Here is a 139,668-nt window from a genome sequence, read left to right as displayed (position 1 = left end):
GGGGAGGAGTTCATTGCAATGCTAAACCCTAAAACCTGGCCCAAAGGGACCAGGGGAGGAGATTGTCATGGAAATACCTTTAAATTGCTGTAACCCATGATTGGAGTTGCATGTTAGAGGAATTACTGTAGCAGGAACCACCTGAACCCATGGAGGACAAGCCTTACAAGAAGCAGTGCAAGTGCAGCAGTGACCCCACCTGAGCTGGCTGTGGTGCCCAATAACTCCATGCAATACATCTCTCCTGTCCTGAGTGACCACCGTAACAGATGGAGCCCAAAGTCATGGACTAAATGAACTCAATGGACATTTTGTGGACATTTGTGGATATTTATGGACACTTTACAGACATTTCACAGGGGTGATCCATAGACTAAAGGAATGATATCTGTGTACTATATCAAAGGATGGGTGTCGTGGTTTAGGCCCAGCTGGCAACTAAGCACCGCACAGCCGCTCACTCACTCCCCCAGGGTTGGATGGGGGAGAGAATAGGAAAAGTAAAAGCGAGAAAGCTTGTGGGTTGAGATAAAAACAGTTTAATAAGTGAAATGAAATAAAATAATAATGACAATAATAATAAAAATTATAATGAAAAGGAAAATAACAACAACAAACAGGAAAGGCAAGTGATGCAAATGAAAACAATTGCTCACCACCCTCTGACCAATGCCCAGCCCAAGCAGCGGTCCCCCAGCCAGCTTTTCCCCTAATTTATATACTGAGCATGACATCATATAGTATGGAATATCCCTCTGGTCAGTTGTGGCCAGCTGTCAGCCTTTGACTCCAGTTCATATTGGAGTTCTTGCACGTCTGGTATGGCAGCACTCAGCGGCGGTGTGACTTCGTTCAGGCCTCGATAGTCCACTGTTAACCGCCACTCTCTGTAAGATTTTTGCACGGGCCATATGGGACTACTAAAGGGTGAATGAGTCTTACTGATCATTCCTTGACTTTCCAGTTGATGGATCAACTTATGGATGGGAACCAGGGAGTCTCGATTGGTGCGATATTGTCGCCGATGCACTGTCATGGTAGCAATTGGCACCTGCTGTTCTTTAACTTGCAGCAACGCCACCACAGAAGGATCCTCTGAGAGACCAGGCAAGCTAGACAGCTCTTTAATTTCCTCCGTATTCAAAGCAGCTATACCAAAAGCCCACCGGTACCCTTTTGGGTCTCTGAAGTACCCTCTCCTGAGACAGTCTATGCCAAGGATGCATGGAGCCTCTGGACCAGTCACAATAGGGTGCTTTTGCCACTCATTCCCAGTTAGGCTCACTTCAGCCTCCAACACAGACAGTTTTTCGGATCCCCCTGTGACTCCAGAAATACAGATGGATTCTGCCCCCTTGTAATCTGATGGAATTAGAGTACACTGTGCACCGGTGTCCACTAGAGCTTTCTACTCCCGTGGGGCTGATGTGCCAGGCCACCGAATCCACACAGTCCAGTAAACCAGATTGTCCCTTTCATCCGCCTGACCGAAGGCAGGGCCCCTCTACTCCTGGTCTGAGTCTTCATTACTTAGTTTTTGTAAGTGAAAAACCGAAGTTCCTTCCTCAGGATCAAAGGTACAGTCAGCCCTTCTACTCTGCCCAACAGACACTGGAGCAGTAATTGTCCTGGGTGGATGCTTTTTGGCCGTTGTTTTCCCTTGTAGTTCCTGCACCCGAGCTTCTAGTCTCCAGGGAGGTTGATCATCCCACTTCCTCATGTCCTCCCCCTGGTCACACAGGAAGAACCACAGGGCTGCACGTGGTGTGCGCCACCGGTACCCTTTCCCTTGAACAGGGAAAAGGCTGACTGTTAATAGGTGAGGCTTTGGTTGGAGTGGATGAGGAAAACCTACCCTTCTCAGCTTGCTCAAACATGTTTTGGGTCAGTCTGTGTCTGTCCACAGCCGAGACACAAGCACACATGGAGGGAGCAAGATTATCTTCGTATTCTCGGAGTTGCCTGGCCAGTTCATCTCTAGTTGGTGCCTCAGTGTCTGTCCAGCTCATTATCGCCAGGGTGTGCGTGCATGACGTCGCTGCACTTCGTACAATCTTCCACCACATGGACCGTGTGCACTGGATTTCATCCAGGTCTTTGGATGCCTGGTCATTATAGATCACCTCCAACACAGCTAATTCCCTCAGATACTGGATGCCCCCCAGAATGTTGGTCCATTTCCTTCGAGAATTTGCAAGTTCTTCCTTGAAGGGATACCTGTCCTTCACACTTGACAGGAGTTGCCGCCAAAGACTGAGGACTCCTGCCTTTTTTCCAGTCCCTTTGTCAATGGCCTTATCCTTAGCAAGGGATCCCAGCTGCCGGGCTTCCTTACCCTCTAATTCCTGACTACTGGCCCCAATATCCCAGCATTGAAGCAACCAGCTGAGAATTAGCTCACCTGGTTGATGGCTAATATCTTTTTGCATATTTCACAGCTCACTTAAAGATAGGGAGCAGGTGGTTTCTGTCTCACTGATTATCTCAGTCTCTTCCTCCTCCTGTTCTTGTGCTGCTCTGCTGCAGAACAGGATGCCTCTTCTGATTCTTTCTCCTGTTCCCTCTTAGGAGAAGCTTCTTCATCCCTTACTGAACGAGCTGACTTCCGCTTCCACTGTTTCTTTTTAGTTATAGGGGCGACTGATACAGTGCCTGGTTTATTTCCCCTCTCTTCTTCCTGGGGGTGCTGCATAGTATCGAGCAGTGTTTGGTAGATACTGGCCAGGGACCAGCACAGCGTGGTAAGTTGTGCCTCTCTGGAGTAGTCACAGCATTTTTTTTCAAACAGTCTGCTACTTCATCAGGATCCTGTAGTTGTTCAGGGGAGAAAGTCCAGATCATTGGAGGTGAGAAGTTCTCTAGATACCTGCCCATATTCTCCCACATGCCGTGCCACCCATGACCATAGTCTTGCAGAGCCTGGCTCATATTCCTAAATTGCTTGTTGACCTTAGAGAAAAGTGAAGCAATATGTCTAAGGAATACCAATAGAAGTATTTTAACTACCCATGGATGTTCAAGGTACTGAGAAGCCATTGTAACGAGGGAGACAACATCACAGAAGGAGGAAGCAAGGGTGCCGTTCTGTATTTCTTCCACAAAACAACTCTCAGAGGAAGGAGCACAATTGTTAAATACATCCATGAGATGGTACCCGAAGTACAATAACGGATTCAGCGCAGAGACCAAACACCAGATTACCCAGCTCAAGGTCAGTGTTTTAAAAACAAATCTCCCAGGCAAAACATCACTAATTACTGCAGAGCACAGCAAACTGAAAAAGCGCACAGCAATCTTTAACAAGTACAGCAAAGAAAAGATCATGGTGCAGACCAAATAAACTAATGTTGACCTGTAACTTTTAACAGATAGAAGTTCTGTTGAATCTGTTATTATCTCAAACCCTTTGTGCCCCACGATGGGCGCCAAAAAGAACTGTCATGGTTTAGTCCCAGCCAGCAACTAAGCACCACACAGCCGCTCGCTCACTCCCCCCCAGGTGGGATGGGGGAGAGAATCGTAAGAGTAGAAGTAAGAAAACTCGTGGGTTGAGATAAAGGCAGTTTAATAGGTAGAGCAAAAGCTGCGCAAAGAAGCAAAGCGAAAGAAGGAATTTATTCACCACTTCCCATCGGCAGGCAGATGTTCAGCTATCTGCAGGAAAGCAGGGTTCCATCACATGTAACGATTGCTTGGAAAGACAAATGCCATTACTCCGAATGTCCCGCCTTTCCTTCTTCCTCCCCCAGCTTTATGTGCTGAGCATGACGTCATAAGGTCTGGAATATCCCTTTGGTCAGTTGGGGTCAGCTGTCCCAGCTGTGTCCCCTCCCAACTTCCCATGCACCCCCAGCCCACTCACTGGTGGGGTGGTGTGAGGAGCAGAAAAGGCCTTGACTCTGTGTAAGCCCTGCTCAGCAGTAACTAAAACATCCCTGCTTTATCAACACTGTTTCCAGCCCAAATCGAAAACACAGCCCCATACTAGCTGCTATGAAGAAAGTTAACTCTATCCCAGCCAAAACCAGCACACCCCTCCCTCCAGACACTGCTCTTTGTCCTCTTGCTCATCATCTACACTGCAACTGTCTTTGGGAACATCCTCATTGTTGTGCTGGTGATGGCAGATCAGCACCTGCACACCCCCATGTACTTCTTCCTGGGCAATCTCTCCTGCTTGGAGACCTGCTACAGCTCCACCATCCTGCCCTGGCTGCTGGCCAGCTTCCTGACTGGGGACAAGACCATCTCTGCTCCCAGCTGCATGGCTCAGTTCTACTTCTTTTCTAGTTTTGCAGGTACTTGGTGTTACCTGCTGGCGGCCATGTCCTATGATCGGTACTTGGCCATAGGCCAGCCTCTGCCATATGCAAGCCTCGTGACCTGGAGGGTGAGTCTCCAGTTGGCAGCTGGGCCTTGGCTGGGGGGATTGCTGCTATATGTGGCACTCACCTTCCTCTTATCTCAGTTGAAGTTCTGTGGTGCCAAGGCAATTGACCACTTCTTCTGTGATTTTAGTCCATTGCTGGGAGCCTTTTCCACCAGGGCACACAGCTGACGCCTCTTCAGCTTCCTCACCAAGAGCCCCATGGCCTCTTCTGCAAAGCTGTTCTCTGACCACTCAGCCCCTAGCTGGCTTTTTGCATGGGGCTTTTGGGTTTACTCCACCCCAATGTGCAGGACTCTGCCCCTGCCTTGGCTGGATTTCAGCATGCTCCTGAAAGTCCCATTCTGCAGCATGTCGAGATCCCCCTCAATAGCGAATCCAGAATCTCAAGCAGCAGCTAACAGAGACCAGAGCTCTTGGGTCACTGGTAGATGGGCACTGAAGGATCCTCCCCTGGTTTAACCTAGGAGAGGCTCAAGAGAGAGTCTGTAACCTTGTCACAAAGGGATAAAATGATCCTCAGTCTTCTGTAAAGAGCAAACTCCTTGTGGGATATTGAACGAGGTTTGTGGGAATTTATAAAGCTTGTTTGGGGGTGTTTGAAGAGGACTGTAGGAGCACACCAAGATTATGCTAGGTGGTTCAGAAGGGCCAAAGGCAGGGAACTGGAGGGATCCAGGTCACTCAGAGAGGAGACAGCATGGGAAACCACAGTGGAGGGCCAATGAAAGGGACCAGCCCCATGTCAACAAGGTACTGATCGGTACACGTGCCTGGGTTAGCCTGGCACCTGATTCCTGCCTTGCTTGAAGATAGGTGTGACATCGGATTTTTCCCAGTCATCAGAAACCTCCCCATCATCATGATCTTTCCACCCTGTTGGAGAACAATCCCACCTTGACATCGCCCAGCTTCCCCGGCAACCTTGAGTGCATCCCCTCTGCTCCCAGACACATGTGAGCCCAGTTTGCTTCTGTGCTCTCTACCTTGATATTCCTCCATTGACCAGTGGGTCCCCATTTTCCTTCACCTGTTTTTTTTCCCCCAAAGTGCAAGAGCTTTTTTCTTTATTCATTACTTCCCCCTTTAACAATTTTGACCTCTAGCTATGCTTCAGCTTTCCTAATGCCACACATGCCAAGACTTGGACAATGTATCCATCCAGGGTAGAAAATCCATGTCTCTATCTTCCCTGAACTTCCTACCATGCATTGAGCAGCTGGTCTCTCAGCTCTCCTGGCCCCATGGCTTCCACTGCTGTCTCCCATGAGATCCTTGCAAGCAGAGCCTTGAACAACCCAAAGTCTCTTCTCCAGCGGGCGAGGGTTTGGGTGCATCCTACATGCCTCCTACCAACATCTTTCCCCATGCAGTGGTCACACTGCTCCCACACTTAGGCACCCTTGGGTGTTTATCTGAGGTCCAGGTCATGGCGTCCATGGGTGGGACTAAAGAGAAAGGAGGCCCCTGTGTCCCAGTGGAGATCTTGTCCAGGGGTTGAGCTCTACAGGACCACATAAGGGGCAATGGGAAATGGCTCTTGCTGCTGCAGGAAATACAGTGGCTTCAGCAGGATGGGGGATACAAGCCCACCAGGCAGTGATGGGGACCACACAGTATGGTGGGTGCAACACCCCCCATCCCCACCCCGACCCAGGACTGGGGTTAGGGGCCCAGGCATCTTGGCTCTGCTGGATGTCTCTCCAGTGAGCCCAGAAACCCCAACCCAAAGAAAAGAAATGCCGAGACATTTCAGTGCTGAGAAGGCAAAAGCTGGCTGAAGGCTTGGGAGCACTAGTGCAGGTGTCCCACCACCTGTGGAAGAGTCCAGGGAAGGTTCCAGGAAAAAGAGACCTCACAGGCACCTAACACAGCCACCAGCCTGATCCTGGCCTGAAAAGGCATTCAGAAAGGAATGACTTCACAAACACAGATGCCAGTCATGAGCCTTCTGCTGGCCAATCAAGTGCCCAAGCATCAGTGATGTCGTAAGCAACCTCTAGCTGCCGGCATGTTACATACTCAGGCAGAAGTGACCTCACAAGTACCAAGCCTAGTCACCAACCCTTGGCTGGCCTAAGTGGTACTCTGCAACACATGACTTGACACACCTATGAGTTCACTCATGGTCTCTCAGGTTCTCAGGCAGCAGCACCCTCGTAAGTGGCATTCAGGCCATATGTCTGCTGCTGGCCTGTCACAGACTCAGGCAGAAGTGACCTCACAAGCACCTAGCTCATCCATGAGACTGGTGCTGGTCTATCAGGCACTCAGGCAGCAGTGACCTCCAAATCAATGTCCAAGTGGTCTGCCTGCTTCTGGCCTATCAGAGCTTCTGGCAGGACTGGCCGCAAAATTAACATCCAATCCAGGTGCCTGCTGCTGGCCTGTCCGGTACTCCTGAAGGAATGACCTCATAGGCACTGAACCCAGCCTTGAGCCTGGGGTTGGCCTGCCACCTGCAGAGACAGGGGTGAACTCCAAATGAGCATCCAAAGCGTACGCCAGCTGTGCAGGTACCTGGGACTACAGCAGCAGTGACCTGTCGTGGTTGAAGCCCAGCTGGCAACTAAGCACCACACAGCCGCTCACTCACTCCCCCCAGGTGGGATGGGGGAGAGAATCAGAAGAGTAAAAGTGAGAAAACTCAAGGGTTGAGATAAATACAGTTTAATAGGTGAAGCAAAAGCCACACAGGCAAGCAAAGCAGAACAAGGAATTCCTTCACCACTTCCCATCGGCAGGCAGGTGTTCAGCCATCCCCAGGAAAGCCGGGCTCCATCACGCATAACGGTTACTTGGGAAGACAAACACCATCACTCCGAATGTCCCCACCTTCCTTCTTCTTCCCCCAGCTTTAATTGCTGAGCATGACATCATATGGTATGGAATATCCCTTTGGTCAGTTGGGGTCAGCTGTCCCAGCTGTGTCCCCTCCCAACTTCCCATGCACCCCCAGCCTCCTCGCTGGTGGGGTGGTGTGAGGAGCAGAAAAGGCCTTGACTCTGTGTAAGCCCTGCTCAGCAGTTACTAAAACATCCCTGTGCTATCAACACTGTTTCCAGCACAAATCCAAAACACAGCCCCATACTAGCTACTGTGAAGAAAATTAACTCTACCCCAGCCAAAACCAGCACAGACCTCACATTCAACATGCCAGACATTGGGCTGCTGCTGGCCTACTGGGTTCTCAAGCAGAAGTGACCTCACCAGCAGCTACCCTAGACATAAAGCCTTTTGCTGGACTTTCATGTCCGCACAGAATCATGTAGATTGAAAAGGACCTTTGGAGATCATCTAGTACAATCCCCCTGCCTAAGGGGACTCAGCTAGAGCAGGTTGCCCAGGGCCGTGTCCAGGCTGGTTTTGAGTATCTCCATGAATGGACACTCCACAGCCTCTCCAGGCAGCCGGTGACAGCCTCATGCACCCGTGATGCAGAAATCCGTTTGCTTGAGTTCAGGTTGAATTTCCTGGTTTTGAAGGTTGGGGCCTAAACCATGTGCCCTGGGTGGGAAGGCTGAGGGACACGGGCTTCTTCAACCTGGTGAACCTCCTCCAGTGAGGGTCGTCATCCAAAAGGGATAAACTCACTGGAAATGTTTTAGCGAGAAAGATGGGAAATGATAGATATAGACAGAATGAAGGAGTTGGCTGAAGAGATAGTTAGCCTGCTGAAAGACAAGGGCAGGCTGCTAACTCCCTGAAGCTCAAAGCAGCACCTGGGTAGTCGAAGAGATCTGGCTGAGCAAGGAGTAAGGGAGGGGAAAACTGGAGAGCAATGGGAAGGGGCATAGGTCCAGATTGCCTGCCGAGAAGTCGCCTTTAGACCTGGCCATTTTGTCAGGACAGGTGGAAAGATTCAAGCGGTTAAATACAGAGGAACATGGACAAAGTACTGGCAACACAAGTAGAGGGGAAGGCAAGATTTCTTCTCCTGCAATTAATACTCTTCCTGGAAATTCCCATTCTTGCATGGTGGGAAAACATTGCCATTTTATAAAAAAATAGTGAGTCATCTCAGCTGGTGAAAAGGTGCTCATGTGTTTTGAAAAGTTGCAAGCAGTTCCAGGCAGAGCTCAGTTGTCTCACCATGGACACTGAGGGACACTTGTAGAGGCCCCAGTGTGTCTGAGGTGGTTCCCCATGGCTGGTCACTGTTACACAGGACAGGAGGTCTCCTGCAGGAGACCAGAGCCCCTTGAGAGCTGCTGACAGAGGCCAGGCAGAGGGTCCCAGGACACCTGCACTGGCACCAGCCATCTCTGTCCCTGTAACTTAAGACATCTCTGTCCCTGTAGCTACATCCCACCCCAGTTCTGGAAGTCCTCGTTTCTTTCCAGATAGTAATTAAAAGAAATGTTTGTGAAATCCCCCGAAGACTGGTTTATCAAAACAAAACAAAGCTAAACTAGGAGGAAATAAACAAAAAGAATCAAAAAAACCACTGAAAACTACTTTAAAAAAGGTCTTTCTGTAAGATCTTTCCTCATTTCTTCTTTGTTTCTTTTTTATTGGTATTTTCTAAACATTTCTATCACAATAAGGCCTGCAGCATAAAAAAAAAGTTATCTCTATGTCTTGCAGAGTTCCGAGTGTGCTAAAAACCCTCCCCACCCAGGAGCATCCATGCCACTCCTCACTCTCTGCACAAAAAGAGTCACCCACCAAGGTGGCAGCCTCTCTCAGCTGACATGGGGAAGCAGGGTGACCAGCTTCAGTGAAACACCCTGGGTTTGGGTGGCCAGATTTGCAGTCATCTCAACACATGCCTTTTACATTGTTGACTTAAAGGGGTCTCTAGATCACCTATGAACACTCCCTTTTCATTCCCTCCAGGTTAATGAAAAGTGACGCCTTTTTAGGTGAAGAAAGGGAGGAGACTGGTCTCCTCCAGCAACAGACACCTCAGTGCAGATGTCTGTGGCAAGTCAAGTTTTCTAGATTTCCTGTTCTAGGCAATGGAGAGAAAGAAGTTGTCTCGACTGAGGTGCCTGGAGATACTTTTCCTGGCGACCAGCTAATGCTCCAGGAGGGCTCCGGTAGGTCCTGGGTCAGGTTTCCAAGCACCCTATGGGTACTTATCCACCCCAGGGCATCTCAGAGAGCAACAGCTGACAGATGTGGGCAAAGGAACTAATAGAATTAATTTTCTCCATCACCTTCCCAGGGACTGAGATGCAGCTGACCAGCCTCTAGTTCCCTGGATGCTCCTTCTTGCCCTGCTTGAAAATGGGTGCAATGTTTGCCTTTCTCCAGTCACCAGGGACCTCCCTGTTTGCCCGGGCATTTCAAAGATGACCAAGAGCAGCCTTGCAATGACACCAGCCAGCTCCCCCAGCACCCTTGGGCACATCTCCTCTGGTCCCACGGACCTGTGTTTGCCCAGCTGGCATAAATGCCCCCCCAGACACATCTTCCCCTGCCATGAGTGCAGCCTTGCCAGCACAGATGTCGGTAGGAGACTCAATGACCAGGGAGGTCTGGGGGCAGATCCTATCAGGAGAAGAGGATGGAAAAAACCCAGTGAATACAGCCTTTTCCAGGTCTTATCACTCCATGTCCTGTCCTCTGAGCCATGAGACCACATTTTCCTCAGCTGACTCCTTGTGCTGCCCATGAACTGACAGAAGGCCTTCTGGTTGCTGTCCCCATCCCCACCACACCCAGGCCCTGTGTCCATCTTCCTCCTCGACAGCTTGCTCCCTCTTCCACCCCTGTGCAATGCCTTCTGCTGTTTGAACTCTTCAGCCAGAAGATCCCTGCTCATCCCCACCAGCCTCCAGCCAGGCCCTGCTCGATTCCCAGGCTAGCAGACAGATGTGTTTCTGGACTTTCACGTTATTGTCCCTGAAGATCCAAGGGGGCTCCATGGACCTTGGCTCTCCAGTATCGCACCAAGCAGGTCTTGAACAATCTGAAATCCGCTCTCCTGTACCCCAAGGCTGTGATTCTGCTGTTTGTCTTTTTTCTCTGCCATGGTCACTGCAGCCATGGCTGCCCTCAGCATTGACATCCTCATCCAGTTCTGCCTGGTTTGTGAGTAACAAAGTCCAGCCCTAGCCAGTCATCGACTGCCTGTGTCAAAAAAGAGAGGGGCGATGCAGGTGAAAGGGACCTGTCTGTGTGCTGGCTCTGAGGACACCTCTGTTACAGCCACCCAACCTGCTGCAGCAGGCAGGAGGACAGGCCACGCTCATGGACACCCTGCTCAGCCCTATCTCCTCCGGAGCAGACCTGACAGCAAGCAGCACGTAGCTCCTTGCCCAGGTCTCCTTGAGTCCCACGTTCTGCCCCTGATGCCCAGACACAACACGGGGATCACCCGCAGGCTTGCTTTGGCCGCTCCACCTTCCCCAAAGTTGCATGTGATGTATTATAACCAGGCAGAAGGTTTTTCAAGGCATGCTGCAAGAGTCCGTAGTGCGTGCACGGAGGTAGTCTGAAGGTGGGTGAGTGTCCACAACAGAGCAGAGCTTTCTGGGACAGCACTAGCATCCTGCAGAGGTAATTGACCCTTGCTTGGCTTTATCCATCCTTTCAGGAGGTCCCCTTGGGCCAAAGTAGGCTCAGAAGCAGATCTGGGAATTCAGCTTGGATGGGGTTCACCTGGAAAGAAGAGCCCAGGAGTGAGCTAATACCCAAGCTGTGTGGGGGCTGACCAGGCTCCTGGAGGCCAAGACAATGAAGGAAGCAAGTGATTTAAAAGTGCTGGGAGGAAAAATTACACTGAAGAAGGGTCAAGACTCCCTGTCAGCTGTAAGAGGAGCTTGTACAAGGAAGAGTGGAAAGACACCCAAACAGCTGTTGGCTAAACAGGGAGAGCCAAATCCCAGGTGGAGTCCATGGGATGTGGGAATGCACCAGAAAGAGAAACTCCTTGCTGTCCATGAACACCGGGAATGCATTTAATAGTCACAGGTGGCATTCAGCTTCCCTGATGCCCAAAACTGACGTGTAGGAGTTTCAGGGTCCAGACCATGGCCTTTGAGGTGGTTAAAGCAGGATGCAATGAGCTTCAGGGGCGATGTAGAGCCACCTGAGGCAGTGCTCCCCTTGCAGTCAGTGGGGTGGGTGTTCACATGACTTGTCTTTGCTGGTCACATAAAACACAGGAGGTTTTGTGCCCCATAAACACCTGCTGTCTCATCTGCTGATACGATACCGGACAAGAGATGCTAAGATCATTGAGGTTCAGGATAGACCTTGGGAGGTCTATAGAAAACCACTCTGCTCAAAGCGGGGTCAGGTGTATGGTCAGACCTGGTTTCTCAGGGATTGGACGATCTGAGTCTTGAAAACATGCAAGGACGGAGGACTTCACAGTCTCTCAGGGTGACCAGTGCTTGCCTCATAGTGAAAAAGGTGAGTCCTCCGCTTGCTGTGAGGTGCCCCTCAGCCATCCCTTCTCCAGGCTGAACAAGGGCAGCTTCATCAGCCTTTCCTCACAGGGAAAATGATCCCGCTCCCGGACCATCTTCGGGGCCCTTCGCTAAACCTACTCCAGCTTGTCGGCCCCTTTGCAGTCCTGGGGTTCCCAAAACCGGACACAGTGTTCTGGATGTGGTCTAACAAGTGCCAAACAGAGGAGGGGAGTCCCTCCCCTCCATCTTCTGGCCACGCTCCTGGTCACACAGCCCAGGGCCCTGCTGGCCTCCCTTGCTGCCAGGGCACGTGGCTGCCTCCTGTCCAGCTCCCTGCCCACGAGACCCTTCCCCCAGAGCTGGTCCCCAGCCAGGCAGCCCCCACCCTGTGCCATCGCCAGGCTGAGTCCCCTGCAGGGGCAGAAACTGGCACTTGTGCTATTTCGTGAGGTTCCTGCCAATACGTGCTCTCCTCCTCCTTGAGCCCTTTCGCTGAGCAGAGCCCTGGCAGACCTTTTTACCAACATCTAAGGCACTGAAGGCATTGAGTCCCTCAGCCCCATCTGGGTCTGCTGGTATGACACCCCCCCCACATCATTCATCTTCCCTGTTCAGCCTTTTACTGCAAACACAGGGACTGAAGCTCTCCATTTGCTCTCGGTGCTGCCTGCACTCCCCATCAGCTCCAGCTGAGCTTTGGCTTTCCTAAACACATGCCCGCATGCTCAGGCCACATTTCTAAATTCCTCCTTCCTAGCCTGTCCCTGCTTCCACTTCCTAATCTTTGTGTGGTGGCTCCCATCCCTGCACCAGCGCAGCCCAACTGCCCAACACGTGCTCCCAGGGCCCCCATCATCAGACGCTGCACAGGATGGTGTATGTATGGGGTGGGGAAACATCCTCCACCACAAATCCCCACGCCAGACCTCCATGTCCATCCTCACCAGCTCTCCTTCTTTTGCAGCCCACCAGTGCCCAGCTCCGGACAAGACCCTGCCGTGTCCCATACAAGGACTTCCAGACAGCCCTGCTCTGGGCTCTGCCAAGGTCTGGGCAAGGCAGGAGGCTGGGGCAGGGCTGGCCGTTTCCCGAACACAGGCACCAAGACCAACAGCAGGAAGGAGATGGCCACAGAGCAAAACCACCAATAACTGGGTGAGTGACCAGTGCTGGACATGGCCGATGGGAGAGGCTGGGGGGTGATGAATGCCCTGGGGCACCTTCTCAGTCTCTCCATGCCACCAAGGGCACAGACCAGGCTCCTTTCTCCTGCACCTGCATGTCTTGGCTCTCTACCAGGAGACCGGGCTCTGCACTACACACCCACTGGAGCATGTCCCCGCCCTGCATGGTCAAATGTCTAAGCAAATAGTGGTGCTCTCATCTCCTGAGCATTTTCCAGCCCAGCCCTGCTCCTCCCCTCCTCTTCCCACCTCCCTTGCCTGCTCCCCAGCCCAGTCTGGGCTGGCCCCACAGCAGTGCCCACCACAGGGTGCTGCAGAGCTCTGGGCATTAAGCCCACAGCCCCAGCCCCTCTGAAGGGCACAGCAGCTGCTGGGGGGCAGAGAGGGGTCTCAGCCTCCCCATCAGCCCCCGGGCTGGAGGCTCAACATGGCATGAGGAAATGGAGGTTAATGAAACTGCAGGACTCCTGGCCTCAAGGCCAGAAGATCCCCACCACAGAATGAACATGCACCCCCAATGTCAGCCCCTCTCCCCACACCACCACAGGAGTCCTGGCCAGGGGACAGAGCACCCTGCCCTGAGTGGATGCCTGCAGAAAGAGGTTTCTCTTTCTCACTGGTTCCTCCCTGCAGGTACAGAAATGCTCCCTTGCTCTTCTCCAGAGTTATCCCTGCTCTCCAGAGAGCCTTTCCCCAGGTGAGCACGTCTGCGCTGGCCTGGCTGGCTGTTCCTGGTTCCCTCACCATGCTCCCTGCAGGGCCCCAAGCTGGCAGTGCTGCTCTGCAGAGTGAGGGGGCTGTGGTGCCCTGGGGCCATGGGGTGACCCTGCACTGGCCATGATGCTCAGGGTGGGAAGCAGACCCAGCTGGAGGATGTCACTGCTTCTGAGCCCCTTTCCATCTTCCCTGTCAGCTCAGTAGCCAAGGACAGTCCTTGGTAGGACAATGGGGCGTCTCCAATGGCACTAGGGGCAGGGGAGGGCTGCACTAGATCCAGCCCACAGGCTTTCCATCAGAGTGTGAAGAACCACTGTCTAGTCGTACATCCCTTTGCCTTCTGGCTCCTCACAGCCTCTCCTGGCATTGCAGAGCCCTTGTCAACCTATGGTCTCCTCAGGTTCACATTTCCTCTGCGAGACTCCTCCTTGGATTGTCATTCGTTCCATGAGGTGCCACTCACTGCCCACCCAGACTCACACACTGTCCCTGGAGATGCCCTGACTTCTCCTGGCAGCTCCCGATTCCTCTCCAGGATGGCATCTGCCATCAGCCCCACTGCAGGTGGGACAGTGCCTGGCAGATAAGTCAAAGACCCGTTGCTGTCTGAGTTGACATGTGGAACCAAGAAGGGAGGTCTTCATCCAGCCCTTGGTCACAAACAGATCCCCCTGGCACTCTGAGCTTGTCCCTCAGAATCCATCAAGAACCCCAGAAGAGCCAAAGTCCTTCTGAGAGAGCAGCTTCTTGGGTCTATTCCTGAGACCAGATTTGGAAGGGCTGGCCAGCCTTCTGGCCCTGTCCTCAGGAGCCCTTTTGGTTATGGTGGTGCTAGAAGAGAGGCCAGCTCTGACAGAGTGGTTCCCATGGCCCACCCGTGCCTTCAGCCACAGGGATGGCCCTGTAGAGACAGAAGACCTGTCACAAATTACACAAGACCTTACGGGTGACACAATGGCAAGGATGGCAAGGACACAGCAGGACAGCGAGGAAGTGAGGGGAGGCCAGCACTGGAAAGGCCGTGTTCCGCTGTTGGCCGTGGTCATGGCTCCAGGGAAGCAGCAGCCCCGACTCACAGGCAGCAGAGAGGGAGTGCCCACCGAGGCATAGAGGGGTAGCCCCAATGACCACCGAGGTTGCTCCTCCATGGGGCAGCTGGGCATTCGCTTCCTGAACCTCTCCGGCACACTGGGGCTGCTCCCCCAGCTCCAGAGGAGATGTGGGAGATAGGAACTGAGACAAATAATTTTCGACTGCTTTCTTTATTGAGTTTATCTAAAGAGAGAGCCTGGATCACATGTACATGAGGTATTTGGGTCAAGAAAAAACAAGTAGAAAGCCAAGAATAATAACATCACAGGTACAAAACAAAAAACAAAATGCAAAAAGAAAATACCACAACAAGAAAGGAAAAACTAAACATACGAAGAAATGTTAGTCCTGGCTTTTCCTGAGATACAGTGGGAGCCCTAGTGGGATAATGGGCACCTTATTAATCTGAAGTTGAGCATATTCAAATACTTTCCACAGGGCTTCTATGATTTCCTTGTTCCTCATGCTGTAGATAAGGGGGTTCACAGCTGGAGGCACCACCGAGTACAGAACTGCCAGCACCAGGTCCAGGGATGGGGAGGAGATGGAGGGGGGCTTCACATAGGCAAATATGCCTATGCTGACAAACAGGGAGACCACAGCCAGGTGAGGGAGGCATGTGGAAAAGACTTTGTGCCATCCCTGCTCAGAAGGGATCTTCAGCACGGCCCTGAAGATCTGCACATAGGACAACACAATGAAAACAAAACATCCAAAAGCTAAAAAAGAACTTAATATAAGAAGCACAACTTCCCTGAGGTAGGATTCTGAACAGAAGAGCTTGAGGATCTGGGGAAGTTCACAGAAGAACTGGTCCACTGCATTGCCTTGGCAGAACGGTGGTGAAAATGTATTGGCTGTGTGCAGCAGAGCATTGAGAAACCCACTGCCCCAGGCAGCTGCTGCCATGTGGACACAAGCTCTGCTGCCCAGGAGGGTCCCGTAGTGCAGGGGCTTGCAAATGGCAACATAGCGGTCATAGGCCATGACAGTGAGAAGAAAATACTCTGATGATATCAAAAAGAGAAACAGAAAGACCTGTGCAGCACATCCCCCATAGGAGATGGCCCTGGTGTCCCACAGGGAATTGGCCATGGCTTTGGGCATGGTGGTTGAGATGCAGCCCAGGTCGAGGAGGGAGAGGTTGAGGAGGAAGAAGTACATGGGGGTGTGGAGGTGGTGGTCCCAGGCTATGGCAGTGATGATGAGGCCATTGCCCAGGAGGGCAGCCAGGTAGATGCCCAGGAAGAGCCAGAAGTGCAAGAGCTGCAGCTCCCGTGTGTCTGCGAATGCCAGGAGGAGGAACTCGGTCATGGAGCTGCTGTTGGACATCTGATCCCCTTGTTTACTGCCAAAGGAGGAAAGCACACTCAAAAGATAGGACAGCTCTGAGCAAATCTCTTCCCATTTGTGCCCTTCAAAACCCAACCCCTGAAAACACACACTGCCTCTCTCCTTTTTTTCGGAAACTTCTTACCTTTCGCTGCCTGGAGCTCTGGTGTATGCTGGCCAAGGGTGCCGTGAGGAGCGGAGCTCTGCCTGTGGGCTCCCAAGGAGTTATCCCTGCTCCACTGCAGGGGGGACCTGGGAAAGGGGGTGGCAGCTTATTCACCTCATCTGTAATCTACTTCAGCATATTCCTGCAGGAGAACCTCAAGGAAACTCCTGCATGTCCTAAAACTGTAGTGACATGAGCAGAGCCAGCTCGCTCCCAAGCCCTCCACACTGCATTGTCCAGAGACCCACAGGTTAGGGTGGGCTGAAAGGCTTTGCTCCCATGGACGCAGCTGCATGGCAGTACCTGCAGCATAGGGGTCTGAGCTGCCCCTGAAGCCCCCTTGTCCCCAGAGAGTCTGAAGGGAAGAGCAAAGGCAGCACGGACAGGAGGGGAAGGTGGAGAAATGCTCCAATGCTTCTGAGGATGATGGGAGGATGGCGACACCGAGATGGCACTTGGAAGTTTCTCCTCCTCGAGGGTCAGGCTGCTAAGCAGGCGACTCAGCCTGAGATCCCACTCCCTTGATGGCAGAGGCTCTACTGGGCAGGAGAGGAGACCAAGGGATTGCTCTGGGGAAGGCATCTGCCTGCAGCTGCTGTCCCTGCTGGAAGCTGTCCCCACCTCTCCTCCCCGCCAGTGCTCACAGACCCCATCCCACCCGCTGTGTGCTCAGCTCTGCCCTGCAGACACCTCCTGGCAGCAGGGCACTGCCCAGGGCATCTCCGTGTTGGCAGGTCCTACAGTGCAGGTCAGATCTATACTGAAGAGGACGCAAAGGTGATGTTTGAGCATTCTGCAGGCTGAGGTGGGTGAAGGGGCTTGACAAGGTTCTTCGAAGAGCTGTAGATGAAGCACTGTAATGCTGTACAAGTCTCCTACTCTGGGGCAAACCTTACACCATTTTCACCACCAGCACAGCAGGAAACTGAAAACAAAGACCCTAGAAAGCACCTTTACTCCCAGGTAGCCCCTGCCTTGAGGTGCTTCTGGAAAAGTGCCCTGGGAAATGGGTTGAAGTGATCTGGAGCTGTGAGCAAACCTGACCCACGCAGCAGCCTCTCAACAGCAGAAGGACCCTGCCCTGCCCTGACGTGGGTCACTCCTTCCACCCACAGCTTCTCCCCACATTGTTGTGGGGAGCTCCCCGGGCAGGCTGAGTGCTGACCCTGGCAGGTGGAAGAGTCCCTGCTCCAGCACACAGTGCCCTGGGGTGCAGGGACCCTGCTTGGAAGGACAGCCCTGGGCACCCCTGGATGCACACCCGCACTCACACCCCTGCAGCCCTCCCCGGGAGAAGGCAGCTGTCATGCCCTGTCCCTCTGATGGTGCAGCAGAGAATCCCTCATCTGGAGCATGTCCTCCTCCTCTACACTGAACCGACATCCCACAGGTTTTGGGCTATGACAGCTTTAGGAGATCCCTGCAGGAACTGCAGCTGCATTGCTGTGCAGCCAGAGACTTACCGTGTCAAGGGCTGTGAAGATTTCTCCCCCAGTGAGCTCTCAGAGTCCTCCAACTCCCAGTTGCCTTTAACCTCTCTCTGCCTTGCTTGTCTCTTCTCAGTGCCCGTGGGCACTGCCGTTGCCCTGCCGTGCTTTGCAGAGGAGCTGCTCGTGGGCAGAGCTGTCTCTCTGCAACACTACCCACTTGCCATGAGCTCCCTCCATCCCAGGAGCCTGGCCCAGCTCAGCAGCAGAGGACCAGCCCAAGACATTTTAATGACCCCTCTGGTGGGTTTGGGGCCGAGTCCATGAACCTCAGACACTGAGAAGAAGTTGAAGAAACCTCTCAAGAAGGCAAAGTCAGATGTAAACTCCAGAGTTTCTCGGAGTGTTAATGGGTCCCACGGAGGATCGTTACCAACAAAGCCTCCCCAGGGGCTTGTTAAAGCAGAAAACTGGAGGGAGTGATGGCAGGTAGGTAAAGGCGATGTGAAGGTGACTCTGATGATGAGTAAATAATGATGTGTTACATTAAGCCAAATGGACAAGCCCTGAAAACAAGTCTCTGCGTAAGGAGATCCTGTCCTCACACATTGCTCAGGGCTTTTCCTGGGGCAGTGTGATGTGGGGATGTGCAATGCCAAGTGCAACACTATGGCATGACCCTCCTGGTTGGGGCAAGGAGGTAATGAGGTCATCCTGAATAAGGTTAAGGTGTCTTCTGGTAGACCTTGGTTGCTGAGACAATACCCATAGTCATGGTGACGAAGAGGTCATCTCTGTTGGCGGCTTTCAGCCTGTCCACTGTCTTCAGCCATCTACAGCACAGGCTGCCCTGTCGTGCCCCACCCCTGCGCCTCTTCCTTTGAAGACTGTTGACATCCAATCTGCTTTTCAATTTCACCCCAATATCTCCCCACCCTTCCTGACATCTCCCCATCCTCCCTGGCTGTTCCTTGACAGACAAGGCCATGGGCTGGTTCACACTCCCTCTGGGTGCCCTCTTGTACCAGTTTGAGGCTATTCCCTGAGCAGCCGTAGCCTCCCCGCCACCAGGCCAAAGAAGCCCGGGTCCCTCAGCCTGTCCACAAAGCGCATGTGCACTAGGCCCTTAACTCCATCTTGGCAGACGTCCTCTGCATACTCTCCAGTTCTACACCTCTTCTCCAAAATGGGGAGCTGCACACTGGGACATGCATGGGTGTGTTGGGACACACCAGTGCTGAGTAGACGGGGATGTAACTCAAGTTGTCTGGGTGGCCACGCTCCTCCTAATGCAGCCCCATCTACAGCTGGCCTTGGTCATAGTGAGCATGAGCCACCGACTCGCTGGGCGTCCCTCATGGTGCCCAGGCCCTTCTCCTCAGGGTCTCTGCTCAGCACATCAGGTCCCAGCTGGCACTGCTGTATGGGGTTATTCTTTCCCCCAGGGCAGGACTGCCACTCCTTCTTGCAAAACTTCCAGGCGTTTCTGTCGGTCAAATCCCAGAGTTTCCCAAGGTCCCCCTGGGCTCAAGCTCCATTTGGTCAGCTCTTCATGTTTGGGTGCAGATGGCTCACCCTGATGGGGATGTCTCTCACAAGATGACAGCATGAGGTGTTGCAGGGCACTACAGACAGTAAAAGGACATATGAGTTTAGTTGCTGACCCATGTAGGAATTACCATGGCAACTGTCTCTGAAACACCGAAGGAGGGTACAAAGCCAGTGAACCTGGGACTTGGGGAGAAAAGGTAAATGAGGACTGGGCTGTTCGTGGGTTAGGCTATGTTAGTGGAAATGTATACCTATATAGACACTCAGACAATATGGATCCCTCCAGGAGCTGGTCTTAGATCCACCCTCTTACCAGGAGCTGGCCCCAGGATCCCCTCATACCCCCAGTTCCCCCACGCACAGACAAGCACAGACACACACACAAATGTCTCCCTCCAGCACAGAATCACAGAACCATTGAGGCTGGAGGGCAGACAGCTTCCACCTTCCCTGTGCTTCCTTTCACGCTTGGTTTGAGGCAGGAGCTCCTTTCTCAGCCATGCCAGTCTCCTGCCAGCTTTGTGTGACTTCCTGCAGGTCCAGGTGGACCATTCTTGATGTTGAAGAGGAAATCTTTGACCATCAAACAGGTCTCTGTACCCCTCTGCTCTGCAGGGCTGTATCCCATTGGATTCTTCCAAGCAGGTCCCTCAGCAGGCCAGAGCCTGCTCTCCTGAAATCCTGCTCTTTGCTGCCTTCACTTCTCTCAGGAGCCTCAACTCGACCTTCTCATCCCTGACTTTTACAGCCCTGACCAGCTCTTCCTTGGTGGTAAGTAGGAAGTCCTACAAGATACCTCATCTCACTGCCTCCTCAGTCACCCTGGTCACAAAGATCTCATCAAGGAGCTCCAGAAAGGTCCTGGGTGGGGTGTACCTCGCTATGGGTCCCCTTTCAGCAGGTATTCAGATAGCCAAGTCCCCCATAAGTCCCACTGCAGTGGATGGCACCCCATCCGTACAAAGAGCAGAGCACCTCCTCACCCCACAGGGTTTTGGGAAATGGAGTTTTTCCCTGCTTGTGGTTCTTTCCTAGACATCCCATGGAGAGTCTTGAACAATTCCCAAATGACCCCCAGAGGCGGAAACCCCCATCCTCAGTCGGCCAGGTCATCCTGGAAGGCTCTGCCATTGACTGTTACAGGGCATCTTGAGAAACAAGTGTTAAAAGTAAGAAAGAAAAATGTAGAGAAGATACTTTGTAACAACTGCACCCGGTACTTAGACATATTAGAGATAAAGACTGTCTCCACTGACTCTCTGCTTCCAAGACTTGGAAAAAAGATATTTTATCACTCGCACTCACTCCCCATATAATTCTCCTGTCTGGCCGGTAAAAAAGCCTAATGGACAGTGGTGGCTTACGATTGACTATAGCCAATTGAATGCCAATAGAGCACCTTTAACTGCCGCTGTACCAACTATTGCAGAGGTAGTGACCCAAATCCAGGGAGCATCTCACACATGGATGGCAACCCTAGATATAAAGGATGTGTTTTTAACAGTGGCAATGGTATTAACAATCCCAAAGAATCTCTATGCTTGGGAAGCAAAGGACAGTTCTGGGAAAATACACCGAATTAGTACCAGATGGGTGGTACCTACCTTTTAACTTAACTCTGTCGGTCAGAATACGACCGAGCATTCTCTTTTGTTTTTCCTTGCAGAAACATTGACAACAACAAATTACACCTGGAACCACGGTCTATCCTACATGGAGTTGGAGCGTCCTCAAGGCTTGCTAATAGCTCTAACAATCTGACTTGCTTTCATAGTATTGATGATAGTTTGGCAACTGAAAGTTTTAACCATGATGCTGGTAAAAAATAGTTTGAGTATTCTGTTGTTGACTAGCTGTGGATGGGGTTTTTCCTCAAACCTGATATTGCAATTGATCCGTGCTTTTGGGCACATACATAATGTCAGTCAAATAACTGCATGTTTGCCTCTACCCAAGTCGGCTGCTTCAGCTTTGGACTGGGGAATTTTAACCCTTGATGTGAATCGAACCTTCACAGCCATGACAAAAACTAGTGTGGGCAAGATGAAGTTTGGAAACATTACAATATATTCTCTTGGCTGGTCGTACGTTGGTCAAAAGGAGACCTGCTGGGAGGGTAAATATTCTCCTGCAACAATCAAAACCACATGTGACAAATTTCCCTGGGGAATGCACTTACCCAAAATATGGGACACACCCCAAACGGGTGACTGGCATTACATGCAGACCACTGACTGGTGCGTTGATTGGGATGGGACTATTGGACAATCAAATACCCTCATTGATGTATATACCAATTTTAAGATCTCCCGTTCAGTTAAACCAAAACACTATAATTGGAACTGTACTAAAGTTTACAATTGCAATAGCAAAAAGAGTGAAATTCAGAAATTGGGCCCGATAGCTCGAGCCCTTTGCCTGGGTTGTATTTGCCGTAACTATGCCACCTCTATCAATGACACCTGGTCATGTTTGACAGTTAACGATACCCATATAAATTGTAAGAAGCTGTCATTGCCTTCTATGGGATGCACTGTTTGGGTTAGTAGTGATGGAACATGGACTACTGATCTGCCAGTGGAAGGTCCACAACGTCAGCACACATTGGGATTGTTGACACTTTGTCCTCTCTGGCGAAAACAACCTCTTGTGCCACCCCTATGGGGGTGGATCAAATGGGAACCAGAAGACCCTTGGCAGCATCCGACCACAGGAATGGTAGTTGGATGGACTTTGGAGTCTATCTTTACACCCCAGATAACGGCTTTCCAGAATCGCATGATGCTGTATAACCTTACAGGACAAATTGAAGCATTGGCTAATGCAACTCGGGTTGGACTGGAGAAATTAAATGAACAACTGCAGGCAACGTCGAGAATGACATTGCAAAATAGACTAGCTTTGGATCTGCTATTGCTGCATGAAAATGGAGTATGCGGATATTTGGATTTAGCAAATGATACTTGTTGTGTTCATATACCAAATGTAACTAAAGATCTTGACGAACAACTAGATCACATAAAACGTGTGGCAAAGGCCAGCCGGGAATTGAGAGAAGGGTTGGAAACAACCTGGTTGAATAAGCTGTTACATGGATTGGGATTTTCACTATCAGGACGGCTTGCTTCTTTATTGCAATCTGTGATTATTGTAGTTATTGTAATAATTGTTTTTTGTATGATACTGGCTTGTGCCCAACCTATGTTTACCCGGGTGTTAACTCATCAGGTGCGTATGATCTCTGACTGTACAGAATCAAAGGTGAGTCCTGGAGTGGAGGAAAAGAAGTCTAATGTGAGGGATACCCCCAAAAGCGATTTTATGCGAGTGTGATTTGGATTTCGATCCGAGTGACTATAGTCACGGGGTGGATAATGTGGAATTTGGATAATGAGGTGGGATTCCTGTGCACAGAGAACCGTTAAGACTGCCCTTGCTATCTCTTGTGCGACCCGGAGGAGTGGAGACTTGCCTGGCTAACACAGGGTGCAGATAAGGAGGGGGCCCTGTGGAGGCAGGACAGCCCTGCTTATGGTCAGCAAAGACAGTAAGATAACAGGAATGTGAGAGGTCCTTTGTTCTTCGAAAAAGCTTCGTGTCCGATAACTGACCTTTGCCTCATTACGTGTGAAATGCATATTACAACTCACACCCCTGCATATGCTAATGAAGATTATAGAGGTCATGCTAAACATATATGACTATAGCACTCGTCTCTCCACCCAAATCATGCTACACGTCACATATTGGGGGGGAACCTCATAGTTTTGGGGATAAAAGACGGAGAAAATGATTGTTAAGTTGGGAGAGAAGAACCTCAATACCTGATGGACCAGTCGACGGGCTGTGTTCTCTTCCTTCACCCCAGGCAGGGACGCCTCTCTGGGTAAGCGCTGTGCCTCTCACCCTCTGGGTGAAAGTTATCCCCGGGTTCTTGTATTACTATCAAGTCTGCTAGCAATATTAACCTTAATTAGTAGCACTATTGTAGTTAGTGGGTTTATCAATGGCAATCTTGAATCTGTTTCTGTCGCTTTCAATAAAATAACTAATTTCGATTTTTGTGCATCTGCTCAGTGCAAGTCCTTTTGCTGGGGCTCTGGTAAATGTGTCAGTGAAAGTCCTGGGACTCTGACAGACAAATTTCGAAACTGCATTCCTTTTAATGGGACAGTAAAAATTGGTGTCACAGACAGGATAGCCATGGATAAACTGCTACAGAAATATAAATGTGCGCCGTCCCATCGGGGACTAGAGTGGGCCCAGAAATTCTGGAAAAATGAAAATAAAATAATAGAGAGAATTCAACAGTGCAGGAGTGAACAGAAGGTTAAAGATTGTAAGGGTAAAGGAATTGTTTGTGCTGTTTTAGGAGCTTGTTTATTACTTCTTTATTACTGCATTCCTTTTAACGCAACAGGTGTCCATGTCCAAGTTGTGGTAGCAGGGGGGCTGCAGGGCTGGCCTCTGTGAGAAGAGACCAGGGGCTGCCTCCGTCCCAGACAGAGCTGGTTCCAGCCAGCTCCAAGGCAGACCCACTGCTGGCCAAAACTGAGCCCGTCAACGAAGCTGGTGGAACCTCTGGAAAGTGTATTTAAGAAAGGACACAACAGCCAGAGTGGGAGAGGAGTGAGGGGAAAAAAGTGTGAGAACCAGCCCTGCAAACACCAAGGCTGGTGAAGAAGGAGGGAGAAGAGGTGCTCCAGGTGCCAGAGCAGATAGTCTCCTGCAGCTCCTGGAGAAGACCACAGTGGAGAAGGTCAGCCCTGCAGCCTCTGGAGGACCCAACACTGGAGATGTTGGCTATTTCCTGGAAGAATGGTGGCTTGAGGAGAGCCCATGCTGGAGCAGGTTTGTCTCAAAGGACTGTAGCGGTAAGAGGGACCCCATGGGAGAAGTGTCAGAAGGAAGGAGACGCAGAGAGGAACGGTTACGGACTGACTGCAACCCCCACTCCCCATCCCCCTGCACTGCTCAGGGAGGAGGAGGTAGAAGAGTTGGGAACGAAGGAGGTAAGTTGAGCCAGGGAGAAAAGGGTGGGAGGACACCTTCCATGGGGAAGGAGACAAGGTCTTCCACCAGCCCCACGCTTCTTCCACCCTCAGCCTTTACAACTGCACATGCCCAATCTGCCTACTTGCCTTTGCCACTGTCGCGGTTGTGCAAGGCCCTCACACATCTTGGCACACCCAGTGTAAGCTGGCCTCCACCAAACCTGGAGCCCACCTGGCCTTGGAGGCAGGGAGAGGCCAGGTCCCCTCTGCCTGGGGCTGGGCACAGCTTTTCCCTGGGAAGCTCCCTGAGGAGCGCTCCTCCTGTGTGTCAGCCTGCGGCCTGGCATGGGTGGCAGAGGGAGAAGGGCTGCTGGGGCAGGGCTGAAGTAGCTCAGCAGGGAGAGCGTTAGACTGAAGATCTAAAGGTCCCTGGTTCAACCCCGGGCTTCAGCTATGATTTTCTCCCTTAGATTTCGGCAGAGCCCATCCGCCTTCTTCCAGCCTGCCCCAGCCCTGCTTGCTCCTTCACCTCTTGCCAGAGCACAGTCCCTGCTCTGCAGCTGCAGATCTGCAGCTTAGAAGGAGCCTTCCTCCAGCAGCACAAGTCCCCAGCCTCCCCCTGGGCAGGACTCTCCAGTCAGTGCTCCGTTGGGGTGGTCTCCTGCTGTCCCAACTTCCTTGCTCCAAAGTGACCGGGATCTCTCCTCTGCGGGGTCTCCGCAAAGACCCTGTCTCTCTCCTCTTTGCCATTCTCGATGCTGCACTGACTGCTCCCCTCCTCACACACCTTCACCTGCTCCTCAGTTCCCAGACCAGAGGCCGCCATCCCCTGAGTCCCAGGGAGAGGCACTCCCTGGAGCTGAGGCCTGAAAGGCAGCATCCTCCCTCCAGGTGTCTGTCGCAGCGAGACCTCTGATGTACCCAGGACAGTTGACAAAGCCGTGCTGAGGATCATCCACTGTAGTGCCTGGGCACCAGTGTTGTTTAGTCATGCGCTGTCCTGAGCAGAGTTTCTTGGCCCCCGTTGCCCCCTGCCGCAATGATCGGTGCAATACATATGTGCTCCTCTCTGGGCATCAGCTGGGACATACAAAGCACAGGGGGATCCCTCTGGGGCCCCACATGAACATCCCTCTGCATCAGTTCCTTCCTGCTGCAAGGGCACAAGTCGGGACAGAAATGCCAGCAGTGGCTGCCTGGAGTCCTGCACAGAAGGTCACCAACTGTCACAGTGTCTTCACAACAGCCCCAGCTCAAACACTGGATGTCACTTTACCTCTCCAAATTTACTTTCCTCTGCACATCCTGGCATTGCACATGGGTCTGTGTTTTCCATCCCCTCAGCACCAGACCCAGGGCCCACAGCACAAGTGTCTCAGTTTTTCCCCCATTGCCTTATCCCAACCTGCTCACACACTAGAGTGCACTGTCTAGCCCAGATGCAGACCCTCAGAGCCATCAGTCCCTGCCCAGAGGAAGAAAGACCTGCTCATGAGCTCCAACAAGATGCTGGGGTCCCCTCTTGCAACCTCTTGCTGCTATGGAACCCTGCTTGACCATTAGGAACACAGTGATGATGGCAACACAGCACACCCCCCTCTGTCTCCAGTCTCAGCCTCTCCCAGGTCAGCCAGTCAGGCCAAGGAATGGCACATCCTGGACTATAGTCCCAAAGCAATGGGCATGTCCTAGACCCCTGCAGCTCTGATGTCTCAGCCAGTTCGCCAGGGATTCTCCTTCAGAGAAGTTTGGCTTTTGTCCTGACTGAGCACAAGTGAAGGAGGGAGAAGGAGAGACCATCCGTCCAAGCAAGGTTACTGTCTTGCCAGCTTTGAGCACGAGGTTGAAAATGCTTAGCCACAGGGAAGGTGTCTGCAGAGCTATCACTGCTCCAAAAGTCCTTCGAGGTTGTTCTTGAGCTTTGGGGCCATGTGTGCAAAGCAGAACAGACGAGTAGTCCATCCCCTTCACTCCACTCAACCACTCCAGAAGTTCACAGTGACTGTGCTCTGGTTTGGATTCCCCCAAACCCTCTCTGCCAGGCAGGGCCTCCGTGGGGAAAATTCTATGGCATTGGGCAAGACAATGGTCCCAGCTGCAGCACCGCGAGGACACCATCCCTGTGTGTGCTCAATCCATCGACCTCTCAGTTAACAGCTGAACATGCGCACCCACCCTGCCCCAGAGACCCCAGCCAGGGCTGTCCGAGGGCACGGCTTTGCCCTCAGGACAGTGCTCAGTGCTGCAGGAATGGGAAGGTCCCTGAGCCCAACCCACACCCGCAGCCCCAGGGAGATGGAAGTTTGCCCTTCACCCCATCTCCAGGGGTGCTGGGGGGCAGAGGGGTGCAGGGGAGACCTGGTGCCTGCATGAGGGGGGTGTGAGATTTCTGCCCCCATGTCCCCCTTCCGCATGCCCTGGGGTGCCATCAGAGCGTGGGGGCACCTCATCCCAGGGAGGGTCTTTCCCTCACCCTGTTGTTCTGCTCCTGATGTGGAGTTGGGGACAGTTGTGACACAGAGGGTTGTTTCCGTGGGTGGCAGAGGGGGCTCAGGGTAGGCCAGAGGGTGGGAGCGGTGCCTGCAGCAAGAGCCGCCTTCTGCCCCATCACCCTGCAGAGACGGTGAAGGGGCCGTGCTCGGCAGTGCATCCCCGTGCCAGGATCAGGCCCCAGTGGGGAGGCAGTCCGGACTTCCCCCATCTCAGGAGGGTTCAAATGCTGTTTTCTGCTGAGGGTCCCTGGGCACCCATGGGACAAGAGGGCTGTGCTTGTCATAGATATGTCATGGGAGGAGAGTTTTTCGCCTGCTGGCAGGTGTCAAGGGGGTGTAGGTCAGTGGAAGAGCACCCGTTTCCCACGCAAGAGGTTCCGGGTTCCATCTTCAGGGGTGTTTTTGCTCTGACTCACCAGGGTCAGCTGGGCAAGGGCTGGAGCTGGGGCTCTGCTCCTCTCCAGGTGCTGTGGGCCTGCCCTGCCCTCCCAGGGCCTGGTTATGGGGTAAGGAGGGCTGTGTGTGCTGCCTCTGCTGAGCCCCCTCCCAGAGGAGAGGCAGGCAGCTGTGCTGGACCTGAGTGCAGGTCACTGCCCTGCACCACAGACCCACCCCACACACCAGCCGGGGTCCCTGCTTGGCAGCACAGCCCCTGTGGGAAGGTGAGGGGTGGCCCTCAGGGAGGGGATAGACATCAGCAGCACCCTGGGTGCTGGCAATCCTTCCTGGCTGCACTGAGAGATGGGATGTGAGGGTGCTGGTCCAGCCCAGGTGTTTTTTGGCACCAGGGCCACACTTCCCCCGTGGCTTTCCAGAGGGACGGGTGTGAGATTATCCTGTCTCCAGGTGGAGAACCCATACCACGTGGGAAGCAGCCGTCGGTGCCAGAGGGTAGGGGTGTCTGAGCTGAAGAGTGACATTTCTTACCCTGACCCTGTCTCCAGGTCCTTTTCCCTCTGCCATCACCCCCTGCTCGAGCAGAGCCTCGACTCAGGGAACCTGGAGCTCCCGAGGTCAGGCACAGCCCTGCAGAGGTGGGACTGGTGGGGCCAGTGCCCACCTCTTGTTCCTGGGGGGTTTGGTGTCACCATCCACCCCATGCTGGTGGGAACAGGGAGGCACAGGCCAGTGCACAGCCGTGCACAGACCAGGAGGGCAAGGACATGGTGCCTTGGCTGCTCCCCTGGCAAAACCTGCAACCACAATGGGGTGGTGAGCCATGGTCTTTCACTGCAGGGGTGCCCAGGCCCAGGAACGGTGGGCCCAGATTCTGAGAAATAAGGTATAAAAGTGAAGCAAAGAAGAAGGAGGGTGGGGGTGGGGATATCTTCTGAACATGACGGTGGGTGCCAGTATGGGCACTGACCTGCGGACTCAAGCCACCCCAGGTGGGTACTGTGGAGAAGAGCCCAGCGCCTGTCCTGTGCCACCTCCCTGCTGTCATTGCCCTCTGCAGTTATAAGGTTTCTCCCTTACTCTGGAACCTGGCAGAGGTTTGCCTCCTCCTCCTCCTCCTCGGGGAGATGAGCCACCGGCCCTGGGTGTGTGTGAGGTGGCAGCACATCTGAGCAGAAAGAGCCCATTCCATGACATTTTGGGGCCTGAACGGTCTGGCCCTGCAGGCTGGGTCCATTCCCTGGAGCAATGCAGGATCATCACTGTGCCCCAGACCTGTGCTTGCTCCTGCAACCCCCAAGCACCCACCCAATGTCTGTGGTGGTGAGACCTCAACCCTCTGCACTGCTGCCCCACGCTGGGCAGAGCACGGCTGTGGAAAGCCCACGGGAGAGCAGCGTTACCAGGTGAGACCCCCAAGTGGTGGATGACATACATGGGGACTGCAAACACAGCCTCCATCCCCTGGGAAACTCCCACCGGGGCAGGCTCCAGCCCTGCATCTCCACAGGGAGAGATGGGCCCAGGGCTGGGGATGGAGGGGCTGGCTCTGGGGCCAGGGGTTGCCAGCAGGAAAACTCTAGGGACCACTGTGGGAGGTGATGCATGGGCTGTGATCCCCCCTGGGGCTGGCTCGGGTGTTCAAGGCACCACAGCCACCTTAGGACTCCCTTCTGTGGGTCTACAGCTCACCCCAATATGGCAGCTCTGTCGTGACCTCTGTGTCGTGGCACCAGTGTGGCCCAGGCAGGGCCGGGGGAAAGAGCAACTGGGGAACCCCAGGGTGAGGAGGTGGGTGCTCCCGCTGCGGAACCCCGGGGTGAGGAGGTGGGTGCTCCCACTGGGGAACCCCGGGGTGAGGAGGCTGGTGCTCCTGACCTTGCAGAGAGCCATTTTTGCTGGAAACTGTGGCTGTCAGGCTGGAAATGTCTCTGTCAGCAGGAATATTCCCCAGGGACCATGAACTCTCACAGCCCCACAGCCCGACCCCGAGCCCACTGTCCCCAAGACGTGCCCCTTCCCCACTGCCATGTCTTTGTGCTCTGCTCCCCCCAGTCAGCCTCAGGGAGACACCCCGACACCTGGGCAGGCAAGCGCCAGCTCTGGCTCTAACCCCAAAGCCTTTTAATAAGAACATGTAAAAGAATAAGAATCATGTAAAAGCAGGGGAATAAAAATGGAGGACATGGCCGGCTGTTTCTGCTGCCCGTGGAAAAGGGAGACAGTTCCCTGGTGCTCACGGCTCTCCCAGATGCACAGACCTCTCCTCCCTCCCGGCTGCACCCAGCTGCACGGCAGGGACGGGCTCTCCTGGCCCGCGGCTCAGGGACTGCTGTGCACTGAGCTCTGCTGTCACAGCCTTTGTGTCCTCAGGGGGATGTGCCAGAGACACCTCTTCAGCATCGTCATAGCCCGTGCTCTCTGGGGACAGGCACCAGGCATCTCCCTCAGCTCCAGGGGCCCCAGCACTTCTCGGGGAGTGCAGGTTTGTCCCTGCAAGCAGCAAGGCAGGCCATTGCACGTTCATCCCATGGGCTGCCCCTCCTCGTCAGTACATCACCTTCACTTCTCAGCAGTCCTGAGATGTTCAGCTCCCTCTCCCACCCATGGTCCCCCCAAGGAAAACTCGAATGGGCAGGTTCCCCTGTCCCAGGAGGTTGGGCTCTCAGTACAAAAACGATTCATCCGGCACCAGGGATGGCACCCCAGGAACCAGCAGCGCTATCTTTCCCTCTTACCTCCAGGTGCATCCCTGGGCCCTGCTCCCTCCTCTGGTGCCCTGGGCATTTCCCAGTCTCCCTGCCCAGGGGCAGGATCCTCCCCAGGGTCAGAAGCCTCCCTGGCATCATCGTAGCCATCCACTGGGTCACCTCCGGCCAGGACAGGGATGTCTGAAAGGACAGGGGAGCTGGTGACAGTGAGAAGGTACGTCCTGCAGAGCAATGACAGGAGGATGCACAGGGACATGGGGCTCAGACACTGGTGTTGGCAGCACCACATGCAATGCCCAATGTCCTCCCCAACTCTGACGGTGACACTCAGTGACACTGCTGTCCCCCACACGTCTGCAGGGAGGAGAGATCCACCCCTTCTGGCCCCCTGTTACCTGGTGCTGACCCTGGACCATCCTCCTCCTTGCTGTCCACAGGGTAGGGCTGCAGCTTGGTCAGGGACCCCTCTGAATAGGAGCCTGGCGAGAGGTGCAGCAGGTGTGATGGGAGTGCGCTCTGCTGACCCAGCTCATGGTCAGTGCTGCTGGGGACGGGGGACCCACAGAGCCAGGGCTGAGTGGGGAGGAGGGCTCAGGACTCACCCTGCTCCCCTGGGACAAACCCTGTCTCAAAGGGGCTCCCAGACATGCCCTGGGACAGCCCCTTCCCTCAGCCCTCAGGATGCAGGGGCAGGCAGTGAGGGGCTGTCCCCAGCTGGGACGGGCAGAGCTGGTGGGGAGGAAGCTTCTGGCCTGGGCCAAGGACCTGGCTGCTCTCCCCACAGCCCCCACAGCGCCAGCGCTGCAGGGACTGTGGGTCAGGGGGCTGCAGGGGGTCATCCCTGGGTGAGGAAGTGGGGAAAGAGCCCTGCACATGTGCCCTCCAGGAGGGACGCACACCCACCTGAGCTGCTGAACCTTGCCTGCTTCTCCAAAGCTGGGCTGTAACCAATCTCCTCATAGACGGCCTCAGGGAAGGGCTCCCAAGCTCTCTCGGAGCCTGCGGACAGAGGCAGGGCTGGCCCAGAGACACACAGGGAGGGGATGGGATCCCTCTCTGCTCCCCCAGCCCTGTTCCCCTGGGCCACCCCAGGGCTGTCGCCACAGCATATCCCCGCTGCACTGTCCAGTCCCCACTGCCACTTCTTCAGTGAGGGCAATGTCCCCATGGAGATGGTCTGGGACAGCGACACCCTCCCACCATCCCCTCAGAGATAGCCCTTGTGCCCCTCTGGCCTCTGGGTCAGGTCCCTGGTGCTGAGCTTGGAGCAGCTCCACCTTTCCTCTCCCGCTGGACCTGCCCCCTCTCTGCCCCATGGATCCATAGCACGGCCTATGCCCTGACGAGAAGAGGTCAGGGTTGGATGGAGGAACAGCCCGGGGGCCTGAAACCATGAGGATGGACCCTGCTGCCCCACGTTCCTCCTGGCATCTCCCCTGACACAGAGCCCCCTCCAGAGATGCCCAGAGCACTTCTGGTGGCATGTCCTCCTCTGTTTCCCCTCTGTTCCCATCTCCCCCAGCCCAGCTCTGCCATTTCTCTCTTCACCCCATCCCTGGCTCCTCCCGCGTCTGCACTCTCTCTACACCTTGCTGCTGACGGCTCATGGCCAGGCCGTCAATGGGACATTGGGACAGCAGGCAGCACACACTCTCCTCCCCGCAGCTTTACCTGTACCACTCACTGACACCCCACAGCACCCCTGGCCCTGCCAGGAGGCATCTTCCCATGGGACCGTGGGGAAAGGACCCACCTCTGCGCCCAGCCCTGGCGCTTCGCACTTGCCCTGCCAGGAGGGCCAGGAGCAGGCAGAGAAGGGCTCCCAGGATGATGCAGATGATGACGGGCAATGAGACACTCCTGCTGCCGGTCGGACGGCCCCGCGTGGGATCTGCGTGGGCAGGAACACAGAAAGGGCAGCACCAGGCTCGGGAGAGGTGGGGGGCCGGGGCACCCCAGTACTGACCCCCATTACAGCGGGGGTAGGGAACCCCAGGGGTGAGTGATGGCAAAGCTCCCACCCTGATGGGAAAATGAGAGCCCTCCCCAACCCCCTCCACTGCTACCCAGTGCCTCCTCTCGGGAGCTTCACACCCCAGCAAGGATCCCCTTCCCTCTGGCTCTGGGTCACAGCCTGAGCCCGAGAAGTCACAACGCTGGTGAGGAGGACAGGTTACCTGCTCGGGGGGTTGGTGCTGCCGTCCTGGGTGCAGCTGCAGAGGAGGAGAAAGAGAGCTGGGCTGAGAGGATGTGTGTGAGGGTACCAGGGACCCTCCTCTCTCACATGCCGTGTGTGTGCGTGTGCACGCGTGCATACGCGTGCAGACATCCCTGACACAGCCCTCCCAAATTGCCTCTCCTGCGGGGCTGCTCAGGGTGGCTGGGACAGAGCCCAGGGCCCTGCTCTGGGCTGTGGGCAGGATGGCACAACCAGCCTGGGAGATGTCCCGGGGGGCTGCAGAGCCCTGTGGGCAGACGCTGGAGGACATCCAGCCCCACAGAAGCTGCTGCCCACTTGGGAACAGGCTGCCATAATCTGCAGGGATGGCCTTGCTCTCAGGATCTCTGGGGCCATGATGGGACCCAGCAGCGTAAACACCTGCCCCGGCTCCTTGCCAATACCCCTGTGAGGGGTCTCAGCCCCTCCGCTCACCTGAGCAGTTCACAGCAGCATCCTCCTTATGCCGGCAGGCACCACTGTCCCCAGGCCGAGCCCAGCAGTCCTGCAGAGACGGCTCTGTCCCCCGGCACTCCACCTGCTCCAGCCAGATGGGGCCTGTCCCCTCCCCAAATGCAGCCTCATTCAGAGCAGACACTGCGGGGCCACAGCCCAGCTGCCTGCATGCCACCTCGGCATCCCGCATGTCCCAGGAGTCGTCGCACACCGTCCCCCAGGAGCCGCGGTACCAGATCTCCACTCTGCCTGAGCAGCTGTTCTCGCCTCCCACGGCACGAATCTTCTCCCTGTCTGGAGAAGGGAGAGAGCTCCCAGGGCAGCGGGACAGCAGGCAGAGCCCTGCCAGGTGAGAGGGACATGCAGAGGAGCAGCTACCTGTGCAGCTTGTGGAGTTTGGGCACAGGGTCCCTAGGGCCGGGGGTGTTTCTGGCCGTCTCCCTGCAGAAGGAAATGCTGGGCTGAAGGGGCTGCTGCAGGGGGTTATGCAGCAGAGAGTGGGGCTGAGCTCTGCTCGTGCCTCCCCGTGCCACCTCACTCACGGCAGCAGCTGAACCCTGGTCATTCAGGGGACACGCAGGGCAATGTGGGGCACCCTGACAGCTCAGCCCCAAAGGGAACCTGGGGAATGTGAGTGGCTCTGAGAGCTGAAGTCCCATTTGTGTCCCCAGAAGCAGCAGGGTCTGGCACATAAAGCAAAAGCCCGCTGTGGGCCTTGTCCCTACGCTTGACTGTGCCTAGCAGGGAACTGGAGCTGAGGTGGTGCTGGTGCCCAGGTAGCTCAGAATTACCATTGCAGGTGATGTGGGTCTCATCTCGCAGGTCATCGCATGACTGCGGGTGCCAGGGAGCGGAGGGACATTGCCAGAAGGAGCTGTTTCTCTCCCCACACTCCACACGATCCAACCAGGTGGGACCAGAGAAGTTGTGGTAGAGCGGGGGTGTATGCAGGTACCCTCCATCCCCGCAGCCCAACTCTTTGCATGCCAGCGACCAAGTTTCGGGAGTCATTGAGTTGGAGCAAACGCTCCCCCACGTCCCGTTGTAGAAAACCTGCAGGCGCCCGGAGCAGCTGCTGCTGTTCTCCAACCTCAGGGCCACAAACTCTGGAAGAAGGGCACAGAGGGGGAAGGGGCTGGTGTGGGGCTGTGGGCGTAGAGAAGCCTCTTCACCCCCCAGGCCCTTAGCCAGGCAGGGGCACAGCTAACAACTCCCCCTTGCAAGCACGGACAGAAATCCTTGCCCTCCCCGTTAACCGCTGGGGATGGCTGAGCTCCCCAGAGACCCGCAGTGGGACCGAGGGCGTCTGTGCATGGATGTCCCCAGGACGGACTCAGACAGCGGCTCAGGGGCAGCCAGGGACAGTCTTAGTGGTTCCCGGCTCTCCCCACGTCCCGGCCTCCCCAGGCACCTGCCTCATGCCCCTGCTCCCAGCACAGACCTGAGCAGACGACTCCTGCGTCCTCTTTGTGCCCACAGTCGTGCTGCCCCCAGGACCCTGCTGGGCAGTCCCAGAGGGTAGCTTCGGCCCCGGAGCAGTTCACACCGTCCAGCCAGATCTGACCAGAGCCTTCCCCGAACTTAGCAGAGCCAACCGCCTCCACTGCCCCTCCGCAGCCCAGCTGGTGGCAAACGACTGCGGCATCAGACAGGTCCCAGCCATCATCGCAGATGGTCCCCCAGCTGCCCTGGTAGTAGATCTCCACTCTTCCTGCACAGCGCCCAGTCGTATTCTCCAGCCGGACCTGCCGGCTCCCTGCAGCGGCAAGAAACCCCATCTGCCATCAGGGGCTGGTGCCCACCCAGCTCAGAGCCTGGGGGGCCCGTGCAGTGCCACTCACCCCAGCAAATGACCCCCATGTCCTCTGCAATCCCTGCTCCTGGTGCACTCGCAGGCAGGGAGGTGTTGCAGAGGGTCAGGTTGGCCTCGTGCCCTGCGCACCGGACCCCTCGCAGCCCCACGGGACCCGTCCCTCTCTCAGCCTTCGGGGGATTGTAGGCTGTCTCTGCCTCTCCGCACTGCAGTTGCCGGCACACCACGCTGGCCTCCTGCACGTCCCACTGGTCATCCAGGACTCTGGCCCACGTCCCGTGCTGGAAGATCTCCACTCGTCCGTCGCACCGGCTCCCTCCACCCACCAGCCGCAGGGACATGGAGCCGGCTGAGCCTGCGGAGAGCAGCCAGGCCCCAGCCCTTGGCGGCACCAGAGAGCCCACAAATCTGCAGCACCTCTGTAGGCTCTGGAACCCTCACAACACCCTGGAGCTCACCCACCTGCCCCCAGCCCTCTGCAGGGAGCTTCAGGAGCACGTTTCCACAGGATTTGTTTCCCAGTCCCTGAGCCTTCCGGAGCAAGACACTCTCTTTGCTCTTGGTGGGGCAGAGCCACCCAACAGGTCCCTGCTGCGCCAGATGGAGCAGCTGCTATAGGAAGGACCAGCAGCCGGTGCAGTTACCCGGGGACAGGCAGCGCTGGGACAAGCCTTGCCCAACCTCAGCGCTGGCACTGGCACCACTGAGACACCAGGCAGAGCCCACACGTCTCTGCCCCTCTGCACCCCTGGGGATCGGGGACTGGGAGCCTGTGTCCATGGCAGGGAGCAGAGCGAGGGGGGTCAGTTTGGGACTTGTGCTGACCAGAAGCAAGGGCAAAGCCCAGCCCTGCTCTGCGACTTACACCCCAGGTGTGCTACTGCTCCTGGGGGCACCTGGACAACCCCTGCGGGTGGGGAATTGGGCTCTGTGGGGCTCTCTGTGGGGCTGGGTCAGGGCTGTCTGCAGCCGGAGAGATGGAGCGAAGCCCTGCAGCCCTGTTCTTGGCCTGTCCTGCAGCAGGAGCTGAGGAGCCTGGGCCTGGCGGTGGCCCCAGGGCCTGAGCTGCCGCCTCGGGGGGCAAAGATGCCTGTCTCTGTTCTGTCCTCAGCTCTCCCACAGCAGAGCAGTCATTCTAGCAGGCAAAGCTCTCCACATTGCTCCTGGTGAAACCAGGTATTCTCCAGGGAGAAATTCACCCTGGTGCTGCCATGGGGTCCCCTGCTTTGCATGGCCATGCCACACCCAGGGCGCAAATGGAGTTACTGCAGTGTTCTCCCAGCACTCACCTGAGCAAATGACAGCAGCATCGTTCTCGTGGGAGCATCGCGAGGCCCCCAGGGCAGTTACTGGGCACTGTCCCAGGTGGGCTTCACTCCCATCACAGTGGAATGAGTCTGTCCAGACAGGGCCGGTGCCTCTCCCAAAATGCCCTCCTCCAGGAAGAGACTCAGCAAATCCACAGTCGAGGTGACGACAGAGAACGTGGGCGTCCAAGAGATCCCAGCGGGAGGCACAGAGGGTGCCCCAGGTCCCCAGCACCTGAACCTCCACCCTCCCCTCACACACCGTGCTGCCGTTCACCAGCCTGAACCCTGTGTACTCTGGGAAACACAGAAAGATGAGAAAGGGTGCATTGGTGCTCTGGCACCCTCCGTAGCTGGAGGAGAAGCCAGAGGCACAGCCTTCCTTTCTGCTCCTTCTGCACTCTTTTAGGGCTGCACACAACCACATCACCCCTTCTGTCACCACACCCCGCACAGCACAGCCCCTGTCCTGCTCCCCCATCCCCAGCTCCCACACAGAGTTCAACACCCCACCCTGAGTCCTTACGTGTGCAGGTGACACCGGCATCGTTTGCGTGGGTGCAGGGCTGGTCCCTGGGGGACCCCCTGGGGCAGGAGGCGAGAAGGGGTTCATGCCCCGCACACTGCAGCTCTCTGTCCCAGATGGGACCCACACCTTCTCCAAAGTGAGCTGACCCGGGCACGGACAGGGCTGCGCCGCACTTCAGCTCCCTGCAGACCACGTTGGCGGCTTTGGGACCAAAGTCTGAGTCACAGACAGTTTTCCACTGGTTCCCATCACGGATCTCCACACGTCCTGAGCAGGGACTATCCCCTCCGACCAGCTGGAAAAATCCTAAAGAAACCAAACTCCTGTGCGTTCCTAGATCTCCCTGGCAGTTACATGCCCACATCCCACCTCATGTCCAAGGTGGCTGCAGGTAAAGAGCCCCACAACGACCCCAGCAGCTCCCAGTGGGTGCAGATGGCACAAACACAGCAGGGACACCCTGCTGCTCCTCAGACATCAGCACAGCACTTGGGGGTTTGCTTCTCTCCCAAATCCCCAGCCGCAGGAACTGCTCAGACAAACTGCTGCTGCCCTGGAGACCCTGGGCGGCCCAGGACTGGCCCCAGGCACTGCAGCACCCGGAGCACTTGAGCCCAAGGAGAGGGGCCCTGGAGCTGTTGGCTGCTGCAGCCTGCTCTGCCGGCCGAGCTCAGGGCCAGGCTGCAGAACCCCTTGGAGCCGCCAGAAATGCACCTCATTCCTGGGTGGTTCTCGGGCTGTTGGGGAACTGCTGTTATATGGGACATCTCTCAGGGCACAGATGCCGTGTGAGCGTACCTGCGGTTGCTGTCGCCACCAGCCCCCAGCTCCAGCACCTACCCGGGGAGGGCTCCTCAGCCAGGGCCAGAGGGCACTGCCAGGCGTGCACAGCCCCGGCCAATGGCTGGGCAGAGGGCAGGAGAGTGGGCAGAGGAGCAGCCCTGGACTGATACAAGCTCCCAGTGCAAGGACTGGCACCAAGGAGAGCCAGAAAGTGCTGGCAAATGCCCTGTGGCACAGGGCAGCCAGCGGCTGTAGGCAGGAGAGCCTGGGCAGCAGGTCAGCACTGCCGGCACAGGGTTGTTTCCCTGGGGGCTGGCTCTCCTGGGCTGACCCTGGAAGAGGAATGAGGTAGCTACAGGCCACGCTGCTCTGCTGCCCAAGCCCAGTGCTCCTCTCCTCTGAGCAGCCCCTCTGCTTTGGGGGACTTGTGTTAGCCAGGGAACACAACCCAGAATTCCCCGGCCACCTTGGGCCCTTCCCTGGGGCTGTGGGTGGCCGTGTGAGTGGCTTTCGATGCCTCTGCCATGGGGGGACCTACTCCTCCGTGCTGCCAGATAGCTCCTGTGTGAACAGGAGGAGAAAGCTGGGAACCAGCAGAGACTGCGGGGCAGGGTGGGCATTCATCTCCCAGCCCCAGGCACCCATGGAGGGTGGGCTGAGCCGCATTGGGGGTCAGGCAGTGGTGGGTTCCCACTGGAGTGTCCTCAGGGACTGGGGAAACCAGCAATGACAGTCCCAGCTCAGCAGTGTGACCAGCCCCACCAGGCCCTTCTCCAGTACACCCTTGTTTCCCTGAGGGCACAACCAGGTCCCTTCCCCCATCCCAGTCACAGAGGTGGGGAACGGGCTGGCCCCTTACCTGAACACCTCACTCCAGCATCCCAACTGTGAACACAGTACTGTTGAATCCATTTGGTGTTTGTGCAGTCAGACAGAGCAGACTCGGTGCCACGACAGACAACACCAAACATCCAAATGGGGCCAGATCCTGGCCCAAAGGTTGCGTACTGAGGAGCTTCAAGAGCAGACCCACAGCCCAGCTGCTTACAAACCACTGCAGCATCTTCCATGTCCCAGTCGTAACCACACACGGTCCCCCACTGGCCCTGGTGTTTTACCTCCACTCTTCCAGCACAGCGTCCGCCACCATTTTCCAGCCTCACCTCCGCAGCCCCTTCAAACATTGACAGGGGACCCGTCAAGAGAGTGGGGAGCCCCAAACTTTGTGTCTGGAGGTCCCCCCTGCCCAGGCTGAGTCACAGGCACCTGGGTGGGAGCCCTCCCCATTCTGGGCTGTCCCCAGGGCAGTGTGGGGGTCTCTTTTCTCCCCATGGGCTGCGAAGGGCTGGGGGTGCCCATCAGCTGACCTGCTGTGCCATTCACCACCCCACAGCCTGCGGCGCCTCCTCCCACCTCAACCACCCCCTGCCCATGCCCACCTGCACACCATGCCCGGCCCTGCACAGGGCACCGTCTCCTCACCAGCCCAGCAAACCCTGTACAGCCCTGTGCCCCCAGGCCCACAGCTCCCTCTCCCACCCAGAGAGGCACAGGGAAAGGCAGAAGTTCAATTGACTTGAGCACCTTCTGCCCCTCATCTCAGTGGCACATGCCAAGAAACCCCATTCCCAGAGGTATTCCGATGAGCCCACTGGTGCCCACTGTCCCTAGCTGTGGGACAAGGAAGCCGGCACTTACCCCTACACAGCTGCACCCAGAGGAGCAGCCACAGCACCTGAGGGGACAGGAGTCCTTCTGTGCCCATCCTGAGCCTCCTGCCCTCCTGGCACAGCCCTGCTGCGCCCCACTCCCTCTCACGGCTGCCGGGGACTCAGGCGATGGCAGGGGACTATATCTCTGCAGATGCTGGCCCAGCTGCAGGAGGAGCCAATCGAAGCAGCAGCACCTTTTTAGACGTTATCGGGAGCTATCTCCCCTCCGACACGGCCCAGCCCTCCAATGAACTTCTCCAGCGCCGTTCATGACCATATATGAGGCACATATATGTCCCGCTGCGGGTGTCACGGTCTCTGTGGAAGGGGATCATCACGGGACAAGCTGGGTGTGGAGGGGAAATGGGTCTGTCACCCCTTGAACCTTGCTGTGGGACTGGGAGCACTGAGCATCTCCTATGCTGGGCTCATCCACGAACCCAAGAGGCAAGCGTCCAGCTGCCCCTGAGATGTGGGAACCATGGAGCTGGGGCTGCACCGGGGTCTGTGTTGGGATGGGAAGGAAACAGCCCCTGCCCCTGCGACAGACCCCGCTGTGCTGGGAGCAGCAGCTGGGCAAGGTCCTTGGCCAGGGGAAGAGCTCCCTTCCAGGAGTGCTGGCTCACCCGTCCCTCCCCAGAGAGCCCCACGGTGGGTCCCTCACAGGAGCCAGAGCTGGGACCTGTCCCTGCCCTGGCAGCAGACATGCAGCCCAGAGCCTCAGACTTGTCCCTGATTCTCAGCCTGTCACCGAGGGGCCGTTATTCCCCACGGGCGGATCGGGAGCTGGAGCCTGCAGGTGCACAAACCACAGCCCACGTGGCCTCGCAGCGCTCGCCGCGCTCCCGCCGCAGCGCCCGGGGAAGGCAGTCTGTGGTTTCCTGCTGGCACCGTGCCCAGGCACATCCCCGCGGTGCCCCCGAGCCACCCCCACCCCGACTGCTCCAGCCAGGGCTGCGGGGGCTGCTCCTTCGGCCTCGCAGACACGGGGCCGGGCAGCTCCTGTCCCCCGTGATGCCCCTCTGATGCACACAGACGTTCTGCACCGAGACCCACGGCCATGAGGTGCCATCAGTGACGTGACATCACACCATCCTACTGCCACCGCTGTGTACTGAGCAGTTATGGTGACGGTGACCTCACACCCTCCTACTACTGCTGCTGTGAGCTCATGAGTTACAGTTACATGTGTGTGTGCTGCGTTCGGGCTTCTGCTGGTGACGGTTCTTCTCAAAAGCCATATTGGGGTGGGGTCTAAGTATTATTTTGATGCCATCAGAAGCACCCACACAAGCCATACGCCTGCTCTTGGCCTAAAAGCATCTCTGGCACCAGTGAAATCACAAGCTCCTACACAAGCCATGTGCATACTCCTGGCCTATCCGCCACTCAGCCGCAGGTGATGTCACAGCATCTCAACCCGCCATGTGCCTGCTCCTGGCCTATCAGATACTAGGGCAGCAGTGACTTCACAAGTACCTACACAACCCATAGGCCTCGTCCTGGCCTATCAGCTAATCAGTCACAAATGACCTCACAAGCACCTACACAATCCATAGGCCTGTTCCTGGCCTATCAGATATTCAACTGAGAGTGTCCTCACAAGTACATATCTCTCCATCTGCCATGAACTTGCCATGGAGGTACTCGGGCTCCAATGACCTCACCATGGCCTATGCAAGCCATGTACCTGGTCCTGGCCTATCAGCTACTCAGCCATGAGTGTCATCACAAGTACATACCCAGGCCATGTCTCTCCCCTTGCCTAACAGCTACTCGGGCACCAGTGACCTGACCACCACATATCCACCTATTGACTATCTGCTCGCCTATGAGATTCCAGGGAACAAGTGACCTCACCCAGCCACTCACTCAGTCCCCAGCAGGATGGCGGAGACAAATGGAAGGGCAAAAGTCAGAAAAAACCTCATGGGTCAACATAATGACACCTTAATAATTAGTGAAAAATAAAAGAGGAGGGACACAGGGGATGGAGAAGCAATCCCTCACACCAGCAGACCAATGCCCAGGCAGTCTCTGAGCAAGGGCTACTTTGGAGAAACTCCCTTCCACTTTTAGTGCTGAACAAGATGCCATATGGCATGGAATATTTCTTTGGCCCGTTCGGGTCAGCTGTCCTGACTTTGTCCCCTCCCAACCTCTTGTCCAACCCCAGCCTCCTCGATGCAGACTCAGAATGAGAAACAGAAGAGGCCTTGACGCTACGCCAGCACTGATCAGCCATAGCTACAACATCAGGGTGTTATCAACACTGTTTTAGCCACCAGCAGCTGCCTGGGGCAGTGGGTTTCTCCATGCTCTGCTGCACACTGCCAATACCTTTTCACTACCACTCTGCCATAGCAATGCCCTGGACCAGTTCTTCTGTGAACTTCCCCAGATCCTCAAGCTCTCCTGCTCAGACTCAGACTGTCTCAGGGAAGTTGGGGTCCTTGTGGGTGGTGCAAGCTTAGTTTCTGGGTATTTTGTTTTCATTGTGCTGTCCTATGTGCAAATCTTCAGGGCCGTGCTGTCCCCCTCCTCTGAGCAGGGACAGCACAAAGCCTTTTCCACCTGCCTTCCTCACCTGGCCATGGTTTCTGTGTTCATCAGCACTTCATTTTTTGCCTACCTGAAGCCCCCCTCCATCTCTTCCCCATCCCTCGATCTGGTGGTGGCTGTTCTGTACTCAATGGGACCTCCAACTCTGAACCCCTTCACCTACAGCATGAGGAACAGGGAGCTCAAGGACGCCATGGAGAAATTGATCCCATGGACCTTGTTCCACCAGCAGTAACCTCCCTCCCCTTCTCTGCAAGTTCTCCCAGAGCTTGGCTTAGGCCAGGCCTCTGATCTCTTTCTCCTGTGATAATTGTAGTCATAGGTACCTGCTCTGCTTCCTACCACTTCTCTAGAGGCTTCATCCTGTCCTGTCTGACCCTTTCACAAATGCTTTGAACGCTGCATCAGATCTGGCCTCCCTGACAGCATCTCAGCAATCAAAGGGGTCTCCTGAGTGCAGGGCCTGAAGGCTGGCCTGTCCTTAAAAAGCTGCTGCCAAGAACAAGCCCAAGGAATTAGACTTTAAAAAGGTCTTTTCTGATTCTTTTCTCCCTGTGTTGGGGGCAGTAAGCTTGTGGCAGCTCTGAGATCAGCAAGTAGAGCAAGACTCTATTCCTGGTGTCCAGGGGCCGTGTGGATGCTGCATGAGCTCTCCATTACCTCTTTACATTGCCACATGTATAGGAGGGCTGATGGCATATATTGTTCCCTGTGGAAAGGAGTCTGGAGGGGTCAGGAGAGAAAGGACACTCTCCGTGTGTCTTGGGGAGGGCAGTGAATGGAGACTCAGAAGATGAAACACCCTCAAAGGTGAAGTTTTCCCAGAGCAAAGCACTAAATCCAGATACCCACAAACCATGACCCTGCAGTTCTGTGGGAGCCAGTGAAACTGCAGCAGGCACAGGGAAGGGAGACGGCAGAGATGCGGGAGCTGCCTGAGGTGCCCCAGGGAAGGGGCTCTCACACTGTCTTGGGGAGCAGGGCTGGTGGGGAGGCAGAGGGGGACAGAGGCAGGCAGGGCTGGGCATCACTTGCAGCATGAATGCGGGAGAGACAGAGAGTGACTGGCCTGTGTCTCCTTGTGCCCTTGGGGCCAGCTCCAGCCCTGGGGCTGATGGGGAGGCTGAACAGCCTCAATGGCCCTGGAGCTGCTGTGCCCTTCAGAAGGGCTGGAGCTGTGGTGGGAGTGCCCAGAGCTCGGCAGCAGCCTGCAGCGGGAACTGCCATGGGGCCGGCCCAGACTGGGCTGCTCTGCTGCGGTGGTCTGGGGAGAGGGCAGGGGAGGTGGGGAGAGCCAGGGAGGGGCTGGGCTGGGCTGGAAGGTTTGTTGGGAGCAGAAAACAGCGCTGCTAGCTGAGCTGTGTGAGTGTGCAGGGTGGGAGCACACAGCAGTGTGATCGCGGTGCACAGCCAGGCCTTTTGGAGAAGGACGCAAGATATCAAAGGTAGAAAAGAGAGGACCTGGTCTGTGCCATGGTCCCTGGACACCCTGAGGAAGCTGCCCCATGAACACTGGCCAAAACCAGCCCTGAACTCTGGCCATTTCCACCTCTGGTAATACAAGGAGCTGTGGGCAGGGACTCTGCTGCATTGCAAACTCCATCTTCCTCCTGGGCTCATTACCTGCAGGGGCATGGCCAGCCCTGTGCAATCTCTCCTGACCCAGATGCTGCCAGACCCTGCAGCGAGGCTGTTGCAAAAGCCTACGTGGGATTCCACTAGAGTTGGGAAGGGGCAGGCAGTGGTGAGAGGCTGCCACGGCTGGAGGAAGAAGCGTGGATGGCTGTAATGGGGAGTGTTCTGGGCAGAGATTTTCCCACCCCGAATGCACCCTGGTCCATGCAGTGCCTGCACCATGAAGCTGTGGGGCCATGTGGGGCAGCAGGACTTGGCCAGCCCAGCTGAGGAGGTCTTCCCTGCTCTGCCCACAGTCACCCCACGGGCACTGCCACAGTCCCTCTGTGCTGGGTGATGAGGTATCTCTGTGTGTCCTTCTCTGAGCTCAATGGGCACCCACAGTGTGTGTCATTGCCTGGAGCTGGTCGTTGTGGCCTCTCTGCATGATCCTGACCAGGCTGTCCTTGGAGATGGGCTGTGATGGTCCTCAGTCCACAGCATGTGCCGAGTGCCAGCCCGGGAATGCCCCCTGCAGATGAGCTCGCACTGTGCTGGGGGCATGGGCAAGCCCTGCAGGATGTTCTCACACCAGGATTCTTCTTGGTACAAAGGGGGACCATTGCATCCTAAAGTAATTTCTGCTGGGTGGGAGCTGTGAGGGATGCAGAAAGGCTCACGGATAGAAAGATAATTTTAAAAAGGAAGAATAATGTATTGGGCTCTAATGACTTTGGTGCAGTGGGGGTGCATACAGGCACAACTCTGATACCCACCTCCACCACTGATATGAACAAAGAAGAAACCAGTTGCATACTGACACTCAGACTCGATGTGCCATAGCTCCTGCCTAAGTTGTTCTCCAAGCCTATTCTGAGCAGTGGGCCCACATTATTCTTTGCCTTCCGCTGGCTGCCAGCACACTTAATGAAGCCCTTCTTGCGACCCTCCGCATCACTCAAGCAGTGCCCAGCCTGGGGGAAGCTCTGCCCTGGGCATGAGGAGGGTGGAGGGACGAGGAGCAGGGAAAGCGGGAAGAAGACCGAGCAGCTCTGCAAAAGGCCAAGGGGGAACACATTGCTGAAGCTGGGGCTCCTACCTGTGGGTCGTCAGTCGAAGCCTCTCCCAGCTCAGCTACTTCTGCTCTACCCCAGGAGCACTTGTCCTGGTGCCAGCCCTGCCTCAGTGCAGACTGGAGTGCAAGAGGTGTGCTCCTGAGGGACGTCCCTCTAACCAGTCCCAGCCCATCCCCACAGATGGAGGCTGCCCTCTCCCTGCCCAGGCCGGCCAGCCTGGATTGCCAAGAGCCCATCCCCTGGCACCCCACTGCAACCTGCTCCTGGAAGGCTTGGTCAGAGCCCTCCAAGGGAGCTGGAGCTGCCTCGGGCTCAGGGGAAGGCTGGTGGCAGGAGGGTGGGACATGGGCACAGCACAGCAGTGCTGGGAGCTGGGGCACCAACAGGGAAAGGGGGGTGCGACCCATGCCCTGGGCTGCACACAGGGGCACGGGGCAGCTGCTGCCTCTGGGGTTGGCCAGGCTACCAAATCAGGGGAGATGTCAGCTCGAGGGCAGGAGCGCTGGGATTTTCTTGGATTTCCAGTGCAAACGTGCCTGTGGGGAGGGCAAGTGGGCAGGATCAGGCACAGGCAACTGCAATGGCAGGGGGGGATAAGAAAGTGTGCTGGCCTCCTGCCATGGCTGATCACCTTTATCCATAAAAGCCTGGAGGGGTCTTGTGTTTTCACATGGTTCTCCTTGAAGATGAAGCAGTTGTCTGAGGCCCCTTTGTCCTCCAAGGCACTTGCCCATGAAATCCCGCTTAGGAGATACTTGAACAAGACAAAAATTTCTATTGTGAACTCCAAGGCTCTGATGCTGGCATTTGCCTTGCACTCCTCTCTTGGGAATTTAGACCCCACCATCTGCTGTTCCCTGTAGACACCTGACACCGACCCTCTCTGGAACAGCTCACGTACCCATGGTTCCAAGTGCCTATGGCTCTGTCTCAGATATTGGCTCCAGAAGGTCCACGAGAGGCCACCTCAAGCCTCTCATCTAGCTGGGCCCATTCCTGGAGGAAAAGAGAAGCGGCAGGATTTGACAGTCCTCTTCCCAGTGCTGAGGCAGGTCTGTATTCTCCACGTGTTTGCACATGGTGGCAAAATTAGCTCTTTCTCTTAGAAGTATCCTCAACTGGATGAGAAGGAAGGAGAAGGTAGAAGTAAACTGAAGGAAAAGGTAGAAGTAAACTGAAGGAGTCTGCAGATGGTATGCACATATTCTGTACATTTCAATGAATGCAGGTCCTGTATGACCTGATTCCCAGTTCCTAAGTCAGTTGGGTATTTTTGAACATAGGTCTTTTTTCTGCTCCTTTCCACTGAATTGTTCACACTCACATGTTTGCTTTTGATTTCAGAGAAGAAACAGGTTTAATTTTAGTTCACCACAAAGCAACAAGAACAACAACAACCATTTTTCATGTTCCTGGAGCAGACAGAATAGCGTTCCGTTCTGCTCGTATGGAAAGAATTGCATCCTGCTTTCAACAAACAGGTTTGTTGTTTGACTGATTCCTGGGCAGGAGGAGAAGTACATGGACAAACCCTGCACTGATTTTAAGCGGATGAACTCGTTGACCTCATAGGTCCAATGTTAAATTGTTTCTGTTAGTAGCAAAGAGGCGTAGGGCATATGGGCAGTATACTTAAATGGGATGCTTGTTTACTGGCAATTGTCTGATCTGCTCTTGCGTGTTTCCTGTGATCAGAGCAGTATTTTGATAAAATAATCGGGCCAGTCTGGCAGAGATCTGGATTCAGGTAACACTATTTGTCTTCAGAAAGACCTGCTGTGATCCTTCAGCAGGACAGCAGCACCCTGGACATTCAGGTGCTCATCTGTGCAAAAAAGGACTTTGCAGATTGCCTTTCTTGGGAAGACTGGCTCCTCGCAAGCATTTTTGCCAAGTAGGCAAGTTTTTATGGGCCCCACTGCCCTCTGCATCTGTCACGCACATCCCCTTCAACTGGTTGGATCATTCATCCTCTGGAACCAAAAGGTTGTGAGTAACACTAATGATCCAGGCCATTTGCTAGCACACATTTCCTTCGTGTTGTCCTTTGTAGTAACACGAACTAGTCGTGAAAGAGTCAGGCTGTGCTCTGCCTGTCATGACAAGCTACTCAGCCCTTCCCACCGTCTGTCTTCAACCAAAAAGTTTTGTCAACACACACAACGTTCTTGTCAGGGTGGCTTCTGCATCCATGCCCCTCTGCTGCCTGCTGGCAGGAGCCTGCTGCAAGTTTTGGAAAGCACCAAATGCTGCTTTTTGTTGCTGCTGTCACCAGACTTGATCCTGTAGTTGAAAAGGGAGGAGTGGTAGTGACCATGTGAGGCACGTAGATGTAGGTCAACCTCACTGCTCGTTGTGAAGTTCCTGTGAGGTTCAGTGTGATTGAGGATTAGCTGGCTTAGTGTTACAGTGGTACTTCCCACCTTCATCATCACTTGCATTAAACTCGCATTTCTTTCTCTTACCTGTACTGTCCCACCTCTACTCAAGTTGTCATGTTAGAGGAACCATGACTCCTCATGAGCCATCTGCACACATGCCTTGAATGCTGACGTGCTGGAGCTTCAGTGCACAGGGCCCTTGAGACACTTGGGGATTGGGCCAGCAGAAACCTCCTCAAGTTTTACAAGGAGAAGGGGCAGAGTGGGACAGGACTGGAGTCTGACCAGGAGGCCCTGGGCATTATGAGGGATGCCATATGAACCACTGGGAAAGGCTCACCATCAATACAGGCAGCTCCTGCATACGGAGCTGCATTGTAGCATGGCCACCCAGACACGGGGAGTCATCATCCCCCTCGACCCAGCACTGGTGTGGCCACACCTGTAAAAGCCTGTGGGGCTTTCCATTCTGAAGAGTGGGAAGGAACAGGAGAGTGTCCAGAGGATGCCTGCAAAGGTGGGTTTAACATGAAGCACATGTCCTGTGTGGAGAGGCTGAAGGACCTGGGCTTCCTTGTCCTGATGATGTGGAGGCTTGTGTGGGAGTAAGAGAGTAGCCTGAAATTAGGAGTTTCAGGTGGTTTCAGGGTGTTTTCAGAGATGGTGGAGCTTTCCTCTGCAGTGGGAAACCACATGAGGAAAAGCGTGACAATATGCAGCTTGGGAGGTTGAGGCTGGACAGGAAGAGAAAGAGATGTGCCTTGAAGGGTAGTGCTGTGGTGCCAGAGGTCACGCAAGGGAGCCTGGATCAGCGCAATGCTTTGTGTTTCAAGGCACAGGCAGGGAGGAAGAAGAGATATCAGAAAAGGTAGGGAGATGCCACGGTGGGTGCAAGGTGAGGACCTAAGTTTGGTGTCCACAGCCTGCAGGTCTTTGTCCCCTTGGCTATGGCAGCTGGCTCAGCTACAAGGGCCTGAGAGCAGACATGTTAGTCTCATGGAACTGAGGCCTCCTTACTTCCTTGCACCCCCCCAGGGAGGCTGGGAGGTGTGGTACCTTCTCTCAGCATTGCCCACCCCACATCACACTGCTCCAGGAAGAGCCCTGAGCTCTTTGGTGAGGGACAGGGTCCCCCTTCGCAGGGCTGACCGCTTGCCATGATAAAACAGATCAAGTTTTACTCAGCGTCAGACCCCCCTGCACAGTGCCTTTGCCTACCTGTCATCACAGCCTCCAATTTTCTGCTCAAACAAATGCATGGGGAGGTTTGGTCTGTAATGGCCCTCAGAGGGGCCAATTAATGCTCCAAGATGCTTTGGCTTTTGCTTCTGACTTTAACTCCTTGAGAGCTTCTTCAATCTCCTCTCAGTATCTGAGGCTCATGGACTCAGCACCAAATACCCCATGGGGCTCGTTAAAGTGCAGAAAGACCTAAGGAGGCACATCTCTTCCTTAATTTTCTTCAGCACTTCCAGAGTTGTACAGCTAATTGGAAAGGTCTCAGGAGTCTAATTAAAGTGGAAGATTTCAATCAGAACTCAATAAAAAAGCGGGCTGTTCTTTTTTTTTTTACTTTTAAAGGGGTTTGAAATTATAGTTTCATTCTACAGAAGAAGTGATAGCAGCTTTCTCCAATTGATATTGATGCAGAAGGTCTCCTAAGGAGGTCTGGAGAGGTGGCAGCAGCCGTCTCCTCGAGGTCCCCCAATGTATGGGCACCTTTCCTCCCCACCTCCCCAGCCCCACCATTTCTCTCAGGGGCCGCCTGGCACTTGTATTCTTTTCCTACATCAGTCTTCCACAATGAAGTCTGCAGCTGAGTGTTACAGCTCCTTTGCACCAATTCCCACCGGATTTACCCTGAGACTTGGCTGTAAATACACACAGGATTCTTATTAATTTTGAACAAACAGAAGTAAAGGGTGAAAAAAATAAATGAAGAGACTCAACGGACTCCTCAACTGTATGCCAAGTCTAAGCCTCCAATAAGGTCCACCTTCCTCAAGCGATGAACGACCATAAAAGAAATATGTTTGGCAGACAGATAAGAAATGATAAATATACAGACAATTAGTGAGTTGGCTAAAGAGACAGTTTGGCAGATTCAATCAACTTTGCCTTATTCTTGGCCAAATTTCCATCCCAGAGCCTTGTCACCAGCTCAGGTCTCTAGAGATCTCCCTGCCCCTCCCCCTGTGGTCACATCTACCTGGCTGCCTGTGCCTCCTCATCCCATGCCCACCTGTAGGAAATGAGGTTGGGGTGCTTTGTGGGAACATTTTACAGTCAACGTTCAAAGTATTCCTGAGTTAGGACTGAGAAAGAAATGAACTTGTGTGGCATCAGGTGCTTGTTAACATCATCACACTTAGCAAAAGCCTTCCTGCAAGATGGTCTCTCCTGGAAGTCCCTCTGCAAGCATGCCGAAATTGAGATGCAAGACTAAACTCCTTACAGTTGCTGCACACTAACAAGCTCCCAGGAGAGAGTCAGGGAGCGCGGAGGGCCATGGCAGGAGTCAAGAGCCCTGGAGGTTTAGTAGGGCCTGCCGAGGGCTGTGGGTGATGAAGCTGCTTCAGGAAATTGAAGCGTGCCTCCCTGGGGGCTGATTAGAGCAGAAAATCAGAGGCAGAGATTTCAGGATGACAAAGCAAGGAGACAGAGGCGTCCTGTGTCAAGTAACCCCTTGGATGTGCCCGTGCTCATCCCCAGCCCATCACAGTGATGATGCTTTTGGTCTTCAGCAGCTGAGGTTTCCGTTGTGGTCTCAACAAGGGCCGCTACAGGCAGAGTGCCTACCCACCCTTGCCCCTCAGACGTGGCACTGTGCAGCTCACCTTAAGCCTTTGCCTGTACCCTAAGCCTAGTACCTATGCTGGAGCTCTCATCTTTAGCCCTTCCCTGAACATGAATGCCAAAGCAGAAACACTCACCACATGCCTGCAGCCTAAACCCAAACCCAACTCCCTAGCCCGGTCACCAACTCAGAGAAACGTATTGGAGAGGCCAAGATTAGTGGGAGCCTGGGCTGCAGGGATCATTCCCTGGTGGAATTCACTATCTGAAAAGATATATGCCAGGGGAAAAGTATAGTCAAGACCCTAAGCCATGGGAAAGAAACATTCAGTTGTTTAAGTAACTGGTAAATGGGACCCATGCGCCCCTCTTGAAGGTCAACAAGTCCAAGTGCAAGGCCCTGCACCTGGGTCAGGGCAAAGCCCAGTATCAATACAGACTCGTTGATGACTGGATTGAGAGCAACCTGTGGAGAAGGACTGGGGCACGCTGGTGCGTGAAAAATTGGACAAGAGCTGGCAATGTGCACTTGCATCTCAGAAAGCCAATCATACCCTGGGCTGCATCAAAAGAAGCGTGGCCAACAGGAGGAGGAAAGGGATTCTCCCTCTCTACACCAATCTCATACTACTTCATCTGAAACACTGTGTCTGGTTCTAGGGGCCCCAGCACAATAAAGACATGGACCTGTTGGAGCGGGTCAAGAGCAGCAACATGAAATATTTTTTGAGACCTGGAAGAATTCTCCTATGAAGAAAAGCTGCGAGCGTTAGAATTCACAGAATCACAGAATCACGAAGGTTGGAAAAGACCTGTAAGATCCAACCATCAACCCAACACCACCATGCCCACTAAACCGTGTCCCACAATGCCTCGTCCACATCTCCAGTGATGGTGTCTCCACCACCTCCCTGGGCAGCCTGTTCCAGTGTTTTACCACTCTCTCAGTAAAGACATTTTTCCTAACATCCAGCCTAAACCTGCCCTCGTGCAACTTTAGGCCATTTCCTTATGTCCTGTCGCTTGCCGCCTGGGAGAAGAGACCAACACCCACCTCTCTGCAACCCCCTTTCAGGTAATTGTAGAGAGCCATGAGGTCTCCCCTCAGCCCCCTCTTCTGCAGACCGAACAACCCCAGTTCCCTCAGCCGCTCCTCGTTAGACTTGTGCTCCAGACCCCTCACCAGCTTTGTTGCCCTTCTCTGAACACGCTCCAGCACCTCAATGTCCTTCTTGGAGTGAGGGGCCCAAAATTGAACACAGCATTTAGGTGCAGCCTCACCAGTGGCGAGTACAGGGGCACGATCACCTCCCTACTCCTGCTGGCCACACTCTTTCTGATACAGGCCAGGATGTCGTTGGCCTTCTTGGCCACTTGGGCACACTGCTGGCTCATCTTCAGCCGGCTGTCAATTAACACCCCTAGGTCCTTTTCTGCAGGGCAGCTTTCTAGCCTCTCGTCCCCAGGCCTGTAGCATTGCATGGGGTTGTTGTGACCCAAGTGCAGAACCCGGCACTTGGCCTTGTTGAACCTCATACAATTGGCCTGGGCCCATCCATCCAGCCTGTCCAGATCCCTCTGCAGAGCCTTCCGACCCTCAAACACATCAACAGTCCCTCCCAACTTGGTGTCATCTGCAAACTTACTGAGGGAGCACTCAATCCCCTCATCCAGATCGTCGATAAATATATTAAACAAAACCATCTTCAAAACTGAGCCCTGGGGGACTCCGCTTGTGACCGACCACCAACTGGATTTCGCTCCATTTGCTATGACTCGCTGGGCTCAGCCATCCAGCCAGTTTTTTTACCCAGCGAAGAGTACACCTGTCTAAGCCATGAGCTGCCAGCTTCTCCTGGAGAATACTGTGGGAGACAGTGTCGAAGGCTTTACTGAAGTCCAGGAATTGTTCAGCCTGAAGACAAAAAGGCTCCAAGGAGGCCGTACTGCAGCCTTCCAATATATGAAGGAGGCGTATAAGAAAGACAGATATTTTAGCAGGGCCAGGGCAATGGTTTTAAACAGGACAAGGGGCAATGGTTTTAAACTGAAAGAGGATAGATTTAGATGGGACATATGGAAGACATTTTTAACAATGAGGGTGGTGAGACACTGGAAAAGGATGCCCAAAGAAGTTGTGGATGCCCCATCACTGGCAGTGCTCAAGGTCATTTAGGATGGGGCTTCGAGCAATCTGACCTAGTTGAAGATGTCCCTGAAAAGAAGGGATTGGACTAGGTGATCTTTAAAGGTCCCTTCAAACCCAAAACTTTCTGTGAGACTATGATTGCAGGTGTGGCCACACCAGTGCTGAGTCGAGGGGGACGATAACTCCCCTTGTCTGGGTGGCCACGCTCCTCCCAACACTGCCCCGTATGCAGCTGGCCTTATTCATGCTGAGCCTTTCCCAGTGGCTCATAGGGCATCCCTCATAATGCCCAGGCCCTTCTGGTCAGAGTCCAGGCCTTCCAGTGCCACTTTGCCCCTTCACCCCTTCTCCTTGTAAAACTTGAGGAGGTTTCTGTTGGCCAAATCCCCAAGTGTCTCAAGGTCCCTGTGCTCTGAAGCTCCAGCATGTCAGCATTTAAGGTACATGTGCAGATGGCTCATGGTGAGTCATAGTTCCTCTAACAGGACAACAACTTCAGCAGACGTAGGACAGTGCAGGTAAGAAAAAGGGGTTACTAGTGTAATGGAAGGGGTGATGAATGGAAGTTCCACTGTAACAATCTCAGAAACACCATGGCAAGAACAAAGCATCAGAATGCAGGGCCAATGAGGACACCTTATACAGGCACAGGGCCTGGGAGACCTCTGGATAAGGTGCAACTTTATAATCAATGGAGATGAAGAAAATACAGAGAATGGAGAAGGTAAAACTCACAAAAGGAGAGGTGGAAGTCGGTGGGGCCACATAAGACAATGCCTGACAGCCAGGAGGTGTTGGCCACCATGGCCAGGGCCCCACTGATCCATGGCCCAGCTGCCAGCTGCAGGCAGGATCTGGCCCTCCTCAGGGCTGCGTAGAGCAGCAGGCTGCAGCCAGGCACGCGGTGATGAGAGGACATCACAGCCAGGAGTGAGCACTCTGCTCCTGTGAGAGAAGCAAAGCAGGAGAATTGCAGGATGCAGCAGCAGATGGAAACGGCCCTGTCCCCTGCCAGGACAGTAGCCTAGGCAGGGTGGTGGAGCTACAGCAGGACAAGTGTCCCAGGAAGAGGTACCTGGGGGTGTGGAGATGCCCATCAACAACCACCAGCACAATAGTGGAGAGGTTTGCAGCCAGGGTCATGGTGTGGGTCATCAGGAAGAGCAGGAGGAGAGGAACCTGCAGCCCAAGGCAACTGCTGCATCCCAGGAGCACAGACGTTTCATCCAGGCCGTGCAAAGGCATCCTGCATGCTGTGGGTTGTTTCACAATAATGTGCAATAGTTGCATGGGAGCCTCACTATGGAGGCAGCCCAGGAAGCAGAACCAGGTGGGGAGCTGGAGCTACATTTTCTGATAGTGCTCACACAGCCCTGAGTAGTAAAGCAGGGAGTGAGAGCTGGCCCTTACACCAACTACCACTGTGAAGTAGAGGACCTACTGTGGGTGTGTTTCGGACCTGGATGGTGTCACCTGTTGTCCTGAGACCTGTGTGGACACTCTGGTTATGGCCTCATTGAAGAGGAGCCCAAGCACCCCCCAGCACTCTGTGGATATCCAGAGGAGTGTGGGTGACAGCAATGGGCAGCCCCGAAGCATGTCTGCAAATCCTAGAGGTGTTTCTTTCCAAAGAGCGGCAGGGCATGAGGTAGAGACATTTGTGTGTAGAAGTGTGCCAGGGAACTCTGCCTCTGTGTAGCAGTGTGGCCTGATCGTGCAGTGGCAGGCAGAGCACCCAGCCCAGGGGTGCAGAAGTCATGAGACTCAGACCAGAAGTGTCTACAGGAGAGCGTCCTGCCAGCACTCAATTTGGGAGATGCTTTAGCAGGGCTTCCTAAGGGCTGATACAAAGAAGACATTTCCTGGAGGCACAAGGTCAGTGTAACTCTTCATGCCTACCTTCCCTCTCCCCTACAGCCACTGTTACAGAGGCTGTTGATCACCTGGGAGTGGCTCTCAGAGAGGCAAAAGTGGACTCTGGAAGGAACAGAAGGTGCCAGAGGTGAAAAAGGGCGATGAAGCTGTGGTTGGGTTGAGAGCAGGTGGAGCAAGAGCCAGCAATGGCTGTTGGCTAAAAGAAGCAAGTCCCCAGAGAAGATGGGTGGCATCTGGAACCTGAGCTCGTTACCCAGCAGATGATCTATCCCCACCTGTGAGTGAGATGAGGGTGCTGATGCAGGGGGAGGCACCATGGGAAGAGGACTGTCAAATCCTGCTGCTTCTCTTTTCCTCCAGGAATGGGCCCAGATAGATGAGAGGCTTCAGGTGGCCTCTTGTGACCTTCTGGAGCCAATATCTGAGACAGAGCCATAGGCACTTGGAACCATGGGTATGTGAGCTCTTCCACAGAGGGTCGGTGTCAGGTGGCTGCAGTGAACAGCAGATGGTGGGGTCTATATTCCCAAGAGAGGAGTGCAAGGCAAATGCCAGCATCAGAGCTTTGGAGTGCAGGATGGAAATTCTTGTCTTGTTCAGGGAGCTCCTCGTCTGGATTTCATGGGAAACTGCCCTGGAGGACTGTGCTGGTTTTGGCTGGGATAGAGTTGTCTTCCTTCATAGTTGCTAGTATGGGGCTATGTTTCGGATTTGTGCTGGCAACAGTGTTGATAAAGAAGGGATGTTTTAGTTACTGCTGAGCAGTAACACAGCCACTTGCTCACTCCCCCTCGGTGGGGTAATGGAGAGAATTGGACGAGTAAAGTGAGAAAGCTCATGGGTTGAGGTAAGAACAGTTTAATAATTGAAATGAAAAGAAATTAAATAATAATATTAATGAAAATAATAATAAAAAATGTAATGAGAAGGACAATAACAACAACAACAAAATAAAATCCAGGTAAGACAAGTGATGCAAATGAAAACAATTGCTCACCACCATCCAACTGATGCCGAGCCTGTCCCCAAGCAGCGGTCCCCCGGCCAGCTTTCCCCCTAGTTTATATACTGAGCATGACATCATATGGTATGGAATATTCCTTTGGTCAGTTGGGGTCAGCTGTCCCAGCCGTGTCTCCTCCTAACTTCTTGTGCACCGCCAGCCTCCTCGCTGGTGGGGTGGTTAGAGAAGCAGAAAAAGCCTTGACTCTGTGTAAGCCCTGCTCAGCAGTAACTAAAACATCCCTGCTTTATCAACATTGTTTTCAGCCCAAATCCAAAACACAGCCCCATACTAGCTGCTATGAAGAAAGTTAACTCTATCCCAGCCAAAACCAGCACATTCTCCACCCCTTATTCCATACCATTCATGTCATGCTCAGGTAGCACACTATCCAATACATTCTCATTACCTACCATCATCTTTCCCATCCTTTGATATAGTACACAGATCATTCCCTTAGTCTATGATCACCCCTGTGAAATGTCTGTAAAATGTCCACAAATGTTCACAAAATGTCCATTGAGTTCATTTAGTCTTTGACTTTGGGCTCCATCTCTTATGGTGGTCACTCAGGACAGGAGAGGTGGTGTGTTGCGTGGAGTTATTGGGCACCACAGCCAGTTCAGGTCAGGTCATTGCTGCACTTGCACTGCTTCTTGTAAGGCTTGTCCTCCATTGGTTCAGGCAGTCCCTGTTATAGTAATTTCTATAACATGCAACTCCAATCATGGGTTACAACAACTTAAATGTATTTCCATGACAATCTCTATCCCTGGTCCCCTTGGGCCAGGTTTTAGGGTTTAACGTTGCAATGAACTCTTCCCCTTGCCCCTGCTCCAGCCTGGACTTATCCACAGACTGCAGTCCCTTAGGGGTGTACCTGCTCCAAGTGGAGCCTTATCTATGAGCCACAGTCTCTCCAGGGTATACCCGCTGCGGCATAGACTTATCCACAGCCACAGTTGCTTTGAAGTGCACCCATTCCAGCGTGGCCTTATCCATGGGTCACAATGCCTTCAGAGATATAGCTAGCTGCTCCAGCGTTGCCTTACCCACAGCCACAGTCCTTTCAGAAGTAAAATTGCTCCAGCGTGGCTTTACCCATGGCTGCAGTCCCTCCAGGGATGTACCTGCTCTGTCGTGGGCTTATCCATGGCCACACACTTTTGAGGTGCTCCAGCATGACCTCATGCACAGCCACAGATGCTTCAGGTGTACCTTCTGCGTGGGCTTACCCTTGGGCCACAATCCCTTCAGAGGTACACCTGCTGCGGCACAGACAACCATGGCCACAGATGCTTCGAGATGTACCTGCTCTGATGTGGACTCATCCACGGACACAGACGCTTCGGGGTGTCCTGCTCCCACGTGAACTCATCCACAGGTCACAGTCCCTTCGACTCCAGTTCACACTGGATTTCCAGCCTGTCCAGTACAGCAGCACAGAACCAGCAGCGATGCCCTGGCCATCTGCCAGCCCAGGCGCATGGCCATTGCTGTTATCAACATGTTCCCAGGCACAGCAGAGGGAGATGTTCAGCAGTATGGCAGTACAGTGAGCAGCAAAAAGCAGCCACTAACGAGCACTAGACTCCAATATACAGTGAGGCAAGCAAGCCCCATGGCAAGCCCAGGAGCCTGCCGCTTAATAGCTGAACAGCAATAACAGCTATAAATCCGATCGAGCGCATTCCAATCAAACCTGTCGTTATCTTGAACCCTTCGGGCCCTACGTTGGGCACCAAAAAGGACTGTCGTGGTGTTACCCCAGCTGGCAACTAAGCACCACACAGCCGCTCACTCACTTGCCCCCAGGTGGGATGGGGGAGAGAATCGGAAGAGTAAAAGTGAGAAAACTCATGGGTTGAGATAAAGACAGTTTAATAGGTAAAGCAAAAGCTGCACAGGAAAGTAAAGCAAAACAAAGAATTCATTCACCACTTCCCATCGGCAGGCAGGTGTTCCGCCATCTCCAGGAAAGCAGGGCTCCATCACACGTAATTGTTACTTGGCAAGACAAACGCCATCACTCCAAATGTCCCCCCTTTCCTTCTTCTTCCTCCAGCTTTAATTGCTGAGCATGACATCATATGGTATGGAATATCCCTTTGGTCAGTTGGGGTCAGCTGTCCCAGCTGTGTCCCCTCCCAACTTCTTGTGCACCCCCGGCCTCCTCGCTGGTGGGGTGGGGTGAGGAGCAGAAAAGGCCTTGACTGTGTAAGCCCTGCTCAGCAATAACTAAAATGTCCCTGCTTTATCAACACTGTTCCCAGCACAAATCCAAAACACAGCCCCATGCTAACTACTGTGAAGAACATTAACTCAATCCCAGCCAAAAGCAGCACGGTCATGCACATCTCCTAGAAGTTTTGGTTTTGGGTTTTTTTTAAATGTATTTATGTCAAATTTGTCAAGTATTGTACAACTCAATGCAAACATCATACCAGGGGATGATGATTTTCAGGCCCTTTAATTTTCCTAAACTGATTCCATCCAAGGACACTCTGGATAGTCACTGGGGTCTAGTAAATGATTTCTCGACCTGAGAGTAGTCATCATCTCCTTGGATGTGTCCCCCTCTAATCGCTCTTGACTGCTTTGACTATTTTCCTTTAATGGTATTGGCAGCTTGGGCAGACACAGCTTCAACAAGCTATTTGCAGTCAGCTCTCCAGGGGAACTGAAGATGTTCTGAAGTATGAAGATATTTAGATGGAACTATCAGAGATGACAGGAATGCCCCAGGAGACCTGTCCCCTTCCTGAGGAGGATCATAGCCAGGCAGGACATTGATTTTGTCTGAGCTAGTATGAGACAACCAAATACCTTGTTGGGACTTCTGGTGCTATTTAGGCATATTTCACATACTCTGCAGTATCACTTTCTCCACAGGAGTCTCTTCAGGGCACGTCTCACTTCCTTATTCTTTAGACTATAGATGACAGGGTTAAGCATGGGGGTCACAATTGTGTAAGACAGGGCAAGGTATTTGTCAGTATCTGCAGAGTCACCTGACCGTCGTTTAAAGTACACAACCATGACCGAGCCATAGAAGAGAGTCACCACGCCAAGGTGTGAGGAGCAGGTGGAAAAGGCTTTGTGTCTGCCCAGAACTGAAGGCATTTTCAGCATAGCCCTGACAATTTGAGTGTAAGAAAAAACTATCAAGGAAAAGGGAAGGACTGCAAATACCAGGATAATGGTGTGTAGCATCACTTGATTCCAGAAAGTGTCTGCACAGGCCAGTTCCAACAGAGGGGGGACATCACAGAAGAAGTGATGAAGGTCACGGGATGCACAGAAGGGCAAAGTGAACACCTGGTAAGTCTGCCCTACTTGTACTGGTATGACAGCCACCCATGACCCCACTACTAGTCTGACACAGAGCCCCCCATTCATGATGAGGGTATAGTGCAGGGGGTCACAGATGGCTACATAGCGATCGTAGGCCATGGCAGCCAGGAGAAGGCTTTCGGTGCTGCCCAGCAAAACCAGGAAATACAGCTGGGCAGCACAGCCAAGGAAAGAGATCCTGCCATCTTCCGTCAGGAAAGCCAGCAGCATTTTGGGCAGAGTGATTGATGTATAGCAGATTTCCAGGAAGGATAAGTTCCTCAGGAAGAAATACATGGGGCTGTGGAGGCTTGGGTCTACCCCAGTGATGAGCACGATGAGGCCATTCCCTACGAGGACCATGAGATAGATGAACAGGAAGACTGTGAAGTGCAAGTCTTGCAGGTTGGCATGGTCAGAAAATCCCAGAAGAAGAAATCCATGTCCGGCTGTGTGATTCTGCAAGCCTTGTCTTTGGGGCATTTTCTGTCTACAGAGCAATCGAAACAACATGCTCACTGGACAATGGCAGTGGCCCATCCACCAGGACACACCCCTCTAGCCCAGTGAAAGACTAAAGGCATCAGCACAGGTGTGACTGCGGTATTAGGAAAGCCCGAACAAGATCTGCATGGCTGTATCGGAGTCTAACACCAGTTGCTTGTTGACAAAAGGCTTCTAAGAAGAAAAGAGAACAGAGCCCTTCAGTTGAAACGATGGGGTTTGGTTGTAAGGACCAGAACAATTTATTCTTCCTTCTTCAGAGGAGGCTTAATAAAAGCCAATGTCTCGTGATAGATGAGGGAAGGCAAGGCAAGGCAAGGCAAGGCAAGGCAAGGCAAGGCAAGGCAAGGGAAATGCAAGATTTCACTCTTAGATTTTAGTGAGAGAGGTTCATCTCAGGTCTTTTCAGAGACAAGAACTCATCTCCTGAAGGTCTGTCCAGACACAGAGAGCAGGGAGACATGCTTTTGATCCAAATTATTCATTTTCACATGTCTGATGGGTGAAGTCTATCAGAAAGAAGACAGATTTCTATCTGTCAGTGAATCAGGGACATTCATGCACCTATGGGGCATTTCACCAAGGCAGAGAAGTTGCTATTTGTCCATATATCACAAGCTTTCAGGGTACTGAAAGGAGGCATTATGCAAACAATCACAACACCATCTCAAAGAGTTTTCAAAGCGTCTGAAGAGGACGATGATTAAAGGTGGAAGAGTGGGTGATCTCCCCAAGATACCTAGTTTTCCTGAAAAGTCTTTTACAGTTTCTGAATGACATCTGTCTAGTTCCCTGTTCCTGACCTTGATGCTCTGTTGCATGGATTTATGGCAGTTTACAAATGAAACCAAGGGCCGCTCTGAAGCCAACCCAGTAATGTTTCCAAATCCCCTGCAAGCCTGAGAAAGGAAGGGAAGGGAAGGGAAGGGAAGGGAAGGGAAGGGAAGGGAAGGGAAGGGAAGGGAAGGGAAGGGAAGGGAAGGGAAGGGAAGGGAAGGGAAGGGAAGGGAAGGGAAGGGAAGGGAAGGGAAGGGAAGGGAAGGGAAGGGAAGGGAGAAGAGAAGAGAAGAGAAGAGAAGAGAAGAGAAGAGAAGAGAAGAGAAGAGAAGAGAAGAGAGAAGAGAAGAGAAGAGAAGAGAAGAGAAGAGAAGAGAAGAGAAGAGAAGAGAAGAGAAGAGAAGAGAAGAGAAGAGAATATTTCAGTTGTAAGGGACCTACAAAGATCATCTAATCCAACTGCTTGACCAATTCAGGGCTATGCTCTCATTGTCTGGGAAACTGAGCCTTCCCTTTTGCATTTCCCATTTCCCAGAGCACAAAGACTTCTCGCGGATCACACTTGAAGGATACAAGCCATTAGCTAGCAGCTCGGCGATAGCAGGTAGCTTCTTATGAATAACAGACTCAACTGAAAGGGTTTTTAAAATCTCAGTTGAATGTGGAGAAGATATGTTCTCTTCCAGGCAGAGAGAACTGAGGATGCTGGCTGGGTCTCTGCAGCTATCGCTAACTGCCTTCGAGAAGTGGTCTTCAACTCTAATGAATCAATAATGAGAGCAGCTGGTTAGAAAACATGTCATAAAAGCATTCACATTAGCCAAGTGAAAAACACAAGATGTTTTTTTCAAGAGAACCCTTGATTTCACAGAGACATGCAGTCTTAAGAGCGTGATTTTTTTTTTTTTTTTTTTTACTTTTTTCCTACTATTCCTGCCTATTTCTGTAAGTCCTATCTTTGAAGTTCTCCTAGAGGTGCCATTCAAAATCCCCAAGATAAAACTAGGGTTTATGTGAGGGAAAAGTGACCATGATCTGTTTCTTGATCTCCCAATTTAAGCATGCAAGTGCGTAGGAAAAGGAAATACTTTTATTTCCATAAGTGCTGTCAGAGACTTGCATTTATTGTACACAAATTTTTAAATGAAAGCAACCGTTTATAGGAAGGTTTTCCATAATCAGCATTGCCTGCTTGTTTAAAACTCCCCCCAAACTGACAGCATATTCTTTTTAATGCCCAGATATGTTAGTACTTCACAAGATCACAGAGTGCACAGGTTCGACTAGCTTTGCTTGTGGGAAACTGCCGGAGTACTCCTTACACAGTGACTGTCTTATCAGCAGCATTTCTCCAAGCTGAATAAAACCTGCTCCTCTGAGCCCAGCCAAGCCACACAGATGCTGACAGCTGCTTTTGGCAGTGGTTGTGCTGCCATGGTGTCTCAGCACTTCAAAGCATGCCGAAAGGGATTTACCATTGTCAGAAGCCACAATGCAGGAATGCGCTCCTCAGTCCATGATGCTGCAGGAGACGGTAGTTAGCTCTTTTCCTCTCTGTCATTTCCCTGGAAAACACCTGGATGGGGTTCTCCGGACAGGTCTCCTCCACTCGTGTTCCTACCTGGTTATAAGTCAGTTAGTGAGCGATCCCAGGAGAGAAGACAGCAATGCTAGTGCTACCAGTGCTCCTCCCCAGACACCCACAGCACATCCAAAGCTGTTAATGAAACAGCGATGGAAAGACTGTCAGAATAATGGGCATTTGCATGATTAGCAGGGTCTGAGCAACTTCAGGAATATGACTTTCAAAAATAGAGAAATTGAGAAATGAGATTTAGCTGCTCAGAGGAAAAACACTAAGCTTGTGAGAGAAAAAAAAAAAAGGGAAGGAGGGAGCAGAAAATTCGCAAATTCGGTCTGTGTTTAGCTTTAGTTTGCATCAACAGAAAAGGCTGCTCCACAACACCTCCTCCCTGGGTCTCCATCTTGGCTGTGCTCCACATTAGCTCCAAGGTGGAGGTGGCCTTGAGAACTCAAACTCCAGTTGCTCATACTGTCTGTGCTCAGGTTCACATCCGAATAGTGCCTAGAGAGAAAGCTCAGGTTGGAGATTCATGGGAAGGTAAGAAGGCCTGTGTCCTGTCACTCCACTGCAGATACCCATGTTTGTACAGATTAATACGACCCCAATGCCTAAAAAATGGATGACTGAATCTGATCAAGGCAGCCTTCGGTGGCTTTATAGCCAATAACTCAAAAAACCTTTCCAGAGGAGAGCATCTCCTGCCCTTGTTCATGCAATCCTTGATTGCTTACTCTGAAACCTTACACATAATCCAACAGCCTCTGTCTTTTAAGGATACCCAACAAAGGCAGGATCAGGACCACTTATGGTCAAATAGTCAGAAAGGCTACAGAGAGTCAATGCTGTGAGTTGGAGCAATCATGGCCAAATCCAGGCACTGCAGGGTGATTTCCATCTGTGAGAGCTGTAGGATCATAAATACAGGGAAAGATTAGGGTGAGTAGAGCTACTCCAATAAGTCATGGCATGAGAAGTGTCCCATCTGCAGCCTGGATATCTTGGTAAGCAAGATCCTGTTTGCATCAACAGAGAAACAGTCAATATAGTCTATGAGACTGAAAGACGCTTGATCTGACCCAAGAGTCTGACCTGGGTGACACACAGTGGTGCCTACAGTGCTGCCAGGCCTTGAACCAGCACTGACAAGGTGATGACAGGATGCTCACGTGTCTGTCCCGGTTGTGCTACCTCTAGATCCAGATTTGGTTTTTCTGATGCTGTTACCACAGTAGGCTTGCCCTTATGATATTATGATATTACAGATTTGGTTACATTGGTGCTGTTGGCTTTGCAGGATGCGTTAAAGCAAGGGTAAGGTATGAGTTAGTTAGGGTTAGGGTTGGAGTCTGGATTAGAGTTTCCAAGGCGTTCAACATCCTCTTCCGCATCTTCCTAAGAATATATTGGTTTTGAGCAATATTTGATTCCCCATTGATTAAGGATGGAAATGTTGGACTCTGTTTCCTTGCTGTACCAATGTGCCAGCTGTTCTTCTCAAACCAGTGCTCACAAATCTCTATGTGAGCTATTCACCAAACCCTGTTGACCCTTGACTCCAGCTCTTCTTTACATGGAACCGAAGAACTTTATAGTCCAGGCACAGATTTTTATTGTCTTCTTTTTTCATGTTTCCCTTTAAAGGGATGCTGTTAATACCTCACTTGAAATTATGCATTATAGGGTGAACTTTTTTCAGAAAGCAAATAAAGTGGTTGAGATCTTGGTACTAAACCTGATTAACCTGATCTCCTTCTACGACAAAGTGACCTGCTTAGTGGATGAGGCAAAGGCTGTGGATGTTGTTTACCCGGACTTTAGTAAAGCCTTTGACACTGTTTCCCACAACATTCTGCTGGAGAAACTGGCTGCTCATGGCTTGAAAGGGCGCACGCCTCGCTCCGTAAAAAACTGGCTGGGTGGCCGGGCCCAAAGGGTTGTGGTGAATGGAGTTAACTCCAGTTGGCGGCTGGTCACAAATGGTGTTCTCCGGGGCTCAGTACTGGGGCTAGTTCTCTTTAATATCTTTATCAGTGATCTGGACGAGGGGGTCGAGTGCACCCTCAGTAAGTTTGCAGACGACACAAAGTTGGGCGGGAGTGTTGATCTGCTTGAGGGTAGGAAGGCTCTGCAGAGGGATCTGGACAGGCTGGATGGATGGGCCCAGGCCAATTGTGTGAGGTTCAACAAGGCCAAGTGCCGGGTCCTGCACTTGGGTCACAACAACCCCATGCAACGCTACAGGCTTGGGGACGAGTGGCTGGAAAGCTGCCTGGCAGAAAAGGACCTGGGGGTGTTGATTGACAGCCAGCTGAATATGAGCCAGCAGTGTGCCCAAGTGGCCAAGAAGGCCAAGGACATCCTGGCTTGTTTCAGAAACAGTGTGGACAGCAGGACTAGGGCAGCAATTGTACCCTTGTACTCGGCACTGGTGAGGCTGCACCTCAAATCAAGTGTTCATTTTTGGGCTCCTCACTATGAGAAAGACATTGAGGTGCTGGAGCCTGTCCAGAGAAGAGCATGAAGCTGGTGGAAGGATCTAGAGAGCAAGTCCTACGAGGAGCGGCTAAGTGAACTGGGGTTGTTTAGTCTGGAGAAGAGGAGGCTCAGGGGAGACCTCATTGGTCTCTACAACTACCTCAAAGGAGGTTGTAGTGAGGTGGGTGTTGGTCTCTTTCCCCAGATAACAAATGATAGGACAAGAGGAAACGGCCTCAAGTTGTGCCAGGGGATGTTTAGATTGGACATTAGGAAATACTTCTTCATGGAAAGGGTTATCAAGCACTGGAACAGGCTGCCCAGGGAAGTGGTTGAGTCACCATCCCTGAAGGTATTTAAAAGAAATGTAGATGTGGCACTTAGGGACATGGCTTAGTGGTGGACTTGGCAGTGTTAGGTTAATGGTTGGATTCAATGATCTTAAAGGTCTTTTCCAACCTAAATGATCCTGTGATTCTATGAATAAGGTTAATCCAGATGAATCCCATCCTGAGTTTGCAGGACACTCAAACAGGCACAAGGTTATGTCATCCTTAATTAATCCACAGTCTAAAGTAGAGTTGTCTAGATACAGGTGAAGACTTTGATATGAAGAACATGCAATGCTTTCAGGCCCTGAGTTGGAGCAAGTCTAATTCCTCAACCAAAGCGGTCAGTACTTTTTTAGACAGTTCACAAAATACTTATTTTAAGGCAAAAAAACCCCAAACCCAAAACCCCCCTTGCCACCTTTCAGATTTGAAGGGCCTCTGGCAGCACTAAATCTGAGTCTAAAGAACTCCAGGTAGACCTTCAGTCCCTTAATGCACAACACTGCAGGATATGGGACATGCAGGATCATGCGACAGGGAGAACCCTCTCCCAAGCTGTGATGCGATCATCCCCTCATGTCAGACTCTGGGACCTGAAAATGAATCACAAACATCAGCTGTGTCTCCATCACAAGGGTGGCACATGAGGTGCTGAGACCACGCGGGACACTGGGCCAGACCCAGTCTGAGCCAGCACCGTGCAATCCCCCAAACACCGAATGACCCAAAATCTCAGCTACTCTTTTAGTTTTGATTCTCTAGTGAGAGCAGAGCGCTGGGCAATTCCCTAGGACACTTCACCCTATTCAAACTGTGCTTCTAAATGGATGGATTGAGTAATACTCATCTGATTTTTTTCAGAAGCATGCACATGAAGTATCAGGACTCCTCCTGTGTTTCCTCTGAAACCCGACAAGAAATGATGAAGGAAACAGAGAAGAACTACTCATCAAGAGCTATGTCATCACCTAGGGCAAAGGGAAACCAAACCACTGGGCATCAGCTTCTTGTAGTATTGGAGGATTTTCCAATTGTTCCTTCTTTTGAGTCTGATCTCTAGACTCTGTTGCAAGAGGCAGAGTAAAAAATCATCTTTCAGGTTTTCCTGAAAAAAGTAAAAGCAGTAAAAGATATGCCTTCTCAATTTTGTTTGGGTTTTTTTGGTTTCCTTTCTATCTGCACATGAAAATGACATCACCGAGCCTAGTACTGATAGCTACACTTCCAGCTGAGCATCACGTTTGCTGTCACTTTAAAAGCACTCCACAAAGAACCACAAACTTCTCCACCATAATTTGCCTGAGCTTTTTAGACTTGTACCTTCATGAAAAGATAACTGAGTCCTCGAATATCAAGATAGGAGAGATGACGCATCAGGTGTCCAATCCCAAAGCACTTTTCTGGTCTTCTTTTGACTGCTAGTTTCTGAGAGATTGGGAAAGAACACCTCTAGAGCGTAGCAGCAGCGTGAAGAAGGAAAGAGTTGACTTATTAATCCAAAGGGAGTTATTCTTCTCTGGGGCATGTGGGCATGGTGGAAGGCAGCCTTTGTGGTAGGTCTCACTCTCCCTGGCTTTGTCAGTATTAGTCCAGTTATGTGGATGGCTCTGGTATGTGCATTAAAGCTTCAGAAATTCAGGTCCCAGTGATCCCAGAATCACATCTCCTTGGTGACCCAGTGAATATCAGCCATCATCTACTTTCACAAGCCGCTCTCCTGAGCTCGGTGTAATCCTTCCTTAGCTACTCTCATGGGGTTCAGTCACATCCAGCCTCTCGGGGCTGTTTCGTCTTCTGTCAAGTACGTTCTTTCTCATACTTCAAACCCCAACATGAACATCTGCTTAGTGGCTGAGAGAGCTAGATGTGAAAATGAGCTCCAGCACGGAGCCAGCATGATGAAGCAGGTAAGTTCAAAGTTCAAAGAAGACAGAACGACCCTGTGATTAGTAAAATGTTGGGTAGGATTTGGTTTGAACATGTGCAATGTATAGATGTAATGGAGTAATTTCTGTTTCCTTTGTAGCCACTGGAGGACGTCTTTAAAAGTCGGATTTCTTAGACTCATCCCTCCGTACTTTTCTGAAACAAATGGACATTTCCATTGGAGAAAACCATGCTCTTGGAGATACTCTCCGCTAGAAGGGGTTATTTGTGCTGTAAAGCTGTGGAAGCAGAATAAAATCTCCTGGCTGAAGTGTTGGATAGCTCAAGTATTAGGAATACAAGGGTGTATCATGCACAGACAAACATTTTTCATTTGCAGAAAGAACAAGACCGTTCATGGGTTATTCACTTGTGTTCGCACTCAGAAAGAGTGTGGAGAGAAATCTCATGGTTGAGAAGAGTGCATGGGAAGGTAAAAAAGGACCTTTTCATGTCACTATGCTGTCTGTCTGAGAAATGGATGACTGAGTCGGACCAGGGTAGCCTTACACCACGTTATAGCCAACAGCACAGAGAACCCCTTCCAGAGGAGGTAATTTCCAGCAAGATGATTTTCTCCAATGGAAGTGTCCATTTGTTCAGCTCGTTCAGCCTGGAGAATAAAATGGCCTTGGAGTCACATGCTGAGGAATCTTTTTTTATCAAATACTTTCATATTTGATTTTTATTAAATTCAAAATCATGAATTTGATTTGCGATTGAGATGAATATGTTTCTCGGTGTTACATAGAGCCAGCCAAAAAGACAGGGGAGGGTGACCTAGCAGACAGTTGCCTCACACAGCAGATAGCAACCTGTCCAAGGCCGGTGAGATAAATCTGACTGGGATGGTGGGGTTTGCTCCTGGGGTGCCAGAGAGAAATGTCAGGGCTCTGTCAGGTGTGTGCATCTGAGCTGGCCTCGTGCACTCCTCATGCACCCAGGGGTGATGAGAGACAGGAGTCCTTCCCCTGCACATGCAAAGGCAGTACACTGCAGCAATTGTAGTGTCTCTCTGGCTTCCTGCTGCCATTCCCAGAGGGTGGGAGGCACCTCAGCCCTGCGGTATGTCACCCTGCTCTGCACTCGTCTCAGGTACCCCACGGCACAAGGAATGGACACGGGGTCCTAGATGCAAAGCAGCACATTCCCGTGGTGGTTACCTGGGGGATGTTTCTCGCAAACTGCAGGGGCCTTGGGAAACCATCTGCCCCACACGTCTTCAGGGCACCCCGAGGAACAGCTGATGGCACTTCTGTTCACTCAAGTTCATCTCATCGCACGCATGAGATGTGCAAGCAAAGTCTGTGATGCAAGAACAAACTTCTCACCTAGCCTTTCGGTGTCGCTCTGCGGAGGGACAAACCACCTCTCTGAGCCGGGGCGAGCGGCCAGTGCTGGCACGAGGGGCTGTTCTGTGACAGTTGCCCTGGGGCAGCTTCCCCGGGGTGTCCAGGGAACCGACCAGGTCCTGCTCTGCCGGTCCTCGTGTGTCTGCCAGGAGGCCTGTGACACACGGCTGTGTGTCCCCATCCTGCACACTCACACAGTTGACCTCTACACTGGTGTTTTCCTCTCCTGAACACTTTCCAGCCCAACCCCTCCCCAGATCTCCCCCACCCCTGCCCTTACCCCAGCTCAGCCCAGCAGAGCAGCCCAGTCTCGGCTGGCCCCACAGCAGAGCCCCCCATAGGGTGCTGCAGATCTCTGGGCACTCACCCCACAGCCCCTCTGAAGGGCACAGGAGCTCCTGGGGGAGGGAAGAGGAGGATCAGCCTCCCCATCAGCCCCAGGGGTGGAGGTTGGACATGGCCCAAGGAATTGGTTCGATCACTCCTGGTGTTTCCTACTCTCCTTTCCGGAATAGCCCTGAGGAAGGCTGTGCTCCTTCCCCCTCGCCGTGCCCCGGTGACACAGGAGCTTCCCTGAGCTGGTGCACAGAAAAAACAAGATTGCCCTTCCGATGTCTTGTTTCTCACACACACATGGAGTCCCACTCTTCTCCAGAAACATCCCTGCTCTCCAGAGAGCCTTTCCCCAGGTGAGCATGTCCGTGCTGTCCCAGCTGGCTGTTCCTGGTTCCTTGCCCATGGTCCCTGCAGCTCCCGAGATGGAGGTGCTGCTCTGCAGAGCAAAGGGTCTGTTGTGGCCCGGGACCACGGGGTGACCCCACACTTGCCGTGCTGGCCAGATGACTTCTCCTGAGCCCCTTTCCATCTCCCTGATGGGGCTATGGACGAGGAAGGTGCTTGGTGGGACCGTGGGGCATTTGCAATGTACAAGAGGCACAGGGGCATTGCACTAGCGCTGGCATGTGGTGTTTCAAAAAGGGTTGCTGAAGCCCTTCAGGGAATTACAAAGCCAGAGGACCTGCAGTCGCTGCTCCAGAGAAGTTATCTCCATCCCTGCTCAGAGGGGAAGCTCAGAAGATCTGCGCATAGGACAGCACCATGAAAACAAAACACAGAAAGAATAAAAACGTGCAAACCACAATAACCCCAACTTCCCTCAGGTAGTCTGAGTCGGAGCAGGAGAGCTTGAGGATCTGGGGGATTTCACAGAAGAACTGGTCCAGGGCATTGCCTTGGGAGAGGGGTAGTGAAAATGCGTTGGCCATGTGCAGCAGAGCACAGAGAAACCCACTGCCCCAGGCAGCTGCTGCCATGTGGACACAAGCTCTGCTGCCCAGGAGGGTCCCGTAGTGCAGGGGTTTGCAGATGGCAACATAGCGGTCGTAGGACATGACAGTGAGAAGAAAATACTCTGCTGAAATCAAAGAGAGAAAAAGAAGGACCTGGGCAGCATACCCAGAGTAGGAAATTGTCCTGGTGTCCCAAAGAGAATTGGCCATGGCTTTAGGCACAGTGGTGGAGATGCAGCCCAGGTTGAGGAGGGAGAGGTTGAGGAGGAAGAAGTACATGGGGGTGTGGAGGTGGTGGTCGCAGGCGATGGCGGTGATGATGAGGCCATTTCCCAGGAGGGCAGCCAGGTAGATGCCCAGGAAGAGCCAGAAGTGCAAGAGCTGCAGCTCCTGTGTGTCTGCAAATGCCAGGAGGAGGAACTCGGTGATGGAGCTGCTGTTGGACATCTCGTCCCTCTGGGCATAAGGACCTGTGCAAGGAGAAAAAAACACAGACAATTTCGTGGAGCCTTCTCTGAGCATGTCTGACATGGGGTTCCCTTTGTTCAAAGGAGGAAAGCACACTCATAAGTTGGGGCTGCTCTGAGGATCTCTTTCCATTCCAAGTCCCTGATTCCTCCCCTCCACTCCCCCTCAAAGACGCATTGGCTTTTGTCCTTCCTTTCAGGACCTTCATTCATCTCCCTGCCTTGGGCTTTTTCTTTGTGCTGGCCAAGTGTGTCGTGAGGAGCAGGGCTCTGCCCAGTAGTTCCTGAGGAGTCAGCTCTGCTCCTCAGCAGTTGGCACCTGGGAACGGGCCTGACAGCTTCTGAAATTCACCATTTTCCTCATCCGTAATCCACTTTTAATGAAGAAGGGCTGCTCAGCATCTTCCAGCAGGAGAACCCCAGGGATTCTCCTGAACAAGGGCAGCACGGACAGGAGAGGAAGATGGAAAAATGCCCCAATGTTCCTGCTGCAGGAGGATGGGGACACCCAGAAAGCACTTGGGAGTTTCTCCTCTTCGGAGCTTGGCTGCTGAGGAGGCAACTCAGCCCAGGCCTCCGCAGTCTGGATAGCAGAAGTTCAGCTGGTTCGGAGAGGAGACCAGGGCTTTTCCCAGGGGAAGGCATCTGCAGTGCAAGGGATGTCAGGGAAGGGACAGATTCCCCTGCCACGGCATTTCTGGTGGCAGTTCCGTCCCGGTCTCTGCCCATGTCTCTGCTGCCTGGAGCTGTCCCTGCCAGGAGCTGTTTCTCTCTTCCCACATCTCCTCTTTGTCACCGCTCACAGACCCCATTCCACCCTCTGAATGCTCAGCTCTGCCCTGAAGAAAACTCCGGGCAGCAGGGTACTGCCCGAGGGTATCTCTGTGTTGACAAGTCCTAAGGATCAGGTCAGCTGAACCCTGAAGAGACCACAAAGGTGATGTTGGTGCTTTTTGTAGGCTGAGCTGCACGAGAGGACTTCACCAGGTTCCTTGAAGAGCGAATGATTAATGCTGTAATGGTGAAGTCTTGGTCTCTTGTCCAAACCTGACAGCTCCATTACCATTCCCCCCACAACCACAGCAGGAAACTGGAAGTACAGATCCTGCAAAGCACCTTTCCTTCCAGGTTACCCCTGCCTTGATGTCCTTCTTGAAAAGTGCCCTTGCAAATGTCCTGGGATGATCTGCAGCTGTGAGCAGCCCTGACCCACACAGCACCCAACAGCAGAAGAACCCCCCCTGGCTAGCAGTCACTCCTTCCACCCTGAGCTTCTCCCCGCAATGCCCTGGGGAGCTCCCTGGGCAGGCTGAGTGCTGACCCTGGCAGGCAGCGGAGTCCCTGCCCCAGCTCACAGTGCCCTGGGGTGCAGGGACCCTGCTCGGAAGGACAGCCCTGGGCACCCCTGGATGCACACCCACCTTCACACCCCTGCAGCCATCCCCAGGAGAAGGCAGCCATCATGCCCTGTCCCTCGGACAGTGCAGGGAGGAATCCCTGTTGTAGAGCACATCCTTCTCCTCTGCACTAGAGAAACTGAGAGTTTCTCTCTGTCCTTGCAGCTGTGGGATGTGTCAGCTTTAGGAGATCCCTCCAAGGACTGCAGCTGCCTTGCTCTGCACCCAGAGACATCCCTTGTTGAGCACTGTGAAGACTTCTCCTGCAGTGAGCTCTGAGCATCCTTCCACTCCCAATTGCCTTTAACCTCTCTCTGCCTCGTTCCCCTCCCCTCGGTGCCTACGGGCAGTGCCCTCAGCCCTCTGCGCTTGGCAGAGGAGCTGCTCCTGGGCAGAGCTGTCCCTCTGCAGCACTGCCCAGTTGCCAGGAGCTCCCTCCATCCCAGGAGCCGGCTCAGCTCAGCAGCAGAGGACCAGCCCAAGGCAGCACTTCCTCTGCTCCCTCTGGGCTCCAGGGGAACCTGCTGTGAAACAGGCTCAAGGAATCACTGATGATCCCTCCCTCAGCTGGGGAGAGACGCTTCTTTCTAGCAGTGCCATTGCTCCTATTAGAAAAAGAGTTGAGCATGAGAATTCCTTCTTTTGTCCCATATTTAGGCAGGACACCAGGAAGGTGACAGAGAAGGATCTAATTTCTCCCAGATATGTTCACTTGAGTGAATTTAGTCATTTCATTTTGCATTTGTAGTCCTAGGGCTAGAAAGACATACAGCTCTCTCCTGTCCATGCCATGTCTCTGCTCTGAAGCAAAACCTTTGACCACAGGGGTCTGGGACACTTGGTACCACATTTCTTTATGGCAAGAGTGAGCTTGCCTCATTCCACAGCTGAGATGCTTCAGCCCAAACATGCAGCAATGCCCTCAGCCAGGGGCACGGACTGGATGAGCTGGATGGATCCATTAATGTCGGCAACAGAGCTGTGACACTGATGGAATAAACTGCCAGGGCGCGGTGGCAGAGCTCAGTACAGCTTGTCTTCAAGGACAGCATCCTCCAAGCACAGCAATAGTCCAGGCTGAAGGCCAGTCTAAACTTGAAAAGCAATTCAAGGGCACCATAACGCGTATTTACTACTTCAGGAACAGTTAAGGAAGGGACATTGTGGCCACTGCTGAATTTAGTAAGAGCGAGTGTAGGTAGATCTGAGAAGCTCCATACCCTCTTTGCCTTGGTCTTCCCCAGAAAGGTCTCCCAGAGCTCTGTGACTCAAGGCAGAACTCCAGAGGAGAACAACCAGCGGTGGATGGGGATCAAGTCAGGGTTTCCTTGAGCAAACACAATCCTTTACAGCCTATGGGACAGGGGGTGCAACATCCCAGGGAGCTGAGAGAGAGGGCCAATGTCACAGTGAGGCCACTCTCCATCATCTTTGAAAGGTGATGGAGATTGGGAGAACTCCTGGACGACTGGCAGCACCCAGATGTTCAAGGTACCTTTCAAAATTGGCCAACAGATGAGCAGGGGAAGGAAAGTCTGTGCTCCACAGCATTTCCACTCGGATCCAATTTCTGGGTGTCTGAAAGAGAAAGTGGTTGGATTTACCCAGGGGACATTGTGTCTGGCCATCCTTTTGGCTTTCTGGGATGGACGCAGGAAAGCAGCAGTGGTCTTTTACCTGGAAGTCATCAAGGCTTTCAGCATTGTCCCCCACAATTTTCTTGTGTCCAAGATAGGATATTATGGTCTGCATGGGTGGATGGGTAAAAAACAGCTGGACACTCGTCCTCGGAGTGACGCGGTTAGTTCATGGTACTCTGGCCGGAGGCGTCTAGCTAGTAGCGCCTGGAGGGGTCTATCCTGTAACTTGCCCTGTCTAACGTGTCTTTAATGACCCAGAGAAGACGAGAGAGTCCTTTTTCATAACATTTGCGGATGACATCACATTGAGGAGAGCAGACACTGCACTGGAGGGCAGGGTTGCCATCCCAAGGGACCTACCCAGGCTGGAGGGATGGACCAATAGGCACCTCAGGAGAGCCGATGAGTCCTGACCTTGAGGTGGACTAGGCTGACGCAATGATAGAGACTGCGGGAAAGGCTGTGGTGGTCCTTGGTTACATTAGGTAAAACCTGAGCCAGCAGCAAATAAGGCCAACAGCATCCTGGGCTGTATGAGCAGGAGCACAGTCAGTCTGCTCAGCCCATTTTACACCCTATCCAGAATACTTCCCTAGGTTTTGACACCCTACAATGCCAGAGAGACCTTGACAAACTGGAGCCACTTCAGTGGAAGGCCACCAAGCCCAGTGGGAGAACTTGTGCTGTGAGAAGAGGCTTAGAGAGCTGGGCTTGTTCGGACAGGAGTAGAGAAGATCTTGGGGGGAACATGTAACAGCATTGCACGGTTCCCAAGAGGGTCAAGTGATGCTTACGTCCATGGTGGAAGGCACAAGGACAAGAGGCAATGGGCTGAAGCAAGAGATCGTCAGCCTAGATATAGGGAGAAACTTGTCCAGCTTAAGGATAGTCAAGCACTGGAAGCTGTTTCCCAGGGAGTGTGCACCGTGTCTATCCTGGAATGTGATCGAGGCTTGTTTGAATGGAGCCCTGAGTATTCAGGTCTGACCCTGCTTTGAGCAGGTGGTTGGTGAAGACACCTACTGAGGTCCCTTCCAGCCTGAATGCCTTTAATCCAGGAATCGGTATGCCATGTCTCCTGAGATTCCTGGGAGAATCTTAGGGAGACCTAATCTTTCTGTCCAGAGAAGTGTGATTCCTCTTTAGGTGCCTGGGTCTACGTCTCCTGGCCCATGCGGTGCTTTAGGCTGTGAAGATAGTGAAACGAACCTTTTGACTAGGTTAGTTTCATTTTCCGTGCTAAATGCAGGGCAGATGAAGGGAGCTCAGAGCTTCCAGGCTCTCTGCTGCAGAGCTAGCACTTCAGAGAGGGGAAATGCAGGTAATGGTGTGCACCATATGAACCACTGGGTACACCACACAGAAATTCTGGCTTCCTTTGTGCCTTTGCACTCACTTGGGATCGGTCCTTTGGTCATCTTTGGCTAAAAAAGAAACATTTCCTGTATTCCACCTCCCCCTCCTCCCAAAAATAGGGAGAAAAGACAGAACAGGGATCATGTAGGGGCCAATCTGTCTAAGAGGTGTAATCTTGAAATGATAACAAAGAGGTAGCAGTGAAAGGAAAACCACTGTTCTAAGAACTTCATGCCAGAGGCTAGCTACTGAGAACTTGTAGCTATTTTGTCAATGTAGAATAATAACTGTTGGGAAGGAAATGAAAGAGTTTTAGTTCATCATCATCATCAACATCAAGAAAAAGAAGGAGTTCCCTTACAACACTCTCCTGTTACTGCTATTGGTGATAGTACCACTCATTCCAAAACGTCCTTGAGAGTTTGTTTACTTCATCTTGGCTCCAAAGCTCAGCCTGGTCAGACCTTGAAAGGACTGCCTCAAAAATCTCTGCAACCCAAATCTCTCCACCCTTCTGTCAGCCACGCTCTTTTAACCCAGGAGACTTCTCCCCATCGCTTCAGCACACTGCCTGGTCTGCTTTTAGCTGTGTGAAGTCAGGGTACTCCCTTGCACAACCTCCCCTACAAAAGTCTTGTCTATGTGCTGATCCCACTTGTATCACCTCATCTGCTCCTTCTGCAGAGCTCCACGGGATGGGCAGTTTTCCTGTTTCTTTCACGCCCATTCACCTTCACAACCTTTTTGTGTTGTATGCATACCAAATACTGTCTGAAGCGACACAGCTTCACCCATTTCCAATTGCAGGCTGTGTTATTTCCCCTCTTGGAGCACACATTCTGAAAAGCTGCTCCATATCTGGAAACACACTTCAATACTGCAAACACAGCTGGGTTAAAAAAGAAAAAAAGCCATGCTGGGCTAGTTTTTCAAAGAGACAGTTTCAGAGTGGCAAAGCAGATTCAATTCATTAATTCTGAGGGCCGAGTTACAAAGAGAGAGGAAAAAACCGGTGAAGCTGTATTGTCCAAACTCACAAGTTCTCTGTCTTTAAAGAGAACGTCCCACAGCCTCTGTTATGTTTTCATTAGTTGGCCCTATAGTAAGTTGGGTTTATTGGACCTCTTGGCTCAAGCCTGCTGCATTCACGTTTCTAGCAAGGGGAAAACCTCCAGTTCAGTAGTTAAACATTTTTCTTACCCATCCCGCCTGGAGATCCAGGATGGTTGTGTCACACAATAGCCAGCGTCAGGGGGAAGATGGAGGTACTGTGAACTTAATTCATTTGGCCTCAAATGGAAGCTCAAATCCTGAGCTGGCAGGACAACATTGGCTGCAGTTAGACATAACTTTCTTGACACGACTGTGAGTTTAGACCTAGTTGATGGTGTTTCTCGCACATATCAATGAGGAGGGCAGTGTGTCAGGAGACAGGGAGAAGAGTGCACGCTTCAGCTTCCCCAATCCCATGGCAGTGCCCAAACCATCCTTCCCTCGGCCTTTGGCATCCCATTTCTTGAGATGCAAACCTCGTGGGTCTTCTGTCCATAAGGCATCCATAATCCTTCAGGTGTTTCTGTGATTTCCCTAAGAATGGCAGTATCTATGGAAAAAAAGAAAAAGTAGCAGTCTGCTTCTGTAGTAGCAACTCTGGGCAATGCCAATTAAATCAGTATTTGCCATATAAAGCATGATAGCCCATCCTGAAGAACACAGCTAAAGCAGTTCAGATGAAGGGTGGTCTTGCAAATGTCACCCTCTTTGTCCCCACGGTGGCATGGATACTGCTGGTTTCCCTCTCCAGAGAGTGGCAGAGGCTGGATCCCCTGCTCAGGACAGAGTCCTTGCCAGGAAGACACAGCTGTGGGTGTAGCTCGTCAGGTTCTTAGAACATTCCACTGGGCATCAGTTCTGATTTATTTGGTGCTTTACTGTGACTACTCTTTCTGCCCAGAAGATCATCAAAAGACAACCGTTTCCTAAGAGATGGTCATAAAGGCCCTGTTATGGCCATGAAAGCTCACCATGAGCTCTGGAGCGAAGAGGAGGAGGAGGACAAAGAGGTTTGTCCCTGGAATAAGGCCAGAAGAAGAGCCCCTCTTGTTCAAATCATGGATGGTACAGCTGTTTCCATCTTGTGTGCATGACTCAGCCTGGCAGACGGGGAATGCCCACTGCTGGGGGTGGCTGTGCTTGGTCATACCCCATGAGCTGATGTTGCTCTCTTCCCCTCCTTCACCCCCACACTTGGATGGACCTCAGGAAACATCCCTGAGCCTGGAGGGTGCACAAACCTCCTGAGTGAGGTACCATCATGTGAGAACCTTGGCATCTCATGTAGCACTACAGGGCTGTATTTCACCAAGAAATTGAGTAGCTTCTATGAATTTGATTAGGCAATGTGGGGATGTTCATGAAATCACCATTATTATAATCAATGGCGAACTACTAAACCCAGCTGGTGAAAAAGAGAGAAACTTTGATCTCCTTAGGGAACATGACTCCATTAAATCAACTGAATCCCTGCGTAGGCTGCCCAGGACATAAAAAAATAGGTACAGGTTCAGTCATCCTAAATGTGGGCATCTGCTGTCATTTCAGTCAGCCAAAGGGATTCCCCACCAGCCTCCAAGACAGTGCCCCCAGATGCTGCCCTGTCTCTCAGCACTGCTCTACTAGAGCATGAAGATAGCTACACATATCTTGGACCGCCTCTGGCATTTCAAATGTCACCAGGTGTTTGTGTCTGAACAGCTCACGGCTGCCATCCATCACCATTAATTCCCAGGGGAGCTGAGACAAGGAGCTCACATGCAGGTGCCTGTTTTGTGCACACCTGAAGTGAAGTGAGAGGAATCTCACCTCCTGTGGGTTTGTGGTGTGCATGGGAAGGAGCTGAGTCCCCTTCTAGCCCCAGGACTGCAAACCTGGGATGTGATGCCGCGAATGAGTCAGCCGAATCCTTTCCCTCAGCAAGGGTAAAGGAGATCCCTGCCCGTCACTGTCTGGGTGTCCTGCCTAATGGTGGGTTGAGGAAAGGTGATTATTAGACCTGACTGTTTTTCTGATATGAGAAGTTACATTGCTGGAATGAAGTGTCTCTCCCCAGCTGAGAGAGGGAACAGCAGTGATTCCTTCAGCCTGTTTCACAGCAGGTTCCCCCAGAGCCCCAGGGACACCTGGAGGGAGCCCAGAGGGGACAGAGAGAGTCACAACTTGGGCTGGTCCTCTGCTGCTGAGCTGGGCTGGGCTCTTGGGACAGAGGGAGAGCTCATGGCAACCAGGCAGCTCTGCAAAGAGACAGTTCTGCCCAGGAGCAGTTCCCCTGTAAAGCACAGCAGGGCTGAAGGCACTGCCTGCAGGCAGCAAGGGGAGAGGAGTGAGGCGGAGAGAGGTTAAAGGCAGTGTGGAGTGGGAGGATGCTGAGAGCTCACTGGGGGAGAAATCTTCACAGCGCTCTACATGGTAAGTCTCTGGACGTAGGGCAAGCAGATGAGTGCACAGAGGGGTCTTCCAATGTTGGTAAATGTCACAGCTTATAGGACCTTTCAGAACTGCTCTCCCGATTTTTCTGGTGTGGAGAAGGATGACATGCTTCCTAGCCAGGCTTCCTTGCTGGACCGTCAGAGGGACAGGGCATGACGGCTGCCTTCTCCCGGGGATGGCTGCAGGGGTTTGAAGCTGGCTGTGCACCCACGGGGCTGTGTGCCGGGGCAGGGACTCTGCCGCCAGCCAGGGTCGGTGCTCAGCCTCCCTGGGGAGCTCCCCACGGCGCTGTGGGGAGAAGTTGAGTGGAAGGAGCAACCCCTGACCGAGCAGGGCAGAGCAGGGTCTCTTTGCTGTCAAGAGGGTGCTGCGTGGGTCAGGGCTGCTCACTGCTCCAGATCCCTGCCAGGACATTTCCGAGGGGACTTTTCAAGAGGAAAGTCAAGACTTGGGCTGCCTGCATCAGCGTGTGCATTCCTGAGTCTGAGCTTTCATTTTTATGGTCTTTGGAGAGGAGGGAGTGGTGATGGATCTGTCATGCTTGGAACAAGGCTCTGGGGAGCCATCCTTCTGCGCTGTGAGATCCTCGCTCCAGCTGACCCAGCTTATGTTTCCAGAGGAGACCTTCCTAAAGGAAGGTCAATGAAGTTGCTGCTTGAGAAAAAACCTTCCTTTCGGAACCTCTGTTTTTAATTTTCTGCCCTTTGATTGGGAAGGGGGAAGTGAAAATGATTGAGACTCCTAAACCACCTCTGTAAGAGATCTATAGGTCTGCAGGGAACCTCAGCAAGTCCCTCCCCTCCCTCACATGTAGACAAACCAACCTGACCTTTCAAGCTTCAACAAGGCTGTTTCCACATACCTGCAGATTATCAAACACTGAGGTGCCTCTGGGCAGTGCCCTGCTGCTGTGGGGTTTCTGCAGGGCAGAGCTGGTCACACACGGGCTGGGATGGGGTTTGTGAGCCCTGGCATGGAGGAGACGTGGGGACAGAGAAACAGCTCCTGGCAGGGAGAGCTCCAGGCAGCAGAGACGTGGGCAGGAAGGGATGAAACTGCTGAGGGAAACCCTGTTACAGGGGGGATATGGACACCTTCTGGCCATTCCCTGCAGTACGGATACGTTCCCTGAGCAATCCCCCTCATTTGTCCTCTCCCACCCAGTACAGCCCTTGGCCCACACCTCTGCAAAATCCTGGGCATGAGCTGCCTCCTGGGCAGCCAGACCCCCAGAAGAAGAAATGTGTGCTTCTCCTGCCATGTGCCCGTTTCCCTCTGCCCAGCAAAGGGCTGAGAGCAACCGCTCGGCGATGTCGCTGCCTGGGAGACAATGTGCCCAGCTGGGCAAGGTGAAATCTCTTCTGTTTGCCTGTCTGCCTCACCTCTACCCTCACCTGGCAATACGATCATGGTATTTTTACTTTTCATTCCACCTCACCGTGTTGCTCTGACTCTGAGGCTCTTGGGTATGTCAGTGTGGAGGGGTGGAGGGGATGGGGTTCAGCTGAAGTTCAGACACTGACCCTGAGGGTCCTGCAGAGGTGCCCAAGACCCCTCCAAACGTGTGGGGCTCTGGGCAGCGCAGTCAGTGGTGCTGGGAAATGATCTGTCTCTCCCTTCCTCAGTCCTGATCTTTAGGGCACTTCACTATCTCCCAGAGGTGTCTTTACAGGCATGATGCTGCTGACCAGAAGGGAACATAGGATCTCTCTCACAGGATCTTTGAGATACCCAAGAACCATTTTGAGAAGCCGCAGAGATGCTAAGGCTGTGAACAGCCTGCTGGGAAGCTTCATATGTATGCAGCTGATAGGAACCCTGCTTGTCCTTGGCTAGCGCAAAGAGTTGAGCCTTTCTTCAGGTGTTGGCACCCACATCGTGAAGTCCTCGGTGTGCTCATTGGAATGAGGAGCCAGTTCCTGCCCCACCAGGAAAGGTTCATTTTCCCGTCTACAGGGTGTTGCATGGGTGATGGCTGCTCCCAGCTCCAGCTCACCCATGTCCTGAGGGGATCTTTCAAGAGGATGGAGAAGGCAGGGATTACATTAGCAGAAGGATCCTTCCAGAGGCTGTGCTTTCAGTTTCCTAATTGCTGCAGGGGAAAAAGAGAAATACATTTTTGTCTGTGAAGGAGGTGGAGACTGCAGACAGCTCCAACTTCACCTCTCCAGCCTCTCCAGGGTGGGTCTGAGCAGCTCCTGCGGTGCTGCAACCCCCGAGATGCCCTGGGACAGTGCTATTCAAGCAGGAGGTGTCTGCAGGGCAGAGCTGAGTGCTCAGTGTGTGGGATGGGGTCTGTGAGCACTGACAGGGAAGAGATGGGGGGGTACAGGAACAGCTCCCAGGTGTGACTCCAGGCAGCAGGGATGTGGTCAGAGGGAAAGGGAACTGCTATGGTATGCTGGGGCAGGTGGGAGCATCACTTTGTCCTCTCCATTGCAGATGCCTTCCACTGAGAAAACCCCCCTTATCTCTCCTCTCCCACCCAGCAACGCTCTCTACCCTCATGGCCATGGGATCCAGGGCAGCCAGACCCCACTGTTGCAGAGGTGCTTTTCTCCTGCCACGTGCCCATTTCCTGCTGCCCGACAAAGGGGCTGAGTGAAACAGCCCTGCGTTGTCACCACCTGGGAGGTGGGGGGCACAGCTGGGGAAGGTGAACACTTTCCAGAGTCCCTGGCTGTCTCTCTTCCCTTTCCTCCCTTAGGAAAAAGGGTCTTGGTATTGCTCCATGTTTCCCCACCCATCCATCCTTGTCCTTGTGTCATAGTTGTTCTTCAGAGGGATTCCAGACACCACCCCTGAGGGTCCTGCCGTGCGGGGATCTGTGTGGGAGCAAGGAGTCCAAGTCCCCTTCTATCCCGTGAGGCTCCGAGCACGCACTGTGTGAGGGGTGGGGAACGAGATGGTTCTCCCTGGGCTATCCAGTCCAGGGGCCAGCTACCCTCCCGAAGGCCACAGCACTCCCTTGTGATATTTACTTGTAGCTGAATGTTGCAAAGATACGATGCAGAGGTGTAAAGGTCATGGAGATGCTGCCAGGCAGCTGTACGTAGGCAGCCTGAAGAAGTGCCATGGCTCCTTGCAAGAATGTGAGTGCTGAGACCTCCCTCAGCTGTCAGCACCCACATCCCAGAGCCGCCTTCGTCTAGTCGTTGGAGCCAGGAGGTGTGTCACCCTCTCTCCATCACCCTCTGCACGCGAGGGGCGAGAAAGAGGAAGGAGCTTGGGGATCTCCCTTGGAAACCACAACCTCCCACCCTCCCAAACATCCAGACAAGTCATCTCTCCAGACTCTGCAGTGAGGCGCAGGGCGTCCTTCCGTCTCTCGGGACTCACTAGTGTATTCACCAGCGTTTATTCTGAGAGCAGTGGAAAAGCCAAGGCTTTCTACCCCTTCAAAAAACATGCTCCCAGTGTGATGGGAACATCTGAAACCTACGTAATTGCACCAGTATGCAATGACTGACCCGGTGTTGCAGCCCATCTTCTGAAGAATGGGGTATGAAGCTACGGAGCAGCCCTTCTGTGTGATGGGCGCACTTCACCTAGGCGAGGAGGTGTTCATAGTGACAGTGCTGTTTCCTCACCCTCCACCCCCCTCACTCATACTACTATGCCTGGAGATGCAGTACAGGTGACAGACTGAGGTGAGAAAGGGTCTTTCTCAGTCGTTACTGACTCTTGGCTGTGCGAGAGGGTGAAGGTGAAGGAGATGAATCCCTCACGGGGATCTTGTCTCTCAGGGGCAGATGAGCACAGGTCCCAATGTCATTTTTCACTATAGGGCTTGGAGAGTATTCCCAGATAGTCACTGCTACAAATCCTCTTCTCTCGCCTCAGAGCGTCCGTCTGCAGGAGCCATCCCCAAACCATGAGCTGTTTGCAGCCTCCAGGTGTCCACTTCTGTAGAGCAGGGCTGAGTCCTCAGAGTTAGTGCGCTCACCCAGCACAGAGCAGAGCTCAAGGCAGGGAGCTGCAAGTGTGTCGTCCTGAGAAGGAGACACTCAATCTGTGTGCAGGCTGTCTATGAGAAATGGAGAGGGCTTTGCTCAGAGACCCTGTCCTGACTTCTCTGTGTCTTTTCCTTCTTGGACAGGCCTCCATGCACACGTCCAATGGCAGCTCCATCACCGAATTCCTCCTCCTGGCATTGGCGGACACACGGGAGATGCAGCTCTTGTGCTTCTGGCTCTTCCTGGGCATCTACCTGGCTGCCCTCCTGGGCAATGGCCTCATCATCACCACCATTGCCTGTGACCACCACCTCCACACCCCCATGTACTTCTTCCTCCTCAACCTCTCCCTCCTTGACCTGGGTTTCATCTCCACCACTCTCCCAAAGTCCATGGCCAATTCCCTGTGGGACACCAGGGCCATCTCCTATGGGGGATGTGCTGCTCAGATCTTTTTCTTTCTCTTCTTCATTGTAGGGGAGTACTGCCTTCTTACAGTCATGTCCTACGACCGCTACGTTGCCATCTGCAAACCCCTGCACTACGGGACCCTCCTGGGCAGCAGAGCTTGTGTCCACATGGCAGCAGCTGCCTGGGGCAGTGGGTTTCTCAATGCTATGCTGCATGTGGCCAACACATTTTCCCTACTGCTCTGCCAAGGCAATGCAGTGGACCAGTTCTTCTGTGAAATTCCCCAGATCCTCAAGCTCTCCTGCTCAGAATCCTACCTCAGGGAAGTTGGGGCTACTGTCGTTAGTGTCTTTTTTGGTTTTGGATGTTTTGTTTTCATTGTGCTGTCCTATGTGCAGATCTTCAGGGCTGTGCTGAGGATCCCCTCTGAGCAGGGACGGCACAAAGCCTTTTCCACCTGCCTCCCTCACCTGGTCGTGGTCTCCCTCCTTACCAGCACCGGCATATTTGCCTATGTGAAGCCGCCCTCCATCTCCTCCCCATCTTTGGACCTGGTGCTGGCAGTTCTCTACTCGGTGGTGCCTCCAGCAGTGAACCCCCTCATCTACAGCGTGAGGAACCAGGAGTTCAAGAATGCCATTAGGAAAGTGTTTGCATGGATGTTTTTCAATACTGATAAACTTCCAAACTCTCTTCACAAATGAATCCCAAAGTATCACATACCAGGCCCATGCTTTTGTGGTTTTTTTGGTTGTTTTTTCTTTGTATTTTTTGGTTTTTCTTATCAATAGTGATAACGTTATTTGTGAATTTAATAATCCTAGAGAAATATTTGGATTTCCTTCACTTCACCCAAAGCATGAACCTACAATATCTCACCTGGAACCCATATAAAAATGTGTCTAACACTGAGTCAGAGCTGAGACCCCCCCTAGCATCTGTGGAATTATTGCTGGAGGTGACTTCGAAATTAAATTTATATTTGCATTTTAAGGAAAGGTACAGCATTGAAGGAACTTTGGGGTGGAGTATGGCAGTTACAGAAGGGTTCCATTCCACAGAAGCTCCCCAGGCAACCTTAGGTGTTGGCAACACCAGGGGAGCTTGGTGTGCTGACTCTAAGAGAAACTGCACGGAGGGTGGAGCGGAGTGAAGACACCGCGGCCAGGCTCTGTGATAAGATGGGAACTGGAAGGTACTATGGAACATGGAGGTGGAGACTCATCCTGATAATTAGGATACGCAACTGGTCAAAGACAATGCTATTGTACAAGGACCTTTCAAGTATACAATAACCTATTTAGTGTGTGTACTGGTGTGTAGTGAACTATATTAGAATTTGATAAATGTGCATTGATTTTCCTTGAAATGGACCAACAGTCTGTCATTTTTTGACAAAATGCTATTCTTTGGGTGAACTTTGCTCATTATAATCTCATTATAATACCGAAACACACCTCCATCCCAAAAGCTACCCGCCTCCAAGGTGCGACCACCCCTCACTGAGCCTGCGCTCTGAAATTTTGCTAGTCTATACCTTTAAAAGCAAAGCAAGAAACTTTTACACCACTTACAACAAAGATACGTATGACTAGTGTCACTCAAACTCCACCTGAAATGTGAAAATAGTATAAAATGGCTTAAGAGAGGAGGGATGACCGGGACACAGACCACCTTTGACACTTGGGGTCAGTCGACAGGCTGAGCCTCTCTTAACCCGTAACAGGGACACCTTTGGGTAAGATCTGAACACTTGGTTATTCCGAGTGCTTCCCCGGCAGACAGAAATCTCTGTAGAGTTGTTCTGTAACTTAATGCATTTTTAGCCAGGCTATATTACTCACATTCTTGGTATTTGCACATGCTTTGCGGGCAGTAATTCTATCACCGGCAATCCAAAAGAACTTGTGCATCTGTTGCTTCAATAAACTGCACTATTCATTAATCTAGCTGAGTGAGTTCTCATTGAATGCAACCAAATTCCTTAAGTGTGGCTGTGCTAGTTCATGGAGTGCAACTAGACTGAAAGTGTATGGTATTACGAGTGCATCCGTAATCGTGAGAGTTCAATACATTGAATGCGACCGGGATTGTAACACTGAATTGGGCATCACTCAGAATCTAAGCCCAGCCGCCCCCAGCCCCTCTGATACCTGAGGACAAGCTGGAACGCAGCGGGGTTTCTTTTCTGCCAAATTGCTTTGCCCTTTAACGCAACAGCATCTCAGTAATAAAAAGGGATCTCCCCATGCACTGCCTGATGGCTGGGCTCCTCCTCAAAACTTGGTGTCAGGAACAGATCCAAGGAATTGCATCCCAGAAAGGGCCCTTTGCTCTCTGGGTTCAGGGGCAAGAAGCTCATTGTCATGTTGTGACCTCTTAGAGATGGAGGTTGGATTTAACATTTAGCTCTTGGTGTCTAGTGGCGATAGAGCTGGTGACTGCTCACTGAAGTACGTACCCAGGTCTCTCCCACATGGGACATGGCAGCCGATGTCCTTCAAGAGAGGAATCCCGAGCCACCTGGAGAGCCTGGGGGATCTCCATGGACAGCCTGTGCCTAGCGTGGGAAGAGAATGGAGCTCCCCAAAGTGAGAGCGTGTCCAGGATAGTGTCACCCAAAGGTAAAGTGTTAAGTGCCCAGAGCACTGCAGCACTCTGCGGTCAGCACTGCCATGGGGCTAGGGGAGATGGGGGAGAGCTGGGGAAGGATTGGGCTGGGCTGGAGTGTGCTCAGGAGAGGACAATGCCGGTGTAGAGCTAAGCTGTGTGAGTGTGCAGGGTGGGGCACAGAGCAGGGTGCTCACGGTGCAGAGCAAGGTGACACGGTGAAGGAAGCAAGGCACCATAGGTGCAAAAGAGAGGGTCCCCGTCGGTGTCAAGTTCCCTGGACACCCCAGGGAATCTGCCCCAGGGAAATTGTCCCAGACCAGACCCACACACTGGTCATTTCCATCATTTCCATCTCTGACCATACACACTAGCCCTGAGGAGGGGACCTTTGCTGCATGGTCACCTCTGTCCTCCTTCGGGGCTCAGTGATACCCAACTCAACCACCATTATTAGGAAAAAGGAAACTGGTTTCCTACTGACTCTCATTACACGCCAAGTCCCAGAGCTCGTGCCACAGCTGGTCTCTCAGCCAAGCCCATTCCCAGAGAGCTCCAGCTAGATCAGGTGCTCATGCCTTGTCTCTACGAATTTTGAAAAACTCCATTGACTGAGATCCCACCAATCGTCTTCGGTCTTTGCTCCAGTGTTTGGCTCTGAGGGATTTCTCAAAACCCCAGCTCTCTCAGCCTCTCCTTGCACATAATGTGCTCCAGGCCCCAATCACCCTTCTGGCCCCTGCAGGACTCTCCCCAGTCTCTCAGGGTCTTTTTTGTGCCAGAGAGCTCCCTACTTGATACAGCAGTCCCAATGCTGTCCTGTAGTGGGTTAACTTTGGCCAGCAGCCAGACACCCACCTGGCTGCTCACCCACTCTTCGTACTCAAAGGGACAAGGGGAGCAAATAAGACAGAAAACCTCATACGCCAAGGTCAAAAAGGGAGTTCACTTAGTCATTACTATAATGGGCAAAGAAGAGTTGACTTGGGGAAGGTCAATTTAATTTATTGCCAATTAAAAAAGATTTAGTGAGTTAGAACTATGACAAAAATCTTAAAGACCATTCCCCCAGCCCACTCCTTTTGCCCAGGCTCAAATTATTCCATTATTCCCAATTCTACCCATCCCAACCCAAAGAGGAGCAGTGGGGATGGTGAATGGGGGGTTACGGTCAGTACATAACATCTCTGCCATTCCATCCTTCTCACAATTCACCTCTGCTCCAGCGTGGGTCCTCTCCATGGGATCCCATGGCATTTGTGTTCAGGGCTATGCGTTGTTCATTTCTTTCAGTCTTACTTTTCTCCTCCATACTCAAAGAGTCACAGAATCATTGTGGTTGGAAGGGACCTCTGGAGATCACCTAGTCATCCCCACCTTCTGAGGCAGGGTCAGTGATGGAAAATTGCTCGGGACCTTGTCCAGGTGGTTTTGGAATATCTCCATGGATGGAGACTCCACCACTTCTCTGGACAACCTGTTCCAGTGTTTGACCACCCTCACAGTCAAAAAGTGTTTTCTTGCATTCAGATGGAATTTTGTGTATTTTCAGCTGTGTCCGTTCCCCCTTGTCTTGCCACTGGGATCTACTGAGAAGACTTTGGCTCCCTCATCTTCATGCTCTCCCGGGTATTTATACACATTAATAACCCCTCCCCTTAGCTTTTTCTTCTCCAGACTGAATATTCCCAGATCTCTCAGCCTTTCCTCCTGTGAAGGATGCTAGAGTCCCTTAAACCAGCTTTGGGGTCCTTTGATGGACTTGCTTTATCAGGTCAAACGACTTTCTTGTACTGGGGGGCCCAGCACTGGACACAGCACTCCAGATATGGCCTCACGAGTGCTGAGGAGCAGGCGAGGGTCACCTCCCTCAATATGTCAGCAATGCTTTTCCTGATGCAGCCCAGGAGGCTGTTGGCCTTTGCCGTGGGGGTGCATTGATGGCTCATGCTCAGATTGTTGTCCTCTGGGACCCCAGGTTTCTTCTCTGCAGAGCTGCTGTCTAACCAGTCAGCCCCCAGCATGACGTCCTCCCCAGTGACTTTCTCAGCAGCAGCCGCTTGTCGTTGGAGATGGGCTTCGCCTCCGTCACAGCCCCCACGGTGCTGCAGAGTCACCTGGGACAGCAAAGCCCTCTCCTGCCAGGGCTGCACAGCCCAGGCCTGTTTCTCCCTGGCCTTGGGGACTGCAGATTTGCTCTCTCTGTGGGAACCTCATTCCTCATTAAGTTGCCACCTGCCGTCCTCTCCGGCATGCCTCTGCTCTGAAGCAAAGCTTTGCCACACAAGGAGCCCAATCTCTTGGTACCAGCTTTCCATGTGACAAATCTGCCCTTGGCGCTGATGCCACATCTGAGGTACCGCAGCCCAAATGGGCACCAGAGCCCGCAGCCGGGGGCACAGACAGCAGGAGCCCTGTGTGCCATAACAAAGCTGTGATGTTGGTGGAATAAGAGCTGAGGTGGGAAGGACAGCTCACACAGCTTTTGTGGTGGGTAGAGATGCAGCATCTTTTGGAGAGACCAACAGGGAGGACAAGGAGGGCGGGATGTCCTGGGTGACGACAGGGCAGCTCAGATATATGGAGCTCCTCTGTGGGACAGGCAACGGGTTAGGGGGGAACTTCTGTGGGTGGGTGTGACTGTTCACTCCACTCCTGCTTAGACTGTGGCTAACCCAGCTCGTGCTAAGGCCTGATGTATGCTGGGAGCAGCGCCATTAGGTCAAAGCGAGAGCACCACGGAGGCAGGACAGGTGGCCAGAAAGAGCTAAAAGGCCACGATGCAGCCATTATCACCTGCATACTGCTGTCTCCAGCAGCCATTATCTTTTGTCTGGCAGTTTCCTCAGAATCCACTAACTTATAGAAATGTTATAAACCAAACCTCCAAGCTGGAGGGTATAAAACACCCTCTTACCCCAAAAAGGTTTTGAAGTGGATCCAACAGCAGCTGGACTGCTGAGGCTTTCATGCTTCCCAACGCGATACAGGGGACACCCACACGGTGACGGACAAGGAAGGATGAGCAGTCTTACTCAGCTAGGTAACTAATTCTTTTCCTTTTGCTCATAGGTGCATGATACTAAGAGTTACAGGTTATAAGTTATATGACTTGAAGGGTGAGTAAGTGAACTGACGTGATAGACTAGTCTGGTTGAAAGGCGATTGAGCCCGTTTGTCACGTTTGTTTATCGTATTTCCAAATGAGCTCATGAAATAAAGTTTAAATCACAGAGGACATTGTCCTGTAAATTTGAGAGACCCAAATGGACTGTAACAGTGGGTCAAAGGAGAGGCCAGAAAGTATGACACTGGTACGTATTCAGTTTGGTTTGAAGCCAGCCAGCAGCTAAGCACCCACAGAGTCATTTGCTCCCTCCTTCCTGCCCCCACCACCCCCAGCGGGATGGGGGAAAGAATCAGAAGCACACAAGAGAGAAAACTCATGGGTCAAGACAAAGACAGTTTAATAGATGAAGCAAAAGCTGTGTGTGCAAGCAAAGCAAAATGAGGAATTCAGGGGCTACGTCCCATCGGCAAGCAGATGTTTCGCCATTTCAAGGAGAAGGGCTTCATCACAGGTATCAGTTACGTGGGAAGACAAATGCCATGACCACGACTGTCTCCCCTTTTTCATTCCTTCATTGAGGGTTGGGGTTTTTTGTGTTTTGCTGAGCCTAACATCATAGGTATGGAATATCCCTTTGGTCATTTTGTGTCAGCTGTCCCAGCGGTGCCCCTGACAACTTCTTGCATAGCCCCCAGCCTACTTTCTGTGGGGGCAGAGTGTGAGAGAGAGAACGCCTTCACGCTCTGCAAGGACTGTTCAGCAACAGCAAAAACACTGGTGTGTTATCAGAGCTGTTTTAGTAACAAACCCAAAGCACAGCACCATATGTGCTGCGATGAAGTAAATTAACTCCCTCCCAGCCAGATCCAGGACCAGTTACAGGTCATAGAGTCAGGGTGAGGAATGAACAGTGTCTTATTTAAATGACCTGAGGAAATCTGTGGATCGTAGAACCTGGCTTTTATGGGGGACGCAGTCTCCTTGGTAGTCATTGGTCAAGTGAGACGGCAGGATGCAAACCATCCAGGAAATTTCTTGTGGTGTTTGCAGAAACGTTCTTAGCACAGCCGCCAAACGGTCCTTTCAGTCTTCTGCTCACCGGGACCTGGTAGTCCCAAAAGAGGAAGAGATGGTCAGGGCTGTGAAGAGCAGTGTTCGCCTTGACTGTGGTGACCATGAAATTGTGATCTCCCGCATCCCCAGGGATGTGGGAAGGAGAGTAACAGAGCACAGACCCTGGACATCAGGGAATGAGACCTTGGCCTATTGGGGGCACTGGCAGGTGGGATCCCATGGGGGCAGTGCCAAGGCCCTGAGAGCATCCATAAGGCTTCATGACCCTGACCAGCCTCACCTGTGGCCTCGACCCACAACTCCGTCCATGGGCCCAGCAGACCATTTAAACCCAGGCCCGAGTTTCAGCCCCAGCTTGTTCTATGCTGTAGGTGTACAGACACAGCCATAGACACAGCCTTGCCAGACCATGGACCTTGTTGTTTCGGGCTTGGAGACTCACTTCCCAGCTTGGTTCTTTATGGGATGTTCAATGACATGACACCGTGGCCCTCCAAGTGCCAGACTCCAGCTGATTCACAGAGGCCTCGGGCCTTTCTGCTTCCTTTCTTCCCATCCCTTGGTCAGGTTTGGGGAGGAGAGGAAGGAAAAGCAGGTGAGGTTCCTGGGTGCCAATGATTGAAAGGGGGAACAGAGCCCCCACATGTGAAATGATCTAAAGACTCTGCTAGTTCAAAACTGTTATCTTCAGCTCCTTTCTCAGAGGTCTTAAGTCTTCATCAGGAACCTGGAAGTGCTGAGGTCCCTCCAGCTCCCTCTCTTTTAGCTAGTAAGTTGGCAGTACCCAAGCCAGAGGCTTTGTTTCAATTCTGTTTGCAGCCTAGAGCGCCCCACGGTCTGCAGATATGCCAGGAAACTTGCATAAGGAACCCGCTTCTCTGGACAAGAAGGTGTCTGTTCCCAGGAATCTCAGGCGGCATGGCACACCCATAGCTGTGTTCAGGGAGCTGGTCAAATGCCTCATCTCCATGTTTGCAGCAGTGGCTTAGCTGCCCGGTTCATGTGTCAACTCTCTCTGTGGATGCTGACGTTTACTCAGCTACCTGGTCTGACCTCAGAGCTGGCCCTGCTTGGAGCTGGGCGTTGGACTAGAGACCGCCTGAGCTCCCTTCCACCCTGAATTGTCCTGTGATGTCGTGTGAGAGACTGAACTGTGAAACGTGTGTCTCACAGATTGCTTGTTTAAGGTGAACGAAGACTGGTTGTTTAAGCTGGCCGCAGAATGCGGGAAGGACAGCTGCAACGACACCGAGTCCTCTGGTTTGTGAAACATCAACCTGCCCAGTCAAGCAATAGTGTGAGGCGTGTGCGCATATGCAGGAACGCGAAGAGTTGCAAGTACCTACAATTGTCGTGGAAACCGCAGCCCCTGAATGGGGGGATAAAAGGAACTGTGGAAGTAAACTTTGTGCGGTTGCCCACTGCGAAACCACGGAGAGGCTCAGACCCCCGGGATGCCGTGGATTCATGGTGGTGACTATTCTCGCAACTCTATCCTGACTGCTTGTTTGATTTCTACCTTTTCCTTCAACTCTACCCTATTGATACTATTTTCCACTTTTGATAATAAAAAGCTGTTTTAGGCGAACCACAGAAGGAGAGAGGAGAGAGATAATGATTCTGACAGTTCCAGCGAGGAGGATTTTAGTCCGGTGGCAGGGAGAACTAGGAGAGGAAATGCTCGGAATGTGCAGGCTAAGGGACAAGCCCCCCTCAGGCAAGTCGTAGGACTGGATGAGCCACCAGTTTGGGTAAAAGTGCCATTTTCAGTGTCAGATTTGAAGGCGTTGAAAGAAATGGCAGGTGAATATAGGGAGGATCCCGAGCGGGTGGCAAAGGTTATGGAGACTATAATCAAAAATCAGGATCCGGATTGGAAAGATCTGCAAGTCATTTTGAATAATGTAGTGTCCTATGATGAGAAAAGATTGATTCTGGCTAAAGCTAAGGAAGAAGCAGAATGGGTGCATGTCCAAGCTGTAATAGCAGGATGGATAGAGGATCATTTCCCTTCTAATAATCCCAGTTGGGATCCTAACATCCAGGCTCAAAGATTATTATTATCTGAATACCAGCGACTGATTTTGTATGGTGTCCGGAATGCAATTCCAAAACCAAAGAATTGGTCTAAATTGTATCAGGTCATTCAAGGAAAGAATGAGGACTCCTCTTCTTTCTTTGAAAGATTCATGGAGGCTGCGAGAAAATATACTGATTTGAATGCAGACAATGAAGCAGATGCTGTCTCGTTGATCCGCATCTTTATGGAACAGTCTAATGCGGACATAAAATGGAAATTACAGAAACTAGAGGGGGCAGACGCTCGTTCATTGGATAAAATGTTAGAGCATGCCTGGAAAGTGTATAACAACAGGGAAAACGTGGAGGAAGTGAAGCAGAGAAAAGAAAGGCTTAAAGATAATAAGATGCTGGGAGTAGCCATAGCCCAAGAAACTAGCAAATTCACAGTCCCCGTAAAGGGAAAAAGATTTCCTGGTGGATTGCGGAGGGTTGAAGTACTGCTGGAGGTGGATCAGTGTGCTTACTGCAGGCAAAAAGGACGCTGGAAAAGGGAGTGCCCGCAGCTGAAAAGACAGAGTCATAAGGAGATGCCAAATCAGGCTGCTAAAATGATGACAATAGATTCAGACTGAGGGAGACTGTGGGAAAAATTGGAACCCGCCCCAACAGAACACCTGGTTATAGCAAAGTTGGGGAATGAAAACGTAAAATTTTTAATAGATACGGGGGCTACTTATTCGGTATTAAATACATGTGAAGCTAATTTGCGTAATCGGAGTACGTCTATTATTGGTGCCACACGGCGGAGAGAAAATCGGCTGTTTTTCCAGCATTTAAAGTTTAAAATTGAGAAAAGGGTGTTAACCCATCAATTTCTTTATATCCCAGATAGCCCTGTGCCGCTATTAGGACGAGATTTATTAAGCAAATTAAATGCACAAATTACTTTCAAAGGAGGAAAAATCCAAGTTCATGTTCCTGAAAGTAAAGGATTGGATGCTCCAGTTTTTATGTTACAGAAGGAAGTTGAGAGTGTGCACATACCAGAAGAATTTGAACAGGCTGTAACACCTCTAGTATGGGCTTCAGGAGTACCAGGACGATCCCTAATGGCGGAACCAGTAATCATTCAGTTGAAACCAGACGCCAGACCTGTAAGACGAAAACAGTATCCAATGAAATTAGAGGCAAGAAAAGGATTAGAACCTTTAATAGAATGATTTATAAATTTTGGATAGTTAAAGGAGTGTCAGTCAGAATACAACACCCCGATTGTGCCAATTAAAAAACTGCATTCAGAAGAATAAAGACTGGTCCAAGACCTAAGGGCTATAAACCAAATTGCACAGGATGTTCACCCAGTAGTGGCAAATCCACACACTCTCTTGACCACTTTGAAGGCAACAGACAAATGGTTCACTGTACTGGACTTAAAAGATGCTTTCTTTTGCTGTCCACTAGCAACTGCAAGTCAAGTACTGTTCCCTTTTGAGTGGGAGAGCCCTAAGGCAGGTAGAAAGACCCAGTTGTGTTGGACAGTATTACCACAAGGATTTAAGAACAGTCCTACAATCTTTGGAAATCAATTAGCCAAGGAATTAGAGGATTGGCAAAAGATGCATAAAAACATCACCTTGCTACAATATGTAGATGACATACTGTTAGCCGCAAGTGACAAGAAGAATTCCATACACATGACTATAGAGCTCCTAGACTTTTTGGGGTCAGCAGGGTACAAGGTGTCCCGGAAAAAGGCACAAATCCCCAGCAAGAGGTAATGTATCTAGGGTACACAATTTCCCAAGGCCAGCGTAGTCTTGGAACTGAAAGAAAAGAGGCCATCTGCCAAATCCCCGAACCAAGATCAAAACAAGAGCTCAGAGCATTTCTGGGAATGGCCGGATGGTGTCGCCTGTGGATAATAGACTTTGGACTCACTGCCAAACCCTTATATGAAGCTGTACAAGGGGAAAGAAATCTCCTTGTCTGGACTCAGGAGTGCAGAGATGCATTCATAAAATTGAAACAGGCCTTAATGAATGCTCCAGCTTTAGGCCTTCCGAATTTGGAAAAACCATTTGAACTGTTTGTGCATGAAAGGCTGCATATTGCCTTAGGGGTCTTGGCCCAGAAGTTGGGATCATGGAAAAGACCCGTGGGGTATTTTTCAAGACAGTTAGATAATGTTAGCAGAGGATGGCCAGCATGTGTCCGAGCAGTGGCAGCTACATTATTATTGATCCAAGAGGCCCGAAAAATTGACACTTGGGCAGAAATTAACCGTATTTGTACCCCATGCAGTTACAGCAGCACTGGAACAAAAAGGAGGACACTGGTTGTCACCAAGCCAGATGCTGAAGTATCACAGAATCACAGAATCACTAAGGTTGGAAAAGACCTGTAAGATCATCAAGTCCAACCATTAACAAAAAAAAAAAAAACCAAAAAGCAAAAAACCAAAACCCTACACCCACCACATACCACACAGCACCATGCCCATTAAGCCACGTCCCACAATGCCATATCCACACGCTCCTTGAATACCTCCAGGGAGGGTGACTCTACCACCTCCCTGGGCAGCCTATTCCAATGTTTCACTACTCTCTCAGTAAAGAAATTTTTCCTAATATCCAGCCTGAACCTCCCCTGGATCAACTTGAGGCCATTTCCTCTTGTCCTATCACTCGTCACTTGGGAGAAGAGGCCAACACCCACCTCTCTGCAACCCCCTTTCAGGTAATTGTAGAGAGCGATAAGGTCTCCCCTCAGCCTCCTCTTCTCCAGGCTAAACAACCGCAGCTCCCTCAGCCGCTCCTCATCAGACTTGTGCTCCAGACCCCTCACCAGCTTCGTCGCCCTTCTCTGGACACGCTCCAGCACCTCAATGTCTTTCTTGTAGTGAGGGGCCCAAAACTGAACACAGTATTCGAGGTGCGGCCTCACCAGAGCCGAGTACAGAGGCATGATCACCTCCCTGCTCCTGCTGGCCACACCATTTCTGATGCAAGCCAGGATGCCGTTGGCCTTCTTGGCCACCTGGGCACACTGCTGGCTCATCTTCAGCCGGGTGTCGATCAACACCCCCAGGTCCTTTTCTGCGGGGGAACTTTCCAGCCACTCATCCCCAAGCCTGTAGCGTTGCCTGGGGTTGTTGTGGCCAAAGTGTAGAACCCGGCACTTGGCCTTACTGAACTTCTTCCAGTTGGCCTCAGCCCATCCATCCAGCCTGTCCAGATCCCTCTGCAGAGCCTTCTGACCCTTGAGCAGATCAACACTCCCGCCCAACTTGGTGTCATCTGCAAACTTGCTGAGGGTGCACTCTATCCCCTCATCCAGGTCATCAATAAAGATATTAAACAAGACCGGCCCCAAAACTGAGCCCTGGGGGACTCCGCTTGTGACCGGTTGCCAACTGGATTTCACCCCATTCACCACAACTCTCTGGGCTCGGCCATCCAGCCAGTTTTTAACCCAGTGTAGAGTGCACCTCTCTAAGCCATGAGTCGCCAGCTTCTCCAGGAGAATACTGAGGGGAACAGTGTCAAAGGCTTTGCTGAAGTCCAGGTAGACCACATCAACAGCCTTCCCCTAGGCAGGTCACCTGGTCATAGAAGGAGATCAGGTTGGTCGAGCAGGACCTGCCTTTCATGAACCCGTGCTGGCTTGGCCTGATCCCTTGGTTATCCTGCACGTGTCCCGTGAGCGCCCTCAAGATGAACCTCTCCATAATCTTCCCCGGCAAGCTGTTCTGGAACAAGACGATGTGGAGCTGAAAGTAACCACAATTCTGAATCCAGCGACCTTCCTAACTACTGATCCTGGTGGGGAAGAATTAGCAGATGACTGTTTGCAAACTGTGGAACAGACATAGTCCAGCAGACCAGACCTGAAAAACCTACCAATGGAAAATGCAGACTGGAACCTGTTCGTAGATGGTAGTAGCTTTATGCATAAGGGAACACGAAAATCAGGTTATGCAGTAGTAACTGTTAAGGAAGTAACTGAGGCTAAAGCTTTGCCATCTAATACCTCAGCCCAGAAAGCAGAACTCATAGCCTTGCTGAGAGCTTTAGAACTGTCAAGAGGCAAAAGTGTTAATGACTGGACAGACTCAAAATTTGCCTTTGGAGTGGTCCATGCTCATGGAGCCATTTGGAAAGAAAGGGGACTTCTAACATCTCAGGGATCCCCAATCAAATATGGGCCAACAATCCAACAAGTACTACAGGCAATTAATTTACCCGGATTTGTGGCAATTATGCATTGCAAGGCACATCAAATTGGAAATAGCCCAATGCATATAGGGAAACGTATGGCAGATAAAGCTGCCAAAGAAGCAACTAAAGGTCAAATATTGCTCATTTTGCCAGAAAAAGTTCAGAACTTGGGACCTAAAAGTCCACAATATACACCAGAAGGTAATCAATTAGCTAACCTACTGAAGGCAACCAAAACCCAAGAAGGATGGTGGGTAACCCCTTCACACCAAGTAATAGTTACCCAAGAGACCATGCGTGAAATAGCCAATAGAAAACACCAAGAAACTCACTGGGGAATTGAAACAATGGTCAAGGCATTAAAATCACAAGTGCTAAGTGTTTGAATGACTGCAATAATTAAGAGCATTGTAAAGAAATGTGAGTTATGCTCAAGGAATAATCCTCACTTACCCTGAAGGCCTTTACCAGGGGTGACTAAAAGAGGAAACAGTCCAGGAGACTTCTGGCAAATAGACTTTTCTGAATTACTGCGACAGAATGGGTACCGGTATGTTTTAGTAACGCTAGATACTTTTTCAGGTTGGCCAGAAGCTTTCCCTTGTCACACCAACAAGGCAAAAGAGGTAGCAAAAGTGCTACTTAAGGAAATAATACCAAGATTTGGGGTACCCATAGGACTGTCTTCAGATAGGGGCCCACACTTCATAGCAGAAGCTGTTCAAAGTCTAACTGAGGCATTGGGGATAAAATGGGATCTCCATACCCCATGGAGACCTCAATCAAGTGGAAAGGTAGAAAGAATGAACCGAAGTTTAAAAAGACAAATCAGTAAAATTTGTCAAGAGGCTCAGATAAAATGGCTGGATGCTTTACCCTTAGCTTTGCTATGGATGCGCATCCAACCTAGATCTAAAGAAAAGGTCAGTCCTTTTGAGATCGTGTGTGGTAAACCTTATTAAATGACTGAAACAGGAGTTAATCCTGACATTGCAGAGAGACATTATTTAAAAGGATATGTTATCTCTCTGGGAAAGGTTTTGCCCTCTCTTCACAGATACGTCTCTGTGAGGGCGCCACTATCTTTGGACGTGCCTGTGCATCACTACCAACCAGGGGACTGGGTGTAGCTGAAGACATGGTCAGACGAGCTGTTAAAAGAGAAGTGGAAAGGACCTCTTCAAGTTTTACTCACCACCTACACTGCTGTCAAGCTTGACGGAGTCGCTCCGTGGATACATCACAGCAGGATAAAGCCAGCTGCATCACCACAATGGACAGTTACACAAAAGGGACCTTTACGTTTAAAATTAACATGGGAATCCTGAAGTTCTGGGTTATATCTCTTGCAGCGATGTCAGGAAATGCAGAAATCGATATAGATGAAGAGGTCAATACAGATTTGGATGAAAACCTCATTCTAACTTTAATACAAGGGTTTGGCAAAATGCATAATCTTACCAATGTTACAATATGCATTCCGATCCCTCACTCGGCCAGTCAGCCTATTCCACGGGGCACTATACCAGTGAATTTATCTTTACTAGAAGACTATGACAATATCACAGGAGCCTTTAAACAGGCCAATGTTTCTTATTATTTGGACAAAGACAATAAACGTAGACAAAGAGGAAACGATGTTTTACAAGATGCTACTTCTTGGAGATCAGGGGACAGCAGAACAGTATTTGGGAGAGGCTCAGAAAAACAATGTCCCAAGGGATCGCATCCCTTAGATGCCCAGTTTCTCCAAATAGCATTGGCAGCCTCTGGTGGGCAGGCTGCAGGATTACTGAAACTTTGTGTCACTAATAAGAGGGTACCCAATGTCACCACTGCTCCGGAATGCAACAACCTTAGAACAAAACTCAAAACTTGGACTAGACCTTTGGAGGGATACTGGAACTATACAGGGAGTGTGGATTGGTGCTTTAATTGGGGAACGAAAGTCACTTATGTTAGCCGAACCAATTGGATGTGCTCCAATGTTTTAAATTCTAGTAAAATATCAATCCTAAATTCTACCTTAACAATGATGAAACATTGCAAAAGTCAAAATTTTTCGATTAATGATTGCAAACAAGATATTCCTTCCCCAGGCTACACAACCTGGATTACATCAGATGGATATTGGACTACCCAATTACGACTTAGTACAACAACTAGACAAATAACTTTAGGATTACTGACCCTATGTCCCATACGGAAAAAGAGTCCAATCAAAGCTCAATATTGGGGATGAGTTAAAAGAAATACTGAGACAGAAGAAGATTCCGATATTTGGACGCAGCCTTCCACAGCAGTGCAATGTGAATGGGGACTTCAAAGTTACCAGGGCTGATGGCTTTAGAAAATCGAATGTTAATAGAAAATCTAACTTGGCAGGTGGAAGCCTTATCGAGAGCCACTCAAAAAAGATTCCAAACTGTAAACAAGCAAATTCAAACTAACACTAAAATACCACTCCAGAATAGACTGGTCTTGGATTTACTATTAGTCAAGGAACAAGGAGTATGTGGATATCTTAAGTTAGACCAAGGACACTGCTGTATCAACATCCCTAATATCACTGGAAATCTGCAAGAACAATTAGACAAAATGAGAAAGGTAGCAAGAGATAGTAGCGCAACAAGAGAAGTAGCTGAAAATAATTGGTTCAACAAAATTCTCCAAGAATTAAGTGGGTGGTCTTTGAAAGGATGGTTAGCTACATTGTTAGGAGTAATATAGGTGATCATGATTGCGATTATTATAGGGATCTGCATAGGCTGTACTAAAAGGGCCATTGAAAGAAACATATGGAAATAGTGAAAAATTGACTGCTTCAAAAGAGAGGATTGAAACCTAAGAAAATTTGACTAACCCAAAACATGACTACTACAAACAATCACTTTGACTGCATCGCAAAACTGATATAATAATACCAGAACGTCAAACTGAGCTAGTATCTGAATCACTGAAAATTTCCATACTAACTATGTATAAGATAACTGATTTTTCCATAAAATGACTTCTACAAGGCTCTTTAATAAGATAAGAATATTGATAAGTAATAGTATTTGACAAGTGTTAAGAAAATCGATAGTGATAGTATTAATGGTATTATTGCATGTTTAATGAATTAGGTTAAGAATTAAAGTATTTCATATTCTATTAGATTATAAGAAAATGAGATAGATCTAAGACTGTGTGGTAAGATTAATCATCTTCTAATTGATGAAATCTAAGTAAAAAGTGAGACTTATGAGATTATAGAATATATCCACAAGTCTCAAAGAGGGGAAAGTTACAGGACATCTTGAAAAATGAGTGTTAAAAGCAAGCAAGAACATCTTGGGAGAGAGTGTGAGAACGTCTTGGGAAACAAGTGTCGAAAACAAGTAAGAAGAATGTAGAGAAGATGCTTCATAACAACTGCACCTGCGATTAGAGATAAAGACTGCATTCACTAACTCTCTGCTAACATGCAATAACGATTAACACAAGGACAAGTCTTAGAAAAATAGAATGGACTGCCAAAATAGTGCCCTTGAGTTAACTTGGTTCATTATAATCTCATTCTAATGCTAAAGAACACACCTCCTAGCTAGAAAAGCCCCCAACCCAGTTAAGCCCCCGACTCTCCGAGCATGCGTGGTGAATTAAGAGAACTGTAACTTTAAGATGAAGTAAGAAAAGTATTAACCAATAGTTAATTAAGGGGTAGAACCAGTAGGCATAACTAACTATGTTAACTGTTCTAAATACCTGTCATGATTTTACCCTGGTGTGCATGTTAGGAGGAGAAATCCCCCATGCACCCAGCGCTGCGATAAACCAATGTCGGCTTTCTAAACTATCATTTGGCTTGGACGGTTTTCTTCGTTACGATTTTCGGTAACACCACCACACCTTGGCAGTTCTTCCATCAATGTGGCACTTCTGTGATGGCACGCGGGGCTCCAGCTCCTCCTGTCTGTGCCCCAGGCTGAGGGCATTGGTGCACGTTTGGGCTGCTGCACCTCAGCTGCTGCCCGCTGGGGCCCACCTCAGACTTGTCACAAACTAAACTGGAACTGAGTCCCAAGACCCCATATATGTAAAGGCTTTGCTACATGGCAGAGATGTGCTCGGAATGGATTGCAGATGGCAACGTAAAAGATGATATGAGATGTAGGTGCAGCTGTAGATGTAGATGTAGATGATGAGAAAAGCGACATGAGGTGCCCACAGAGTGAGCAAACCCTGCTGCCACTGAATCCAGATGGAAGAGGGCCTGGGCTGTGCAGCCCTGGCAGGAGACCATGAGACACCATAGTCATCACCATACATCCAGGTGATGGAGAAGAGAAAGAGAGAAACTTAGCTCTCCTGGTGCAAAATAACTCCACTGGGGCAGATGAATACCTCTATAGGCTGCCCTGTCCATACCGAGTGGGGACAAATTTCATTGTCCTAAATGTGGCCATCTGCTCTCATTTCAGTTGGCCAAAGGAATTTCCCAATGGCCTCCAAGATGGACACTGCCCTGTCCATAAGAATTGCTCCACTAGAGCCTGCAGTTTCCTGCACATACCTTGGGCCACCTCTGGCACCTCAGATGCCACCAGGAATTTGCATCTGAAGCACTCACTCCTGCCCTCCATCTCCATTAATTAGCAGGGGAGCTGAGACTAAAAGCTCCCATGCAAATGTCCATTTTTGCACACCTGAAGAGAGGCAAGAGAAATCCCACCTCCTGTGGGTTTGTGACAGGCATGGGAGGGAGCTGAGACCACTTCCAGCCCCAGGATTACAAACCCAGAATAAGATGCCTCGATTGCCTCAGCTGAATCTCCTCCCTCAGAAGTGGTCAAGGAGATCCCTCACACTCACTGGCTATTCTGCCTACTGATGGGACAAGGAAAGGTGATATTTAGATTGAACTCTCTCTCTGAGCAGGAAAATGACAGTGCTGGAAAGAAGCGTCTCTCCCCAGCTGAGGAAGGGAACAGCAGTGATTCCTTCAGCCTGTTTCACAGCAGGTTCCCCCAGAGCCCCAGGGACACCTGGGGGGAGCCCAGAGGGGGCAGAGAAAGTGCTGCCTTGGGCTGGTCCTCTGCTGCTGAGCTGGGCTGGGCTCCTGGGGTGGAGGGAGGGAGCTGATGGCAAGTGGGCAGTGCTGTAGAGAGAGAGCCCTGCCCAGGAGCAGCTTTTCTTCAAAGCGCAGCAGGGCTGAGGGCACTGCCCGCAGGCACTGAGGGGAGAGGAGCGAGGCAGAGAGACTTTAAAGGCAGTGTGGAGTGGGAGGACGGAGGAGAGTTGATTGGCAAAGAAATCTTCACAGCCCTCTATATGGTAAGTCTCTGAGCTGCAGGGCAATAATAATGAGTATTCTGCAGGACTCTCCTAGACCTGGTTCATCCCATAGCCTGTAGGAACTTCCAGGAGGACTCTCACAGATTCCCTAGTATAGAGGAGAAGGATGTGCTCCGCAGCAGGGATTCCTCCCTGCACTGTCAGAGGGACAGGGCACGATGGCTGCCTTCTCCCGGGGATGGCTGCAGGGGTGTGAAGGTGGGTGTGCATCCAGGGGTGCCCAGGGCTGTCCTTCAGAGCAGGGTCCCTGCACCCCAGGGCACTGTGAGCTGGGACAGGGACTCCGCTGCCTGCCAGGGTCAGCACTCAGCCTGCCCAGGGAGCTCCCCAGGGCACTGCGGGGAGAAGCTCAGGGTGGAAGGAGTGACCGCTAGCCAGGCAGGGTCCTTCTGCTGTTGAGAGGGTGCTGTGTGTGTCAGGGCTGCTCACAGCACCACATCACCCCCAGAACATTTCTGGAGAGGATCTTTCAAAGATGACAGTCAAGGCAAGGCTTTCCTGCTTCAGCTTGTGCATTCCTGAGTCTTTGCATTAAAGGTTATACTAGTTGGATGGGTGGGAACGGAAATGGATCCGTCAGGTGTGGACAACCCTCTGAGACACCTTAACAGTTACACTGAGAGATCCCAGGACAAGCTCACCAAGTGACCCTTTCCAGAGGAGACTTTGCCATAGGAAGGTCAATGAAGTTGCTCTTTGAGACAGAGTTGCTTTCCCGACCCTCAGTTCATGTCCTGCACTGAGGGAGAGGAGAGAGGGCAGGGAAAGAGTAATGGAGGTGTTGACTTTGGACAAGACACCGAGACTCCAGGAGCATTGCCCTGAGAGATGGGTAGGTCTGCAAGGAACCTCATCTAGTCCCCTAAGGCACTGCTCAGCCTACAGACAGCAGGGCAGCATCACCTCGGTGGTGTCTGTGGGACTTGTTTGAGCTGCTCCTTAGCTTCTGCACAGACAGAGATGCCGCTGGGCAGTGCCCTGCTGCCAGGAGGTGTCTGCAGGGCAGAGCTGAGCACACAGCGGGTGCGTTGGGGTCTTGAGCACTGGCAGGGAGCAGACACATGGGGACAGGGAAATAGCTCCTGGCAGGGAGAGCTCCAGGCAGCAGAGACATGGGCAGGGAGGGAGAGGGAGCTACGCTCAGAAAGACTGTGGGAGGGGGAACTGTGTACCTCCCTGCCATCCCCTGCAGTGCAGAAACCTCCCCTGGAGCACACACCACCCCCACATCGGGTCTCCTCTGCCATGTAGGTCTATCACAGCCTGTGGAAATGCATTTTGCAGGGCTGGGAGAGAGCCAATGCTCCTTATGGATGCCCCATCTTTAGGACATTTGACTCTTTTCCTTGGGGGGTCCTGCTGGGCTGCAGGGTGCTCTCCAGAAGGGCACAGCTCACCCATGGCATCTCTGTGTTATGCAGGAGCCCCATGGAGAAGACAACTCAGCGCTAAGGCCACAGAAATGCTGCTGGGTGGCTCCACACAGGCAGCGGCAGTGAGCCCTCTGTGCCCCTGGCTGGGAGGGGAGAGCTGAGATCCTCCTTGGGTACGCTGAGGCAGGGTGAGGGGTTTGGAGGTCTGCACTTGGCAACTGGATTTCTTTTGCTCTCAGCAGCGTCCAGTTTCTTTTGGGGGGAACACTTGAGTGCTATCGTCCTCCAGCTCAAAGAGGTGCCAGCACAAGGCAGCTGAGACCAGGGCTGATGGGCAGACTGGCTGTCCTCACTCTGCACTAAGGGACGGCCCCTTTGCTTCTCAGGACCCACAAGGTTTCACTTGAAGGGCAGTACTAATGCCAAGGATTTCTGCCTTAAAAACACTCCTCAGTGGTGGTGGGACCACTAGAGCAGAATAAACAAAACAAAATCCTCCCAGCTCTGCTCCAGGGTTGGGTGACTTGGGAGAGACAGTGGGGAAAAGCTCTTTGATATCACGAGCAGATTTAACCTATTTCCTATTTCCCTATTGCTGTAGGGCAGCGCTGGCTCCCCCAGAGCCCACCGCAGAGTGCACTGCTGCCAGGGTCACCCTCAGCCAGCACCAACCATAGCTCACAAAAGCGACCTGCCAAACGTCTTCTTGATTAGGGACAGGTGATATGGGGACTTCTACAAGAAATGGAATAGATTTTGCTCAGAGAAATCATTCCTAACTCATTGATGTCTTTTCCTCCATGAACAGGCTCCCATGCCATGAGGGACCAAATGTCCAATGGAAGCTTCATTACCGAGTTCCTCCTCCTGGCATTCGCAGACACACGGGAGCTGCAGCTCTTGCACTTCTGGCTCTTCCTGGGCATCTACCTGGCTGCCCTCCTGGGCAATGGCCTCATCATCACCACCGTAGCCTGCGACCACCACCTCCACACCCCCATGTACTTCTTCCTCCTCAACCTCTCCCTCCTTGACCTGGGCTGCATCTCTACCACTCTCCCCAAATCCATGGCCAATTCCCTGTGGGACACCAGGGCCATCTCCTATGGGGGATGTGCTGCTCAATTGTTTATCTTTTTCTTTCTGATGTCAGCAGAGTATTTTCTTCTCACTGTCATGGCCTATGACCGCTACGTGGCCATCTGCAAACCCCTGCACTACGGGACCCTCCTGGGCAGCAGAGCTTGTGTCCACATGGCAGCAGCTGCCTGGGGCAGTGGGTTTCTCAATGCTCTGCTGCACACAGCCAATACATTTTCACTACCACTCTGCCAAGGCAATGCCCTGGACCAGTTCTTCTGTGAAGTCCCCCAGATCCTCAAGCTTTCCTGCTCAGACACCTACCTCAGGGAAGTTGGGCTTATTGTGGTTAGTGCTTTTCTGTTTTTGGGGTGTTTTGTTTTCATTGTGCTGTCCTATGTGCAGATCTTCAGGGCCGTGTTGAGGATCCCCTCCGAGCAGGGACGGTACAAAGCCTTTTCCACCTGCCTCCCTCACCTGGTCGTGGTCTTCCTGTTTCTTAGTACTGCAATGGTTGCCTACCTGAAGCCGCCCTCCATCTCCTCCCCACTTCTCAATCTGATGGTGTCTTTTCTGTACTCAGTGGTGCCTCCAGCACTGAACCCCCTCATCTACAGCATGAGGAACCAGGAGCTCAAGGATGCCCTGAGCAAACTGGTAACTGGACGTCTTTCAGCAGCCATAGGCTGCCCACCTTCCTCTGCAGCTGCCTCCCAGTCTATGATGTCGTGACAGGCCAAGTCTGCCTTCCCTGTATTTTTTTTTCCTTTTTCCACTTTTTATGTTATTGTCTTCAAATACATAAAATTATGCCTCCCCTTAGTGATCCACCCATCTTGTGTGACCCGGAGACTTTGTTTAAATGGGAAAACATTTTCTTTAAGAAAATAAAAGAACCTGCAGCAACTTCTTGGATTATGATGCACCTTCAGCGTAGCAGAAATGAATGGGAAATAGAAACGTCTTTCTGGCTGCACCAGCTTGGGGCAGGCTGCTTTGTGCTGGGGGAATCAGGAGCTCTTGAGGACCAGAAGGACTAGGACTCTTGTGCCAGCCTGGGGAGACGGGATGGCCCAGAGGGGCTGCAGACCTCTCAGGATATGCTGGAGAGAAGAACAGTGGACACAGGGTGACACTGACCTCCTAGTCCTTGTGGCCCCCCATCTCTGAGGCTGACTCCTCTCTGCCCCCCAGGGGCTGCTGTGCCCTTCAGAGGGGCTGGGGCTCTGGGATGAGTGCCCAGAGCTCTGCAGCACCCTGTGGCAAGTAGTGCTGTGGGGCCAGACCAGAGTGAGCTGGGCTGGAGAGAGGGCAGGGGAGGTAGGAGGTCTTGGAGGGAGCTGGGCTGAGCTGGAAAGTTCCTGCGAGAGAAAAACATCAGTGTACAGCTTGTACTGCATGACTGCGCAGGGTGAGGGCTCACATTGGGCAGCTAGTGGTTCACAGACAGGGCTCCTGGATGGGAGCTGAGACGCGCAGGTGCAGGAGAGAGGAGGCCAGTCTGTGCCCTTGGTGGCATGGACAGACCGGGAAGGTGGCCCAGGGCCTTTTTCACACTCTTGACTCTGTCACCAGCCATTTCCAGGGCTGGCCGTTCACCCAGTTTATGGGTAAGTCTGGCTGTGAGGCCATCTCCATTCTCCTGCTGGGCTCAGTGCCTGCATGGGGGGAAATGGCCAGCTCTGACCAGCTGCTGCTGAAGAGTGATTGGCCCTGAGCAGCAGTGATTGGCCATGTGTAGGCCTGGGAGAGAGGGTCGGGAGATGTCCCTGAGAAACAAGGTGATGACCGATGGCTTTAGCAAATCCTTCCAGCCATGCCTGAGCCCAGAAACGGAAAGCAGTGTATCTGTGCGGGTGGAGGAGGAGGAGGAGGTTTTTCCTGGGAAGGTGTCATGAAGAAAGTCCCCTCTTGTGCACAGCAAAGATAAGGAAGATGTCTCCATGTTGTGTGCATGCCTCACCCTGGCAGAGAGGGAATGCCCGCTGCTGGGGGTGGCTGTGTTCAGTTTGCCTCATGAGCTGGCCTTGCTCTCTTCCCCTCCTTCACTGCCCACACTTGGATGGACCACAAGAACCATCCATGATGCTGGAAAATGCATGACCCTCCCAGAGGGAGGTCCCATAACTGCAGGGGAAGCGGGAAGGGTTTGTGAGACCCATGGGAGTGCAGGGAGAGAGCGGGGTGTGCCCAGCAGTGAGTGTGCTAAGGGCAGGAAGAGGACCTGAAATAGCAGGGGAGGTGTGGGTGTGTGTGCTGTCATGCTGAAGTGAAATAGGTTGAGCGTTGACTTTAAAGGATGCAGGAGAAGATCGATGTGCATCTCAGTGCTGGGATGAGGATATACATAAAGGATTCAAGCAAGTGTGGGGCTGGGACATCTTGAGAGCTAGAGGAGCATCATGAGGGCTTTGAAAGAAACCGGATAGGTTGTGGGGAACTCAGAGGCACTGGCAAATCTTCAGCTTTGTGTTTGAAGCAACAGCCAGTGAGGACAGAACGCCATCAGTAAAACTTGGGATATCATGGGGTCAGAGCAAGGTGGGAAGCAGCGGGTTGGCTAAAATCTGCAGGGAAACAGGCAGAGGCATAGGACAGTGTAGGACCATCTGTGGTGGGGATGGCCGAGAGGCTGGACTGTGGACAACAGAACTGAAGTCTTTGTCGTCCCTGTTATGGCAACTGTCTGTTCCACTGACAGCCATGAGAAGACACTGGTTCCATACAGCCCAGAGCCTCATTGCCTCCTCACCCTCACTCCACAGAGCCTAGGAAATGCCCTACTGCTGTCCTGCAATTAGCATCACACACCCCCATATCCCACTGCTCCCAGGAAGAGCCATTAGCGCCACATGGGGGAAGGGATCCCCCTCCTCAGGGGACGAGGGTCAGGGCTTGGCCATCGTGATTGCTGAAACATATTTAGGGCTTTCACAGCCACCTCCACATGGAGGTGGGCCACATAGTCATTCCCTTGATGGTCTCTTCAGTGACGGTCTTCAGTGGAGCCCACTAACAGTCTCATTAACTTGGACGTTTGCTGCTGACTTCTACTTCTTCAAAGGCTTGTCCAATCTCTCAGGATCCACAGTTCAGGAACTTGGCACCAGAGGGCTCATTAACATGCAAAACTCCCTAAGGAGCCAAGGCTCTGTGCATCATTTTCCTTCAGGTCTTCAATTCTTATATGGTTAATACGAGAGGTTTCAGGAGTGCAGTCAAAGTCAAAAGATGTCAATACCAAACAGTAAGAAAGGATTCAATTTTTCCCCTTTTCTTCATTTTTCTGCTTACACATTCTGTGAGATCAGAAATCCTCAATCCATATTGATTCTGTGAGATCAGAAATCCTCAATCCATATTGAATGTATACAAAAATCAGGACCCTTTATGTTGACAATCTGTGGCCATTCTTCAGCCCTACCCCCAGCCCCACCTTTTCTCTCATCAACCACCTGGCACTTACAGCAGCCTCGTTCAAATCAGAGCTTTCTGCACTGAAGTCTGTAGCTGCATGTTTCAGCCTGTGGGCACCAACTCCCACCTGCTTTACTTGGAGAATGACTGCACGCAGACACAGGGGGATGTGATACACTCATCGGCTGTATATATTAAGTCCATTTTACCTCCTCTGAAGTCCACTTCCCACAGTGGATAGCCTTGGACCAATAGAAAACATGACAAGGAAGTCATCAGGAGTAGCAAAGGCCCAGGGACTTCAGTATGTCCAGTTTGCCTTAGTATTCCCTTATCCGATCCTCTTCTACCAAGGCACATCTCCATGCTCCAGACTTGCCCCCTGCTCTCTGGCAGCTGGGATTCCTGAAGGCTTGTCTTGCTGGCAACTACTGGGACTTGTTAGGGACATGGGTTAGTGGTGGACTTAGCGGTTTTAGGTTAACGGTTGGACTTGATGATCTTAAAGGCCTTCTCCAACCTAAATGATTCTATGATGCTATAGCGAGGCAATGAAGGCATTCAGTGCCTCAGCCCTTCCCATGTCCAGTGTCACCATGTCCCCAGTCTCCTTGAACAATTGGTCCACATTTTCCCCAGTTTCCCTTTTGTTACCCATCTATTTAAAGAAGGTCGTCTTGTTTTCTTTGACATCTCTCACCAAATCCCATTCCATTTGGACTTTAGCTTTCCTACCTCTGTCCCTGCATGCTCAGACAACATCTCTGTGTTCCTCCCACATTACCTGTCCTTGTTCTCTCCCTTTGTATGCTTCTTTCTTGTGTTTGAGTTTGGCCAAGAGCTCCTTGTTCATCCACGCAGCCTCCTGGCATTTTTGCCTGACATCACGTTTCATGGCATGCACCCCTCTTGAGCTTGGAGGAGGTGATCCTTGAATATTAGCCAGCTTTCCTGGGCCCCCCCTTCCCTCCAGGGCCACATCTCATAGGGCTCTTCCAAGTGAATACTTGAAGAGGCCAAACTCTACTCTCCTTAAATCGTGGGTTCTGAGATTGCTTTTTACCTTCCTCCCTCCCCTCAGGATCCTGAACTCCACCATCTCGTGGTCACTACAGCCCCATCGCATGGTCACAAGGCCGCCTTTGACCTTCAGATCCCCAACAAACCCCTCCTTGTTGGTGAGGAGGAGGTCCAGCAAAGCACCTCTCCTCATTGGCTCCTCTGTCACTTGGGTGAGGCATTTATCATCAATACCTCCAGGACTGCTTATGCCCTGCTGTGTTGTCCTTCGAGCAGATATCGCGGTAATTGACGTCTCCCATGAGGACCATGCGAATGTGAGGCTGCTCCTACCTGTCCTTTGAGGACCTCACATACTTTTTCTTCCTGGTCGTGTGGCTTACAGCAGACCTCCACTATAATGCCACCCTGTCCTCTCTTTAATCCTCACCCTTAAGCTCTCCCTTGGCTCTCTATCCATCCCCAGACAGAGCTCCATGTACTCCAGCTGTTCTCTCATGTAAACGGCAACTCTCCGTCCTCGTCTTCCCATCTTCTCCTTCCTCAAGAGCCTCTCTCTCTGCATTGCAACACTCCAGATGTGGGAGCCATCCCACCATGTCTCCATGATCGCAACAAGGTTGTTGCCCTGCAGCTGCACACAGATCTCTAAACCCTCATGTTTGTGCCCTGTACTACATGTGTTAAAGTACAGATGCTTTAGAGAGGTAACCCAGCGTGTGGAGTTCTTGTAGAGGGTGTGAGAGATTTCTCCCTCATGGTGCTTTGTAGGCATTTTCTTGCTTACCTGAAAGTGCTGGAGGTGACCCTACTTGAGGCCATTTTGTTGATTTTGTGATCCCTTCCCATTACATCACTCCACGCCCTTTGCTCATTGATCCTGTCTGTCACTCCCTTAGAGGACTGCTCTTTACTCCTTCCCTCCCCGCTTCAGTTTCAAGTCCTCCTTATGAGGTCAGCCAGGCTGTTGGCAAGAATAGCTTTGCCCTGCTTTGTGAGGTGGATCCCATCTCTCCCAAGCAGGCGCTGGTCTGCAGACAAGGTCCCATGGTCGTAGAAGCCAAAACCATGTCCTCCAGAGCAGTTCCGCAGTTAATTATTAACTTGTCCTACTAGAGCTTTTCTGCTCACACCCCTTCCCCTCACCAACAGGATTGAGAAGAACACCATCTGGGCCCCCAGGCCCTTCACTACCACCCCCAGAGCTCTGTAGCCACTTCTGATCCTGTCCAGGTTTGCCCTGGCAGTGTCATTTGTGCCCACCTGGAATAAGAGCAGGGGGTAGTAGTCAGAACGCAAGACGAGCTTTGAACTTTCCATCACAACATCCTGGACCCTGATCCGCAGCAAGCAGCAAACCTCTCTGGATGGTTGGTAGGGCTGACAGATGGGTGCCTCTGTCCCCTGCATGAGGTAGTCACCCATTACTATCCAAAAACCCCTGTGGCACTACATCTAGTTGAGGCTTGACTACCTGCATTGTGGAGATCGCACAGCCTTTCTGAGGGCCTCTTCCCAGTGCCTGATAGACTTCACAGTGCAGATTCTTTCCTCTTAAGTCTAGTCAGAATTTCCCATGTCCCAGCTTTTCCCCATGGCTTCTCATCCTTCACTGCGCACACCTGAGAAGAGTCTGACTCTTTCTCCTCTACATCATCCCAAAAGACAGCTGTAGACAGGGACGGTATCTCCCCTGGGACAGCCTTCCCTTCTCCAGGCTGAGCAGAAGACAGCATGCAGGGCTGTTCTTTAGCAGAGAGAACTAATGATGCTTCCTGAGAGGTTTTCAGTGGCTTGCTTGCCAGTAGTCTCCCAGGTACTGTAAGAATCGTAACAACCTAGTCAGCGTTTGGTGATAAAGAATGTGCAACACAATCAGAAATCAGCCATGTTTGCCATGCACTTGCATTCAAATATCCTGTGTGTTCACTCTCAGGGATCTGGTTCCTTGTGACTTATGGCACAATCCAGAGCCCAACAAAGACTGCCTTGTACAAAGCACTCTTCTGACAGCATTTAGCAAGAGAAGTCTGTCTCTGGGTATCAGTTAGTCCACTGGACTTCCTGTAGACTTTGTTATTGCAGTGAAAACACTGCCTGCCCAGGACTGGCAAGAGCTTCTCTTTGGCCCAGTGCTATCTGATGGTCTTCAGCAGACTCCCTCTTTCCAGCAGTTGGAGGTTGGTTGACGGTTGGACTTGAGGATCTTACAGGTCTTTTCCAACCTTAGTGATTCTGTGATTCTGTGATTGTGTGGTTTAAAGGAGACGTAGGCCTCATAGCATATGGTGTAGGCTATAGACGTAGACCTCATGGACTGCATTGCCTGGGCCTAAAACTGTGTCTGTAACCACTGTGCTGATCTCCACCAGCTCCCACTCAAGCCTTGGGAGATAACTCGGGATGTGAAGTCAGGGGTGACCCACCCCATTCTAGGGGTCATTGTTCCAATGAGACAAAATCTGTCCTCACGTCAGTGTAGTGCCTGTCCTCTTTCTGCAGTCACTCTATGGGGAATGGAGGTGACCAGCTTTGATGTCCATGTTCATCCCCAGAGGAAGTTCCTCCCACGCTGGTCTCTACAGCATGAGGTGGGGCAGAGGGGCTTAGTTTTACCTTGAATTACCTCTTAGATGCCCCTATCCCCCTGGGAAGGTGTTCTCTGCAGGGGTAGAAAGCATTTCCATTGCTATCAGTGAAAGTTGTGAGCCTTGGAGGTGTGGCTTAATGCAGTCAGGAGAGTTGATCTGCTCATAAGACTTCTGCTGCCATGTGCTCTCAGCTAAAAGGCAGTCATACTCGTGAGTTCCTCCCAAAAGAGAAACTGTAGTGTGCTAAAAAAGGAGGAGTGCGGTTTCCAAGTGCACATCTCCCAACTCCTCTGCCTTTCTTAGCCCAGCCATGGAGAAAGTGACCAAGAAGGAGTGATGCATAAATCCCCTGACTCAAAGGACAAAACCAAGATATCACAGATATCACAGATATCACAGCTATTGCAAAGGGAGAGCTGTTGTTTTCTGGAGGATAACTGACAGCCTGGAAGAACTCCCACAAGAAGACAGTAGCATTGTGTATGTGGACGTGGCATTGTGGGACGTGGCTTAATGGGCATGGTGGTGGGTTTTTTTTTGGTTGACGGTTGGACTTGAGGATCTTACAGGTCTTTTCCAACCTTAGTGATTCTGTGATTCTGTGATTGTGTGGTTTAAAGGAGACGTAGGCCTCATAGCATATGGTGTAGGCTATAGACGTAGACCTCATGGACTGCATTGCCTGGAGCCCCACAGGTTAGAAGAGGGCTTGGGCACCTCCATGCAGACACTTCCATGGCAGGACCCACAGGGTTAAGTGTCTGAAAGGCAACTGAATGCCCCATCCCAGAGAGCCCGGGAGCTAGAACAAGAGCAGCAGACACAGGTGGGGAAAACAAGGAGCAACAGTGTCATCCTCCTGCCAAGGGAGAGACAGACGGGCACTCAGGAGGGCCTTCACCTTACCCAGCTCTGCACACCACCTTCCACAGCCACAGCACAGTCGCTTTCAGCCCCTTTGTCAGGCAGAAGGGAAGGGGCACAAGGTGGGAGAGGTGCAGGAGATATACTCCTCTGCTTGAGGTTCTGCTGGGGAGGAGGCAGCTCTGGGCTGTGCTTGACCCCAGAAACCCTTACTGGGCCTCATCCTGACCCCAACCTGTGGATCAACTTCCTGGCTTCACCTTGGACCTGCTCCCTCATCAGAACCTTGCCAGATGATCTGGACTCTGAACTGCCTCCAGCTGTGAGGCCCCTTGCCTGTCCTGCTCCCTTGTTGGGAGCTCAGGCTGGTGAGCCCCCTCCCTGCTCACCTGGGGATACCCCTGGGTTCCCAACTTCCTGTGCCTTCCAGAGCAGTTGTCCCTTGCTGCCCCCTGACAAACCTGAGCTCCCAGTCATGTCACCATGACCGGCATCTCCACTGCCCTCCCCCATGCTCTGGTTCACTCGATGGCCGCGTGATGCTGATGTACCTGATGGACTCTCACTTTGCTACAACTGACAGGGCCTCACAAGGAACAACCCACCGCTATCCCCTCTCCTGGACTTTTCCTTCACCCTGTCTCTATACTGCCCCACGTCGGGCGCCAAAAAGGACTGTCGTGGTTTAAGCCCAGCTGGCAACTAAGCACACCACACAGCCGCTCACTCACTCCCCCCAGGTGGGGTGGGGGAGAGAACCAGAAGAGTAAAAGTGAGAAAACTCGTGGGCTGAGATAAAAACAATTTAATAGGTAGAGCAAAAAACACCGCGCGGAGAAGCAAAGCAAAAGAAGGAATTCATTCACCACTTCCCGCCGGCAGGCAGGTGTTCAGCTATCTGCAGGGAAGCAGGGCTCTATCACGCGTAGTGGTTGCTCGGGAAGACAAACGCCATTACTCCGAATGTCCCCACCTTCCTTCTTCCTCCCCCAGCTTTATATACTGAGCATGATGTCATATAGTATGGAATATCCCTTTGGTCAGTTGGGGTCAGCTGTCCCGGCTGTGTCCCCTCCCAACTTCCCGTGCACCCCCAGCCCACTCACTGGTGGGGTGGGGTGAGGAGCAGAAAAGGCCTTGGTGCTGTGTGAGCCCTGCTCAGCAGTAACTAAAACATTCCTGCTTTATCAACATTGTTTCCAGCCCAAATCCAAAACACAGCCCCATACAATCCAAAACACAGCCCCATACTAGCTGCTATGAAGAAAGTTAACCCCATCCCAGCCAAAACCAGCACAACACAAAAGTCCTGGTGGCATTTGAGGTGCCGGGGCCGTCCAAGACATGTACAAGTGTCTGCAAGCCCTGACAGAGCAATTTGGAGTGACCCACAGCCTTCCTCTGCATCAGCACCAGAGATGAGTGGGACTCCACTGAGTGAGGGTGACATTAATCACTCTCCAGCCTCCCTTCCCCATGCTGCCGGGTCCACGCTGTCTCTTCTGGCATTGCACAGTCCTTGTTTCCCTGTGGACACACCAATTCAGCACTTCACCTTTGGTGACTCCACCTTGGCTGCTCTCTCCCTTTGTGGGGCTCCATTCACTGCCCACCTTGGGCACCCACTGTCCCCGGAGAGCCTGGGGGATCTCCAGGCAGCTCCAGTTTCCCCTTGGGAACAATGGTGTCTGCCATGTCCGAGATGTAACAGCCTTGGGTATGTCACTCCGTGACCAGCCATGGCCTCCACTGGCACAGGGCACTGACAGGTGAATCCTAAATCCAATCCGTGATCTCCAGAAGGTCACAAGGGGACTGAGAGGCTTTTGCTCCTGCAGTCATGCAGAACCCTGAGCAACAGCCCTTTTTCCTGCCTACTCCTGAGACCCGCATTGGAAAACAAATCCAGTGTTAACACACAGCACAGAAGAGATCCCATTTTATTACAGAAATGTTGTGACAGGTTCTGCTCTCAACAAGCATAAGACACATCTATAGAGGCTCCAGGTAAGAGAGAAAGGGTTCATCCCTCTGTAGAAGTAAGAAGAATCCAAATAGTACTGTAGGAATATTATAACAAAAAAGTAACAATGTTAATAATAATAAAGAGAACAGAGAAAGGTCAGGACTGCTGTAGAATACCCTGGGAGTCACTTGTGGAAAGTTGGGATGTTTCTCGCTGCTGAATAGCAGGAGTCCATGGAATCAGTTTCCTCAGGGCATCCTTGAGCTCCTGGTTCCTCATGCTGTAGATGAGAGGGTTCACTGCTGGAGGCACCACTGAGTACAGAAATGACACCACCAGATTTAGAAGTGGGGAGGAGATGGAGGGGGGCTTCAGGTAGGCAAACATGCCAGTGCTAAGAAACATGGAGATGACGACCACATGAGGGAGGCAGGTGGAAAAGGCTTTGTGCTGTCCCTGCTCAGAGGGGATCCTTAGCACGACCCTGAAAATCTGCCCATAGGAGAGCATGATGAAAACAAAACACCCCAAAAATGGAAAAGCACTAACCACAAGAAACCCAATTTCCCTGAGGTAGGTGTCTGAGCAGGAAAGCTTGAGGATCTCAGGGATTTCACAAAAGAACTGGTCCACAGCATTGCCTTGGCAGAGCGGTAGTGAAAATGTGTTGGCCGTGTGCAGCACAGCATAGAGAAACCCACTGCCCCAGGCAGCTGCTGCCATGTGGACACAAGCTCTGCTGCCCAGGAGGGTCCCGTAGTGCAGGGGTTTGCAGATGGCCATGTAGCGGTCATAGGCCATGAAGGTGAGGAGATACCATTCTGCTGACATCAAGAAGACAAACAGAAAGACCTGGGCAGCACATCCTGAGAAGGAAATGGTCCTCCTGTCCCAGAGGGAATTGGCCATGGCTTTAGGAAGAGTGGTGGAGATGCAGCCCAGGTCAAGAAAAGAGAGGTTGAGGAGGAAGAAGTACATGGGGGTGTGGAGGTGGTGGTTGCAAGCTATGGCAGTGATGATGAGGCCATTGCCCAGGAGGGCAGCCAGGTAGATGCCCAGGAAGAGCCAGAAGTGCAAGAGCTGCAGCTCCCGTGTGTCTGCGAATGCCAGGAGGAGGAACTCAGTCATTAAACTGCTGTTGCACATTTGCTTCCTCTGGACACGGGGGCCTATCCAAGGAGGAAAAGGCAGTGACAAGTTACCAGAGACACCTCTGAGCAAAACGAAAGACATTTCTCATAGACCCTCCCCCTGCCATACACCCACCCTTTTCCCTTCTTTGGGAGAAACCTTCATTCTGCCTCCTGACTTCAGCTTCGTTTTCTGCGGCTATGTGTGCTGGAGCAGGGCCTCTGCCCATGGTCTCTTGAGGAGTCAGCCCAGCCCCACTGCAGTGGGGATATGGGACCATGGCAGGGGGGCGAGGTTTGATATTCACAGTCTGTCAGATAAAATCACTCATAACGCAGAAGGGCTTGTCAGCATCTGCCCTCCCAGCATTAAAGAATGTGGTGGCAGAAAGAAGTTTCAGGGCTTTGGGGATTTTCACCTGCTTCCCCCATCATGGCCTGAGAGTGTTCTCTGATATCAGAAATCATGAGCGTTTCTCCTGCACTCAGAGTGATCGGCTGTGAGACATGAGAGGCAAAAGGATTCACTGTGGCTTAGTGAAGAGTGAGGGGAGCTGGTTGGTCTAGTAACCAACTACCCTGGGCTTCCAACTTTCTCAGATGGAGGGCGATTGCACGCCCATGATACTGGTAAAAGCCACCAGATGATGCTGAGAGCAGAGGGGTCCACTGCAGACCACTAAATGCCTCACCCTTTCTCAAGGTCTCAGCACCCCACTTCTAGCCACAGACACACATGGCTCATGTCACCAACCCAACAGCATTTCCTCAGAAGCAGCATATCTGTGCTGCTCCCTTGGAGCTTTCGGAGAACAGAAAGAGGCTGTGGGAAAGTTTTGCATGTTTGAGGGCAGCTCACAGCTTGGAAGGCTACCCCAAGGAGATAGCCAATGTCCTAAATATTGTATCTCTTTAAGGGGAAACCAGCTCATTGCACAGCTCCACAGGCTGCATTGCCCACAGCCCCACAGGTGAAAGCTGGGACACCTCATTTCCATGGACACACCTGCACAGGAGGACCCACAAGATCAGTGTGTGACTCTGCAGCTGGATCTCCCATCCCCACAGAGCCTGGCAGCAAGAATGAAATAACAATAACACAGAGAATAGGAGAAACATGGGGAAATACAGCGAGGGTCTGGCTGAGAGAGGCAGGGGGAGAGGCAGCCGAGCACTCAGGAAAGCGTTACCCTTTCTCAACTGCTCAGACCACCTCCCAGACACCAACACTGCTGGGCAGATGTTCTCAGCCCCTGTGCTATGCGGAGGGGAACTGGGCACATGGCTGGAGAGCTGCACCTCGGCTCTGCTGGAGCTCTGGCTGCAGAGGAGGTGGTTCATGCCTTGGAGCCCACGGCCCTGAGGGCAGAGTCTGTGCTGGGTGGGAGAGGAGGAAAGGGGGCTTGCTCAGAGGAAGGGGTCTGCACTGGAGGGGATCATCAGGGGTTTTCTCAATTCTCCTGCCCACAGCATATCTTGTTTTAGTTTCCTCTCATTCCAGGATCATATCCCTGCTGCATGGAGATTTTCCTCCTCGGAGATGTTTCCCTGTGCCATGTCTTTTCCTTGTCAGTGCTCCCAGACCTCATCCCAACCTCTGTGCACTCACCTTGGTCCTACAGAAACCTGCCTGTTTGCAGGGCAGTGCCTGGGTGCATGTGCCTGTTTCAGGTGGAAAAGGACAGGTCTGAGCAACCCTGATGGGTCCAGCAGAGGTGATTCTGGTGTTGTCCCTAGGCAGAGGAGTGGCTGAAGGCACTTTAGGAGGCTCTTGGCAGACCTCCTGATCACTCAAAGTTGCAGTTCAGGAGTCTCAGTGACTTGTTAAAAATCGACACCTTCTTTTCCATTTATTGTTTTCTCTCCTCCCCACAACCCCTCTGGAATAGGAAACTGAGAAGACAGGCTGAGGAAAGCTCCTTATCTTTATCGTAATCCCAGCCTTGATCTTCTCCTTGAAACATCCCATTTGAAATAGTCTGGGTGTGATGTGGAGCTGTGAGGAACCCTGACCCATGCAGCACCCTCTCGACAGCACAAGGACCCTGCCCTGCCCTGCCAAGGGTCATTCCTTCAACCCACAGCTTCTCCCCACAGCACCCTGGGGAGCTCTCTGGGCAGGCTGAGTGCTGACCCTGGCAGGCAGCAGAGTCCCTGCCCAAACACACAGCCCCTGGGGCACAGGGACTCTGCTCTGAAGGACAGCCCTGGGCAACCCTGGCTGCACACCCACCTTTACACCCCAGCAGCCATCCTTCGGATAAGGCAGCTGTCATGTTCTTTATCTCTGATGGTGCAGCGGAATGTCCCTAATCTGCAGCACATCCCCCACCTCTACAACAGAGACCCTGAAAGAGTTGTACTTCCAGATCCCATAAGCTGTGGGATGTGCCACCTTTAGGAGATCCCTCCAGAAACCACAGCTGCTTTTCCCTGCAGCCAGAGACTTACTGTGTTAAGGGCTATGAAGATTTCCCTTCGAATCAGCTCTCTGCATCCTCCCGCCCCAGACTGCTTTTAACCTCTCTCTGCCTCACTCGTCTCTTCTCAGTGCCTGCAGGCACTGCCCTCAGCCCTGCTGTGCTTTGAAGAAAAGCTGCTCTTGGGCAGAGCTGTCTCTCTGCAGCACTGCCCACTTGCCATCAGTACCCTCCCTCCATCCCAGGAGCCCAGCCCAGCTCAGCAGCAGAGGACCAGCCCAAGGCAGCACTTTCTCTGCCCCCTCTGGGCTCCCTCCAGGTGTCCCTGGGGCTCTGGGGGAACCTGCTGTGACACAGGCTGAAGGAATCACTGCTGTTCCCTTCCTCAGCTGGGGAGAGACGCTTCTTTCCAGCACTGTCATTTTCCTGCTCAGAGATAGATTTCAATCTAAATATCACCTTTCCTTGTCCCATCAGTAGGCAGAATAGCCAGTGAGTGTGAGGGATCTCCTTGACCACTTCTGAGGGAAGAGATTCAGCTGAGGCAATCGAGGCATCCCATCCTGGGTGTGTAGTCCTGGTCCTGGAAGGGGTCTTAGCTCCCTTCCATGACTGCCACAAATCCACAGGAGGATGGATCCCTCTTGCCTCAGTTCAGTGGTGCACAAAATAGGCACCTGCATGTGAGCTCCTTGTCTCAGCTCCCCTGCTCATAGATGCACAGGGATGCTAGGAATGAGATGCAATGTCTGGTTACATTTGAGGTGCCAGAGGTGGTTGAAGATATGTGCAGGTAACTGCAAACTCAAATGGAGTAGTTCATAGAGGAAGGGCAGCATCTGGAGACATCTTCTTGGAAGCTGTTGGGAATTTCCTTTGGCCATCTGAAACGACAGCTGATGCCCAAATTTAGGGCAGATCAACTCATTATGTTCAGGGCAGCTTATTCATCGAAATGCTTGGAGCCCTGTGCCATAGGGAGAGCTCAGTCTCTCTCTTTCCCCTTCTCCATCAGCTTGGTTTCCTAGACCCCCACTGACTACCTTGGCATTTGCCTCATGTTCAGCCCCACAATGCCTGACATAATTCAGGGCAGCTACTCAATTTAATACTCAGACCCAGGCCCACAGAGCTACATGAGATGCCAGGGCTTGCAGGAACCACAGAGCACTTACAGGAAAGCAGTTCCCATTCAGAGCGGTTGCATGACAGACACCCCGTACAGCATTGCAGGGAGTGCGATTTGCTGCCTGTGTGCTGTTGACTGTTGCCATCAGTCAGGGGCATCAGTCATCAGATGCCTTCAGAGAGGCCCTCCTCTACCCAATAGCTGCAGGCATTGCATGTACAGAAAGCACGTCACACTGGGGTCTTTGCCCACACCCATGGTGATACAGTCAAGGAACACACCAATCACCTTCACAGTGTGCCTGGATACACCTTCAAGGACAGCAGTAATCCTCATAAGAACTCAATTGAAACTGAAAAGGGAATGCAAAAGGAACCAAGATAAGCTCTTGCTGCATCAGCAACAGTTAAAGAAGAAACAGAGAGAATGTGGGACCACTGCTGAATGTGGTAAGAGTAGGTGTAGATAGATCTGAGATAGTCTATGTCCTCTTTGCCTCAGGTACTACCAGCGACGTCTCCCAGGCCTTTGAGCTTTGAGGCAGGACTTGGGAAAGGAACAACCAGTGGTGGATGGGGATCAAGCCAGCGGTTGCTTGAGCAAACTACACCCTCACCAGTCCATGGCACTGGAGAGGCTGCATCCAAGGGTGCTGGTCAGCAAGGTGAGCTCATGTGGATGACTGAGCACAGCCACCCCCAGCAGCCGGCATGCCCCATCTGCCAGGCCGAGGCATGCACGCAAGGTGGAAATGTCTGTATCAGCCCTGACTGGCACAGGAGGGACCTTCCTTCCTGCTGGATTCTCAGGACAATCCTCTTCCTCCTCCTCTACCTGCAGACATCCACTGCTTTCCATTGCTGGGCTCAGACATGTTGTAAGGATTTGCTAAAGCCATCAGCCATCAGCTTATTTCTCACTGACATCCCCCCAAACCTCTCCCCCAGACCTACAACCAGCCAGATACTGCTGCTCAGGGCCACTCACTCTTCAGAAGAAGCCTTCCTCTGATTATTACAAGCCTCCTAGCTCCCTCCAGAGCTCATGCTGAGCTTTCTTGGCCATAACAGGGCCTTTATCACCATCTCTTATGAAATGGTTGTCTTTTGATAATCATCTGTGCAGAAAGCGTAGTCACAGAAAAGCACCAAACACATCAAAAGCGATGCCGAGTGAATTGCCAGTAAGAACCAGGGGAGCTACCTCCATGCCTGTGGCTTCCTGGCAAGGAGTCTGTCCTGAGCAGGGGATCCAGCCTCTGCCACTCTCTGGAGAGGGAAATCTGCAGTGTCCATGCCACCTGGGGACACAAAGGGTGGCTTCTGCAAGACCACCCTTCATCTGAACTGCTTCAGATATGTACTTGTCGATTGGGTATCATGCTGTATATTGCAAATACTGATGGAATTGGCATTGCCCCACGTGGCTACCACAGATGCAGATTGCTCCGCTGCAGATATTGATATTTAGGCACTTTAAGGCTTTTGTTGTTGTTGTTGTTGTAGATACTGATATTCTTAGGGAAATTACACAAACCCTTGAAGGATAACTGGAGGATTACCACTTTAGTGGCCCTCCAGTGAGCTGGTTCCTGTTTGTCAATGTCTCACTGTCATTGTGCAGGGTGTGGTGTAAAAGGTGCTGAGCAGAGGCAGATGACCACTTCTGGCTGTGCTCCTGCTCATACAGCCCAGGATGCTGTTGTCCAAATTTTCCGCTGGCTTATGTTTTGCCTAACGAAACTCAAGCACCACCAGAGCCATTTCCACAGAGTGGCCAAACCCAGAGGGCTGTGGTCATGGGCACAAAGCCCATCTGGAGGCCAGTCTTTAGTGCTGTGTCCCAGGAATCAATACTGGGTCAGAGTTTAACTTCTTCATGTCCATTGTTTCACCTTCCCTTTTCTTTTCCCCTCTTTTCACCCACCCAAGTCCTTTGCTTTGATCATCCTTGTACATCCATGCAAACAGCCAACATCTGTTTGCCCTTTCCCCAATGGCCCTGGCTTTCCTTGCTTTGTAGCTGTTTCTTAGATGGTCACCATGGTTCATCCTACTTTGGAAGGAAATTCCATTGAAGCACTACCTCCTCTTAGTATTTGTAGTTCTCTGGAACACTCATGGCATTACCTTGTGAGAGATGCCACAGTCAGGGTAAGCCATCTGCACACTAACATTCACAGCTGACCAAATGGAGGTTCAGTCCGGGGAGACCTTGAGAAACTTTGGGCTTTGGCCAACAGAAGTGTCCTGAAGTTCACAAGGAGAACTGGCCAGTCCTGCCTCAGGGGAAAGAATGACCCCATACATCAGGTGCTGGGACCTGACGTGCTGAGTAGTGACCCTGAGAAGAAGGGCCTGTGGGCACTAGGAGGGACACCACAGGAGCCAGTGGTGCCTGCTCACCATGAAGAAGGCCAGCTGCATGCAGGGCTGCATGAGGAGGAACGTGGCTGCCCAGACAGGAGGAGTTATCATCCCCCTTGACCCAGCATGGCTGTGGCCACAGCTAGACTAGGGTTTCTCTCTGGGGGCTTCATGATCTAGGCAAGTGGGCAGAACCTGAGGAGTTTCCAGAGGAGATCTGCCAAGATGTGATTCGGAGGATGAGCACACATGCCCTGTGTGGGGAGGCTGAGGGACCTGGGACCTGGGCTGCTTCACTCTGGTGAAGTGGAGGCCCCAGGGAGGAGAGTAGTTACCTGTGACTCTTTGAAGGGTGCTTGCAGAGAGGACGGAGCTTTCGTTCTCAGTGCAAAACCACGTTAGAAAGGAAGAGTGCCACAAAGTGCATTTGGGAGGTAGGGACTGGCCATGAGAAGAAAGAAAGAAATGGCAGACAAAGGGCAGTGCTGTGGTACAATAGGTCACCCAGCTGGAGTCTGGATCAGCCCATCAGGCATCTTTCTCTCCATTTCTTTGTGGCTTCATTTTTTTGGAAACGGCCTCAGAATTTCCATCATACTGAGGCCCACAGTATTGAAAAAGAGACTCTTCAGCCTTTCACAGAGCCCGGTGCCCTAAAAAACTCCCTGCCCAGGACTGTTCATGCCGCCACTTGCTCTTGGTACAGAGCAAGTCATGCTCTTAGGTGTCCATCTCTCTTGCGCGACAGAGGAATGCAAGGTACAAAGCTTCAATCAAATACACATTTTTGAATAGCCAAATTCACACCATTTTCATCAAATCTGTGTTATCTCTCTTCTGCTGTGAGTATATATATAAATCTTTCTATAGGTGTAGGTTTATGTAAATGTATAGAAAAACGTTTAGTTGTGTACAGTTTCCCAACACAATGCATTTCCTACCAAAATTCTGAGTGGAGAACGTCTGTCTGAGAAGTTACTCTATTTACACTGTGTTTGTCACTATGTCCCATGCCTCATTGGGCACTGGGACCATGTTTTCCTTAGCTGCCTTCCTTGTGCCGACAACAAATTTAGAGAAGCACTTCTGGGAACCCTCCCCATCCCTCACCATTTCCAGATGAGCTTTGGCTTTCCTGGCTCCACCTCTGCACCCCCACGCCAGGTTTCTAGCTGTCTCCTGGGTAGCCTGTTCCTCCTCTACCTTCTCTGCACTTCCTTCTGGTGTGTGAAATCCCATATCAGGGGGTCCCTGTGCATACACACCAACCTCCTGCCAGGTCCTGCTCTGCTCCCTCCACATCAGACTGATGTGTTCCCAGGCTTTGAGGATGTTGTCCGTGAGGAGCTAAAAGGGCCTCATAGTCCATTTGCCCTCCAGTCACAGTCCAAGCACACCCTCCGCCAAATGAAATCAGCTCTCCTGCAGTCCTGCACTGTGATTCTTCTGGTTGTCCTGCTTTGATACCATCTCACAGTCATTACAGCCATGGCTGCCCTCAGAGTTCACGTCCCCATCCAGATCCGCCTTGTCTCTGAGTAAGATACCAGCCCTGGTCAGCTCATTGACCGCCTGTGCCAAAATGTTGCCTTCAACACCCTCCAGGAACCTCCTGGGTTGCTTGTGCCTGGTCCTACTGCCCTTCCAGCAGGCTGTGGGCTGCTTCAGCTGCCTGTGGTTTTGAGGAGCTGTGACCATGAGGCTTCCTCCAAGGCAAGGCTCTGTGCACACCAGCCTTCCCTTTGCCCCGAGCTCACCTCCACCTCCTCACCCTCCTGCCTGCCTTCCTGACAAGCCATCACCACCCACGGCTTCCCTCCCACCACCCGAGCTGTCCACCACGACTCTGCAGTCCCTGTGGGCGAGCCCATTTCTGCCTGTGCAGCAGCAATGACAGCACCGGTGAGGGGAGAGGAGAGGCCGGCAAAGGGGAAGTGCCTGGGAGTTTGGCTGGAAGGTTACTCCTGTTGCGGGAACAGGGAGGTGCGAGGAGAGGCAGCCATGAAATGGGTTTGAAGGCACTTTTTTTTGCAACAACTCAATTGGTCAGGTGCTGAGGCAGGTCTAGTGATGTCACCTGGAGTATCAGAAAACCTCCCCAGCAGTGCTAAGAGCTGAGGAGAGGGGAGAGGTAGAAGAAGGTGAAGGTGACACAGCTGGAAGGTGGAGTGTGATGCCATTTCTATTGCAGTAACCTGACTGACTTGCAGGGAGATACCATGACACCATCAAGCACACCAGAAACCCCAGTGTGACCCAGATGACACCTCAGACAGGGGAGAGGGAGAGAGGTGGCTAAAGCCAACAGAGTTGGGCTGTTGCCTGTGAGGTCATCTCATCACAGCAATGTGATTGGGCAGGAGCAGTCAGGCATCATGAGGTCCTAAAGAACTCCAGAGGCAAAAGCTGCAGGCAGATGAGTAGGCCCCTGGTGAGGTCCTGCCCTGGGGTGAAGCCACCTGTACACGACATGGGAACCTATGGGCCATGGCATGAGAAATTTCAGGATGTGGCAGAGAAGAACGTGAGAAGGGACCAGAAGTACAGGCAAGACCATGTGCCCTGGCTGGATCTCACATTCCATTCATTGAAGGGTAGAGATGTGAGAAGCAGCCAAACAGCACTGACAACTGGAGAGGAGTGTTGAGGAGCTTCTAGGCAGACAAGACTAGAAAGGCCAGCAGTGCCAAGGCAACCCCTCAGTGGTGCCATTGAAGGCCCAGATGGTCAAGGCAATGGTATCTGAACCAGCAAATGAGGGTACAACTGGTGAGGGGTATTAAATGTGGAGGAGACTGGGGCAGAGAGAGGGAGAGGTCAAGATGGACTGGGAAGAAGAAGCCTGATCACCATAGTCTTGCTTTCTTATTAAACTCTGCTCCCGGCTATTTGCTGCCTGAGTGTACTCTACTGTTGGACGCGTGTACTCTACTGTTGGGTGCATGTTTGGGGTGCATGTATGTGCATTCTTTGCTGGCCAGCTCCAAGTGGGGCTGGCTGGAGAACGAGGACACCAGGATCTGGAGAGACCTAGGTCTGGAGCTGCCAAGTGGGTAACAGCCCTGAGCCTGGTCAGGGCCCCTGCACAGACCCAAAGGCCAGGCCCGCACTGGAGGGACTGCGGGTGTTTTTGTGCCCGTGGGTAAGTTCCCCCCATTCAGGGGATGCATGGACCGCTTGTGACCTTCACATCAGATCAGCCTGAGAGAGGGAACAGGAAGGGGCTGTTTGTGTTGCTTATGGTTGTTTGAGTGCTGCTGGTGGTGTGGTAGATCTAAAGGTGCTGTTCCCTGTTGGAGTTGGTCTGTGTATGATTGGCTGTGTCCATCCTGTGTGTGTGCACCTATGTATGGCTACAGGATTGTGTGTTTGCTTGTTCATGTGTGTACATGTGTGTGCATTTGCCTGTTGGCACAAGGAAGTTGGGGCTTCTGGGGCAGACTCTCCTTTTTGTTCATACACCAACAACCTAGGCTTGATCTTTGGAGTGAGGGACACTGCTTGAACGCCCCTATCGGGGTGATGTACAGGGCCCCAGGTTCTCCTCCACATGCTCCCTCCTCCTACGGCTCTCACAAAGACCACCAGCCGCACAGAGAAGCCAAGAAAGGGCTCATCCTCCCCATGATCACAACTGAATCCCAGACCTCCAGCTCAACCCAGTCTGAGAATCACAGAACCACAGAATTACAGAATCACAGTATCAAAGAACGGTTGAGGTTGGAAGGGACCTCTGCAAACGTCCCTGCTCAAGCAGAGCCACCTAGAGCCAGATATGCAGGATCATGCCCAGAGGCTTTAGAGTATGTCCAAGGATGAAGAATCCACAACATCCCTGGGCCACCTCTGCTGGTGCTCGGTCACCTTCACAGTCAAAAAGGGCTTCCTGATGATCAGAGAGAGGCTCCTGTGTTTCAGTTTGTGCCCATTGCCTCTTGTTCTGTCGCTGGGCACCACTGAGAAGAGCCTGGCTCCACCCTCTTTCACCCTCCCTTCATGGATTTATAGGCAATCAGAAGATCCCTCCTGAGCCTTCTGTTCTCCAGGCTGAAAAGTCCTGGCTCTCTCAGCCTTTCCTTGTAGGAGAGATGCTTCAGTGCCTCATCACCTTGGTGCCTCTTTACTGGACTCTCTCCGGTATGCCCAAGCCTCTCTTGTCCTGGAGAGCCCAGTAATGGACACAGCACTCCAGGTGTGAGCTCACCAGTGCTGAGCAGAGGGGAAGGATCCCCTCCCTCGACCTGCTGGCAATACTTCAATGCAGGCGAGGATGCTATTAGCCTCCTTTGTCACAAATGCCCATTGCTGGCTCAGGGTCAGCTTCGTGTCCACCAGAAACACCCCGGGCCTTCTCTGCCAGGCTGCTTGCCTGCTGGGCGGCTCTGAGCGTGGACTGGTGCCTGGGGTTATTCCTCCCATTGCACTTCTCCTTGTTGACCTGCATGAGGTTCCTGTTGGTCCATTTATCCAGCCTGTCAGGTGCCTCTGGTTTGCAGCACGACCCTCTGGTGTATCAGCCACTCCTCTGCCCCATCACTCAGATCATTAATGAAGATGTTAGACAGGACTGGAACCAGTATTGACTGCAGGGGTGCACCACTAGTTACCGGCCTCCAACTAGACTTCATGCCACCGATCACCACGCTCTGGGCCCAGCCATTCAGCCCGTTTGCAATCCACCTCCCTGTCTGCTAATCCAGCACACACATCAACCGCTTCTTTACCAGGATCTTAGGGCAGACAGTGTAGAAAGCCTTCCTGAAGTCCAGGTAGACAGTAGCCACTGCTCTCCCCTCATCTCCCCTCATCAAGAAAACCAAGTAGGTCAAGCATGACTTCCCCTTGGTGAATCCGTGCGGACTCTTCCTGATGACCTTCCTGTCCTTCATGTGCCCAGAAATGGTTTCCTAGGGATCGAGGTGAGGCTGACTGGGCTGTAGTTCCCTGGGTGATCCTTCCTGCCCTTCTTGAAGATGGGGGTGACATCTCCTTTCCTTCAATCTCCAGGGACTATTCCCAGTCTCTGGGAGATCACTCTCTGGCATTGATCAAAGATTATCAAGCGTTGCCTCACAAAAACATCTGCCAGCTCCCGCAGCACTCGTGGGTACAGCCCATCTGGGCCCAGGGACTTATGTCTGTCCAGTTTGCCTAAGCATTCCCTGACCTGGTCTTCTTCCACCAAATGCACCTCTTCCTTGCTCCAGCCTTTTCCCCTGGTCTCTGGGACCTGGGATTACTGAAGGCCAGTCTTGCTAGCAAAGACTGAGGCAAAGGTGGAACCCTGTACCTCAGCCTTTGCCATGTCCTGTGTAGTCAGGCCTCCTGTCTTGATGAGCAATGGACCTACATCTTTCCCTAGTCTTCCTGTTGCTTCCCGTGTCTTTACAGAAGCCCTTCTTACTGTCTTTGACATTCCTGGCCATATCTAATTATTGAATTCCTTTTGGGCTTTAGCTTTTCTGTGTTAGTCCCTGGATTCTCAGACAATGTCTCTATAATGATCCCAGGTTACTTGTCTGTGGTGGGTTGACCTTGGCTGAACATCAGGTGCCCACCAAGCTGCTCTATCACTGCCCTCCCCAGCAGGATGGCGGTGGAGAGAATAGAAGATGGAAAAAACTTGTGGGTCAAGATAAAGGCAGTTTAAGCCAAGGCCATGCGAAGAAGCCAAGGAAAACAAAAGGTTTATTGTCTACTTCCCATCAGCAGGCGATGTCCAGCCACTTCCTGGGAAGCAGGGCTTCAGTACATGTAGCGGTTGCTCTGGACAAGAAACGTCATCATAACGAATGCTCCCCTCTCCTCCTTCTTTCTCTTAGCTTTCATTGCTGACCAGACATCATACGGTGTGGAATATCCATTTGGTCAGTTTGGATCAGCTGTCCCAGCTATGTCCCCTCCCAACATCTTGCCCACCCCCAGCCGAGTGGCCTTTGGGGATGAGGGGGGAGAATGTTGGAGAGACAGCCTGGATGCTGTGCAAGCACCGCTCAGCCAAAATACTGGTGTGTTATCAACACCTTTCAAGGTATCAAAACAAAGCATAGCGTTATGAGGGCTCCGATGGGGAAAGCTAACTCCATCTCAAGCAAGCAAAACAACCGTGGAGATCTGCACCTCCTTCGACACTTAACGTTCCCTCACATTCTCAGTCTCGCCAGAGCCCAGCTCCAAAATTGAGAACATCCAGCAGCTTCTCCCACATGGAAGGTTAAAGCACTAAATGTTGTTGCTGGTCCTCGCCTTCCCTTGGCAGCGCTTCTTTCCTCTACTGGGGACTGGAGGCCCCAAACTCAGTGCAGTGCTGTGCGTGCGGTCTAGTGAGGACTGGATAGAGGGGGAGAATCCCTCCCCCTCATCTCCTGGCCTTGCTCCTGTTCATACAGCCAACATGCTGTTGGCCTTCTTGGCTGCCAGGCCTCACCACATACTTATATGCACCTTCATGTTCCCCACGACCCTCAGGGCCTTTTCTGCTGAGCTGTGCCCCAGCCAGGGCTGTTGCCCAGGGTTAGGCAACCCCAGCGGCAAGACTTGGAATTTCTCCTTTCTGAAATCTGGTAGCTTCTTGTTGGCCCACTCTTCCAAGCTGTTGAACTTCCTCCCGAAGGCAGCCCTCCAGTGTATACAGTGGTCCCCTGCCTCAGTTTTGTGTCATCTGCAAATTCTGTCAGGTCCTCTGGGACATTGATAATATCATTAAGTCCCAGGAGAGAACCCAATGCATCCAATCAGTCTTTTACTCACCTTTTTGCCCAGCCTCAACTGGACAGGGGAGACAAAATATAATGAAAGGCTCGTGGGTTGAGATAAGGACAGGGGTATCACTCAGCAATCACCGCCACAGGCAAAAGAGACTCGACTTGGGGACATTAATTGACTTCATCGTGAATCAAAGCAGTGTAGCATAATGAGAAAATAAAACTAAAACTTAAAACACCTTCCCCCCACCCCTCCCTTCTTCTTGGGCTCAAGTTACTCCTTGTTTCTCTACCTCCTCCCCCAGAGTGGCACAGGGGGATGTGGAATGGGGGTTGAGTCAGTTCATCACATGTTCTCTCTGACGCTTCTTCCTCCTCACACTCTTCCCCTGCTCCAGAGTAGGGTCCCTCCCATGGGAGACAGTCCTCCAGATACTTCTCCAGCTTGGGTCATCTCCACAGAGTTCACTCCTTCAGGAACAGACTGCTCCCCACGAGGTCACAAGTCCTGCCAGCAAACCTGCTCCAGTGTGGGCTCCTCTCCCCAGGTGTCCACAGCTGCGTCCAGGAGCCTGCTTCAGCATGGGCTCTCCACGGGGTCACAGCCTCCTTTGGGTGCATCCACCTGCTCTGGCATGAGGTCCTCCCGGGACTGCAGGTGGATATCTGCTCCACTGTGGACCTCCATGGGCTGCAGTGGGACAGCCTGCCTCACCATGGTCTTCATCACGGGCTGCAGGGGAATGTCTGCTCCGGTGCCTGGAGCACCTCCTCCCCCTCCTTCTTCACTGACCTTGGTGTCTGTGGAGTTCTTTCTCTCACATATTCTCAGTCCTTTGAGTGACTTGATCCCCACCCACTGATAGCTGTTCTCCATGGGTTCTGCCTCAAGGCACAAGGGTCTGGGAGACCTTGCTGATGAAGGCTGAACCAAAGACAGCATAGAGCACCTCAGACCCATTTACACCTGCTCTTGCTAAATTCTGCAGTGGCCCCACATGGTCTTGGTTTCTTCTTTGACTCTAACTTCAGTGGTAAGAGCTCGTCTTGGTGCCATTGAATTCCCTTGAGAGAGTCAACTGGATGTCCATATGGGCCATTGCAGGAGGCTGTCCTTAAAGACCGGCTGTACTGAGCTCTGCTCAGTGCGCAGTACTTGTGCTCTGCCCTTCAGTGCTCCTGCCTGTAAGTTCCCCAACTGAAAACCCCCAGAACAGGCCACAGTTTACCCCTCTGAGGTCTTGCGTCTGCACTTGTACTCTCCTTTTAACACTCTGCTCAGGAGCTGGGACACACCCTGATTTTCATGGTCAATACGACAGAGTGTGATGCTGGATTTCACATCCCTGACCAGCTCTTCCATGTTTGCAAGTACCAGACCCAAGCCAGCATCACCTTTGTTGGGCTCCCTGGAAGCTGTGAGAAGTTTTCCCAAAAACCTCCAGAAACCTCCTGCACTGCGATCCCAATCCAGTGAATGTCGGGGTTGTTGATGTTCCCAGTAAGACCCGGTGTCATTGATCCAGAGAAAGCCTCAGGTTTTCAAAGAAGGCTTTGTCCATTTCTTTGCCCTGACTGCAGTTTCCTTATGTCCTGCCACAATATCACCCTAAATGGCCTCTCCTCTGGCTCTCACCCACAAGCACTAAGTCCACCTCTTGCCCGTCCCATAGTGGAGGTCCATACTTCCCAGCAGCTCCATCAAACACATGACGTGTGTCTTCTGAAGAGCCTATGTCCATCCTGCACGCCCCCCGAGTTGTGCGAGCTGTCCCACCACACCTTGGCAGTTCTTCCATCCATGTGGCCCTTCTGTGATGGCACGCGGGGCTCCAGCTCCTCCTGTCTGTGCCCCAGGCTGAGGGCATTGGTGCGCATGTGGGCTGCAGCACCTCAGCTGCTGCCCGCTGGGGCCCACCTCAGACTTGTCACAAACTAAACTGGAACTGAGTCCCAAGACCCCATATAGGTAAAGGCTTTGCTACATGGCAGAGATGTGCTCGGAATGGATTGCAGATGGCAATGTAAAAGATTATATGAGATGTAGATGTAGATGTAGATGTAGATGTAGATGCAGATGCAGATGCAGATGTAGTTGTAGATGATGAGAAAGATGCCATGAGGGGTCCACAGAATGAGCAAACCCTGCTCTCACTGACTCCAGATGGAAGAGGGCCTGGGCTGTGCAGCCCTGACAGGAGACCATGAGACACCATAGTCAATGCTGATCTAATACATATAGGTGATGGAGAAGAGAAAGAGAGAAACTTAGCTCTCCTGGTGCAAAATAACACCACCGGGGCAGACAAATACCTCTATATGCTGCCCTGTCCATACCGACTGGGGACAAGTTTCATTCTCCTAAATGTGGCCATCTGCTATCGTTTCAATTGGCCAAAGGAGTTTCCCAATGGCCTCCAAGATGGACACTGCCCTGTCCATGAGAATTGCTCCACTAGAGCCTGCAGTTTCCTGCACATACCTTGGGCCACCTCTGGCACCTCAAATGCCATCAGGTATTTGCTTCTGAAGCACTCAGTCCTGCCCTCCATCTCCATTAATTAGCAGGGGAGCTGAGACAAAAAGCTCCCATGCAAATGTCCACTTTTGCACACCTGAAGAGAGGCAAGAGAAATCCCACCTCCTGTGGGTTTGTGACAGGCATGGAAGGGAGCTGAGACACCTTCCAGGCAAAAAAAACTACAAACCCAGAATAAGATGCCTCGATTGCCTCAGCTGAATCTCTTCCCTCAGAAGTGGTAAAGGAGATCCCTCACACTCACTGGGTATTCCGCCTACTGATGGGACAAGGAAAGGTGATATTTAGACTGAACTCTGTCTCTGAGCAGGAAAATGACAGTGCTGGGAAGTAGTGTCTCTCCCCAGCTGAGAGAGGGAACAGCAGTGATTCCTTCAGCCTGTTTCACAGCAGGTTCCCCTGGAGCCCCAGGGACACCTGGAGGGAGCCCAGAGGGGGCAGAGAAAGTGCTGCCTTGGGCTGGTCCTCTGCTGCTGAGCTGGGCTGAGCTCCTGGGATGGAGGGAGGGAGCTGATGGCAAGTGGGCAGTGCTGCAGAGAGGCAGCTCTGCCCAGGAGCAGCTTTTCTTCAAAGCGCAGCCTGGCTGAGGGCACTGCCTGCAGGCACCAAGGGGAGAGGAGCGAGGCAGAGAGAGCTTAAAGGCAGCGTGGAATGGGAGGACAGCTGAGAGTTCACTGGGAAAGAAATCTTCACAGCCCTCTATATGGTAAGTCTCTGAGCTGCAGGGCAATAAAAATGAGTATTCTGCAGGGGTGTCCTAGACCTGGTTCATCCCATAGCCTGTAGGAACTTCCCGGAGGACTCTCACAGATTCCCTAGTATAGAGGAGAAGGATGTGCTCCACAGCAGGGATTCCTCCCTGCACTGTCAGAGGGACAGGGCATGATGGCTGCCTTCTCCCGGGGACGGCTGCAGGGGTGTGAAGGTGGGTGTGCATCCAGGGGTGCCCAGGGCTGTCCTTCAGAGCATGGTCCCTGCACCCCAGGGCACTGTGAGCCGGGACACGGACTCTGCTGCCTGCCAGGGTCAGCACTCAGCCTGCCCAGGGAGCTCCCCAGGGCACTGTGGGGAGAAGCTCAGGGTGGAAGGAGTGACCGCTAGCCAGGGGGGGTCCTTCTGCTGTCAAGAGGGTGCTGTGTGTGTCTGGGCTGCTAACAGCTCCACATCACCCCCAGAACATTTCTGGAGAGGATCTTTCAAAGATGACAGTCAAGGCAAGGCTTTCCTGCTTCAGCTTGTGCATTCCTGAGTGTTTGCAATAAAGGTTATACTAGTTGGGTGGGTGGGAACGGAAATGGATCCATCAGGTGTGGACAACCCTCTGAGACACCTTAACAGTTACACTGAGAGATCCCAGGTCGAGCTCACCAAGTGACTCTTTCCAGAGGAGACTTTGCCATAGGAAGGTCAATGAAGTTGCTCTTTGAGACAAAGTTGCTTTCCCGACCCTCAGTTCATGTCCTGCACTGAGGGAGAGGAGAGAGGGCAGGGAAAGAGTGATGGAGGTGGTGAATTTGGACAAGACACCGAGACTCCAGGAGCATTGCTTTGAGAGATGGGTAGGTCTGCAAGGAACCTCATCTAGTCCCCTAAGGCACTGCTCAGCCTACAGACAGCACGACAGCATCACCTCGGTGGTCTCTGTGGGACTTGTTTGAGCTGCTCCTTAGCTTCTGCACAGACAGAGATGCCCCTGGGCAGTGCCCTGCTGCCAGGAGGTGTCTGCAGGGCAGAGCTGAGCACACAGCGGGTGCGTTGGGGTCTCTGAGCACTGGCAGGGATCAGACACATGGGGACAGAGAAATAGCTCCTGGCAGGGAGAGCTCCAGGCAGCAGAGACATGGGCAGGGAGGGAGAGGGAGCTGCTCTCAGAAAGACTGTGGGAGGGGGAACTGGGTACCTCGCTGCCATCCCCTGCAGTGCAGAAACCTCCCCTGGAGCACACACCACCCCCCATCAGGTCTCCTCTCCCATGTAGATGTAGCACAGCCTGTGGAAATGCATTTTTCAGGTCTGGGAGAGAGCCAATCCACTTTTTGGACGCCCCATTATTAGGATGTTTGACTCGTTCCCTGGGGGGTCCTGCTGGGCTGCAGGGTGCCCTCCAGAAGGGCACAGCTCACCCATGGCATCTCTGTGTTACGCAGGAGCCCCATGGAGAAGACAAGTCAGCGCTAAGGCCACAGAAATGCTGCTGGGTGGCTCCACGCAGGCAGCGGCAGTGAGCCCTCTGTGCCCCTGGCTGGGAGGGGAGAGCTGAGCTCCTCCTTGGGTACGCTGAGGCAGGGTGAGGGGTTTGGAGGTCTGCACTTGGAAACTGGATTTCTTTTGCTCTCAGCAGCGTCCAGTTTCTTTTGGGGGGAACACTTGAGTGCTATCGTCCTCCAGCTCAAAGAGGTGCCAGCACAAGGCAGCTGAGACCAGGGCTGATGGACAGACTGGCTGTCCTCACTCTGCACTAAGGGACGGCCCCCTTGCTTCTCAGGACCCACAAGGTTTCACTAGAAGGGCAGTACTAATGCCAAGGATTTCTGCCTTAAAAACACTCCTCGGGGGTGGTGGGGCCACTAGAGCAGAATAAAAAAATCAAAATCCTCACAGCTCTGCTCCAGGGTTGGGTGACTTGGGAGAGACAGTGGGGAAAAGCTCTTTGATATCACGAGTGGATTTAACCATAGACCCCACGTTCCTATTTCCCTATTGTTGTAGGGCAGCATTGGCTCCCCCAGAGCACACCACAGAGTGCACTGCTGCCAGGGACACCCTCAGCCAGTACCAACCAGAGCTCACAAAAGGGACCTGCCAAACGTCTTCTTGATTAGGGACAGGTGGTTGGGGGTTTCTGCAAGAAATGGAATAGATTTTGCTCAGAGAAATCTGTCCTAACTCATTGATGCCTTTTCCTCCAAGAATAGGTTCCCATGCCATGAGGGACCAAATGTCCAATGGAAGCTCCATGACTGAGTTCCTCCTCCTGGCATTTGCAGACACCCGGGAGCTGCAGCTCTTGCACTTCTGGCTCTTCCTGGGCATCTACCTGGCTGCCCTCCTGGGCAACGGCCTCATCATTACCGCTGTAGCCTGCGACCACCATCTGCACACTCCCATGTACTTCTTCCTCCTCAACCTCTCCCTCCTTGACCTGGGCTCCATCTCCACCACTCTCCCCAAATCCATGGCCAATTCCCTGTGGGACACCAGGGCCATCTCCTATGGGGGATGTGCTGCTCAAGTTTTTATCATTTTCTGTCTGCTGTCAGCAGACTATTTTCTTCTCACTGTCATGGCCTATGACCGCTACGTGGCCATCTGCAAACCCCTGCACTACGGGACCCTCCTGGGCAGCAGAGCTTGTGTCCACATGGCAGCAGCTGCCTGGGGCAGTGGGTTTCTCTATGCTCTGGTGCACACAGCCAATACCTTTTCACTACCACTCTGCCAAGGCAATTTTGTGGACCAGTTCTTCTGTGAAATCCCCCAGATCCTCAGGCTTTCCTGCTCAGACACCTACCTCAGGGAAATTTGGCTTATTGCTTTTAGTGCTTTTCTACTTTTGGGGTGTTTTGTTTTCATTGTGCTGTCCTATGTGCAGATCTTCAGGGCCGTGCTGAGGATCCCCTCTGAGCAGGGACGGCACAAAGCCTTTTCCACCTGCCTCCCTCACCTGGTTGTCGTCTTCCTGTTTCTTAGCACCGGCATGGTTGCCTACCTGAAGCCGCCCTCCATCTCCTCCCCACTTCTCAATCTGATGGTGTCATTTCTGTACTCAGTGGTGCCTCCAGCACTGAACCCCCTCATCTACAGCATGAGGAACCAGGAGCTCAAGGATGCCCTGAGGAAACTGATAACTGGACGTCTTTCAGCAGCCATAGGCTGCCTATCTTCCTCTGCAGCTGCCTCCCAGTGTATGTCATGACAGGCCAAGTCTGTATTTCCTGGGTTTTTTTTTCCTTTTTCCACTTTTGATGTTCTTGTCTTCAAACAAACATAATTATTCCTCCCTTTAATGATCCACCCATCTTGTGTGACCCAGAGACTTTGTATAAATAGGAAACCATTTTCTTTAAAAACATAAACGAACCTGCAGCAACTTCTTGGTCTACGGTCCATCCTCAGCATAGCAGAAATAAATGGGAAATAGAAACAACCTTCTGACTGCACCAGCTTGGGGCAGGCTACTTTGTCTCAGAGTATCATGAGTGCTTGAGGTCCACAGGGACTAGGGCTCTTGTGCCAGCCTGGGCAGACGGGATGGCCCGGAGGGGCTGCGTACCTCTCAGGATATGCTGGAGAGGAGAACAGAGGACAGAGGGTGCCACTGACCTCCTTGTCCTTGTGGCCCCCTGTGCTGGTTTTGGCTGGGATGGGGTTAACTTTCTTCATAGCAGCTAGTATGGGGCTGTGTTTTGGATTGTATGGGGCTGTGTTTTGGATTTGGGCTGGAAACAATGTTGATAAAGCAGGGATGTTTTAGTTACTGCTGAGCAGTGCTTACACAGAGTCAAGGCCTTTTCTGCTCCTCACCCCACCCCACCAGTGAGTGGGCTGGGGGTGCACGGGAAGTTGGGAGGGAACACAGCTGGGACAGCTGACGCCAACTGACCAAAGGGATATTCCATACCATATGACATCATGCTCAGTATATAAAGCTGGGGGAGGAAGAAGGAAGGTGGGGACATTCGGAGTAATGGCGTTTGTCTTCCCGAGCAACCGCTACGCGTGATAGAGCCCTGCTTCCCCGCAGATAGCTGAACACCTGCCTGCCGACGGGAAGGGGTGAATTAATTCCTTCTTTCGCTTTGCTTCTCCGCGCAGTGTTCTTTTGCTCTACCTATTAAACTGTTTTTATCTCAGCCCACGAGTTTTCTCACTTTTACTCTTCTGGTTCTCTCCCCCACCCCACCTGGGGGGAGTGAGTGAGCGGCTGTGTGGTGCTTAGTTGCCAGCTGGGCTTAAACCACGACACCCCCCATCTTTGGGACTGCCCCTCAAAGTCTGCTGTGCCCTTCAGAGGGGCTGGGGCTCTGGGGTGAGTGGCCAGAACTCTGCAGCACCCTGTGGCAAGTAGTGCTGTGGGGCCAGACCAGAGTGGGCTGGGCTGGAGAGAGGGCAGGGGAGGTAGGAGGTCTTGGAGGGAGCTGGGCTGAGCTGGAAAGTTCCTGCAAGAGAAAAACTTCAGTGTACAGCTTGTACTGCATGACTGCACAGGGTGAGGGCTCGCATCAGGGGGCTTGTGGTGCACAGACAGGGCTCCTGCATGGACCCACACTTGAATGGACCACAGGAAACATCCATGATGCTGGAAAATGCATGACCCTCCCAGAGGGAGGTCCCATAACTGCAGGGGAAGCGGGAAGGGTTTGTGAGACCCATGGAAGTGCAGGGAGAGAACAGAGTTTGCCCAGCCATGAGTGTATTAAAGGCAGGACGAAGACCTGAAGTAGTGGCGGGGCTGAAGGAGGTGTCATGCTGAAGTGAAACAGGTTGATTTTGGATTTTGAGGCAGCAGAAGAAGGAGGGCATGCATTTCAGTGCTGGGATGTTGTGCTGGTTTTGGCTGGGGAAGAGTTAACTTTCTTCATAGCAGCTAGTATGGAGTGATGGTGTTTGTCTTCCCAAGTAACTATTACGCATGATGGAGCCCTGCTTTCCTGGAGATGGCTGAACACCTGCCTCTCAATGGGAAGTAGTGAATGAATTCCTTGTTTTCCTTTGCTTGCATGCGCAGCTTTTGCTTCACCTATTAAACTGTCTTTATCTCAACCCATGAGTTTTCTCACTTTTACCCTTCCGATTCTCTCCCCCATCCCACCTGGGGGGAGTCAGTGAGCAGCTGTGTGGTGCTTAGTTGCCAGCTGGGCTTAAACCACGACAGCTGGTCAGGGCCAATCCCTGTGCCTGATCACCATAGTCTTGCTTTCTTATTAAACTCTGCTCCCTGCTATTGGCTGAGTAAGTGTACTCACTGTTGGGTGCCTGTTTGGGGTGCATGTATGTACATGCTTTGCTGGCCAGCTCCAAGTGGGGCTGGCTGGAGAACGAGGACACCAGGATCTGGAGAGACCTAGGGCTGGAGCTGCCAAGTGGGTAACAGCCCTGAGTCCGGTCAGGGCCCCTGCACAGACCCAAAGGGCAGGCCCACACTGGAGGGACTGCGGGTGGTTTTGTGCCCGTGGGTAAGTTCTGCAGGGGATGCATGGACCACTTGTGACCTTCACATCAGATCAGCCTCAGGGAGGGAACAGGATGGGGCTGTTTGTGTTGCTTATGGTTGTTTGAGTGCTGCTGGTGATGTGGTAGATGTAAAGGTGCAGTTCCCTGTTGGAGTTGGTCTGTGTATGAATGGCTGTTTCCATCCTGTGTGTGTGCACTTGTGTATGGCTACAGGATTGTGTGTTTGCATGATCATGTGTATGCATTTTCTGTTGGTATGAGGAAGTTGGGGCTTCTGGGGCAGACTCTCCTTTTTGTTCTTACACCAACAACCTGGGCTTGATCTTTGCAGTGAGGGACACTGCTTAAAGGCCCACATCGGGGTGGTGTACAGGGCCCCAGGTTCTCCTCCACATGCTCCCTCCTCCTGCAGGTCTCAAAAAGACCACCAGCCCCACAGAGAAGCCAAGAAAGGGCTCATCCTCCCCATGATCACAACTGAATCCCAGACCTCCAGCTCAACCCCGTCTGAGAATCACAGAACCACAGAATTACGGAATCACAGTATCAAAGAATGGTTGAGGTTGGAAGGGACCTCTGCAAACCTCCCTGCTCAAGCAGGGCCACCTAGAGCCAGATATGCAGGATCATGCTCAGAGTCTTTAGAATATGTCCAAGGATGAAGAATCCACAACATCCCTGGGCCACCTCTGCCGGTGCTCGGTCACCTTCACAGCCAAACAGTGCTTCCTGATGATCAGAGAGAAGCTCCTGTGTTTCGGTTTGTGCCCATTGCCTCTTGTTCTGTTGCTAGGCACCACTGAGAAGAGCCTGGCTCCACCCTCTTTGCACCCTCCCTTCATGGATTTATAGCCAATCCTAAGATCCTTCCTGAGTCTTCTGTTTTCCAGGCTGAACAGTCCTGGCTCTCTCAGCCTTTCCTCATAGGAGAGATGCTCCAGTGCCTCATCACCTTGATGCCTCTTTACTGGACTCTCTCCGGTATGCCCAAGCCTCTCTTGTCCTGGAGAGCCCAGAAATGGACACAGCACTCCAGGTGTGAGCTCACCAGTGCTGAGCAGAGGGGAAGGATCCCCTCCCTCGACCTGCTGGCAATACTTCAATGCAGGCGAGGATGCTATTAGCCTCCTTTGTCACAAATGCCCATTGCTGGCTCATGGTCAGCTTGGTGTCCACCAGAAACACCCCGGGCCTTCTCTGCCAGGCTGCTTGCCTGCTGGGTGGCTCTGAGTGTGGACTGGTGCCTGAGGTTACTCCTCCCCAGGGGCAGGACATTGCACTTCTCCTTGTTGACCTGCATGAGGTTCCTGTAGGTCAAGTAGGTCAAGCATGACTTCCCCTTGGTGAATCCATGCGGACTCTTCCTGATGACTTTCCTATCCTTCATGTGCCTAGAAAGGGTTTCCAAGATTAGTTGCTCTATCAGGTTCCAAGGGATCGAGGTGAGGCTGACTGGGCTGTAGTTCCCTGGGTCCTCCTTCCTGCCCTTCTTGAAGATGGGGGTGACATTTCCTTTCCTTCCATTTTCAGGCACTTCTCCCAGTCTCTGGGAGATCAGTCTCTAGTATTGATCAAAGATTATTGAGCGTTGCCTCACAACATCTGCCAGCTCCCGCAGCCCATCTGGGCCCAGGGACTTATGTCTGTCCAGTTTGCCTAAGCATTCCCTGACCTGGTCTTCTTCCACCAAATGCATGTCTTCTTGCTCCAGCCTTTTTCCCTGGTCTCTGGGACCTGGGATTACTGAAGGCCAGTCTTGCTAGCAAAGACTGAGGCAAAGGTGGCACCCAGTACCTCAGCCTTTGCCATGTCCTGTGCAATCAGGTCTCCTGTCTTGTTGAGCAATGGACCTACTTTTCCCTAGTCTTCCTGTTGTCTCCCATGTCTTTACAGAAGCCCTTCTTGCTGTCTTTGACATTCCTGGCCATATCTAATTATTGAATTCCTTTTGGGCTTTACCTTTTCTGTGTTAGTCCCTGCATTCTCAGACCATGTCTCTATAATCATCCCAGGTTTCTTGTCCGTGGTGGGTTGACCTTGGCTGGACATCAGGTGCCCACCGAGCCACTCTATCAATCCCCTCCTCAGCAGGATGGCGGGGGAGAGAAAAGAAGATGGAAAAAACTTGTGGGTGAAGATAAAGGCAGTTTAAGCCAAGGCCATGCGCAGAAGCAAAGGAAAACCAAAGATTTATTCTCTACTTCCCATCAGCAGGAGATGTCCAGCCACTTCCCGGGAAGCAGGGCTTCAGTAAGCATAGCGGTTGCTCTGGATGACAATCGTCTTCATAACGAATCCTTCCCTCTCCTCCTTCTTTCTCTTAGCTTTTATTGCTGAGCAGACGTCATACGGTGTGAAATATCCGTTTGGTCAGTTTGGGTCAGCTGTCCCAGCTATGTCCCCTACCAATATCTTGCCCACCCCCAGCCAAGTGGCCTTTGGGGGTGAGGGGGCAGAATGTTGGAGAGACAGCCTTGATGCTGTGCGAGCACCACTCAGCCAAAACACTGGTGTGTTATCAACACCTTTCAAGCTATCAAAACAAAGCACAGCGTTATGAGGGCTCCTATGGGGAAAGCTAACTCCATCTCAAGCAAGCAAAATACCCTGCAGATCTGTGCCTGCTTCGCCAACTAATGGTCCTCTCACACTCTCACTCTTGCCAGAGTCCAGCTCCAAAACTGAAAACATCCAGCAACTGCTCCCACATGGAAGGTTAAAGCACTAAATGCTGTTGCTGGCCCTCACCTTCCCTTGGCAGCGCTTCTTTCCTCTAGTGGGGACTGGAGGCCCCAAACTCAGTGCAGTGCTGTGCGTGCAGTCTACTGAGGACTGGATAGAGGGGGAGAATCCCTCCCCCTCATCTCCTGGCCTTGCTCCTGTTCATACAGCCACCATGCTGTTGGCCTTCTTGGCTGCCAGGCCTCACTGCCCACTCATGTGCAGCATGATTTTCACCACAACCCTCAGGGCTTTTTCTGCTGAGCTGCACCCCAGCTGGGGCTGTTGCCCATAGTTAGGCAACCCCAACAACAAGACTTGGAATTAATCCTTTCTGAACTGTAGTAGCTTCTTATTGGCCCACTCTTCCAAGCTGTCGAGGTTCCTCCAGAAGACAGCCCTCCAGTGTATATACTGAGATGAGGACAGGGATATCACTGAGCAATCACCGTCACAGGCAAAAGAGACTCGACTTGGGGACATTAATTTACTTCATTGTAAATCAAATCAGAGTAGGGTAATGAAAAAATAAAACCAAATCTTAGAACACCTTCCCCCCACCAGTCCCTTCTTCCTGGGCTAAAGTTACTCCTGATTTCTCTACCTCCTCCCCCAGAGTGGCACAGGGGGATGGGGAATGGGGGTTGCGGTCAGTTCAGCACATGTTCTCTCTGCCTCTTCTTCCTCCTCACACTTTTCCCCTGCTCCAGAGTACGGTCCCTCCCACAGCAGACAGTCCTCCAGAAAATTCTCCAACGTGGGTCATTTCCATAGGGTGCAGTCCTTCAGGAACAGACTGCTCCCCACGAGGTCACAAGTCCTGCCAGCAAACCTGCTCCAGTGTGGGCTCCTCTCCCCACAGGTGCACAGGTCTGTCCAGGAGCCTGCTCCAGCACGGGGTCTGCATGGGGTCACAGCCTCCTTTGGGTGCATCCACCTGCTCCGGCATTGGGTCATCCATGGGTTGCAGGTGGATATCTGCTCCACTGTGGACCTCCATGGGCTGCAGTGGGACAGCCTGCCTCACCATGGTCTTCATCACGGGCTGCAGGGGAATTTCTGCTCTGGCACCTGGAGTACGTCCTCCCCCTCCTTCTTCACTGCCCTTGGTGTCTGTAGAGTAGTTTCTCTCACATATTCTCACTCCTTTGAGTGACTTGATCCCCACCCACTGATAGCTGTTCTCATGGGTTCTGCCTCAAGGCACCAGGGTCTGGGAGACCTTGCTGATGAAGGCTGAGCCAAAGACAGCATAGAGCATCTCAGACCCATTTACACCTGCTCTTGCTAAATTCTGCAGTGGCCCCACATGGTCTTGGTTTCTTCTTTGACTCTAACGTCAGTGGTAAGAGCTCGTCTTGGTGCCATTGAATTCCCTTGAGAGATTCAACTGACTGTCCATATGGGCCATTGCAGGAGGCTGTCCTTAAAGCTCTGCTCAGTGTGCAGTACTTGTGCTCTGCCCTTCAGTGCTCCTGCCTGTAAGTTCCCCAACTGAAAACCCCCAGAATCGGCCACAGTTTACCCCTCTGAGGTCTTGCGTCTGCACTTGTACTCTCCTTTTAACACTCTGCTCAGGAGCTGGGACACACACTGATATTCATGGTCGCTACAACAGAGTGTGATGCTGGTTTTCACATCCCTGACCAGCTCTTCCATGTTTGCAAGTACCAGACCCAAGCAAGCATCACCTTTGTTGGGCTCCCTGGAAGCTGTGAGAAGTTTTCCCAAAAACCTCCAGAAACCTCCTGCACTGCGATCCCAATCCAGTGAATGTCGGGGTTGTTGATGTTCCCAGTAAGACCCAGTGTCATTGATCCAGAGAAAGCCTCAGGTTTTCAAAGAAGGCTTTGTCCACTTCCTTGACCTGACTGTAGTTTCTTTATGTCCTGCCACAATATCACCCTAAATTGCCTATCCTCTGGCTCTCACCCACAAGCACTCAGCCCACCTCTTGCCCATCCCATAGTGGAGGTCCATACTTCCCAGCAGCTCCATCAAACACATGACGTGTGTCTCCTGAAGAGCCTATGTCCATCCTGCACACCCCCCGAGTTGTGCGAGCTGTCCCACCACACCTTGGCAGTTCTTCCATCAATGTGGCCCTTCTGTGATGGCACGCGGGGCTCCAGCTCCTCCTGTCTGTGCCCCAGGCTGAGGGCATTGCTGCACATGTGGGCTGCAGCACCTCAGCTGCTGCCCGCTGGGGCCCACCTCAGACTTGTCACAAACTAAACTGGAACTGAGTCCCAAGACCCCATATAGGTAAAGGCTTTGCTACATGGCAAAGATATGCTCGGAATGGATCGCAGATGGCAACGTAAAAGATGATATGCGATGTAGGTGCAGCTGTAGATGTAGATGTAGATGATGAGAAAAGCGACATGAGGTGCTCAGAGAGTGAGCAAACCCTGCTGCCACTGAATCCAGATGGAAGAGGGCCTGGGCTGTGCAGCCCTGGCAGGAGACCATGATACACCATAGTCAATGCTGATCTAATACATATAGGTGATGGAGAAGAGAAAGAGAGAAACTTAGCTCTTCTGGTGCAAAATAACACCATTGGGGCAGACAAATACCTCTATAGGCTGCCCTGTCCATACCGAGTGGGGACAAGTTTCATTCTCCTAAATGTGGCCATCTGCTGTCATTTCAGTTGGCCAAAGGAATTTCCCAATGGCCTCCAAGATGGACACTGCCCTGTCCATAAGAATTGCTCCACTAGAGCCTGCAGTTTCCTGCACATACCTTGGGCCACCTCTGGCACCTCAGATGCCACCAGGTATTTACATGTGAAGCACTCACTCCTGCCCTCCATCTCCATTAATTAGCAGAGGAGCTGAGACAAAAAGCTCCCATGCAAATGTCCATTTTTGCACACCCGAAGAGAGGCAAGAGAAATCCCACCTCCTGTGGGTTTGTGATAGGCATGGGAGGGAGCTGAGACCCCTTCCAGGACCAGGACTACAAACCCAGGATGAGATGCCTCGATTGCCTCAGCTGAATCTCTTCCCTCAGAAGTGGTAAAGGAGATCCCTCACGTTCACTGGGTATTCTGCCTACTGATGGGACAAGGAAAGGTGATATTTACATCTCACTCTATCTCTGAGCAGGAAAATGGCAGTGCTGGAAAGAAGCATCTCTCCCCAGCTGAGGAAGGGATCAGCAGTGATTCCTTCAGCCTGTTTCACAGCAAGTTCCCCCAGAGCCCCAGGGACACCTGGAGGGAGCCCAGAGGGGGCAGAGAAAGTGCTGCCTTGGGCTGGTCCTCTGCTGCTGAGCTGGGCTGGGCTCCTGGGGTGGAGGGAGGGAGCTGAGGGCAAGTGGGCAGTGCTGCAGAGAGATAGCTCTGCCCAGGAGCAGCTTTTCTTCAAAGCACAGCAGGGCTGAGGGCACTGCTTGTAAGCATCGAGGAGAGAGGAGCGAGGCAGAGAGAGCTTAAACGCAGTGTGGAGTGGGAGTACAGCTGAG

The 139,668-nt window shown here is 52.2% G+C and overlaps 9 protein-coding genes across 9 annotated transcripts in view; 4 read left to right on the top strand and 5 right to left on the bottom strand.

The window, feature by feature from the left end:
* The window catches only part of LOC132320228 (olfactory receptor 14A16-like), an 8,267-nt gene extending 3,438 nt beyond the window's left edge, over window positions 1–4,829 (top strand). Inside the window, exons 2-3 of the mRNA XM_059832501.1 lie at window positions 4,046–4,390; window positions 4,761–4,829. Coding sequence (XP_059688484.1) covers window positions 4,046–4,390; window positions 4,761–4,829 — 414 coding nt within the window. The remainder of the gene's footprint in view (window positions 1–4,045; window positions 4,391–4,760) is intronic.
* Window positions 4,830–15,086: 10,257 nt separating this feature from the next.
* LOC132320227 (olfactory receptor 14A16-like) lies at window positions 15,087–16,076 on the bottom strand. The gene has a single exon (XM_059832500.1). The coding sequence runs from the start codon at window positions 16,074–16,076 to the stop codon at window positions 15,087–15,089; it is 990 nt and encodes a 329-aa protein (XP_059688483.1).
* Window positions 16,077–28,178: 12,102 nt separating this feature from the next.
* On the bottom strand, window positions 28,179–34,265 carry LOC132320226 (antigen WC1.1-like). Its single transcript, XM_059832499.1, has 8 exons — window positions 33,929–34,265; window positions 33,279–33,593; window positions 32,467–32,781; window positions 31,567–31,704; window positions 30,717–30,812; window positions 30,209–30,292; window positions 29,841–29,993; window positions 28,179–28,270 (listed from the first exon to the last, which is right to left on the bottom strand). The coding sequence occupies exons 1-8, from the start codon at window positions 34,263–34,265 to the stop codon at window positions 28,179–28,181; spliced, it is 1,530 nt and encodes a 509-aa protein (XP_059688482.1).
* Window positions 34,266–34,294: 29 nt separating this feature from the next.
* LOC132320225 (scavenger receptor cysteine-rich type 1 protein M130-like) lies at window positions 34,295–36,500 on the bottom strand. The gene is made up of 4 exons (XM_059832498.1): window positions 36,134–36,500; window positions 35,590–35,895; window positions 34,430–34,655; window positions 34,295–34,301 (listed from the first exon to the last, which is right to left on the bottom strand). The coding sequence occupies exons 1-4, from the start codon at window positions 36,498–36,500 to the stop codon at window positions 34,295–34,297; spliced, it is 906 nt and encodes a 301-aa protein (XP_059688481.1).
* Window positions 36,501–56,964: 20,464 nt separating this feature from the next.
* On the bottom strand, window positions 56,965–57,903 carry LOC132320224 (olfactory receptor 10AG1-like). The gene has a single exon (XM_059832497.1). It carries the CDS (start codon window positions 57,901–57,903, stop codon window positions 56,965–56,967), a length of 939 nt encoding a protein of 312 aa, XP_059688480.1.
* Window positions 57,904–64,925: 7,022 nt separating this feature from the next.
* LOC132320223 (olfactory receptor 14A16-like) lies at window positions 64,926–81,077 on the top strand. Its single transcript, XM_059832495.1, has 2 exons — window positions 64,926–65,000; window positions 80,106–81,077. The coding sequence occupies exons 1-2, from the start codon at window positions 64,926–64,928 to the stop codon at window positions 81,075–81,077; spliced, it is 1,047 nt and encodes a 348-aa protein (XP_059688478.1).
* A 19,818-nt stretch (window positions 81,078–100,895) lies between these two features.
* LOC132320222 (olfactory receptor 14A16-like) lies at window positions 100,896–101,888 on the top strand. The gene has a single exon (XM_059832494.1). It carries the CDS (start codon window positions 100,896–100,898, stop codon window positions 101,886–101,888), a length of 993 nt encoding a protein of 330 aa, XP_059688477.1.
* Window positions 101,889–111,170: 9,282 nt separating this feature from the next.
* On the bottom strand, window positions 111,171–112,160 carry LOC132320221 (olfactory receptor 14A16-like). The gene has a single exon (XM_059832493.1). It carries the CDS (start codon window positions 112,158–112,160, stop codon window positions 111,171–111,173), a length of 990 nt encoding a protein of 329 aa, XP_059688476.1.
* An 18,080-nt stretch (window positions 112,161–130,240) lies between these two features.
* On the top strand, window positions 130,241–131,218 carry LOC132320220 (olfactory receptor 14A16-like). The gene has a single exon (XM_059832492.1). It carries the CDS (start codon window positions 130,241–130,243, stop codon window positions 131,216–131,218), a length of 978 nt encoding a protein of 325 aa, XP_059688475.1.
* The last annotated feature ends 8,450 nt before the right edge of the window (window positions 131,219–139,668 follow it).

The sequence above is a fragment of the Gavia stellata genome, chromosome 34 (genome assembly GCF_030936135.1).
Source record: "Gavia stellata isolate bGavSte3 chromosome 34, bGavSte3.hap2, whole genome shotgun sequence".
NCBI classification, from domain to species: Eukaryota; Metazoa; Chordata; class Aves; order Gaviiformes; family Gaviidae; genus Gavia; species Gavia stellata.
The sequence above is the reverse complement of the archived record's forward strand: the minus strand, read 5'-3'. Positions and strand labels throughout refer to the sequence as shown.

Excerpts from the sequence above, each read along its gene's own strand:
- LOC132320225 (XM_059832498.1), bottom strand. The coding sequence starts at position 36,500 with ATGTGGGCATGTAACTGCCAGGGAGATCTAGGAACGCACAGGAGTTTG. Across the intron at positions 35,896-36,133 it reads TGCCGGTGTCACCTGCACAC|GGTTCAGGCTGGTGAACGGC; the intron begins GTAAGGACTCAG and ends CAGAGTACACAG. Across the intron at positions 34,656-35,589 it reads TGCTGCTGTCATTTGCTCAG|GCTCAGCCGGCTCCATGTCC; the intron begins GTGAGTGCTGGG and ends TGCTCTCCGCAG.
- LOC132320222 (XM_059832494.1), top strand. The coding sequence starts at position 100,896 with ATGAGGGACCAAATGTCCAATGGAAGCTTCATTACCGAGTTCCTCCTC.
- LOC132320227 (XM_059832500.1), bottom strand. The coding sequence starts at position 16,076 with ATGTCCAACAGCAGCTCCATGACCGAGTTCCTCCTCCTGGCATTCGCA.
- LOC132320221 (XM_059832493.1), bottom strand. The coding sequence starts at position 112,160 with ATGTGCAACAGCAGTTTAATGACTGAGTTCCTCCTCCTGGCATTCGCA.
- LOC132320220 (XM_059832492.1), top strand. The coding sequence starts at position 130,241 with ATGTCCAATGGAAGCTCCATGACTGAGTTCCTCCTCCTGGCATTTGCA.
- LOC132320226 (XM_059832499.1), bottom strand. The coding sequence starts at position 34,265 with ATGGGGTTTCTTGCCGCTGCAGGGAGCCGGCAGGTCCGGCTGGAGAAT. Across the intron at positions 32,782-33,278 it reads GACCCACATCACCTGCAATG|ACAGGGAGAAGATTCGTGCC; the intron begins GTAATTCTGAGC and ends TCCCTTCTCCAG. Across the intron at positions 30,813-31,566 it reads CGCCAGGGCTGGGCGCAGAG|GCTCCGAGAGAGCTTGGGAG; the intron begins GTGGGTCCTTTC and ends CTCTGTCCGCAG.
- LOC132320223 (XM_059832495.1), top strand. The coding sequence starts at position 64,926 with ATGAACATCTGCTTAGTGGCTGAGAGAGCTAGATGTGAAAATGAGCTC. Across the intron at positions 65,001-80,105 it reads GAGCCAGCATGATGAAGCAG|GCCTCCATGCACACGTCCAA; the intron begins GTAAGTTCAAAG and ends CTTCTTGGACAG.
- LOC132320224 (XM_059832497.1), bottom strand. The coding sequence starts at position 57,903 with ATGCCCCAAAGACAAGGCTTGCAGAATCACACAGCCGGACATGGATTT.